This window comes from Vulpes vulpes, chromosome X (genome assembly GCF_048418805.1).
Source record: "Vulpes vulpes isolate BD-2025 chromosome X, VulVul3, whole genome shotgun sequence".
NCBI classification, from domain to species: domain Eukaryota; kingdom Metazoa; phylum Chordata; class Mammalia; order Carnivora; family Canidae; genus Vulpes; species Vulpes vulpes.
In genome coordinates, this window is record NC_132796.1 from 92,021,672 (window position 1) to 92,143,306 (window position 121,635).

The 121,635-nt window shown below is 40.8% G+C and overlaps 1 protein-coding gene, 1 non-coding gene and 3 pseudogenes across 10 annotated transcripts; 3 read left to right on the forward strand and 2 right to left on the reverse strand.

Moving 5' to 3' along the window:
- Nucleotides 1–23,008: 23,008 nt before the first annotated feature.
- On the forward strand, nucleotides 23,009–23,718 carry LOC112934438 (peptidyl-prolyl cis-trans isomerase A pseudogene; annotated as a pseudogene).
- Nucleotides 23,719–50,949: 27,231 nt separating this feature from the next.
- LOC112934467 (U6 spliceosomal RNA) lies at nucleotides 50,950–51,055 on the forward strand. The gene has a single exon (XR_003237949.1). It is a non-coding gene; the product is annotated as a U6 spliceosomal RNA (small nuclear RNA).
- Nucleotides 51,056–56,538: 5,483 nt separating this feature from the next.
- LOC140596121 (large ribosomal subunit protein eL43-like) lies at nucleotides 56,539–63,307 on the reverse strand (annotated as a pseudogene).
- A 3,459-nt stretch (nucleotides 63,308–66,766) lies between these two features.
- On the forward strand, nucleotides 66,767–120,520 carry XIAP (X-linked inhibitor of apoptosis). 9 transcript variants are annotated; one of them, XM_072744535.1, is made up of 9 exons: nucleotides 66,817–66,955; nucleotides 67,223–67,349; nucleotides 67,603–67,780; nucleotides 97,561–98,469; nucleotides 99,502–99,601; nucleotides 100,612–100,678; nucleotides 101,571–101,613; nucleotides 107,236–107,436; nucleotides 115,811–120,520. In XM_072744535.1, exons 4-9 carry the CDS (start codon nucleotides 97,593–97,595, stop codon nucleotides 116,002–116,004), a joined length of 1,482 nt encoding a protein of 493 aa, XP_072600636.1. In that variant the 5' UTR covers nucleotides 66,817–66,955; nucleotides 67,223–67,349; nucleotides 67,603–67,780; nucleotides 97,561–97,592; the 3' UTR covers nucleotides 116,005–120,520. The 9 variants fall into 9 exon arrangements, with proteins under 9 accessions (XP_025873676.1, XP_025873673.1, XP_072600638.1 ...); XM_072744534.1 differs by lacking the exon at nucleotides 67,603–67,780 and adding an exon at nucleotides 73,769–73,852 and having other exon boundaries at nucleotides 66,849–66,955; XM_072744536.1 differs by lacking the exons at nucleotides 67,223–67,349; nucleotides 67,603–67,780 and adding exons at nucleotides 73,769–73,852; nucleotides 89,163–89,311 and having other exon boundaries at nucleotides 66,881–66,955.
- Nucleotides 91,678–95,542, reverse strand: LOC112934449 (partitioning defective 6 homolog beta-like; annotated as a pseudogene).
- Nucleotides 120,521–121,635: the final 1,115 nt, after the last annotated feature.

Sequence of the window (121,635 nt, forward strand, 5' to 3'; positions counted from 1 at the left end):
ATCCAGGGCACCTGGCTGGCTGAGTTGGACAAGCATGCGACTCTTAATCTTGGGGTCATGAATTCGAGCCCCGTGTTGGATATAGGGATCACTAAAGAAATAAATGAATAAATGAATAAAATTGAATGTAAACATACAGGGAGTGGAATACACAGATAATGGAAGAATTGATAAACTAAACAGGGGAAGATAAGGTATAGCCCAGAGATTAAGAACAGCAGGGAGCAACTACTGCCCTGAGGCTGGGGTAGGGGCCAAAGGCAGGAAGTAGTTTTCCTGGAGCCCAGGGGCCCAGATTACCCAGCGGAAGCCTGTCTGGGGCTCCAGAGGATGTATAATCACTACTACAGATGCTATCTGAGGCAGAGAGGAAGATGAAGAAATACTCAGGCATCTCCCTATTCCCTGCCTCCAGCCATCCACCAATGCCTCCTGTGGTCCAAACCAGCTGGAAGCCAGAATGTGTTCTTTCTGCTTGGAAGCTTGCAAGATTTCCTCTTTATCTTTGGAATGCAAGGCTTTCACAAGGATAGGTTTCAATGTGTGTTTTTTCATAATCATTCATGAGACTCGGTGAACCCCTGCAATCTGCAAAACATAAGTTTTCTTCAACTCAGGGAAATTTTCTTCTAATATTTATTCACTTCTTCCCTGCTGTGTGTTCACTTTATCCTTCTGAGCTCCTACTATTTTCGTGGTAGATCTCCTGGATGTTTTCTAAGTCTCTTACACCTCATGATTTCTACCTCTTTATATTTTTGTTCTCTGTTGAAAGATGTATCTTCTGGTTGATCTTCCAGACTAGTAATCTGGCTCTTAGTGGCCGTCCTTTTCTTCAGTTTGTGTACCGAGTTTTTAAATTCTAAGACCACACTTCCTAGTCCTACGGTGTCTTTTTTTAAAGATTTTATTTATTTATTCATGAGAGACACAAAGAGAGAGAGGCAGAGATACAGGCAGAGAGAGAAGCAGGCTCCATGCAGGGAGCCCAACGCAGGACTCTATCTCCAGTCTCCAGGATCACACCCCGGGCTGCAGGTGGTAGTAAACCGCTGCGCCACCAGGGCTGCCCTATAGTGTCTTTTCTATGTTCCAATTCTACATCCTTGGGAGTTCTCATTACTTCTTGTTATTTAACGAACATGCATATGACATGAGTCGTTCTAAACATTGTGCAAACATTAATTTATTTAATAACTATCTTCTGGCTCTAATTTTCTACATTAATGGGAGCTTCCTGTCTAATTGTTCTAGTCAGTCTTCCTCCCCTAAATTAATCATTTTCCTTAAATGGGTTCTTTTTCTTTGCCTTCTTGTGATTTTGACCCCTTAGCAATTAGGTCAGCCAATTAGGGTCTCCTGAGCAGTGGTAAACCAGTGAATGGTAGAAGGTTAAGCAGGTTTTGTTTTTGTGGGTCAGAAATAAACTAGATGAAGAGCTGTTATGCCTTTGTGAGGCACAGGGAGGAGGCTGCTCTGTCCCCTGTTTCCCTGAATACAAGTGGAAATCTCTTCCAACCATAGAACTAAAGGCAATTCAGACCAACAAAATAGTTTTCCTGGAGGTCCACCATGGTCAGCTGAATCAGGCCCCTGTAGAACCTCAGGAAAGCCTGCAGGCAGGCCCAGTCTTCACAGGGCGGCTGAACTTCCTCAGAGAACTACAAAATCACTGTCATCCCAATTTTCAACAGATATCCCTTGTCATCTACCATTATCCCTTGACTCTCACCCAGCTCTAAGGTGATCAAACAGTCTCAGCCAACCAAAGGAGTAACTCCAGAGCCAAGATCTCCTATTCAAAGTGTCCCACTTTGGGCAAAAATGGTCAGGCACTAGCACTCTTGCCATGCTTAGTCATTAGCTGGAGGGTGCCCAAGAAGAGCATGACCTTGACTTGAATCTGTTCTTCATCCCCACTAGAGGATCCTAAAAGAAATATGGCTTTAGCTGCAGCTTCCATGCTCTATCACCTTTCCTACTCTGGCTACTGTGTTAGTCTCAAGCAGAATTGGGTAGGAAGAGTGTGCCAGGAACATTTGTTCAAGCTTCCATCTTCCCAGATTTTGAAAACAAACATTTGAACAACCACTAAAAAAAAAAAAAAAAAAAACCCTCAAAAAATACAGAGAATGAATTAATTTTACTATGATGTGTGTATCTGTGGCTCTCCTTATGTTTATCTTTTTTTTAAAAGATTTTATTTATTCATGACATACACAAAGAGAGGCAGAGACATAGGCAGAGGGAGAAGCAGACCCCATGCAGGGAGCCTGATGTGGGACTCTATCCCGGGACTCCAGGATCATGCCCTGGGCTGAAGGCAGATGCCCAACCGCTGAGCCACCCAGGTGTCCCTCCTTATGTTTATCTTACTTGAGATCCACAGAGCTTCATAAATGTATATAATAAATCAATTCTCAAAAAAAATAAATAAATCAATTCTCAATCAAATATTTTTAGTCAGTTTATTTGAAACAACTTGTTTTATTTAACTTACTTTTCTCTTTTTTCTTTTTTTAAAGATTGTATTTATTCATGAGAGACAGAGAGAGAGGCAGAGACACAGGCAGAGGGAGAAGGAGGATCCCTGCAGGGAGCCCGATGTGGTACTTGATCCCAGGAACCGGGGATCATGACCTGAGCCAAAGGCAGGCAGATGCTCAACCACTGAGCCACCCAGGCATCCCTTAACTTACTTTTCCTAATTTTAAAACTAATTAGTGCTTGATGAAACAAAATTCATACAGAAGCAGAAGCATATAAAGTAAAAAATAAAATTGTGCCCCACCCTTTCCTTCCCCTAAATCCCTAGTAATTACCATGAACAACAGTTTGGTATGTGTCTTTCCAAACTTTTTCCAATGTATATTCAGAGTTATAGATATATGATTGATTTATTGAACATTTTTAATTTGGTGGAGTGTAAATACAAAAAAGTTTTGTCTCAGGGACGCCTGGGTGGTTCAGTCAGTTAAGCATCTGCATATGGCCCAGCGCATGATCCTCAAGTCCTGGGATCGAGTCCCACATCAGGCTCCCTGCATGGAGTCTGCTTCTCCCTCTGCCTCTCTGTGTGTCTCTCATGAATAAATAAATAAAATCTTTAAAACAAAACAAAATAAAAAAAGTTTTATCTCTAACCACTCAGCTCAAACAGTATGCTTTGCCACCCCCCACCTCGACAGCTCTTTCATTCCCCTTCCCCTCCCTCAGCTGCTTCTGGGTCCTCTGGGGCAAAGGGGGTGGGGTGGGGGGGGGTGGGGGGGTTTACAGGAAAGGAGCCACATGTTTTGTTTTTGATATTTCATTTTTGTGTTTATTTTTACTTATCTGGTCTTTCTTTGGTCGCTCTCTCCCGGCTAACACAGGCTGGCCTTGATGTCTTCGGCCTGGCAGATATATTCTTTTCTTTCTTTCTTTCTTTCTTTTTTTATTTTGGCAGATATATTCTTAATGCTTGCTTTGGGGAGGCAGAGGTTAGGAGGACACATATACGGATTCTTGAGATGCCAAAAAATTCTCCGCACTGCCCAATTCCCTGATTTTTTTTAAATTTATTTATGATAGTCACACAGAGAGAGAGAGAGGCAGAGACACAGGCAGAGGGAGAAGCAGGCTCCACGCACCGGGAGCCCGACGTGGGATTCGATACCGGGTCTCCAGGATCGCGCCCTGGGCCAAAAGCAGGCGCTAAACCGCTGCGCCACCCAGGGATCCCCCAATTCCCTAATTTGAACAATGGGCTCTCTTGCTGATTTACTTGCAACCTTCCTTCAGTTCCTTTCCCTGATAGGGTACCTCATGGCCTCTTACTACTAGGGGCCCCTCATCTCAATAGGCTGCCTGCTGGAAGCAGGATAACTTCACAACAGCTTGAGTCTAGCTTCATTCTGAGGCACCTACTTGTTCCTTGGGAAACTCAAACATCCTCCTCAGGCCTACCAATGGGAGAACAAGCTCCCCCACTTTCGCGTCTCTCCTTACCTGGCTGTCATAGATTATTTTATTCCACCTGCAGCATTCTCTGGGGGAGAAGTGGGAATCATTCTCTATGTTCACAGATGCCCCCCAATTCCAGGAGGCACGTGTCAAGTTCTCAGAAATTCTTTCACCACCCTCCACTCTAGTGGCACTCCCAGGGCAGTCCTCTGTGGCAGGCGTGGAAGATCACTGTGAGGCTCTCCCTTCGAGAAAGAATTTGCCATTTAGTTGCAAGGAGTAGCTTAGTTGCAAGGAGTAGCTGACAGCCTCAAGCTGCATGCAGCCCTTTCAGGATTTACTGCAGTGTTTAACCAAGATGCTCTCTTTCTGGGCATCCTCCAGCCAATGACTGAGCATGGCAGGGGTACCAGGATCTGTCCATTTTCTGCCCAACACGTGATTCCTCTAACAGGCAATCGTTGCTCCAGAGCTCACCATTGGGTTGGCTGAAACTTTATCAGATCTGCATTGTGGTGTCAGGTTCTTTCCTCCCAATCCTACTCTCTACCCCTTTACAGATGTGATATCTGCATCACTATCTGTACGCTCCCCCTGCTTAATTCTGCACCCCCCACCTCCTGCCATTTCTTTTCACAGGTGTGAAATGTGTATCATCATCAGAACTTTTCCCTGTCTGATCCTCCTTCCCTCCCTTTACATTTCCCAGGAGTTTATCTACCCAATAAGTTTAACTCACTCTCAGCATCTGCTTCCCAGAGGACCCAAATTAACAGTCTCCAAATTTCTGCAGCTCAGCAGCCACCCTAGCTTCAAAGGGTTCTCTTGGAGCCCCCACATTTAAACAGGAAAACCACAGCATTCATCACCTTAGTCTATCAACTCCTGGATCTGATGTCTGGTTTGTCTGTCAATGAATTTGCCTCAGATTTCTGGTCTTCTCTTCATATGGACGTGGTAAGGATGATGGCTGAAGAATCAATTCCATATTTTTGTGCATGTTGGAGGGGGTGCCTGGCAGGTCCTTGGTCCATTCTTTAGAAAGAGGACCTCAGGTTGCTAAATGGGAGGTGGGGTTGGATAACTGGGTGATGGGCATTAAGGAGGGCAAGTGATGTGATGAGCACTGGGTGTTACACTGTATGTTGGCAAATTGAATTTAAATTTAAAAAATAAAAAAAGAAAGTGGACCTTACACTTGTGGGCCACAGACTGGTGGCTGATTCTGGACTGGGTGCTCTACATCAATAGCAAGTTTAAGGACAATTTAACTGGGATGCTGGGGTGGCACAGTGGTTGAGCGTCTGCCTTAGGCTCAGGGTGTGATCGAGTCTGGGGATCGAGTCCTGCATCAGGCTCCCTGTGAGGAGCCTGCTTCTCCCTCTGCCTATGCCTCTGCCTCTCTCTGTGTCTCTCCTGAATAAATAAATAAAAATCTTTAAAAAAAAAAAAAGAGGATTAAACTGACCTTCCTTGGACTCCTCTGGTGTCTACTGGTATTGTCTCCTTCTGTTAGCTCCTGCCTTGCCTGGAACAGCCCACGCCCTCAGGATGCACCGCAGGGAAATTGACAGCATGACTTAGAACTCTCTGTTTCTGAAAATAGCTTTCATGTTTGAATGCACACAGAACTAGACCTTGCTCTTAAACCTGGAAAGAAAGAAAGAAAGAAGAAAGAAAGAAAGAAAGAAAGAAAGAAAGAAAGAAAGAGAAAGAAAGAAAGAAAGAAAGAAAGAAAGAAAGAAAGAAAGAAAGAAAGAAACAGGACCTCAGCTTTGCATTTTAGCAAGATTCCAAAACAGGACAATTCTCATTTGAATTTTATATGCACACGCCTGTGCGCATGCACACATGGATTATATGCACACAGATATATTTATGTATTAATGTTGTTTATAAAAGTGAGATCATGCTATTTATTTCTACACTTGCTTTTAAAAACCCATACAATACATAGACTGTCCAACACCAAGAATGAACCCTAATGTAAACTATGAACTTTGAGTGATAATGATGTGTCAATTTAGCTTCATCAATTGTAACAGATGTACCACTGTGTTATAGGATGTCAATTGTGGGGAGGTTGTGCATGTGTGGGGGCAGGGAATATAGGAGAATGCTCTGTACTTTCTGCTCAATTTTGCAGTGAACCTAAAACTGCTGTAAAAATAAAGCATATTAGTTTTTTAAAAGGTTTAAAAATGTAACAATAGCAACTTATATCTAAGTTCTTATATCTATCTTCCTTTAATTATTAGATAGAATTCTACTACATGGGTTACTATTATTTATTTAACCAGCCCCCTACATTTCAGAATTTTTCATCTTTACAAATAATTCCATTATGATCAACACTATATATCCAGCTTTAAGTATTTCTACGCAATAGAGTCACCAAAGTGTAGTGGCTAGATCAAAGAGTCTGGATCTTTAAAATATTTATAGAAATACAATGCTTATAGATATACAAAATGCTTTCCAACAATACTGACCCACTGTATAATCCCACTACAGTGTTGAGTGGCTGTTTCTCTGCACTCTTGCCCACCCTGTAAATTGTCAATATTTTAAAACTACCAATCTGATAGGTCAAATGAAATATTTTATTTGTATTTCTTTGGTTATTAATGAGGCTAAGTATCTTTCATACATTTATTAATCATTTGTACATTCTCATATCCTTTGTTCATTTTTCTAATGTGTTGTTGGTCTTACTGATTTATAGGAATTCTTTTTCTGTACTAAGTAAAGTCCTATATGTCACATCTGTTGCAAATATATCTTCCCAATTTGTTTTTTTTTTAAGATTTATTTATGTATTTATTTATTTTAGAGAGATAGCAAGTGAATGGGTGGAGGGGCAGAGGTAGGGAGAGGGAAAGAATCTTAAGCAGACTTCCTGCAGAGGGCAGAGCTCAACTGGGGGCTCCACACAGGGCTTGATACAATGACCCTGAGATCAGGACCTGAGCCAAAACGAAGAGTTGGACAGGACCAACTGCATCATCTGGGCACCTCTGTTTTATCTTCATTTATGGTGTTTTATGCTTTGCAGGTTTTAAACTTTTTTATGTAGTTGAATTTATGTCTTTTTGCTCTTAGAGCTTCTTGTTTTTGTGTCACTCTTACAAAAGCCTCATCCATTTTTTCTTATACTATTTTTATGATTCTTTTATATCTTTGGTACATTTCAATGTATTTTGTAATAAGGAATGAAATAGTACATCATTTTTATTTTTCCAACTAGCTAGCTAGTTCTCCAGACATCTTTACTAGTCAATGTTATCTTTACTGATTTCAAAATGCTGCCTTTACCAAAATCTAAACTGTTGTATGCACTTGGTTTATTTCCAAACCTTTTATTCTGCTTCTTTTTTTTAAGTAGGTTCCACACTCAACTTGGGGCTCAAATTCATGACCCTAAGGTTAAGAGTTGCATGTTCTACTACCAGCCAGATGCCCCTGCTTCTTACTATTTTAATTACCATATCATACTTTAAAAATTGTCACCTTCCAATTACTTTAATATCTAGTAGAGCTAGATTTCCCTCTAACCTATTTTTTATAATTTTCCTAGGTATTCTTGCATATTTTTACTTAGGTAAATCTTTAAGATCATTTTTTCAACTATCTGAGTTAGGGTCAAATGGGGCTAGGCAAGGCTACATAGGAGGCCATTGAAGCAGGCTCACAAAAATCCCCAAAATTCTGAGGTGTAAGGAAACTAGAGATAATGGAACAAGCCAGACCACCCTGCCCTACCTAAATTGTGGGTGGGAAGGGTGTCTTCTTATAATAGCTACTTGTGACCAACAAAGAATAACCAGACCCCAAAGAAGAAGTAAGCCATTAAAGATGTTATCAATAGTCCTAACTCAAAGGTGATGTCAATAGATAATGTTAAAGGATTTAGGATCCCTGGTTGGCTTCTAATAAAAGACCAACCCTACAAGCTCTCAGTGGCAACCCTGGTGGGACCCTTCTCACTTCTGAGAACTTTCTCTGTATCCTCAGTTAATGAAACTTCTATCCCTTTAATCACTCTCCTGTGTCCGTGAGATTCATTCTTCAACTCCGTGAGACAAGAACCAAGCTCTCCCATATCATATCCATAAAGTACTATGGTGTTTTAAAATCAGGATTGCTATTGGAGCACCCGGCTGGCTCAGTTGGTAGAACGTGTAGTTCTTGATCTCAGGGTTGTAAGTTCAAGCCCCATGTTGGGTGTAGAGTTTACTTAAAAATAAAATCTTAGGGGAGCCTGGGTGGCTCAGTTGGTTAGGTTTCTGCCTTCAGCTCAGGTCATGATCCCAGCGTCCTGGGATCAAGCCCTGCATCGGGCTCCCTGCTCAGTGGAAAGGCTGCTTCTCCCTCTGACCCTCCCCTCACCCCCTGCTTGGGCTGGTGCTCTCTCTATTTCAAATAAATAAAATCTAAAAAAAATTTTTTTAATTTAAAAATCTTAAAAAAATAAAATCAGAATTGCTATAAATTCATAAATCAATTTAGGAGTGATCAATACCTTCACAAAATCCAATCACTTGATGACTCTCTGGAAAAAATTAGCTTCCTTTATATAGGTTTTACACAATTTCTTCATTAATATAGTATTTATGGAGCCCTTTAATGTGCTATGCACTGTTTTAAGATGCTGGACATAAAAAATAAAGTTTCTGTTTTTGTGGAGCTTACAATCTTGTAGGAAAAAAAATCAGCACTTTAAAAAACAAAAATATAATATGACAATTGGTGACAAGTACTCTAAAGAAAATAAAGCTAGGGGTGCCTGGGTGCCTCAGTCAGTTAAGCATCCAACTCTTTTTTTTTTAAAGATTTTATCTATTTATTCATGAAAGACAAGAGAGAGAGGCAGAGACACACACAGAGGGAGGAGAAGCAGGCTCTATGCACGGAGCCCGATGTGGGACTCAATCCTGGGAATCTGGGATCAGGCCTTGAGCCAAAGGTAGAAGCTCAACCACTGAGCCAGTCAGGCGTCCTGAAATCAAGCCCTGCCTCAGGCTCCATGCTCAGCAGGGAATCTGCTTGAGATTCTCTCTCTCTTCCCCTCCTCCACTCCTCCCACCCTGTGTGTGTGCACCTCTCTCTCTCTCAAATAAATAAATCTTAAAAAAAGAAAAGGAAAGAAAACTGGATAAGAGGATAGAGAATAAAGGGAAAGGAATGTTATTTTATATAGAGTGGTCAGGAAAGGCCTATCTGATAGGTGAAACTTGATCAGAAACTTTTTTTCTTATGATAGTCACAGAGGGAGAGAGAGAGAGAGAAAGGCAGAGACATAGGCAGAGGGAGAAGCAGGCTCCATGCACCGGGAGCCCGACGTGGGACTCGATCCCGGGTCTCCAGGATCGCGCCCTGGGCCAAAGGCAGGCGCTAAACCGCTGCGCCACCCAGGGATACCCCAGAAACTTTTTTTTTTTATCAGAAACTTAACAGAGGTGAACAAACCAGCCATGTGAATATCAAGGCATTACATGAAGTAAGTACAAAGCCCTAAGGCATAAGCATGATTGGTTTGTTGAGGAACAGCAAGGAAGCTGATGTGACTGAAGTGCAGATTTTAAGATCTGAGTGGTAACTAAGGGTCAGGTTATGTAAATTCTTACAGGTCATGGGAAGGACTTTGCATTTTATTCTGAGTGGAATTAAAAGCCACTGGGAGGTTTTATTTTTATTTTGATTCTTAGAAAAGATTTTATTTATTTTAAATATATATATAGAGAGAGAGAGAGCAAGAAAGAGAGAGAGTGCCCATATGGGGAGGAGCAGAGGGCTATGGAAAGAAGTAGACTCTCTGCTACTACTCTCTCCTCTGGTAGGGAGCCCAACTTGGGGCTTAATCCAGGACACTGGGATCATGACCTGAGCTGAAGGCAGACGTTTAACTGAACCGCCCAGGTGCACTTTGAGTTCAAATTATCTTTATAAATAATTTTCAAATGTGACACCCAACATATAATTAAAGGTAATCAGATCCATAGTGAGAGGCAACACACAATGAACAAGAACCATCAGAAACAATAGACAATAGAAACAGACTCACTAGGATGCTAGATAGTGAGAAAAGCCTTACTCAAACATTTCTCAAGGAACTAGAAATTAGAAAAGCTATAGTGCAGTTTTGAAAACAAACCAACTAGAAATTATAGAAGTGAAAATTATAACCAAAATTAAGATCTTGGTAGATAGTTTTCAGAATAGACTAAACACAGGTAAAAACAATCAATTATCCAGAAGAGAAACTAAAAGGAAATTGTTCAAATGGATCTATTTTTCTCAACTGCAGACCAAGGAGCCAGAAGATAATGGAAAGAAATCTTTAAAGTATTAAAATAAAGTGACTGTCATGAAATCCAAAAAAGAAAAGAAAAAGAAAGTGACTGCTAACTTAGTTGTACCAATTCTATACAGGTGAAAATATCTTTCAAAATTGAAGCAAAGGGCAGCCCAGGTGGCTCAGTGGTGTGATCCTGGAGTCCCGGGATCAAGTCCCACGTCGGGCTCCCTGCATGGAGCCTGCTTCTCCCTCTGCCTGTGTCTCTGCCTCTCTCTCTCTCTGTGTCTCTCATGAATAAATAAATAAAATCTTTTTAAAAAAATTGAAGCAAAATATGGGAAACAGAAAAAGAGCAACGCAGCTTTGTTTATAATTGCCAAACCTTGGAAGCAACCGAGATATCCTTCAAAAAGTGAACAGAAAAATAAACCGTGGTATATGCAGACAATGGAATATTATTCAGTGCTAAAAAATGAAATGAGCTATCAAGTCATAGAAAAGACATGGAAGAATCTTTTTATCATTATTATTTTTAAAATATTTTTATTTATTCATGAGAGAGAGAGACAGATAGACAGACAGACACAGGCAGAGGGAGAAGCAGGTTCTACGCAGGGAGCCTGACGTGGGACCCGATCCTGGGACTTGAGGATCACACCCTGGGCTGAAGGTGGCGCTAAACCACCGAGCCACCTGGGCTGCCCTGGAAGAATCTTAAATATATATTATTAAGTGAAAGAAACCAATCTGAAAAGGCTACATACTGTATGAACCTAACTATGTATATGACATTCTGGAAAAGGCAATACTATGGAGATAGTAAAAAGATCAGTGGTTGCCAGGGTGCTTGAGGGAGGGAGGGATGAATAGGTGGAACACAGGATTTTTAGGGCAGTGAACTATTCTTTTGTCTGTGTGTGTGAGTGAGTGTGTGTGATCTCTACACCCAACGTGGGGCTTGAATTCCTGACCCCAAGATCAAGAGTTGCATGCTCTTCCAAATGAGCCAGCCACATCTCCCTAGGGCAGTGAACTATTCTATATAATATATAATGGAGGATACGTGTCATTCATTACACATTTGTCAAAAACCATAGAATACACAACACAAAGGGAAACCCTAACATAAACTATGGCCTGCTACAACATAGGTGAGCCCTGAAGACACTATGCCAAGAGAAAGAAGCCAGTCACAAAGGGCCACATGTTATATGGTTCCATTTTAATGAAATGTCAGACAGGAATTGTGAAGAAGAGGGGCGCCTGGGTGGCTTAGTCAGTTAGGCATCTGACTCTTGGTTTCAGCTCACGTCACAATCTCAGGGTCATGAGATTGAGCCACACATCAGGCTCTACACTCGGCAGGGAGTCTGCTTGAGATTCTCTCTCTCTCTCTCTCTCTCTCTTTCCCTCTGCCTCTTCCCCTACTCATGCGCTCTCTCTCTCTCTCTCTCTCTCTCTCAAATAAATAAATAAATAAATAAATAAATAAAGTATTTAAAAAGGAATTGTGGGGCAGCCCCAGTGGCTCAGCGGTTTAGCGCCACCTTCAGCCTGGGGTGTGATCCTGGAGACCCGGGATCGAGTCCCATGTTGGGTTCCCTTCACGGAGTCTACTTTTCCCTCTGCCTCTCTCTCTCTCTCTCTCTCTGTCTGTCTGCCATGAATAAATAAATAAAATATTTTAAAAATAAAAAGGAATTGTGAGGAAAAGAGGAGTCTTCTTCGGGGTACCAGCAATGGTAAAATATAACATTACTTACAGTTCATTTTCAGGAGAAAGTCACAGTCTGACTAAATAAATACTAAGAACAGGTTTGAGACCTGGTAGATCTGAACACTAAGAGTCAAAAGGAAGGCGCCTCAAAACTGCACTGAACAAAAGGCTTAAGAAAGAAAAAGGCAGTAACTTGGAAGGGAGAAGTATCTATTGGAGAAATGGCATCACAGAATCACAAGTTCAAATGACCCCCCCACCAGCACCATTTATTAAAGATATTAAAGAAACTGTACTTCATCATATCAACAGAAGAGGGTGCTCTTGAACCAATAAACCAAATAAGGCCTTCAAACTCCTTTCCGCCTATGGCATCAACTATTATTGCTGAACCAGGAACTCCCAGCACAGTTTATAATGATTTAAAAAAAGGAATCTAACATCTGCACAAAGCTACTATAAGAAAAATCATGGGTTTAATATATTAAACAAGCAATTACAGATATGAAAGAATACTATGAATCAGAAATTCAAAAACTCAAAATAGACACAAACAGGAACATGTGAAGTGCGTGCTGACTGAACTCAAGGGGAAAAAAATGAAGAAAAAGACAAAATCATCTCAGAAGACCAAATTACAAAGTAGCCAAAGGAGAATGGATATGATTGACTAATACAGGAAAGAAAGAATGACAATGGAAAAGAGCCTATCGAACCAAAACAAAATAAAGGTAAAGAGGAAACTGCTAGATATATCTGGAATCTCTTGAAAAGAAAAATCAAATAATGAAGAGAACTAATATTATTAAATTAAAATCTTAACACAACTTTCTAGAATAAAAGAGCACCTGATACATATTTAAAGAGCACATTTTAGGGGCACCTGGCTGGCTCAGTCAGTAGAATGTGTGACTGTTGCTCTTGGGTTGTAAGTTCGAGCCCCACAATGGGTGTAGAGATTACTTAAAAATAAAATCTTTAAAAAAAATAAAAGATAAAGAGCCCATTCTATAATTGGAAAAATTGACCATCAACTCAGAGATGCAATCTAATAAAATGGACATTAGTGATAAAAAAAAAATCCTTTAGATCTACAGGCAAAAGGAAGAAAAAACTGAAAACAAGTGACCTACAAAAAAGAAAACTGAGTGGCATCAAACTACTTGATAGGATCATATAAAGTAATAATACTTTGAAGAATGCTCTCTGACAAAGTAGAAATACAACCCAAAAAGGGAATGAAGGAGAAACGTAGAAGTAACTCAACGATCGCAATATATGCCATAGGTGAAAGTCAAAGGATATCATTTTTTAAGATTTTTTTTAATTTGAGAGAGAGACAGAGAGAGAGCAAGCACACAAGGAGGCAGGGAGAGGGAGAGGGAGAATCTCAAGGAGGCTCCACGCCCAGCTCCATGCAGGGCTCAACTTGGGGCTCAGTCTCACTACTCTGAGATCATGACCTGAGCCAAAACCAAGAGTTGGACACACAACCAACTGAGCCACACAGGCACTCCTCAAAGAATATCATTTGAAGCCAGCAAACCAAATAGCAGAAACCTAAGTGTGAGGGAAATAGGGACTAAGAGTTGAGATCCTTAGCGATTCCAATATAGACTACCTCATCTATCTTGGTTGATGGCTTCACCTAAGCCTCCTTATGCTCTGACCCTTGAGGTAGCTCTTAAAGTATTTCAAGTATCCAGTAGGTTCCATGCTAGACAGCCACTCTCTCCCTTCTCTCCCACCAGCCCAGACCATTCATTACATAACACTCCTCAATTCTGTTTTGTAATCTTATGGTGACACTCCCTCTCTCTCACATTCTCAGCCCACAAAAAAAGAATTTTTACCTTCCTGCTTGCCAGCTGCCCCACTTCTAGCCAGAAAATCCAGCTTCCTTTCAGTCTGCCAAAGGGCTTCCAGCTCAGCTTTATTTACACAGATTTGCACAACACATTTGTCTGTAGGGGCAGCATCCGACTTCCATCAGAGCCAGATATTGAAAGGTTACTCTCTATTCCAGAAGACTGTTGAAATGTAAAATTGTTTTTTAAAAAATTCCAAGCTGAGGGACGCCTGGGTGGCTCAGTGGTTGGGTGTCTGCCTTTGGCTCAGGTCATGATTCCGGGGTCCTGGAATTGAGTCCTGCATCGGGCTCCCTGCATGGAGTCTGCTTCTCCCTCTGCCTATGTCTCTGCCTCTCTCTGTGTGTGTCTCTCATGAATAAATAAATTAAATCTTTAAGAAAAATTACAAGCTGTAGCCATTTTCTTTAGGGCAAACCCAGTTGCTTGTTAATCAAGGCATCAAAGAGAAGACAGGAGGTAGGTCAGAAAAGAAAAAAACATGAAATGATGCTCGTTTTTTGAGGTCAATTTTTCTTGTCATATTAAGGCAATATCCATTTATTCCTGCTTCAGTAAGGTTTTATAAAATGTTATCCTAAGGATACATGGAATTCTCTCAGATGTCTTTTTAAGCATATATCAAGAGGATCATTTGTTTTCTACTTTTCCCCTATTAATATAATAAATATTATAATATTAATATATTTCATCATACTGAAGCATCTTTGCATTTCTTTTTTAAAAACCTTTTATTTGCTCAGGGATCCCTGGGTGGCTCAGCGGTTTGGCGCCTTTGGCCCAGGGCGCGATCCTGGAGTCCCGGGATCGAGTCCCACATCAGGCTCCCGGCATGGAGCCTGCTTCTCCCTCCTCCTGTGTCTCTGCCTCTCTCTCTCTCTCTCTCTCTCTCTCTCTCTGTCTATCATAAATAAATAAATAAATCTTTAAAAAAAAATAAAAACCTTTTATTTGCTTATTTGAAAAAGAGTGACAGAGAGAGAGAACATGAGAGGAGGGAGGGTCAGAAGGAGAAGCAGACTCCTTGTTGAGCGGGGAACCCGATGCAGGGCTCAGTCCTGGCTCTCTGGCATCATGACCTGAACTGAAGGCAGACACTTAACAGTCTGAGCCATCCAGGTGCTCCAATCTTCACATTTCTTTTTTTAAAAAAATTTATTTATTTATTTATTTATTTACTTACTTACTTACTTATTTATTTATTCCTGAGAGATACACAGAGAGAGGCAGAGATACAGGCAGATACAGGCTCTCCTTGCGGGGAGCCCGATGCGGGACTTGATCTCAAGACCCCGGGATCACGACCTGAGCCAAAGGCAGACGCTCAACCACTGAGCTACCCAGGCATCCCAATCTTCACATTTCTAAGGTAAATTCCATGTGGTCATGGTAAATATGTGATGGCATTCTTTTGTTAGTATCAGAGTTCTTTCAGCAGTATTTTAAGTGATATTTCATCAAATTTATTTTGAACCATCCCTTTTTCTTGATCAATTTTTTTTCCTTCTAAATCATCTTCTTTCAAGAGCAGCACTCATATGCATACCACAGCCCAGCAACCATATATGGTTCCTGCCCAGTCCAGGATTCCTTCATATACTGTGTCTTAGCCTAACATAAAGGAGCCCTCATATAGCCCACAGTCCTTAACCATAGTAGTCATTGAGGTGAGGGATGGGGCCCTCTGTCTAGTTCACAATCCTTATACAGACCTCCACTTCCAAAATCATTGAGCAGACAATCTTCTAACACATATCAGACCAGTAGGATTTCTCCTGTCCATATAAGTACTACTTTTAGCATAAATAGGGCCTGCTTAATATTCTCTCTCCCTTGCCTTCTCTCTCTCTCTCTCTCTCTCTCTCTCTCCCTTTCAAAAAATAAAAGAAATTCTCCTTGTCAGAAAATACAGGGCAGCCCAGGTGGCTCAGCTTTAGCTCCGCCTTCAGCCCGGGGTGTGATCCTAGAGACCCAGGATCAGGTCCCACATCGGGCTCCCTGCATGGAGCCTGTGTCTGTGTCTCTGTGTGTGTCTCTCATGAGTAAATAAATAAAATCTTAAAAAAAAATAAAAGAAAATACAATAAGGTGAAAAGACAAGTCACAGAATGGAGTAGATATTTGCAATAAATCCAGTAGAAAAAAATGGCTGTTTTCCAAAATGAATAAAGAATTCCTACAAATCAAAGACAGCAGAATAGGAAAATAAGCTAGAGACTCCACAAAATTGTAAATCCAACTAGATAATAAACATATGAAAATTTGCTTAACCTCATCAGTAATCAGAGAAATGCAAATTAAAACCACAATATGACGCTATTGCATACCTACTTGATTGGTGAAGATTAAAAGCCTAACACTAACAATGGCTGACAAGAACATGAGACTGTAAATTGTTGCAATCATTTTTGAAAATTATCTGATATTATTTACTAAATTTGAAGATATACATATTTCATGAGTGAGCAATTCCATACAGGTATATATTTGGCAGAAATACCTTACCATGTACCCTATAATATACAATATAATATATGTATGTATATGTTTAATAGAAGCTATCCTTCAAAAGTAGAATAAAACATGCCATGTTCATTCAATGTACTATTATAAAAGAATGAAAACAAACTATAGATACAAACAGAAACAGTGTAAAAAAAACTTATGGTGTAGAATTGAGTTGTTGGTTCTGGTTTGGTCACCTACACAAGTGAGATTTGTATCACGGCTTACAGGGGCAGGAATAAAGTTAAGGTGCCTTTCTTCTTTTTAAGATTTATTTATCGGGTTGCCTGGGTGGCTCAGCAGTTGAGCACCTGCCTTTGGTTCAGGGCGTGATCCCGGAGTCCCATGATCAAGTCCCACATCGGGCTCCCTGCATGGAGCCTTCTTCTCCCTGTGCCTGTGTCTCTGCCTCTTTCTCTCTCTCTCATGAATAAATAAATAAAATCTATAAATAAATAAATCGGTAAGTAAAATCTAAAAAAAAGAAAAAAATAAGATTTATTTATTTATTCTAGAGAGACAGAGAGAACACGAGAGAGAGAGTTGGGGGAGGAGCAGAGAGAGAGAATCTACAAGCTGACTCTCTGCTGAGCACAGAGTCCAATGTGGGGCTCAGTTCACAACCCAGGAGATTATGATTAAACTGAATGATGCTTAACCGGCTGAGCCACCCAGACAGCCCAAGAGAATTTCTTAATTTTAATGCACTTAAAATTATAGTTTGTTCCTGGACTCTCTGTTCTGTTCCACTGGCTTACTTCTCTTTGTGTTCATATCACACTGTATTAATCAATATAGTTTTACAAAATGAGTCTTTCTTGATATCTGCCAAAACAATTCCTCCCACCCTGCTCTCCAACAGTGCCTTGGCTATCCTTGGCCCTGTGGATTTCCATGTATGTTTTTGAAGCAGCTTGTCAAATTCCACAAAGAAACCTGCTGGGATTTTAGTTGTAATCTACAGATTACATTGTATCTATAGATCATTACATTGAATCTATAGATCATTTTACTTTTTTACAATTGTTAGTTCATTCTCTGCGTAAAATTTGAAACCACCCCCTCCCCACACACACAAAAAGTAGGCAGGAAGAGACCCAGGGAAGAGAGCACTCCAGATTGGTGGGTGGCAGTCTTCATAAGCAAGGGAGTTTCCATATGAGGCTTGTTTTGGGTAGTCATGTCCTTTCAATGACTTTCTTCTGACAACAATATTTAGTCTTCTATTCCTTGAACACAGTATATCTCTTCATTTGTTTAGGCCTTATTTTTTAATTATCCACCTACTTATTTTGGAGAGAGAGAAAGAGAAAGAGAGAGTGGGTATGGGACTGGGGAGGGGCAGAGGAAAGAGAGAGAGAATCTCAAGCAGAGTCCCTGCCAAGCGCAGAGCCTCATTATGGGCTTGATCCCACAACCCTGAGTTCACTATCTGAGCCAAAAATCAAGAGTTGGATGTCCAATTGACTGAGCCACCCAGGCACCTTTGTTTAGGTCTTCTTTAAATTTTTTTTTTTTGCTTTGTTTTTTTACAGAGAGAAAGACTGACAAAGCACAAGCAGGGAGAACGGCACAGGGAGAGGGAGAAGCAGGCTCCCCTTTGGGCAGGGAGCCTAGTGTAGGCAGGGGTAGGCAGAAGGAGAGGGAGAAGCAGACTCCCTGCTGAGCTGGGAGCCCGACATGGGGCTCGATCTCAGGACCCTGGGGTCATGACCTGAGCCGAAGACAGCCACTTAACCAACTGAGCCACCCAGGCACCCCTTCTTTAATGTTTTTAAATAAGGTTTTATATTTTTATTCATAGAGTATGTAAACTTCCTCTATTTGTTTCAAGACTTTTCCAACATTTTATTATGAAATTTTTCAAAAGTACAGAAAAGGTGAGAGAATATTACAGTGAACACCCCATATACCCACCACCTTGATTTTTACCATTAACATTTCACTATACTTGCTTTATTATGTATAATTCATCTCCCTAACCCTCTATCCATCCATTAATCCATGTCATTCTTGGTGTATTTCAAACTAAATTGTAGGCATCAGTGTAGAGGCAACTTTTAGGCAACAGGCTTGAGAAATGGAAACATAATCGAGGAAAAAGGGCCCACAGTGACCACTGAGCTGAATGCAAACGGGCTCATTAAGCCACCCACCTCAAGATAGTCATAGGCCTTAACTGACCAATTACAACCAGGCACAATTCCTGAAATTACCAAAAAAAAAAAGGGGGGGGGATTTCATATCTGTCCATACTCCCTCAATCAGCCCTATAACCACAGTCCCTCACCAAAGCCTTGCAGTTTCTGCTTTGCTGTCCTGCCCATCATTCCCTTGTGGTGTATTCAATAAACTTCTATCTCTTTTGTTCTGCCCTGGGTGAATTATTTCACCATTATGCCACTGGCCTCCACCCTGTTGGGTTGCCCCATGTTTGGTGTCCCCCTGCCATCTGATCAGAAGACTCCACATTTGGTGACCTCCATGGTTGGTACACTTAATACTAAATTCCTTAACATGATATTTCAAGTTTTTTTAAATGACACTGCTGGCATATTGTATCCTTTTTCATTTTATTTCCATTTTTCTATTTGTTGTCATTATGTGGGAAAAAATTAAATTTTATATATGGATCTTTTATCCAGCATCCTTGCTGAACAGTCCCATTAATTCTCATCATTGATCTATTATGTACTTTTAGAACATTTACATACATAGTCAGGTCATGTGCAAATAATAAAAATTCTGCTTTATCCTCTCGAAACCTTATATCATTTTCCCCTTGCTGCACTGCACAGGACTTCCACCATAATGTTAAAGAAAAATGGTGATGATACTGGCGTCTCTGTTATGTTCATGATCGCAAAAGAAAAGCTTTCGATTATTCACTATTAAATATAATGCTGGCTTTAAATTTTTTCAAGATCTTTATCAAATTAAGAACATTCTCATCTATTCTTTTTTTTTATTTTTTTATTTTTTTATTTTATTTTTTTATTCTTTTTTTTTTTAAAAAAAAAGATCTTATTTATTTATTCATGAAAGACACATAGAGAGAGAGGCAGAGACATAGGCAGAGGGAGAAGCAAGCTCCATGCAGGGAGCCCGATGTGGGACTCAATCCCAGGACCCCAGGATCATGCCCTGAGCCAAAGGCAGACACTTAACTGCTGAGCCACCCAGGCATCCCTATTCTCATCTATTCTTGTTTTGCCATTAGTTTTTATGAATGGATATTAATTTTTTTAAAAAAAAATATTTTATTTTTACTTAATCTCTACACCTGATGTGGAGCTCAAACAACCCTGAGACCAAGAGTCACATGTTCCACTGAGTGAGCCAGCTAGGCACCCCTGAATGGATACTGAAATTTTTATGTTTTTTCTGCTTCTTCTGAGGTTACAAGATTTTCCATTTTAATATGTTGATATGGGATAGCCGAAGCAAACCTAAAAAAGAAAGCAAAACGGAGGCAACACAGTTCCAAATTTCAAGCTCTATTACAAAGCTGCAGTCATCAAGACAGTGTGGTACTGGCACCAACACAGACACATAGATCAATGGAACAGAATAGAAAACCCAGAAATGGACCTACAACCATATAGTCAACTAATCTTCGACAAAGCAGGGAAGAATATCCAATGGAAAAAAGACAGTCTCGTCAACAAATGCTGTTGGGAAAAGTGAACAGCAACATGTGGAAGAATGAAACTGGACCACTTTCTTACACCATACACAAAAACAGATTCAAAATGGATAAAAGATCTAAACATGAGACAGGAATCCATCAAAATCCTAGAGGACAACACAGGCAGCAACCTCTTTGACCTCGGCCACAGCAACTTCTTGCTAGACACGTCACCAGAGGCAAGGGAAACAAAAGCAAAAATGAACTACTGGGACTTCATCAAGATAAAAAGCTTCTGCACAGCAAAGGAAACAATCAACAAACTAAAGGGCAGCCTAGGGCATGGGAGAAAATATTTGCAAATGGCCTATCTGATAAAGGGTTAGTATACAAAAATCTATGAAGCATTTATCAAGCTCAACAGCCAAAATACAAATAATCCAGTTAAGAAATGGGCAGAAGACATGAATAGACATTTTTCCAGAGAAGATATCCAGATGGCTAACAGACACACGAAAAGATGCTCGACATCACTCATTATCAGGGAAATACAAATCAAAACCATGATGACATACCACCTCACAACTGTCAGAATGGCTAAAATTAACAACACAAGAAACAACAAATGTTAATGAGGATGAGGAGAAAGGGGAATCCTCTTGTACTGTTAGTGGGAATGCAAACGGGTGCAGCCACTCTGGGAAACAATATGGAGGTTCCCCAAAAAGTTAAAAATACAACTACTCTCTGATCCAGCAATTACACTACTAGGTACTTACACAAAGGATACAAAAATACAGATTCAAAGGAGTACATGTACCTGGATGTTTATAGCAGCATTATCAACAATAGCCAAACTATGAAAAGAGCCCAAATGTCCATCGGCTGATGAATGGATAAAGAATAAGCGGTATATGTATACAGTCGAATATTATTCAGTCATCAAAAGGAATGAAAACTTGCCATTTGCAACAATGTGGGTGGAGTTAGAGTGGATTATGCTAAGCAAAATAAGTCAGAGACAGACAAATACCATTTGATTTCACCCATATGTGGAATTTAAGAAACAAAATAGATGAACATATGGCAAGTGGTGGGGAAAGAGAGGGAGGGAACAAGCCATAAGAGACTTTTAAGGATAGAGAACAAACTGAGGGTTGATAGAGGGACTTGGGTGGGATGGGCTAAATGGGCGATGGGTATTTTTTTTTAAGATTTTATTTATTTATTCATGAGAGACACAGAGAGAGAGGCAGAAACATAGGCAGAGGGAGAAGCAGACTTCATGCAGAGAGCTCAATCCGGGACTCGATCCTGGGACTATGGGATCACACCCAGAGCCAAAGGCAAATGCTCAACTGCTGAGCCACCCAGGTGTCCTTGGGTGATGGGTATTAAGGAGGGCACTTGTCATATTGAGCACTGGGATGAATCACTAACCTGTGTTCCTGGAAAAATATTATACTATATGTTAACTAACTAGAATTTAAATAAAAATTGGAAAAAGAAAAAAATATGTCAATATGGCTAACTAAAACAATTGCTTCTTTAATGTCAAAATATCTTTGCATTTCTGGGCAAAGACTCAACCTATTGAAGATATATGATCCTTTCCTCCATATATTGCTGGACTTGGTTTCCTAAAATTTGGTTTAGGAGTTTTGCATCTATGTTGATGAATGGAATTGGCCTATCATTTTGCCTCTCTCAAACTCCTTGTTGTGCTGGTACCAAGGTTATCGGAGCCTCATAAAATAAGTTGGGCAATATCCTATTTCTAATCTCTGGAAGAGATTGGAGCTATTCTTCAAATGTTTAGTAGAACTCAATTGTGAAGCACTCTAGGCCTGAAACTTTAATATTATTTGAGCTTTCTATTTTCTTTTTTAAAATTTTTTTATTTATTTATGATAGAGAGAGAGAGAGAGGCAGAGACACAGGCAGAGGGAGAAGCAGGCTCCATGCACTGGGAGCCCGACGTAGGATTCGATCCCGGGTCTCCAGGATCGCGCCCTGGGCCAAAGGCAGGCGCCAAACTGCTGCGCCACCCAGGGATCCCTGAGCTTTCTGTTTTCTTTCTGCATTAACTTTGATAAGTTGTACTTTCAGAGAATTAATCCATTTTATTTAAATGTTAAAATGTCTGACATATGGGGTAACTGGGTGGCTGTCAGTTCAGCATCTAACTCTTGGTTTCGACTCAGGTTCTGATCTCAGGGTCAAGAGACTGAGCCTCTTTTCTGGTTCCACACTCAGCGTGGAGTCTGCTTGAGATTCTCCCTCTCCCTCTGCCCCTCCTGCTCTCTCTCTCTCTCTCTCAAATCTTTAAAAAATGTCTGACACAAAGCTGGTCATGAAAATTCTCATTACCTAAATACCTCCTCGATCTTCAGCTAACAAAATGCCTACAACGTTAGTAGCTCTTTTGATGGTTTAAAACATTTTTTCATAGACTTTGTCCACCTTTTTCACTTGCCTTTAGAAGGAGGGTTGTTCTGAATTACCTGGTCTATTACCTGATATAGAAGACCTTAGGCAGTTCTTGGTTTAGGGTTTCACACGTGCATTTCAAAGCTATCCATACAGTCAGGTTGATGGGAAGATCAAGAGTGGTACCCTGGGTACTCCTTATTTCCTAATTTGGTGCTTCCTAGACTTGTCATGGTACAGTTGCAGCAAAATTTAACTGAGTAAATTTGAAGAGCAAATTGGCTTTATTCAACAATTCATGAATCAGGCAGCAACACGTCAAACAAGTAGAAAGGCACTATACAACGGAGTTGAACAAAACAGGCTTTTAGGGGCAGAAACAAGGAAGTTATTAAGAAAAGAAAAGAAAGGATCATCTTAGGCAAGATCACATTCCCTTAGGAAGAAGTGCAGGGGGGTCTTATCATGAAGATTACTTCACTTGTGCTGATTAGGAAATTCCAGATTGACTGGTTAAAGGGCACGTTAAGTCTTGCAATTAGTTCTTGGTTTGCAAGTGACTCCATTTTAGACCTTTTTTTTTTTTTTAACAGTCCTTCTAGAAACTGATTTTTTGGCCTTGCAGACGCCGCCGCCCCGGAGTAGCCGTCGCCGTCCAGCCATGGTCAACCCCACCGTGTTCTTTGACATCGCCGTGGACGGCGAGCCTTTGGGCCACGTCTCCTTAGAGCTGTTTGCTGACAAAGTTCCAAAGACAGCAGAGAACTTTCGTGCTCTGAGTACTGGAGAGAAGGGATTCGGTTACAAAGGTTCCTGCTTTCACAGGATTATCCCGGGATTTATGTGCCAGGGTGGGGACTTCACGTGTCACAATGGCACTGGCGGCAAGTCCATCTACGGGAGAAGTTTGACGACGAGAACTTCATCCTGAAGCACACAGGGCCTGGCATCTTGTCCATGGCCAACGCTGGACCCAACACAAACGGTTCCCAGTTTCTCATCTGCACCGCCAAGACTGAGTGGTTGGACGGCAAGCATGTGGTCTTTGGCAAGGTCAAGGAGGGCATGAACATCATGGAAGTCATGGAGCGCTCCGGGTCCAGGAATGGCAAGACCAGCAAGAAGATCACCATCGCCGACTGTGGACAGATCTGATTAATCTAATTCCTGTTTTATCTGAACTTCCAGACCGTTCCTTTAGCTCAGGAGAGCGCCCCTCCACCCCCACCTGCTTGAAATAGCCCAGTCTCCGCACTCTCACTGCAGTTCTGCGGGCTCCGTGGTTCCTTTCCCCAGGTCTAGCTGGATTGCAGAGTTCAGTTTATGATGATGAAATAAAATCTAAACCACAAAAAAAAAAAAAAGAAAAGAAAAGAAGAGAAACTGATTTTTTAGGGCACACTGTGGCTCATGACAGATGATTAGCTTAGGGGCTAGTCCTTGCTTGGCTGTCCTGAGGACTGAGGAGGGCAACACCTCAGGATCCCTAGAACCCACAAAGGGGCATACCTGTGTGAAGTTGTAAATAATTAGGAAACTCTTCCCGAATTCTTCCCTCCTTTCTCCTCCACAGCTCACAGTTCTCCCTCTTTTTTTTTTTTTAAGATTTTATTTATTCATGAGACACAGAGTGCTAGAGAGAAAGCACAAGCTAAGGAGGGGCAGAGGGAGAAACAGATTCCCCACTGAGCAGAAAGCCCAATGCGGGGCTCCATCCCAGGACCCCGGGATCATGACCTGAGTGGAGGGCAGATGCTTAACCGACTGAGCCATTGAGGTGCCCTGGTTCTCCCCTTCTAAATTGTTTCTCATTCAGAGGTCAATCCTTTACACCCATCCTCATACCCCCATCTTTGTGATATATGTTCTCTCTTCACAGGATAATGAAGTCCCTGCTCCCCCAAGCTCTTCTTTAGCCCTGAAAAATCAGGCCTCTGGCTTCCACTGGTTATTAGTGGGTGTAATGAATAAGATCACTACATTTCCTTACTACTTACAGCCCATTGACAAGTCCTTAAAACAGGAAGAGTGACATTCCTCTAGGGACTCAACTGCCTGGATGTTGACACTTTGCTAAGGGCAACAGCCAATCTTAAATATTAGCCCAACCCTCCAGGATCCTGTGAGTCTACTTTAAACATATAGACATTCCTTTGGAGCTCCCTTTGTCTCCCCCCCTTCCCACGTTAGGAATCATCCTCCAAGCATATGGTCCACTGATACACATCTGAAGGGTCTCATGACTAAGGGTTTACTAAACAATAATATATGACCTTTCTTAAGGTAGCTAACCCCTTCAGGATCCTGGAAACTTTGTTTCCAAAATACCTTGGAGGCTTGTTCTGTCCCTAACCACCTCCCAACTTGAAAGTATATAATCAGCCACTCCTCATAACTCCAGTGCAGCTCTTTCTGCGCAAGGGTCCTGTCCTTGTGCTTTAATAAAATCACCTTTTTGCACCAAAAACGTCTCAAGAATACTTTCTTGGCTGTCGGCTTTGAACTCTAATATCTTTCCTACACGTCAGTTGGGACAAATCGTATGGCCCACAAAACCTCAAATGTTTGTTACGTGGCCTTTTACAGAAAAAGTTCGCCAACCCCTGTGCTAGAGGACTGTTCTCATTAGTTTGGCTTGTCTAGGAGAATAACAGCCTAAAAGTAACATTAAATTTAGTCTGTGGCCTGAATCCTCTCAACAACCCTTTGACACAGGTTGACACTCTCATCACATCTTGCAGATGTGGAGGGACACTTACACACACAGGTGGAGGGACACAGCGAGTGAGTGCCCCAACCACGATGTGACCTGGGTGGGCTGGCCCTGGGGACTGGCTCCGAACTACTACAGAGGACTGTGTCCTTTGTAGAGCAGAGCTAGGAATGCAAACTTTATCTGGTCTCCAAACTGCTATATCCTGATTCTAGAGCCCCATGAGGCAGTTAGCCTGTGGCTAGACTGAAGAAACTCCCAGAACACCACTGGGAGCCTAGTAGACAGATAATTGCACTATTCTTGGCATCGTCTGCTTTCCTGGATCATGTGTAGCCCTGCCCCCACCAGAACCGTACCCTCCACACAGAGCAAAGGACAAAGACTTTCATAGGTAGCTTCCTACCATTCAGGAACAAATTCAGCATTTTCTTACATATGTTTCAACATTTCAGTTACTAAGTAATAAAATATAGCCCCAGCTGGAGCTCCCTCTGTACTTCTCTTGGATCTCTACCTTCCCTCTCTGCAGGTAGCTGCAGTACTGATATTGGGAGTTTTTCTCTTCCATGCATGCCAGAACTCTTGACTAGCCTGCCTTTTTAAGAATTTCATCATCCAGCCTGGGCAAGAAATACTAGTTCTTCGGGTTCACAGACTCCAACCATTTTCATCCCTCCTCTGATGAGGTAGGTATCTTTGAACCTGGTTGTTTGGAGTCCAGTGTCTTTGTTCTCAGTGATCCTAATCATGGGTGTGGTTGCCTGGCAAGGGGTAGGGGTGGAGGTAAACAGACGTGGAGTGATGACTGAGTTATTAGTCTGACATAAATAAGGGCTTCCCATCTCATTCTGTTACATCCCCTCGCCCAAACTCACAGGGCTAAGACAAGAAATTCTTGCTATGAGGGCCTTTGCTGAAATAGTGTTCCAGAATGTGTCCTGAACTGGGCAAGGTTACCCAGAGGAGATGAAAACATCTTTGCCAAAGGGATGAGGGAGGGAGGAGGGAGGCTAGAAGTCACAACTATGGTGTCTCTCCCAATCGGATGGGGGCCCCACAATGGGGCAACCCGATGGGGTAGAAGCCATTGGCACCAAGGCTGAACAAGAGATAGAAGTTTATTGACTACACCGCAAGGGAACAAAGCAGAGATTGCCTACATGGAGGCAGTGGGTGGGGGCTGTATTTAAAGGAAGAAGGTGAAGACGTAGGAGGATGTTTGGGATTTTCCCTTTTTGGTAACTGCGTCTGTTCGTTCGTAGCCCATTGGTCAGTTAGGGCCTATGGATATTTTGAGGTGGATGGGCCTGTCCAGATTCAGCCAGGGGGTTGGAGACCCATGGGCCCTTTTGCCTTGATGGAGTTTCCATGGCTCAAGCCTGTTGTCTAGAAGCAGCCTCTACAACAACTAGGAAAAGGTGAAAAGCATTAGCTTCCAAAGATGAGCTTCAGTTTTGCATTAGAAAGGCAGATCAGGAGATGGTAAGATTAGGAAATAAAATGTAAGAGAGGTGGAGTCAAACACTTCAAGACCCAGGCTGTGATGAGAAGAGAGTATTAAGGACCTTGCTCCTGGGGCACCTGGGCAGCTCAGTTGGTTAAGTGTCTGTCTTTGGTTCAGGTCATGAGCCCAGGGTCCTGGGATGGAACTCCATATCGGGCTCCCTGCTCAGCAGGGAACCTGCTTCTCCCTGCCCCTCACCCCCTGAGAGGCCCCCTGCTTGTGCATTCTTGCTCTCTTTCTCCCTCAAATAAAAAAAATAAAATCTTAAAAAAAAAGAATGGGATGTGCACTGGGTGTTATACTATATATTGGCAAATTGGATTTAAATAAAATATTAAAAAATAAAACTTCAAAAAAAAAAAAAGGACCTGTGCTCCTTATGCCTTATTGATTTGCTCCTCCAGATCCACTCCCCTCTCTGTTCCGCACTCACCTATATACATTCATCAGTGAGCTCTTCTGCCCTGGATTCCAGTTGGCTTTGGCCAATGGGGATGACTGGCAAGAAATTGCAGGAATGAAGAACAAAGTTGAGATACCTACTTCTATGACTTGTTCCCTGGGAGGTTTCTGTAGGCTGGCCGGTTGTTTCCCTCACCTGAAGGACATAGTTCCTCCCATCAGGTAACCCTTGCCACAAGGCCCTAGTGCTCTCCCCAACACAGGCTCAAGAAATCACTCTCTCTCTCTGCTGCTTTAGGTATAAGAATGTTAACAATCTTGCTAACCGCAGGTTTTGGAAAATCACTTGTGGATTCTTGACATACTACCCAAATTTTGCAAATAGTTACTTTATTAAATACTTCTTTCAAAAAATTTGAGTGTGCCATCTGTTCCCGCTGGTCAGTGATACAGGGCTCATTTCTTATGTTACTGAGAAAATTGCTGACAAGTTACTTCTATTACTTCTATTAATGACAAACCAACAGCTTTAACTTTCAATCTAAGGAGGAGATATAGAGAAAGAGTCTAACCAATACTTTTGTAAAACCACAAAAGGTATACACCCAAACTTCCTAAAGAAATAATTTCTAGGAACATTGAGTCTTAAGCCTGGGAAATCTGTTTTTTTTTTTTTTAAAGATTTTATTTACTTATTCATGAGAGACAGAGACAGAGAGAGAGAGAAGCAGAGACACAGGCAGAGGGAGAAGCAGGCTCCATGCAGGGAGCCCGATGTGGGACTTGATCCCAGGACTCCAGGATCAGGCCCTGGGCTGAAGGTGGCACTAAACCGCTGCACCACCCAGGCTGCCCCATATCTCTTTTTCAATGTTGAGTTTTACAAGGGTAATCTTTGATATACTTGTCTAATATCTATCTTCCCTACTACATTGTAAACTCCATGACACCAGAGACATACTTGTTTTGTTCACTACTGTGTCCTCAGTGACCAGGTCAATATCCCTCAAACAATAGATATTCAATACATTTTTTCAATTGAATGAATGAGTGAATTATGCTTAAAAAGGTTTTTTTGAATTATGTTTTTTTTTTGAAGATAGTCAAAAAGCAGTAGTAAAAACAATTAACCATCGTGGAATACTGATGAGTCATTCTCTTAATTAGAGGCAGATATAATGAGGCAGGCACTTGTTTGGATAGTTTCTTCAGTGAATCATGTGACTTCTTTGTGTGTTATAATCATATCTTATGAAGGTGGTGTGGGAATGTTCATACATTTTTCAGGGTGTCTGCTCAATTACAGAGATAACAGGAAATGATAAATTTCAACATAGCCCGCACAAAAATGTTTGGGCATTGCTTTCAGAAAGCCTTAACATATTCAGAACTGAGGAATCCATAACACATGCTTTAAGGAGATATGCTTGTGATATCAAATGAGTCCCAGAAAGAAAGAGGCAATTACATCAAGAGATCTACACCACTGTGGGAAACAGTATGGAGGTTCCTCAAAAAATTAAAAATAGAACTATCCTATGATCCAGCAATCCCATTTCTGGGTATTTATCCAAAGAAAATGAAAACATGAATTCAAAAAGATATATGCACTCCCTATATTCACTGCAGCATTATTTACAATAGATAAGATGTGGAAACAACCTAAGTGTCCATAGATGGATAAATGGATAAAAAAGATGTGATACAGGGACCCCTGAGTGGCTCAGCAGTTGGGCATCTGCCTTCGGCTCAGGGAGTGATCCGGATCTGGGGATCGAGTCCTGCATCGGGCTCCCTGAGGGGGGCCTACTTCTCCCTCTGCCTATGTCTCTGGCTGTCTCTGTGTGTCTCTCATGAATAAATAAATAAAATCTTGAAAAAAGAAAAAGGTGTGATACCTATATATAATGGAATAGTACTCAACCATAAAAAAAGAATGAGATCTTGTCATTTGCAACAACATGGATGGACCTCAAGGGTATTATGCTAAGTGAAATAAGTCAGACAAAGAAAGACAAATACTGTAATGATTTCACTTACATATGGAATCTAAGAAACAAAACAAATGAGGAAAACAAAACACTCTGAAACAGAGGACAGATTGGTGATGGCCAGAAGGGAGGGGAGAGGAGGGTAGATAAAAAGGGTGAAGTAGATTGAGAGGTACAAACTTCCGGTTATGATGAAATAAATGTCACAGGAATGTAATATACAACATGATGATTATAGTCAATAATATTGTATTGCATATTTGAAACTTGTCAAGAGAGTGAATCTTGAAAGTTTTCATCATTAAAAAAAAAGTTTGTATGACTATGTAAGGTAACCAGACTTAGGCAGTGATCATTTTGCAATGTATACTAATATCAAATCATATTGTACACTTGAAACTAACATGTTATATGTCAATTTTACTATAAAAAAAAGAAATACGGGGGATCCCTGGGTGGCTCAGCGGTTTAGCGCCTGCCTTTGGCCCAGGGCGCAATCCTGGAGACCTGGGATCGAGTCCCGCATAGGGCTCCCGGTATGGAGCCTGCTTCTCCCTCTGCCTGTGTCTCTGCCTCTCTCTCTCTCTCTATGTCTATCATGAATAAATAAATAAATAAATCTTTAAAAACAAAACAAAACAAAACAAAACAAAACAAAAAAGATCATGAATAAAGCCATACAAATTATTAAAAAAAATTAAAAAAAAAGAAATACCACAAAAAAATATATTAACTGCAAGAAAAAGAAGCCTATAAGTGCTTTGATAGGAGAACCAGCAGAGACTTCTTTTTTTAATTTTTATTTTTCTTTAATATTTATTTATTTATTTATTTATTTATTTATTTATTCATAAGAGACATAGAGAGAGAGGCAGAGACACAGGCAGAGGGAGAAGCAGGCTCCCTGTGGGGAGCCCGATGCAGGACTCGATCCCAGGATGCCAGGATCATAACCTGAGCCAAAGGCAGACGCTCAACCACTGAGCCACCCAGGTGCCCCCAGCAGGGACTTCTTAACTTGCCTGAACTCTTAACCTAAATATCACCCAGGAAACAACCCTCATCAGCACAACCTTTGTGGGGCATTCATTTGCAAATACTTATGTTCAATCATCAAACACGCATTGCATACCTGTGAAGGTACCCACTCACTACCAGGCCCTGGCAATGGTGATTAAGTCTGGGGCACTTGACTGGCTCAGTCCATGAAACATGTGGCTCTTGATCTCGGGTCATGAGTTCAAGCCCGACGATGGGGGCAGATTACTTAAAAAAGAAAAAGACATAGTCCAGGTCTGTGATTACTCACAGACCAGTGGAGCCACAATCACAATATAATATGACACATACTCTAATAAAAGTACTATTGTTTTGTTTTTTAAACTTTTTATTTGGAGATTTCAAGCTTAGGGCAAGGTGCTAGAGTAAGAATAGTATCAAGGACACCTTTTGTTGGTTTGAAACCTTGGGAGTTTTCTGGGTGAAATCTAAAACTGGCCCCTGGACACAGAGGGCTGTAAGACACCAAAGAAAAAGGCAGATCACTCTAGATTGGTAGATGGCAGGTTTACTAAGCAAGAGAGCTTACATGCAAGCTATATGTTGGATGGCTATGAGATGAATAAATCTCTGTACCCACCCACTAAATCTTAAAAGTTAAGAGGCCTTGGGGTTATCAGGTCATGAGCTCAGGATCGTGGGATTGAGCCCTGCCTTGGGCTCTACACTCAGTGCAGTATTCTTGTCCCTCTCCTTTTGCTCCTCCCCCCACTTGTGCTCTCTCTCTCTCTCTCTCTCAAATAAACAAATAAAATCCTTTTTAAAAAGTATGTATAGGGGCCTTAATGGGGTTCAGTTGCATATATACTTTAGATGGTCTCAACAACACCTTATTCTCTCAAGGCTATGTCCTTGGAACAGCTTCCTCTATGAGAACTGTGGGCAGAACATAAATTCCAAGGACAGGAGAGAGGTAATGAGCTTCCAATTGCCTGATTCTAGCTCATTCTAGCTCAGGGTTCATCAATCAGGTCATACCTTCTCAAAGACCTCCTCCAGCACCTTTACTCAGATTCATGTATGTTAATTTTCCCCCAAGTGCTTTATAATTTCCATGCTTTATCTACCTATATTTTCCCCAGAACTATTTAAGAGTATTATATATCATTGCCCTTCACCCCTGTATACTTCAGTTTGTGAACCAACATCTTGTCTCTTTAGCTTCCTTTAGTCTGGAACATTTCCCCAGACTTTGTCTTTTTTTTAAGATTTTATTTATTTATTCATGAGAGACACACAGAGAGAAGCAGAGACATAGGCAGAGGAAGCAGGCTCCATGCAGGGAGCCTGATGCGGGACTCAATCCTGGGATTCTGGGATCATGCCCCGAGCCAAAGGCAGATGCTCAACCACCGAGCCACCCAGGCGTCCCACATCCCCTCCTTTAAAAAAAATATTTCACGGGGTGCCTGGGTGGCTCAATCAGTTGGGCACCTGACTTCAGTTTGGGTCATAATCCCAGGGTCCCGAGATTGAGACCTGCATCAGACTCTGCTCAGCAGGGAGTCTATCTCTTCCTTTCTATTTCCCTCTCCCTCCCGCTCATGCTCTCTCTCACTTTGTATCTCAAATAAATAAATAAAATATTTTTAAAAAAAATATTTCTCATTTTGTGTTTGTCTAATATTTCCTCATGACTACATTGAAATTATGTGTTTTGTTTTAAACCTCTATACCCAATATGGGGTTAGAACTCATAATCCTGAGATCAAGAGTCCCTTGCTCTACTGACTGAGCTAGCCAGGCACCCTCCAGTTTAATTATTTTTAAGTATAGAGTTCAGTGGCATTAAATACATTCACATTGTACAACTAACACCATCATCCACTCTCCAGAACTTTTGCATCTTCCCAAACCGAAACACTGTACCCATTAAATAGTAACTCTTCATTCCTCCTTTTTCCTAGTCCCTGATAACTACTGTTCAGTTTTCTTTCTCTGTGAATTGGAATACTCTAGGTACCTCATAGAAGTGGAATCATTCAATATTTGTCCTTTCTGTGTCTGGGTTATTTTACTTAGCATACATATTCGGGGTTCATCCATGTAAGTAGCATGTGTCTTTCCTTTTATGGCTGAACAATATTCCATTGTAAGTATTCTTGACTGGAATCTTCCATAGGCAGTGTCTCTTTCTCAGGCTTTTACCACTGGAGGTACATGATGTTCATCTGTCCTTCACCGGTGATGTTAATGTTTCTTTAAAAAGAGAGAAAGCATGTGCAAGTAGGGTGGGGAGTGCAGAGGGAGAGGGAGACAGAGAGAATCTTAAGCAGGCTCTGTGTCTATCGCAGAGCCTGACACTGAGCTCTGTCTCATGACCCTGAGATCATGACCTGAACTGAAATCAAGAGTCAGATGCTTAACTGACTGAGCTACCCAGGTGCCCCAATGATGTTAATTTTAATCACCTAGTTAAGGGTTTGTCACATTTCTCTGCTGTATAATTCTTTTTTTCTTCCTTGAAACTAATAAGCAATTCTATAGGGGGGACATCTTAAAACAATGAAAAGACCCTGCTCCCCATAAAAAAATTATCCTGGAATTATTTATTTATTTATTTGTTTGTTTGTTTGTTTGTTTATTTATTTATTTATTTATTTATTTATTTGTAAGTAAGTAAGTAAGTAAGTAAGCTCTATGTCCAGCATGGTGCTTCAACTCACAAACCTAAGATCAAGAGTTCATTTTCTACTGACTGAGCCAACCAGGTGCCCCAAAAAACTCCTTCTGGATTTAGCACCTTTGAGGATTCTTGCCTGATCCAAGCTTTACTAAGGTAGTTACAAAACACTGACTTTCTACTCCAGAATTCTTTTTACATTAATCAGTGGGCACCTGGTTGACATTCTACTTTAAACAAGAGCCTACCCTCCTCCCTTATTGATGGATGGATGGATGGATGGATGGATGGATGGATAATAACCCATCTATCCAGGTAGATGGAGAAGCAGGCTCCATGCAGGGAGCCTGATGCGGGACTCCATCCCGGATCCTGGGATCACGCCCTGAGCCAAAGGCAAATGCCCAACCGCTGAGCCACACAGGCATCCCAGTCTTGTTGTTTTCTGGTTTGTCTTGTGTGTCTTTTTAAAAAGATGAATAGGTATATGAATGCTTGTGAAATTTTTCCTTCTTTCCAGAACAAATGGGAGACTACTATACATACTCTATTTCACTTTGCTTCATATTATGTAATAGGGTTATTTTCAAGGGCTACCAATGTCAGGACTAGGGTGAGGTAAGTAAGGCATGTAGGACGTAAAATTTAAGGAGATGCCAGTGACTTCCACCTAGAGGAGTTTGACAGGTAACTAGGAATAAAGCCATAAATGATGAATGAACTCATTTAGGACAAGGGGAAGAGAAAGCACAAAAACAAGGAAGCTCAAAAGATCATGGCAACAAGTACAATGTACCTGCAGTATAGGGTGTTTGCTAGGGAGGGCCTGGATACGGGACAATGCTGATAAAACAGGTTGAGATCGGGTTATAAAATGCCTTAGTGCTAAGAGCCTGGACTGGACTTTACCCTATAGGCAACAAGAAACCCATGAAGATTTTATTTCATGCTCTTGATTGCTTTATCCATTCCATCATTAAATTCCATGTACTCCTGCACTGGCTTCCTTTAAAGGGTTTTATTTAATTTATTTAATTTATTTTTATTTTTTTATTTTTATTTTTTTATTTATCTACGATAGTCACACAGAGAGAGAGAGAGGCAGAGACACAGGCAGAGGGAGAAGCAGGCTCCATGCAGGGAGCCCGATGTGGGACTCGATCCCTGGACTCCAGGATCATGCCCTGGGCCGAAGGCAGGCGCTCAACCACTGAGCCACCCAGGCGTCCCAATAAATAAAATCTTAAAAAAGAATAACATCTTTTTAAAAATATGACTTATACTAAATACAAAGTTAGCACCTATGCCAATTTTATTTAATTCATTAACAAAGAAACAGCAGTATGGTAAATTGGTTCAAAGGAGAATTTGAAGAAAAGTGCATATGGGCACTGAAAGAGAGAATTCTAGAATAAGATTACTAAATTAGATACAAAACTAGTTAATGGACTGTAGGGAAATACAATCGTTAGCTTCAGTGCTGTTTTTTTCTACTAGACAGAATTACTTGCATCTCTACAAACAAAAATCCGCAAGTTCACAGAGACTTCACAAACACTTGGCCTTAATCAGTAGTCAATAGTAGGGGAAACAAAATGCATTTTCCTAGAGAGTTAAATCATCTTCAGGCAGACCTGTTAGACAAGGCTTCAATATGACATGGAAAGGACACCCTTTGCCTTATTTCCAGATTTCACATAATTTTTCTTACCACCACCTGTGGTAAGAATTTTTCTTCACCATCTGTGAAGATTGTAGCCTAAACTGCTGAAATTGCAAATCATCGAGGCATCAGGGGAGTGCTCCCTCCCATGCTATCACACTTCATTTGGGAACCAGACCCATCATCTTTTGTCATTAGCCTCTTTCTGTATATAGGGCTCAAATCTGTGTCTCTGAGGCTGGGCAGGAAAACCAACACCCAAGAAAAAAGAGGCACCATCTTCTTTATTTTCATATTTCCACCGGTGCCCATGAAAACCTCCTTTACACAGGTGCCCTGTGCAATTTGATACTGATGCAAATAAATAGCTCTGTGTTGCCTCCCCTCCAAGTTATGAGACATGCACGGACATGGTTGAACTCCAGCCATGGGAACAATTAACACAAACTAGGAGACCCACTATAGTCACTGTAGATGATTACTGTCATTCCCGAGGTCGTGGAGGATGCCATATAGCTGGCTGGGGACCAATGTAGGCAGAGGAAATACCCAGTACTCACACTGCCCCGCTAAGGACTAAAATGACATCCTGATGTATCACACTCCCTCTGATTCCGATAAGATCGGTCATGCCCATGAAGTCTGTACTTGAGAGCACCCGATCCACCGTGACACAAACCAGAAAGTCAGGAGTGAATAACTCTGCACCATCCTCTTTGTTTAGGGTCTGGGAGTCCCAGCAAAGCCTGGCCTCCATACCTCACTTCTTCACTCAAAGCCCAAGAGCCTGGTATGAAAGAATATCTTTTGCACCCCTACTTCAGATTTGTATTCACCTTTTTTTCTAGTACCCAAGCCCATGGCCCTGACAACATGTGCTCTCACTTAATGGGGAGGAGAACCCCAGGCTGATGGAAATGGCACTATCTTGGCCCCAGGTCCAGGGTGGCTCCTTGCCCAGCTTGGATGAGGCAGGGTCCTGGTAAGAAACATTTGGCACACTCAAAGGATTTATCTGACATGAGTTGAAGGAAGATGTAGGCAGGAATAAGGGAAGCCACAAGGGATGGCAAGGTGTTCTGGAACTAGCAACAGAGAGGAATCATTACTACCCCTTGACCAGAAGAGGCAAAGAGAGGGAAGTAATACCAGAGCCTCATGAGGAAAAGAGCTGTGGAAGAGGGTGGTCTCATAGCAGTTGTGGCCATTGAGGAATGCTGCCCTTTCCAGAACCATGGCTGGACAGGAAGGGAACAGAAAGAAGAAACACTCTGACTTCTCTCTCTTCCTACCCTATAATCTCATGTCAGTGCCTGCCACTGGCCAAATCCAACTAGAAGCCGGAGGGTAAGAAGGCCCATGTGACACAAACCATGGAAGGGTTAGCCTCCTGGGGCATCGGACACAGCAGGAAAAGGTGGAGAATGGATTTGGGGAGCGGGTAAGAAGATCCATGGAAAATAGCCAGCACTTCTCTCTTGTAGGCAGAGCTCTTGGTATGCTAGTTCACCCTGTCTGTCACATACTTATAGGGTGGGCTAGGGACTGTCCTCCATGCTCTTCCAGCAATGGTGCTGGCAGGAAGCTAATATGAATCTTAGGGTCCAGTTTTTATTTTTATTTTATTTATTTTTTAAAAAGATTTTATTTATTTATTCACGATAGACAGAGAGAGAGAAAGGGAGAGACACAGGCAGAGGGAGAAGCAGGCTCCATGCAGGGAGCCCAACGCGGGACTCAATCCTGGGACTCCAGGATCGTGCCCTGGGCCAAAGGCAGGTGCTAAACCGCTGAGCCACCCAGGGATCCCCAGGGCCCAGTTTTTAGAAGATATTGTGAAGTAGTGGGTTAAGTGAAGTATTTACCCAGGGTTGCAAGGTGACAGCAGAGACAATGGGAGAATCCCAATGGTAAACGAGGAGGGAGGGAGGGATGGAGGGAAGGAAGGAAGGAAGGAAGGAAGGAAGGAAGGAAGGAAGGAAGGAAGGGAAATTTTAAAAGGAAGGAAAGAAAGAAGCAAAATGGAGGAAAGGAAGAAAGGGAGGAAGAAGGACTAAGAGTAGATAGGGAATCAAGAGAGGGAGGCAAGGGGAGAGGGAAGGTAGGAAGAACATGCCAAGCGTCAGTTCTGAGAAGAGAGACAGGCTATGACATGGGAAGGCTTCCTTTGTGACAGGAATCCTAATGAAGACATAAAGGGCAGTACAGAGAAGTAATCAAAAGCACCGGCTTTGGAATTAGACAGATCTTGGGTCTCTCCCATAGGTCTAGATGTCGCAGTGCCTCGTGTCTAGATGGCACGTTACAGTTCTTTCACACCACACTGGTGTGGCTTAGTTCCACAATCCCCGTGCTGCCCCCAGTCTCCACACAAGAAGTAGGCCAAACCTACTTCAGGCTGCTAGTAGTGAGAATGGGGCTGGCTTGCTACTGAGGATCCAGACACCCACCATGACAGTGCTTACAAATGAGACCAATGCGATGCAGCAGCAAGTAAGCGTGAGCGTCGCCGGCAAAGGCTGTCTCACAGAAAGCAGTCTGCAGAGGCCAGGTGACAGCTCCAGTCATCCCCTGAAGGGCCAGGGCAGGACGCACTTTCTCTCCCGGATCAGGAACCACGGAATTTCGACCCCAGAGCCCTGGATGGGAGTAAAGTGTGTAGCATGAAGCCCGCATGCAAATCATACATCTCACTATTTTTTTAAAAAAGATTTTATTTATCTATTCATGAGAGACACACAGAGAGGGGCAGAGACACAGGCAGAGGGAGAAGCAGGCTCCATGCAGGGAGCCCGATGTGGGACTCAATCCTGGGACTCCAGGATCACTACCTGAGCCAAAGGCAGAGGCTCAACTACTGAGCCACCCAGGCACCCCTTGCATCTCACTATTATTAAAAAAATAAATGCTCTGGGGCACCTGGGTGGCTCAGTCAGTTAAGCATCTGCCTTCTGCTCAGGTCATGATCCTGGGGTCCTGGGATGGAGCTCTGCATCAGGCTCTCTGCTCTGCGGGGAGTCTGCTTCTCCCTCTCCCTCTGCCTGTGCCCCTCCCTGCCATTCATGCTCTTTCTCAAATAAATAATCTTTAAAAATAAAATAAGATGGCAAACTACATGTGATATGAACTTATTCTCAATTAAAAATAAATAAGCAAAACAACACTGACACTGTAGTCAACTGCCCGGAAATTCCTGGGACCCGTGGTCGCAGAGCTACACTAGTAATCATCGTGTTTTATACTGTGGCGAAACAGTTCAGGACCATTTCAAGCTTGTTGCATGTCTCATATGCAGCTTGCACATAAGGCTTGGCCCTTATAGAACGTCAGTACGTGCATTCACCCTCACAGCACCGCTGCCAAACACAGTGACCCCAAACCAGAGCTGACATCAACTCCTTTAGGATAAGCCCTCCAGAAGCGGGCCCAACCCGTGCCCCCTCCAGGCAGCCCTCCCCTGGCAAACTCAATACAGGCCCATAGTCCTACAGGCACATCCTCACGGGGCTGCAGCTTAGACCTCTGCCTCCTTCATTTCCTGCGCTCTAAAGAGCAGGGGGGAAGGAGCCCTACTTGAGATTGGCTCCTTCCAATGCCACCAAGGGTGAGTAACTGTCCCAGTTTGCCTGGGGCTCTGTCCTGGTTTGCAAACTCAAAGTGTCACTTCTTTGGAAATCTCCAGTCCCAGGAAAGTTGAGACAGCTGGTCACCTGGATGCTACCCCCCTCCCCTTGCGTCCATGATGGCATCACCGTCATAGTGTGGTTGTGTGCCTCCATTACTATGGAAAGTGCTCTGGCTCTGCATACAGGAAGGGGTCTGGCTCTCCTCACTCCCAGAAGCCATCAGAGCCCTGCACTTGACCTGAAACTGTAGGGCCACTACTTCTTGTTCTGTTGCAGCTGGGTTCTCTCTACAAGCTGCTCATGCAACCTCCCTCTCTTCTGCCTGCCAAATTATCTTTACTAACAGCGGGAATTCAAGGGCTCTTCATGCCTCTTATGATGGCTAAGTCTGCACAGACGCCTCTCAGCTGATTCAACACACATTTACTGAGCCCTTATGGGGGTTATTAGAGGTGGCCCTTGCTGCCACTTGCTGGGAGCAGGCCTGATTTGACGGCCCCTCCCACCTTCTGCAACAGCTGCCCCCCCACCGCCCGGCAACATGCAGGCTTCCTGCCTGTTCCTGGGAGCTAAGGATTCTGTGCACAGGCCCTAGCTGCCCCCTTGCTTCCAAACACACAGCTTTCCAGCTCCAGAGGCACACAGTTTTCTCAAGTGCTAGTTCAGAACCAGGTTCTGCACCTCGAACAGGAGACCCAGATGGGAGTGACAGAGGGTTTCTGCCTGTGAGGACCTAAGCTCTACAAGGGGAGGGATGCTCCCCCGCAGAATGTAAGGTTGCACTGTGCTAGAGAGTCAAGTCCAGGTACTATGGGTGGGATCAGCCAGGGTTTCTTGGAGAGGGGACACCCAAAGGAGACTCACAGGTCGCCTGGAAGTTGTGCAAAGAAGTGGGCATTTGAGGGGATCTTCAGGGGTCTAGAGATCAGCATCCATGGGGACATGGGATGGCACGAGGAGTGTGTGGAAAGGTAGGGAGATGCAGGAATAAAATCCAGGGACCTGAGAGAGGAGAGACTTTCACTGAGGAAGCTAGAACCCAGTATCTGATCTCCCAACCAGGTCCAGGAGGTGAGGGCTCGACAAGCAACCCTTGGGTGTGGTAATTGAGCCATGATGGCAGAGGCCAGCTTACAGGGGTGGAGGAATGAATGGGAAGTGAGGAGTAGAGACAGGGCTACAGAATGCTCCTGTAAAAGCTCAGCTCTGGGGAGCCTGGGTGGTTCAGTGATTGAGCGTCTAACTCTTGGTTTCAGCTCAGGTCTTGATCTCAGGATCTTGACATTGAGCCCTGCGTGGGGCTCTGCACTGAGCACAGAGTCTACTTGAGATTCTCTCTCCCTCTGCCCCTCCTACTCATGCTCACTCACTCTCTCAAATAAATAAATCTTTAAAAGATAAATAAATAAATAACAGCTCAGCTCTGACATGAATAGAAAGAGAAGTAGAAAGAGCTGGCTTGGGGCAGCCCGGGTGGCTCAGTGGTTTAGCGCCGCCTTCAGCCCAGGGCCTGATACTGGAGACCGGGGATGGAGTCCCACGTTGGGCTCCCTGCATGGAGCCTGCTTCTCCCTCTGCCTGTGTCTCTGCCTCTCTCTCTCTCTCTCTCTCTCTCTCTGCGTGTGTGTGTCTCATGAATAAATGAATAAAATCTTTAAAAAACGGGGGGAGCTGGCTTTGGTGTTGAGGATGGAAGAGAGCGATACAGTGGGTTATAAGAGGGACTTTGGGGAAGGGCCCAGTAGAAAAGGAGTGAATGAAGAATGAAGAGATAGAAGAGAGGGTTCTGGATGGGGGCTGGGTCCAGGCATGCTGCAAGGGGGTAAGGGTGAGGTCTCAGGTTGAATGAAGTCTCTCATTCATTATCTTGAGCAACTAAGGACACTGTTTCCCTGTCCTGAGGGTGGCAAGTGTACAGATCCTCAGGAAAGATTGTCCTGTGCCTTGCTGGGTATGGGGACAGGGAAGATACTGTCCTGAAGGCAGTTGTTTCAGCTGGTGCTGGAACCAGTATCACAGTTTATTCTGCTGAGCCAGTGAGGGCATGGGATATGGCTTGGGGCTGTGTCATGGTTTGTGACCATGGGCAAGGATCTATGTCCAGGTCTGACTGGGGAGGCCCTTCTTGTAGTATCCTGAGCAATGGTTCAGGTATGACCCATGTTCTGATGCTTCCTGGTGTGTCAAATTGGGGAGGTCTGGACTTAGTCCTATACTCTCCGAGATTGCATTGTCTGTACCAAGCAGTCACCTATCCAGGCCCTAACCTAGGCAGGAGACTATGCTCGGTATGCAGATCAGTGGTCTGATCATCCCATCTGTCCAGTGGCTCGTTGAGCAGAGATGTGTTCACAAGCTCTGTTTTTGGCTGAGGCTGTCTGTTGGTTCACCAAGGTGGAATAGGTCCCAGTTTGGTCTGAGCTATCTCCTCTTGTGTGAGGCACTGATGCAGGGAGAAAGAAATGGCCTTTCCCTGGACAGTGGAGTGACCTAGTGGAGTGGTTGGTACTGGGAGGATGAAAGTATGTGTCCTAGACCTGGTGGTAGCTGAGGAGTGGGGTTCTTCATGTGGGCAGAGTGATGATCTAAGTTTAAGTGTTTATCTTTGTGGGAGCTTTGTCCAGGTGTGCCAAGTCCTGGTGTAACCACAAAGCGTGGTTTGGGAAGAGACTGTCTTCTGGTCTTCTGGCATATGGAGGAGTGGCGTGGGCGAAGGCTCTGTTCTGGGTTGGCGCTACCTCATGGTGGGCCATGTGGTTTGGTATGACTATCTGCACCCATCTGAGATGGGCTGTATGGTGGTGTGGTGGGGTAGAGCCATGTAATGGCTCAGTTCTTCACAGGGGCTCATTCCTTCTTTGGTGAATAGATACATAGTCCCCTCCCATATGAATCCTCCTACTATGCTAAGTAATGATATGGGAGTTTGATGGTCTAGATCAGATTGTGGTTTTGATATTTATAATGGTACAGGTATAGGATCTTATCCAAGTGAGGGCTATTCCCTGATGAGCTAAGTGTGAACATAGTCCTCAGTCTTGATCAACAAGGACTTTCTGGTATGGTGTTCAATGGTGGTATATATTACCCCTTTTCTGTGCAAGGCTTTTTCTCTCGGTTTGCTGAGAAGCATTTGCAATATAGACCCTAGTCTTTTGGGGGAAAGCCTCGTAGTGCGATGAGTGATGGAATGACTCTGGATTATTACCCTGGGTGTGGAGCTCCTGATGGCCGAATGAATGATGGGATAAGTGTGTTCCCTGGTCTTTGCTTTGTACACTCTGTAGAATACTGAGATCCGGGGGAAGGTACAGATAAGTCTTGGCCTTTGTGCTGTCCTTCCCATAATGTGCTAAAGCAAGTATGTGTATGGACTTGCTAATGAGCTGTGTGGCTCTTATTCTTGCTTGGGTTTGAATCTGTTCACTGCTGTGCTACACACCAGTATGAGTATGGGTTCTGGCCTGATACAGGACTATTTCATGGAAAACTTTAAAGATGTGTGGGTTCTCAGATAAGAGCTATCTCCTGACTTACCAAGGACTGTGTGGGTATGAGCCAAGAGCAGTGATCTGAGCAGGACACTGTCAACGCATGTGGAAGATTGGAATGGCCTTAGGAGATATGGCGGTCTCCATGTGTTTAGAGGTCAGATGTGCACAAACAGCAGGCCATGTGTGAGCTTTCACTTAGGCTTTATGAGTATTGCTAGGGATATTTACTACATGAGCTGTCTGGCAATGTATTGACTAGCGGTGAGACAGAGGGTAAGGTTGGTTCTAAAGAGTGTTTTTAAAAGATATTTATTTATTCATGAGAGACAGAGAGAGAGAGGCAGAGACACAGGCAGAGGGAGAAGCAGGTTCCCCGCAGGGAGCCCGACGTGGGGCTTGATCCCAGGACCCCAGGATCCCGCCCTGAGCCGAAGGCAGACGCTCAACCGCTGAGCCACCCAAGGAGTTTAAACCCAAAGAGTTTAAACGGCGTTCTATGTGTCAGCCTTGGTTTCAGTTTGAGTAAGGGTAGACTGTTTTTTAAGCAGTGGTGTAGCTATGGACCCAGCTCCGGGAAAGGACTGTACTCTAATACACTGAATGGTGGCAGGATATGCGTCCCTGTCTGGGTGGGTGCCACACATCCCATCAGCGTACAACTGAGCTGCCCATTTCCGTGCTCTGAACTTATGCTGAAATAGCATAACCCTCTCCTCCATAGAGAAGGCTCATTCTGAAGCAGCTCTGGTTTCTAGACACAATACTGTACTCTGACCACATAGGTCACATCAGTAACTTCAAGTTGCAGGATAGGGAGCCCTCCCAGAAATCATTCTACCCTGATACTAAGAAATCTGGGTAACAAACAAATAGTAAAGACCTTTCACCATTATTATTCTTAATTCTGCCTTTCTTCCTGAGGTTCTCTACCAGTCACCCCTTGCCATCCCCAGTGGTAGTCTCAGAAACCCAGAATACATTTGCTGTCCTGGTAATAACAGCACAGCCTTGAGAGAGTACATTTCCCCTTTGTACTAGGTTGAACAGTGTCCCCCAAATTCATGACCATTCAAAACCTGTGCATGTGACCTTATTTGGAAATAGGGTCTTTGCAGATGTCATCAAATTCAGATAAAGTCATACTGGATTAGAGTAGGCACTACATCCAACATGACTGGTGTCTTTATAAGAAGAGGAAATCTGGGGCAAAGACACACAGAGACACACAGAAAGGAGAGTGCCATGTGAAGACAGAGATTGAAATGATGTGTCTATAAGCCAGGGAACGCCAAGGATTGCTGGCAACCCACAAAAGCTAAGAAGGGGCAAGGAAGGCATCTTGCCTAGAGCCTTTGGAGGGAGCAAGGCCCTGCTGACACCTTGATTTCAGGCTTCCAGCCTCCAGAATTGTGAGAGAATAAACTTCTATAGTTTTAAGTGACCCAGTTCATGGTAATTTGTTAGAGCAGCCATAGGAAACTCATATACCTTGCTTCTACTTCCTTTCTTTTTGCACAGGCCCTGCTTAAATGCTGAGGATTTCTTTTTATTTCTCTGGAATGTTCCTCTTTGGGGGCATGTGGGTGGCTCAGTCAGTTAAGCATCTGACTGAGTTTTGGCTCAGGTCATGATCTCAGGTCTGGTTGGACTCCACGCTCAGCAGGAAGTCTATTTGGGAGATTCTCCCTCTCTTTCCCTCTCTGCCCCTCCCCACACTCAAGTATGCACACCTTCTCTCTCTCAAATACATACATACATAAAATCTTTTTTTTTTAATTTTTTTATTTATTTATGATAGGAACACAGTGAGAGAGAGGCAGAGACATACAGGCAGAGGGAGAAGCAGGCTCCATACACCGGGAGCCCGACGTGGGACTCGATCCCGGATCTCCAGGATCGGGCCCTGGGCCAAAGGCAGGCGCCAAACCGCTGCGCCACCCAGGGATCCCCATACATAAAATCTTAAAAAAAAAAAGAATGCACCTCTTTGGACAATTGAGTATAATTTAGCCAACTGGATTTCATCAAACATCCATATTTATCAAGCAACTGTAACTATTAAAATACTACCAGTGTACGTTGGCAATATCTATTACCTATTGAAAATAGGACTAAGATTTTTTTCTTAGTTATGCTTTTTCTCACAGCATAACAAGTGAATTTAAAAATTTCCCACTGATTTAAAGCACAGTAACAGGGCTGCCTGCTGGTTCACTTAGTAGAACATGCAATTCTTGATCTTGAGGTTGTAAGTTCAAGCCCCATGTTGGGTGTAGAGATTACTTAAAAATAAAGTCTTTAAAGTAAAAAATAAAGGGGCACCTGTGTGGCTCAGTGGCTGAGCATCTGCCTTTGGCTGAGGTCATGATCCTGGGGTCCTGGGATCGAGTCCCATATCAGGCTCTCTACAGGGATCCCGCAGGGAGCCTGCTTCTACCTCTGCCTATGTCTGCCTCTCTGTGTGTCTCTCATGAATAAATAAATAAAATCTTTAAAAAAATAAAATAAATGAATAAAATAAATTACAGCAACATCTTTTATTCTGAGAGACAGAGAAATAAAAATAACCAGGGGAATGTTTTGTGTCAATCCTGCTTACTCAGTTTTTTCATCTTATTAGTTTTGTGAGTACAGTTTTAATCCAATTCTTAAAAAATATTTCATTCATATATTCATGAGAGACACACAGAGAGAGAGGCAGAGAGAGACACAGGCAGAGGGAGAAGCAGGCTCCATGTAGGGAGCCTGACGAGGGACTCGATCCCGGGTCTCCAGGATCAGGCCCTGGGCTGAAGGCAGCACTACACCGCTGAGCCACCCGGGCTGCCCTAATTCACCTTTTATAAATAAGTTCACTTCATATTTTAGAGATTTATTGTGTTATTATTTAGAATTAAGTTTCTAGCACTCACATATTTGGACTCTAGATACTATATTTGATGGAGGGAAACCAAATATACTGCATTATTGTTCCATTGCCTCCCCTTCTTTTTTCGAGTTGTCTGCTATCCAACCCAACACTTTCCCTCTTTTTGTTTCATCCCATCATCAAATACTCCAAAAACATGGCTTTTACTATCCTCAGCTCCCCCATTCATCTCCTTTTTCGGTCTCCTTCCCATCCCAATTTCGCTATTCTTTCTTCCTACCTACTAAGTATTATTAAAGAAAATCTAAATCATACTGGCTGGTGGTTGCAGAGATAAAAATACAAAGTCGGGTTCTCTAGCCTCCATAGTGGATCATAATGAATGGCCCTTAAAGTCCAACTCAGGAAAGGTATAATCTGGGCACCTGGGTGGCTCAGTGGTTGAGCATCTGCCTTTGGCTCAGGTCATGATCCCAGAGTCCTGGGATGGAGTCCCACATCGGGCTCCCTGCATGGAGCCTGCTTCTCCCTCTGCCTGTGTCTCTGCCTCTATCTCTGCGTCTCTCATGAATAAATAAATTAAAAAAATTTTTTTTAATAAAATAAATTTTTAAAAAAGGAAAGGTATAACCTCTGGGTCTAAGGCAATGCCCTAGCTAGCAAATAGTTTTCCAAGATCTGTGCCACTTAAACCCTACTGGTTAAGGTTACACCATGTGATGACCTTTAGTAGCCTGCTGCTCTCTCCTTGCTTAGATCCCAGCTCCTATCTGTGCACTCATCCATTGCTGAGTGCAGCCTCATTGCACACCACCTACCCAATTCTATGCCATGTCCCCAGTTAAAACTCTGCCCAACTCCTGTCAGTTACCTTGACTACTTCTAGTGCCCAACCAGGACTTTGACTTCTCCACAAGGAGCTCTTTAAAACTCCAATTTAGGGGGCGCGTGGGTGGCTCAGTCAGGGGTAAGCATATGTCTTTGGCTCAGGTCATGATCCCGGGGTCCTGGGATTGAGCCCCACTGTGCAGGGAGCCTGCTTCTCCCTCTCCCTGCCACTCCCCCTGCTTTTGCTCTCTCTCTTTGTCAAATAAATAAATAAAATCTTTAAAAAAGAAAAGAAAAAGAAAAAAATAAGACTCCAATTTAGGGGTACCTGGCTGGCTCAGTTGGAGGAACATACAACAACTCTTGATCTCGGGTTTATGAGTTTGAGCCCCACATTGGGTGTAGAGGTTACTAAAAAATAAATAAGTAAACTTTTAAAAATTAAAAATAAAACTCCAATTTATTGAGCCACATATGCTAAATGCTTCACATCCACTATCTCGTTTAATGCTCACAACCATATGAGATAGGAATTACCCCCTCACCTTCAGCCAATGACCATGGTTTCTGCTGTACTGGAAATAATGAGTACATCAACATACACTTCCTTAATTACCTTCTTCAGCTCAAAATGTATCTGGATCTTCAGATGCTTCACTTCCTTTATTCCCATTATGGAAACATGTCAATTGGGCATAGACAGAAATAGAAGGGCATCTGAGAGACAGACATGGTTGATCCATGGGCTCAAGGAACACAGACCTTAATGAATTCCATGAGGATCAAGAACTGTCTAAAAGGAAATACCAAGAGGGGCACCTGGGTGGTTGGTTAAAGGTCTAGCTATTGATTTCAGTTCAGGTCATAATCTCGGGGTTGTGAGATTGAGCCCCACACTCAGCAGGGTTTGTTCCTCTCCCTCTGCCCCCCACCCCCATTCTCTCTCTCTCTCTCAAATAAATAATTAATCTTGAAAAAAGAAAGGAAGTCCCCAGAGCTGCCAAACATTTTAGAAAGCTGTCATCCAAAAAGATGTTGAAATCAGAAGACAAGGAACCTACTCAAGTTTGGGGCCTAAGAGTATAGCATTTCTTGTGGGGCAGCTTACTGACTGGATTTCTTTTTTATAAGATTTCATTTATTTATTCATGAGAGAAAGAGAAAGAGAAAGAGAAAGAGAAAGAGAGGGGCAGAGACATAGGCAGAGGGAGAAGCAGGCTCCACATGGGACTCCATCCTGGGACTTCAGGATCACACCCTGGGCCAAAGGCAGGCACCAAACTGCTGAGCCACCCAGGGATCCCCCTGGATTTCTTTTTTACGTGGGGTCAGCCAATGTGTGGAGGCTTTCATTTTCAGCTTTTTCAAGGCACTACTCACCTTCTGCTCCCTGTCTTTTCTACCTGCCAAGGTTAATTACTCAGATGGTTTTGGTTTTATCTCTGCAACCACCATGTCTATTCTGAATGCTCCCTGATGAGTTTCAAAATAATGACTCCAAATGTTCCAGTCTCCCACCAAAACCAAGGGTCCCAGCTTGCCTTAGTTTAGAGGATAGCTACTACTAGTCCTCTTTACATTCTATCATATCTGGCCACTACCGAAGATGAAGCCCCTCTGATCATTTATCGTGTCCCTTTGTCTCTACACTTTTCTGTGCTTTCTCACCCACCCAAATTCCCACTGTGCCTCTCCGTCCCAGACCTTTCCACTTGGCCCTAGAGAATTCTCATTCAAAGATAGACAAACTCTCTTCCATGGAAACTCTCCTATTTTCTGGCCTTAAATGAAACATGGTTCTCCCCTGAAGACAACACTTCCCCTGCATCTCCACATATCACAGGACCTAGAGACAGGGTTGACATTCTCCTACTACTTCACCACTACTTCTAAGCCATAACTCTTTCAACATTGCTTCCTTGGGGTTCATATCATCCATTCATTTTTTCTTCTTCATTGTGGTCATCTAACAACCTACTGGTCAGTCTCTCTCTTTCTCTCTCTGTCATTCAGTGAGGTTTGCCACTTGATTCACAGTCTTCCTCTCTAACAAATTGGCCATCATCCTAGACATCTTCAGTGTTCCTATCAACAAACATCCATCTTGGGACCCTAATGTCCAGGTAAAGAAGTCGAAGAAGGCAGCATTTGAACAGCCTCAGCTGAATGAAACTTGTGGGTTTTTTCTGGTGCTTTCTCAATATGAAATGGCTGCATTTGAAAAGGAACTCAGCCTTGTGGTGTCCAGGATAGAGTCTAGGATGATTGTAGGTGAGTAGAGTTTCAATAGATTTGAATTTTTCCCAGAATTAGATATGGTCTCCAAGTATCTGAGATGGGGAGATTTCTGGGTAAGAGCATTTAAGCAAGAGTTGCAGCAGACTGAGTCTAGGCTTATCTGGCTGGTGGCACTGCCTTCACATCAATTCTTCTTCTTTTTTTTTTAAGTAGGCTCCACACCCAGGATGGAGCCCAGCATGGAGCTTGAATACATGATCCTGAGATCAAGACCTGAGCTGAAATCAAGAGTTGGATGCTTAACCAACTAAGCCACCTAGGCGCCCCTACATCAATTCTAGTACAAAGATACTGCCTTCTGAATTAATGTTTCATGATGTTGATAAGTATAAAATATTATTTTAAGAAATATTTCCAAAAAAAAAAGAAATATTTCCTGAATCAGAAAGGGAGACAGAACATGAAAGACTCCTAACTCTGGGAAACGAACTAGGGGTGGGGAAAGGGGAGGTGGGCGGGGGTGGGGGTGACTGGGTGACAGGCACTGAGGTGGGCACTTGACCGGATGAGCACTGGGTGTTATTCTATATGTTGGCAAATTGAACACCAATAAAAAATTAAAAAAATTTTTAAAAAGAAATATTTCCTGAGAACCTACTATGTGGCAAGCACTGTCCCAGGAACTGAGTAAAGAAAAAAAAATCCCTTGCCTATTGCTTAAATCAGTTCACAGCCATTTAACATAAATAATCCATATGTCAAGTCAAAATAATGATATTTCAAGAGGGTTGTTTTGTGTATTAAATGAGATGATTCATACCATGGTAATAGCTCAATAAATGTAAGTAAATGGTAAAGGGGTGGGGCTATTAAAAACTCCTCTGCACCTCCCAAATGTAACCACCAGGTGTCAGGCTCCCCTAGCTAAACCCTACTAGGTCAAGGGTGACCAGGTCATCTACCCTCTCCAAACACCAGAAGAGGAAGAAGAGGACCTTGAGGCACTCTTTGCCTCTCCCCATACTCCTGATCTGAACTACTTAGGCGCAGAAATCTCTTAGTACTGATTGTAGGTGAGAACGTGTGTTCCTACAGAATGAGCCCAGTCCAAAGCATTCTGCTGTCTCATTAGGCACCACAATTTGGAAATGACCATGAAGCGGTCAAGGAGAAGCAGAAAAGGGACATTCAAGGCAAAGAGGAGCAAAGCAAGGCCAGGGAGAGAATGAAGTAGGAATAGGAAAGAAGACACTGAAAGAGAGAGAAAGATAAAACTTCTCTTTCTCAGCCACCTCTCCAGGGCCTCACCCAAAGCTTTGCAGAGCCCTCTCATTTAAGCCTTGAGCAACCTGAAACCCCCACCTCCCGGGCTCCTGCCACACGTCAAATCCCTTTGTAATCCTTGTAATCCCACTGATTCTCTAGCTGGCTTTCTCTCGGATACATTTCAGAGAGGAGCTTTAGAGTCCCTGGCAAAGAACTCCTCATTTTTTTTTTTTAGCCCATGTAATTTCTACTTTGTATCTGAGCTGCCATATTTTCCCAGACTTCCTTTTTCTCCTCATTAGAAACTATATTTCCATTTTTTGAAAGATGCCTTTTTCCCCCCTTACAATAGCCTCTTTGACTTTGCCAACTAACCCAGCTGCATATTTTATTTCCCAAGTGCCTAGTATTTTTGATCATTGGCATACATTTTTCTCAGGCTTCCAATACGTTATGTTGAAAATAGTCCACAGGCTTCCTGTGGGTTATTGAGTTTTTGAATGTTAGTCTTAATTTTTCCTAATGTCTTATAACATGTGGCATACCCAAACAGGAATGGGCCTTGTTCAGACACCATCCTGAAGTAGAAGTGTTGACTTAGTGTGCTCTCTCTGGACAGAAACCTCGCTGCAATCATTATTTAGACCCAACTACCAGTTAAGAGTTCTTTCCTTAACACAGAGATCTTTGCTCAGGAATTTCTAAAGAAAGCCCAAAGAATTAATTGAGAAAATGTGGCCTACGCTCCAGAAAGAACCAAGTAATAAAAAGTAAAGTATACTGCAATTAACATAGAAGCCAAACTTGTAAACTACCACTAATATCTTCTCTCCCTTGGCAAAGTGTGGCAAAGGGAAGTGAATCTATTCCTAGGACAACATATAGATTCTAGGAACTAACCTAAGATATCCAGTTATCTAAAAAATCTGAACTTGGATTTCTTCCAAATCATGATCAATCCAGGTCAGTGCCAGATCATGCAAGAGGGGCCTGAGTCCTTGCATTCACCCACGGCCACCGCTACTGTTTCTATCCATTGTTGGTAGAGAAATAGCCTTATGTAGATGGCTCTTCCGTGGTGACATTGCACACATCCACACAGCCAAAGGCTTGAACTACCTGAGTTTTGGCGGAATGCCTTGTGATCCTCCTGAAACACAAGAGCACAGGAGGTCTCTAAGGAGGTCATCTCCCACTCACATCGCTATCTTCCCTGGGAGGCTACCATGAGACAGTTTCTGATCACCTTGCTGGTTCTGATGGGATATGAAGCTCTCTGTCCTATGCCTTCGGAATAGAGCTGCAGAACATAAAACCCCTTAGTGGCAGACTAGAATGGACTCCCTGGCAATGTTGGAACACCGTTGTTTCCTTGTCCTTTTTAGTGTGTGGAACAAGGATCGTGGGGAGCAGGCACCTTAGGCTTGTTCTTTTTTTTTTTTTTTTTTTTTTTTTTTTTGCTGTCTACTTAAGTAATCAAATGTCTAAGTCTAGAAATGACTTGCTGTCTCTTTAACCAGCCAAAGCAGTCAGGCCGTGGCCTTGCCTTTCTCATGTGTAAGCTTGACAGTCCTTGAACCCTCCTACACAACCAGCTGTGATTACATCCAAAGCATGAGGCTACAGGTGATTCCATTGACAAGGTCTGCATTGCATTCTTTTACCCAGTGGAAGCTGCTGCTGTTTATGATACTAAGTGAGGAGCGGAGAAACTAATTGCCTCCCCTTCTTTAAAATGTTGCGAATCCAGAGGTGCCTGGGTGGCTCAGTTGGTTAAGCATCTGCTTTTGGCTCAGCTTGGATCATGATCCCAGAAAACCCACAGCATGCTCCCTGCTCAGTGGGGCGTCTGCTTCTCCCTCTGCCCCTCCCCCTGCTCATGCTTGCACTCTCTCTTTCTCACTCTCTCTCTCTCTCTCTCTCACTGTCTCTCAAATAAATAAAATATTTTAAAAAGATGTTGCAAATCCAAATTTAAGGACATTCTACAAAGCAATTTGCCTAGGCGCCTCAAAAGCCAATGTTCCGAAAGGCACAAAGAAAGGCTGTGGAACTTTACCAGAGACTAAATGAAGTGACAACTAAATACAATCTGTGACATTTGAGCAGATTCTAAATGGAGTTTTAAACACCTCTTTAAGACATTATTACAATAATTAGAGATATTTGAATATGGATTATAAATCAGATAATAACGTTATAATAAATGTTACAATGTCTTGAGTGGAATCATTGTATTGTGGTTATGTAGAAGGATGCTTTTGCTTTAGGAAACACTTGCTGTGCTCCTTCGGCAGTACACATGTTAAAATTGGAATGATACAGAGAAGATTAGCATGGCCCCTGCACAAGGATGACATGCAAGTTCATGAAGCGTTCCATATTTCTCAAGGTCTTTATGTAGGAAGTACATGAAGTATTCAGAGATTATGTGCAATTTACTCTCAAATGATTCAGGAAGAAAAGAACGTATATTTACAAGAGATAAAGCAAATGTGGCAACATGCTTACAATTAATAAAGGGTATATAATAAAGGGTATATAGGTATTTATTGTATTATTCTTAAACTTAATATTTTAAATATTTCAAAAAAATTAGGGAGGAACTATGTTGCAAAGAACATTCTTGCACATATTTTCTTGGGCACACAAAACTCTAGGTTATATACTAGAATTAGAATTTCTAAGTCATAAAATATGAACATCTTTAGCTCTACTAGATATTGCTAAATTACTAAGGTGGTCGTACCAGTTTATACTTCCACCACGTCTCACCACATCTTCACAGAACACTGTCAGTTCTCATTTCTGCCAATCTGGGGGGTGCAAGGTAGTATCTCATTACTGCTTTTTTTCCTGACATTTTATTATGAAAAATTTAAACATAAAGTTTAAAAAATTATGCAGTGAATTCAGGTAGTGGTTACATGAGCATGTTGTCATATTTGCTTTATCACATATCTACCCATCCCTTCATCCATAATTTAATTCATCATATTGTTAAATATTTTGAAGTAAATTGAAAACATCTTTACACTTCACTTCTAAACACTTCAGCATGCATATCATTAAGAAGAGTTCAACATTTGCTTACAGATTTTTTAAAAGATTTTTATTTGTTTATTTATTTATTTGACAGAGAACACAAGCAGGGGGAGCCGCAAGCAGAGGGAGAAGCAGACTCCCCACTGAGCCAGAAGCCCCATGTACTGTTGGATCCCAGGGCCCTCGGATTATGACTTGAACCAAGGCAGATGCTTAACGGACTGAGCTGCCCAGGTGCCCCTGCTTACAGATTTTTTTTAAAAAGATTTTATTTATTTATTCATGAGAGACACACAGAGAGAGAGAGACAGAGACAGAGACACAGGCAGAGGGAGAAGCAGGCCCCATCAGGGTCTCCAGGATCACGCCCTGAGCTGAAGGCGGCACTAAACCGCTGAGCCACCCAGGCTGACCTGCTTACAGATTTTTAAGGTAAAATGTATACACAGTGGAATGCCCAAACCTTGAGTATATATTCGCTGAGTTTTAACAAATGCATACACCCATGTAACCCAAACCTCTACAAAAATATAGAACATTACCATAACCCCCCTAGAAAGTTCCATAATTACCCTCCAGGTCAAGCCCTGCTCCAACTTCCACCAGGTAACCACTGCTCTGATTTGTTTTTCCATGATAGGTTTTTCCATGATAGATTAGTTTTGTCTCTTCTAGATATAATATGTACTTTTTTGGGGGACAATTTCACTCAGCACGTTTTTGAGATTAATACAGATGGTTGCCTCTATCACTAGTTTGTTCCTTTTTATCACTGAGTAGAATTCCATTGTATGAACATGGCACAGTTTGTTTATCCATTTTTCTGGTGATAGACATCTAGTCTCTTTTCAGTTTGCGGCTATTATGAATAAGGCTGTTATGAACATTCTTGTCCCAATGTTTTTGTGGATATGTTTTCATCTCTCTTGGGTTTTTATTGTTTTAACTGCAAGTCTCTGATTACTAGTGAAATTGAACATATTTTTTTAAGTTTATTTAAGTAATCTCTACACTCAATGTGGGTCTCGAACTCACCACCCCGAGATCAAGAATCGTATGCTTTTGACTGAGCCAGCCAGGCACCCCAAACATATTTTCCTATTAGCCATATTTTACTGTATATATTATCTACTTTTATCTTTTGTTCATTTTTCTGTTAAGCTGTCTTTAATCTTTTTTTCCTTAACAAACAGCTTTCAGGACACCTGGGTGGTTCAGTCAGTTGAGCATCTGACTTTTGGTTTTGGCCCAGGTTGTGATCTCATGAATCAAGAGATAGAGCACCGCATCAGGCTCTCCACACAGTGGGGAGTCAGCGTGAGATTCTATCTCTCCTTGTCCTTCACCCCTCCCCCTCCCCCCAAGCACACACTTTCTCTCAAATAAATAAATAAATCTTTTTTGGAAAAAGCAGCTTTTGGGATACCTGGGTGGTTCTGCAGTGAAGTGTCTGCCTTTGGCCCAGGGCATGATCCTGGAGTCCTGGGATTGAGTCCCACATCAGGCTCCCTGCATGGAGCCTGCTTCTCCCTCTGCCTATGTCTCTGCCTCTCTCTCTCTTGTGTCTCTCATGAATAAATACATAAAATCTTAAAAAAATAAATAAAAATGTAAAAGCAGCTCTTTTTTTTTTAGAGTTTTATTTAAGTCACCTCTACACCCAATGTGGGGCTCTAACTCATAACCCCAAGATCAAGAATCACATGCTCTTCTGAAGGGGCCAGCCACCCACCCCAAGAAGTACCTCTTTTTATTCTGGATGCTAATTATATATCTCTTATGTGTTGTAAATATCTTGTCTCTCCTGTTTATGGTGTCTATTCTTATATAGAAGTATTAATTTTTGACTCAAATTAACTAATTTTTTTCTTTTAGAGTTGTACTTTATGCCTTGTCTAGGACACTGATCATTGGTTTAGGGTACATATTCCCTGAAGGTATGTGAAGATTTTTAAGGTGTTTAAGAGTATGGATGACTTTATTTTTTTTATTTTTTATTTTTTTATGGATAGCTTTAAAGGAATTGATTTCTAGATCCTCAATTGCCATATAGATTCTTTCCTGAAAGTGAAATATTTCAGTATGCCTGTGTGGTGGCCTCATTCTGGGTCTACTTTTCCTTTCATAAATGCCTGTATCCTTTTTCCCCAGTCTGAATCTTAGTGTTGTTCATACCCCTAAGTATAAAACCTCTGGTGAGCCAAATAAAGGGCAAATCAAAATATTTGTGTTAACAGTGTACACACTGTATTTATATGGAATTATAGAACAGGGAAAATGAATTCCCAGTGAAAATAGAACAGTGGTTGCTTCTGGGGTGGGAATGAAGAATGACTACTTCAAACAAAGAAATACAAGAGCAAATAACATGCATATTGAAGTTTTCAGGAGTGAAGTATACTAATGTCTGAAACTTATTTTAAAATGCATAAAAACATTAAGATGGGTTAATGGATGGTATGGGGGCCCAGGGCAAGTTGCCCCAAGATGGGCCACTTTGGCAAAGATTATTTCGAGTTAAAAGAAATCAAAACCTAGGAGATACAGGAAAAGCTCTCTGCCTCCCCCACAATAGCCTAAATTTACATTGGAAAGCAGAGCCTGTACCAGGAAGAGAGCTATGAACAGAGACTCCCCTTTACATAAGGAACTTACCTGCATACTAGGACAACCTTGTTTTTCCAAACATCCCCTTTCACCTTCCTGCTAACGGCCTTCTTTGTAGCCTCAGACCTCTCCTTAGTTCCTATAAGCTTCACATTGCCTCACTGTCTTTGTAGCCTCAGACCTCACTGTCTTTGGAATTTCCAGGTCTGTAGATTTATTATATGTATGCCTATACATTTTGGTTTTCTCCTGTCAGGTTGTCTCATGACAATCTAAGTTCATTTAGAAGGATCACAGTGGGGCAGCCCGGTGGCTCAGCGGTTTAGCTCAGCCTAGGGCCTGATCCTGGAGACCTGGGATGGAGTGCCATGTCGGGGTCCCTGCATGGAGCCTGCTTCTCCCTCTGCCTGTGTCTCTGCCTCTCTCTCTCTCTCTCTCTCTCCTTCTCTCTCTCTCTCTCTGTCTCTCATGAATAAATAGGTAAAATCCTTTAAAAAATTTTTTTAAAAAAATAGAAGGATCATAGGGCAAAGGTAGGTCTTGCACCTCAACAATGAATAGAGGGATGGGTAAATGGAAAAAGAGGTATTAAAATGAACATAGCAAAATGCTCATTGTAGAATCTAGGTGTCAAGGACATGGACATTTATGTACAATTCTATCAATTTATTTACTTGTTTAAAACAAGTAGATGGGGCAGCCTGGGTGGCTCAGTGGTTTAAGCGCCTGCCTTTGGCCCAGGGTGTGATCCTGGGGTCCCGGGATCGAGTCCCATGTCAGGCTCCCCGCATGGAGCCTGCTTCTGCCTCTCTCTCTCTCTCTCTCTCTCTCTCATGATAAATAAATAAAATATTTAAAAAAAAATAAAACAAGTAGATGCTGAGGAAGGTTCCTCTAGTCAGTCTTGTGTCTTTTTCTGCTTCTGAGAGACAGGTCCATGAGAACAAAGCAATGAGAGCTGTGGTAAATACTGAAGGTGTCAGTGCCTTGTTTCATCCAGGCAACAAATTCATGGCAGGGCTCTGCCTATCTAGCTTAGAATTCAGAATTGAGATCATTGTTACAAGGAATGCATTAACACATTTTTATTTGAATTGAAAAATAAAAAACTCAGACTTTAAAAAACAAAGTAAGAGACGCCTGGGTGGCTCAGTGGTTGAGCGTCTGCCTTTGGCCCAGGGCGTGATTCCGGCCAGGATCCTGGGATTGAGTCCTGCATTGGGCTCCCTGCATGGAGCCTGCTTCTCCCTCTGCCTGTGTCCCTGCCTCTCTCTGTGTGTCTCTCATGAATAAATGAATTAAAAAATATTTTTAAAAAGTCTCATTTGACTTTTTTATTTTTTTTGTATGAATAGGACTGACTGGCAGTTAGATTATATAGTGGGCATTTCTATTAATTGAATAAACTGAGGCTCCTGAGTGGCTCAGTCAGGGGTAAGCATCTGCCTTTGACTCAAGTCATGATCCCAGGGTCCTGAGATAGAGTCCCACATTTGGCTCCCTGCTCATCAAGGAGTCTGCTTCTCCTTCTGCCTGCCACTCCCCCTACTTGTGCATTCTCTTCTGTTAAATAAATAAGATCTTTAAAATATATACATATACATATATTAATTGAATAAACTAAGATCAGTAGCTCCAAAAACATATGATGAAAATATAGTTAAAGCTCAAGATAAAATAGAAACGTTTATTTTAAAATACTGTATTAAAAAAATAAAATAAAATACTATATTGACAAATATTTATTCAAATTAATAATATTTTAACTTTTCCAACCCTTTCCAAGTATATCAGGTTAAATAAGTGAAAAAGTATAGAGGTCTAGTTACTAGTCATCTAAAAAGCCTTTTTGGTATACTCCCTAGAAGGTAAGAAAGTGAATGACTCTAGTGAATGAGTAACAAATCCTTTTGCAAGTCAGACGGTTTGCAATTCTTTGCTTTCAACAAATTTGAAGGAAAATTTAATCAGGTAGCCAGACAACAGATCATAAAAAGACATTTCTGATAGATCACTATGTGATTTTTGGTAAACAACTCAGAGCTCATAAATAAATTTGCTATTACAATACTATTTATATTTTCAGATTCTTACATGTTTCAACAATTTTCTCAGTGTATCTATAAAAATAAAAACAGAAATAGAACTGAAACTGAACTCTTTTTTTTTCTAAGATTTTATTTATTTATTCATGAGAGACACAGAGAGAGAGGCAAAGACATAGGCAGAGGGAAAAGCAGGCTCCATGCAGAGAGCCCGATGTGGGACTCGATCCCGGAACTCCGGGATCACACCTTGAGCTGAAGGCAGATGCTCAACCGCTGAGCCACCCAGGCGTCCCAAAACTGAACTCTCATTCCAGCAAGAGGTTGTATTTATCCATCCATACATGGGGAGGGGGAAAAAAATCCAGTTCATTCAAGGGTGAATTTACAATAAAATTGGACTTTTAGGTTTTCCATTCATTTATCAAGATGTATAAAAAATTTATGTTTTGAGCAATTTTATACCAATAACAGTTACAAATAACTCCAGCCAGAGGAATTTTTTAATAGCTAAAAATATGTTTATAGGACACTTGCTAACAAATTGTTTTATATTCCTATTTCTGCTGCAAAGAAATATGATAGGGTGATCAATAAAGTACTTTTAAGCATAAAATATATCACATTAAGATAAAATTCTATGGGGGAAGTAGAAGTGAAAAATGAATTAAAGACAAAAATAGATATAAATTTTCTGGCTATTAAAGTTTATTCCTTTAATTTTCAAATGGATGACAGTGGATATCAAATCACTATGGTATTTAGATTTCACTTAAAATAATGATAGATTTGGTTTTTATGCCACCATTTATAATATATTGGAAATTACATCCTTTGTAATTATTTTAACTTATAATGAAAACATTTTTATGTCACATTAAACATGTAAAAGTGGATCCATAACTTTTCAAGATTCTTTGAGGGATATGAGAGCAAACAGCATGAAAACCACTGGTCTACAACATCATTTCCTACCCTATGATGAAATTATACTGTCTTGTATTTCTTTTTCTTTTAAACATTTTTTTCTTACATCAATTAACCCATTTATTATAGGTTAGCAATGTTTCAGTTGGTGGAGCTTCTACTGGTCTTTCAACAACTTCAGTCCTCTGATGGCTGACTTTACCATGACTGCAGAAGTGGTGTGATACGCTCAGGTGCCACCAGCTACGGTTTTCATGCTGGAACCACAGTGCAAGATCCCTATAGCTTGTCTTCTCATCTTGGTTTTGCCACAGAAGGAGCAAGTGTACTTGGCTTGCTGCCTTATTTCAATCTTCTTCACCATTTTCCTGAGGGAGGAGCTATAACGGGTCCTGCATTTACTCACAATTCCCACCTTTTTGGTGTTTAGCCATGTTGCCGCAAACTACATCTGAGTCCAGAGAGGAAGAGACTCTCTTGTATTTTCTTTTTTTTATTTTTAATTTATTAATTAAAATATTTATTTATTTTAGAGAGAGAGGAGAAGCAGGACTGTGGGATGGGGAGGCAGACTCCCCAGGACTCTAAGGTCATGACCTGAGCCAAAAATTGAGTCAGACACCCAACCGACTGAGCCACCTAGGTGCCCCTAATTTTTTATTATTTTATTATTATTATTTATTTGTGAGAGAGCAGGAGCAGGGGAAAAGGGAGAGGGAGAAGCAGACTCTCCTGCTGAGCAGGGAGCCCAACGTGGGGCTCGATCCCAGAACCCTGAGATCATGACCTGAGTCGGGATACAACTCTTTTTTTTAATTATTTTTTAATTTTTATTTATTTATGATAGTCACACAGAGAGAGAGAGAGAGAGAGAGAGAGAGAGAGGCACAGAGACATAGGCAGAGGGAGAAGCAGGCTCCATGCACCAGGAGCCCGATGTGGGATTCGATCCCGGGTCTCCAGGATCGCACCCTGGGCCAAAGGCAGGGGCTAAACCGCTGTGCCACCCAGGGTTCCCGAAGGCACACAACTCTTAAGTGACTGAGCCATCCAGGCACCCTCTCTTGTATTTTTTTTAAAGATTTTATTTATTCATGAGAGACAAAGAAAAGCAGAGACATAGGCAGAGGGAGAAGCAGGCTCCCTGTGGGGAGCCAATGTGGGACTGGATCCCAGGTCTCCAGGATCACACCCCAGGCTGCAGGCAGCATTAACCGCTGCACCACCAGGGCTGCCCTGTATTTTCTTTAAAAATAAAGTTTGGGTGCACCTGGGTGGCTAATCGGCTAAGCATCTGACTTGGTTTCAGCTCAGGTTGTGAGGTCAGGGTCCGCTTCCCTCTCCTTCTGCCCTTCCCCGCTCCCCTGTGCATTCTCTCTCTCTCTCTCTCTCTCTCTCTCTTGTTAAAAAAAAATAATAAAAAACTTAAAATGTCCGTTTTGCCTTTTACATTTCCTGTCTCTAATCAGCCTGGAATTGGTTTCCTCAAAACATAGCCCAGATAGACACAGCACCGGAATCAGCTGGAGACTGCGCAGAAGCTTTACATTTCCCTCAAACATGGCCTAGCTTTACTGACTGAATCACCTGAGTGGGGATTATCCAAGAATTAGCAGTGTCAAAAAGCTGTTCAGGTGATTCTGGTTCACCATGAGGTGTGGGAACCACTGGTTTATGGGGCCAAATAATTTAATGTGCCATGCAAGCTGTCAGGGACTGGACTGTATTCCCCCCCAAATTCATGTTGGGGTCCTAACCCATGGGACCTCAGAATGTGACTGCATTTGGAGATAAGGCTTTTGAAGAGGTAATTAAGTTAAAATGAGGTGATTAGGGTGTGCTCTAATCCAATATGACAGATGTCTTTATTGAGGAGCGATTAGGACACAGAACCAAGAGGGAAGACCATGTAAAGACAGAGAGAAGACAGCCATCGGCAAGCCTAGAGAACAGATCTTAGACATGAACCTGCCAACACCCTGATCTCAGACTTTAAGCCTCCAGAACTGGGACAGCCCGGGTGGCTCTGCGGTTTAACGCTGCCTTCAGCCCAGAGCCTGATCCTGGAGACCTGGGATCGAGTCCCACGTTGGGCAACCTGCATGGCGCCTGTTTCTCCCTCTGCCTGTGTCTCTGCCTCTCTCTCTCTGTCTCTCATGAATAAATAAAGTCTTAAAAAAGAAAAAGTTTTAAAAAAGCCTCCAGAACTATGAGAAAATCAATTTCCATCATGTAGGCCACCCAGCCTGTGGTATCCTGTCATAGCAGCTCGAGTAGACTGGATTTTATCTGGGCTACCTCCCTAGAGCCTCAGGTCTCTTTTCAGGCTCCATCCAACCCACCCCCCCCCATCACCACATATCTACACCTCTGCCTTACTAGTTTTGAGACCTTGGGCAACCCAACCTATCTGTCCTCAGTTTTCTTACTTGTAAAATGGGGATAATAACATTACCTCCCTAGAGTTGCAGGATGATTAAAAGCGATCATCTATGTAACGCACTGAACACAATGTGAACATAAAAAACAATAAATGATAGCGGCTCCGCCCGGACCATAAGGCATTAACTGCCATTCTCCAACTGCATATTGTGTTGTTCCCCCTCCATGAGTCAGCACATCTGCTCACATGTCTGCTTAGAATGCCTTTCTCCCACTGCGTCAGCTAGCTAACTCTTGGTTGTCCTTCAAGACTGAAATCCCTGTAGAGCCAGCTCTGATTCACTCTTCTCCCTCCCCCTCTTCTGGAGCTCTCCTCTAGATTCCCACTGCACCCTGTGCTTGCCCCTACCAAGTGAGATGCCATTGCAGGGGTTTAGGCAGAGGAGTGACCTGATCTGGCTTGAGTACCTACCATATGCCAGGCATCATTTTAGGTTCTGAGTCAAGATGAGAATTAAAAGAACACTTAACTTATAGGGTGACTGAGAGGATTAGGAGAGACAAAATATGCCAAGCACTGAAGACAGTGCGGCTTATGGTAAACTCTTTGTAAATGCCAACAATTATTATCTATCTCCATCCAGGACACTTGCTCACATCTATTGACATCTGTGGCCTTGGGCTCATAGTCTTCCTCCCTAAACACAAATCCCACTAGCATCCTGGGTGATGATCCCTCCAACATGCTAGCACCTCTCCTGGACCTCAATTCCTGTAGCTTTTACCTCCACCTTACTCTAGACACACCATGACCTCGATATTGTTGTTGGACTTTTGCAGACTGAATACATGGTGTACAACCATAGGAATAGATTAAAAATTCCAGGTCGAATTTTCTGTTAGCTCGAGAGTACGCTCTTCGGTCCCTACCCCAAACAGGCAACAAGTCTCTTCTGTATGACTGAGTCCTGGAAGATAAAGAAAAAGGAGAAAGGGAAGGCTGGCTGGAGGTGCTAATTTTATGGGCACCAGATAAGGGCAAGCACCTTTATGACTGCTCAAAGAGAGGAAATTATAATTGCAGTCTTTCTGGCAGCAAGGAGGGAGAGGTTAGCAATCAAGACACCCAAGCAAAAGTCAGGAGACTGAGGAGCAGGTGCTGCTGATAGACACTATTCAGCATGAACGACCTTCACAGAGGCTGTTCTCAGTTGATGAGTCAAGAGTAATCCTATGCAGGCGTGTACCCCTTCCTGCCAGAAGGTATATAGCTCTGAGGGCAATGTCTGGAAGTCAGGGCTCACCCCGCCTTCCTTCACCCAAAACAACTCTGCTCTTAACTTAGTTGGGCTTTCACTTTACAACTGTATTTGCATAAGGTGTTACAGTGTTAAACCTTGGCTGTTCTTCTCAGCAGATATCTACATGTTACTTCCCACAGAATCCACCTGCCATCGAGGTGTGGCAACCATTCTCAAAATTCTTCTCTCCTTATCTACATCTCATCACTTTTAGCCTCTACAGATTTGTTCTTTTTCCTATCCAAGGTTAATGCCACTACTCATGCTTGATTCCATCTCTTATTTCTGCTGGGTCTTTATGCTATCAGGTTTCCTTTCTCCACATTAAATTGCCGTTTGGAGTATTTGGCAATGGCTTGACATTGGCAATTCCATATAGTTCAAGCTAACATGCCTTTATTCTTTTCCTCTCTAAATAATCCTTCTCCTCAACCAAAAACAATTACAACAAAGCATCCTTATACAGACAAGAGTAACCTCTTTGTAGATTGTGTTTTTCTAACTTCAAACTTCCGTGTGTCCAGTCATATAAAACCTAAATATCATACCCCAGCTATGTCTGCTTTTGCTGTTCACATTTCCCAACTGACAATTCACCTAACAAGTATTTAGCAAGGGTCTGGCATGTTTATGAAATTTTAAAAAAGATTTTTATTTATTTATTCATGAGAGACACAGAGAGAGAGGCAGAGGCAAAGGGAGAAGCAGGCTCCATGCAGGGAGCCTGATGTGGGACTCAATCCCAGGACTGAGGGATCATGACCAGAGCCGAAGGCAGATGCTCAACTGCTGAGCCACCCAGGAGTCCCTGTTCATGAAATTTTTATTCACTCATTCAACAAATATCTTCTGAGTATCTACACTGCCAGACATTGTTCTAAGTACTTGGGACAGATCAGTGAACGAAATAAAAATTCCTGTCCTCTTGGAGCTTATAGTCTAGTACAGGTTGGAAGGAGGAGACATATAATAAACAAACACGGGGCACCTGGGCGGCTCAGTGGTTGAGCATCTTCCTTTGGCTCAGGTCATGATCCCGGGGTCCTGGGATCGAGTCCTGCATCAGGCTCTCCACAGGGAGCCTGCTTCTCCATCTGCCTATGTCTCTGCCTTTCTCTCTGTGTCTTTTGTGAATAAAGAAATAAAATCTTGGGATGCCTGGGTGGCTTAGTGGTTTAGCGCCTGCCTTCAGCCCAGGGCATGATCTTGGAGTCCCAGGATCGAGTCCCATGTCAGGCTCCCTGCATGGAGCCTACTTCTCCCTCTGCTTGTGTCTCTGCCTCTCCTTCTCTGTGTCTCTCTCATAAATAAATAAATAAAATCTTAAAAAGGGAAAAGGATACTCCTTAAAAAAAAAGAAATAAAATCTTCAAAAATAAACAAACACGATAAAGAAAATAACCATATAGCATGCTACAAAGTAATAGATACCATGGCGGGGTGGGGGAGGCAGAGCAGGGAAGGGAGATTGAGAGTGTTATGAGAGAAGTTGTAATTTCAAATATGGTAGTCATGGTATGCCTTATTGAGAAGGTGACGATTAAGCAAAGACTTGAAGGAGCTGAAGGACAAGCCATGGATATATTTGGGGGAAGTGTTCCAGGCAGAGTGAACAGCAAGTGCAAAGGCCCTGAGGCAGGAAAGCTAAAGGAACAAGGGGTAAGAATAGTAAGAGATGAAGACATTGAGGTATGGAGGACTCTGATTGTGTAGAGCCCTTGTATTAGTTATTTACTGTTGGGTAACAAATTGTCCTAAAATTTAGCTACTTAATGGGAACCTGGCTGGCTCAGTTGGTGGAACATATGACTCTTGATCTCAGGGTCATGAGTTTGAGTCTCACAATGGGTGTGGAAATTACATATAAAAATAAAAACAAGTAGGGCACCTCCGGTGGCACAGTGGTTTAGCACCGCCTGCAGCCCGGGGTCTGATCCTGGAGACCTAGGATTGAGTCCCACATCAGGCTCCCTGCATGGAGCCCGCTTCTCCCTCTGCCTGTGTCTCTGCCTCTCAGTCTCTCTCTCTCTCTGAATAAATAAATTAAAAAAAATGCTTATTAAAAAAAGAAATAAAAAATAAAAAATAAATAAAAACAAGTAAGTAAAATTTAGCTATCTAAAACAGCAATACACAGGAATTCAAGAGGGTTTTGGCTGGGTGTTCCTGGCTTTGGGTTTCAAGAGGTTGCAGTCATTGGAAGTGTGGGTCTGAAGAATCCTCTTCCAAGGTGGCTCACTCACGTGGTTGACAAGTTGGTGTTTGGTGGTGGGAGGGGAGGAGGAGATGTGAAGAAGGGGCAGCCTCAATTTTTCCCTTTGTGGGCCTCTCATGATGCTTGAGTATCCCCATGACATACCAGCTGGCTTCCTACAGAGCAACCAATCCAAGACAGAGCAAGGCAGAAATCACAATGCCTTTTAGGACCTAGGCTTTTAAATCATATGCTATCAGGGATCCCTGGGTGGCGCAGTGGTTTGGCGCCTGCCTTTGGCCCAGGGCGTGATCCTGGAGACCCGGGATTGAATCCCACATCGGGCTCCCGGTGCATGGAGCCTGCTTCTCCCTCTGCCTGTGTCTCTGCCTCTGTCTCTCTCTCTCTCTCTCATAAATAAATAAAAATTAAAAAAAAATAATAAATCATATGCTATCACTTCCACAGCATTCTATTAGCTTACAGGGGTCAGCTCTAGTTCATTGTAGCCAAGGGCATGAAGAGCAAGAGGTGAAGATCACTAGAGATCGTGTTGGTGGCTGGCCACGAAAGCCTTTGTAGGCCATTATACATCTGTGGCTTTTTTCTGAGTGAAATGGAGAGCCACTGAAGGGATTTGAGCAGATAAATGACAATGATCTGGCTTATTAGGACAAGTCTGGCTGCTGTGTAAATACACTGGAGACAGGCAAGGAGGTAAGCTGGAAGACCAGAGAGGAAGCTAAAGTATAAGAGAGAGACAGACTAGGGTCATAGTGGTGTTATTGAGAATTGGTGATACTGTGGATATATTTTGAAAATTGAGATGGACAGGATTTGCTGAGAATTGGATAAGGGATGGAGGGGGTGGATTAAAGATGACTCCAAGAGTTTTGGAGGAATTACAAAAAAGAGTTAAGACACACATTTTACCATAAATGAACTTAAAATATAGGTGAGATAAGACATGTACACAAACAGCTATACAACATGGCAGAAAGCACTATGTTCCATAACAAAGGCATAAATTCAAGTGCCAAGTGAGATGAAAAAGTTCTGGAGGTGGATGTTGAAGGTACTCAATGCCACTGATCTGTATACTTGAAAAATGGCTCAAATGGTAAATTGTATGTAATATACTCTCTTTTTTCTAATGATCTGTATGCCCAACAACAGGGCTGGAACTCACCACCTGAGATCAAGAGTCGCATTTTCCACTGAGCCAGCCAAACACCCCTATGTTATACACATTTAATTACAGCTTTTAAAAGGTGCTAACAAAACTAAAAACAAAAATTCAAGTGCCAAGAGAGTTCAGAGGAGGAAGAAGGAATCAGAGAAGGCTTTGAGTAAGGGCAGTCCTTCTTCCTAGGCACAGGGAGCTATTTGAGTAAGTGAATGGAAGGCGGGAAAGCTGGGAAAGGGCAGTAACTGTACTTCTATGGTTAGCAGTTCTGTTTTGTTAGAAGATAGGTCGTGTGTACTAAAACTGCAGTTGATGACTGATGTCAGCCTTCAGTGACCGGCTCAAGTGACCTCAAGGAAGAATCAAAAACAGGAAGAACCGGAAAACCAATTAAGCAGAGACACGCAAGCAATATTTTTAAACAATTAGATATGATAGAAACGTAACGTATTAAGATGACCCCAGGGTCTTTCTCGTCTCTATGTGGAAATCAATAAACTGTAACTTTTACAACCGTAACAAATTCTACCTTTTGATGCGCAAGTATTTGGACAGCTGCTTGCAAGCAGGCATACCCTTTGCCCCTTTTGTATATATAATCCTGGGGAGCTAGCGAAGCCCTGGAGCCAGTCTTTAGAGCAATCCGGAAGCCTGTTTTCCCAGGCTATCATTCTCAGTAAGGCAACGAATAAAGCATTTACTAACCTACTTTAAGGATGCTTTTCTTTCAGTTGACAGTACGGAGCCCAAGGGAAAAGTGAACAGAAAGCTAAAGAGTTTTAACATAATCCGGGAAAGTAGTGTTGAAGGGTTTAGGTCACATTGCCTTGTGCAGTCGGGACTGCAGGGTACCACCAGTCCTAGGGATAGAGAGGCAAGTCAGGAGACCAAGTAATGGTCAGGCACATCTGGAATCGGAAGATCTAGGTTTGAATCACTGTTCCAGCTCCCACACATACCAGCAGTGTGACTTTGGGCAAGCCATCTAAACTCTCTAAACCTCAGTTTCTTCATTTGTAAAATGGAAATAATGGTAGTTACATATTTCATAAGATTGCTGTGAGAATTATTTATTTAAAGATCATTATTTATTCATGAGAGACACACAGAGAGAGAGAGGCAGAGACATAGGCAGAGGGAGAGACAGGCTGTCTGCGAGGAGCCCGATGTAGGACTCAATCCCAGGACCCCAGGATCACGACCTGAGCCAAAGGCAGATGCTCAACCACTGAACGACCCAGGTGTCCCAATTTTTTTTTTAAGATTTTTATTTATTTATTAATGAGACACACAGAGTGAGAGGCAGAGACACAGGCAGAGGGAGAAGCAGGCTCCATGCAGGAAGCCTGATGCGGGACTCAATCCCGGGACTCCGGGATCACGCCCTGAGCCAAAGGCAGACGCTCAACTGCTGAGCCACCCAGGTGTCCCTGCTGTGAATTAAATAACTGTTTGCTTGCAATTACTATTACCCAATGTCAGATGTGAGATTCTCAGAGCTATGACAGTAAAGAGGATCGGAGAGGTAATATTTAGCAAAAGCCTAAAAACGAAAGAGAAGTCTCTTCTCTCCTCTCTCCAAATTCCCTTCTCAAGAAGGGAAGCATCATTTGAGGATGCAGGTGATACTTAGAATCTTCCTCTTGATATGAAACACTCTCATTCAGAATCTCTCATGTCACTACACTAGCGTATAAGGGAGCCTAAGTCTGTGAAACAAAATTCATTTGGCAACCTTACAGCATATTTGAAATAAATCCAGGATATGATCAGCATATTATGTCCCAGATTTCCGGTTTCCCTGCCTCCTGCCCTCTTTCCTATTCATTTTCCCTTTATCTCTCAATCCCCATCCTGTTCCAACTGAATGTCCTTTTCCTTTTATCCATTCCATCTAGGGCACGGACCGTATTCTAATCTCAGTTCCTTCCCTCATTTATTAGCTGCATGCTAATGGAGGGCCTTTTTTTTTTGGTATATATATATATATTTTTTTTTTGAGTTCGATTTGCCAACATATAGCATAATACCCAGTGCCCATCCCGTCAAGTGCCCCGTCACCCCAACCCCCCCGCCCACCCCCCTTTCCACTACCTCTTGTTCGTTCCCAGAGTTGGGAGTCTCTCATGTTCTCTCACCCATGGAGGGACTTTTCTTCTCTGGGCCTCAATTTCCTCCGTAAAATGGGTTTAATGAGACAGGGCCTATCTTACAGGGTTGTCAAAATCACAACAAAGAACGCATCCTATGCCTCACACAGTGCTTGGTCGGTAGTGAGAACTCAACTTGTTCGCTCTCTTTCCATCCGTAACTTTACCTCTACGCCCCTGCTGCTCAACACCAAAGCCCAGCAGGTAAAAGCCGTGGGAAAAAACACCTCGAGGTTGACGAGGAAACCTTCGAGCTGGGGGCGGGGACTGCGAGGTACCCACTGCGCAGGCGCGCCCGCTGGGTCAGGTTCTGGCTTCCAGCCGGGGGGTGGGGGTTGGGGGGAGAGGGCTTCGATTGTCCGGGCTGCCCCCTTCCGGCCCAGGGAAGTGGCGGGACCTTGGCTGCGCCCTGGGAGGGCTCAGCACTAATCCGGGGCGCCCGGGCCCAAGGGTAAGTTCGAAAATGGCGGAGGGGGAAGAAGGAGGGGCCTTACAGGGCGGGAGGCTGGCCCCGGGCGGGGACGGTAGAAAGGAGCTTGCGGCGGCGCGGGGGGGCCCTTGGCGCGGCCGGGGCCTGAGACTGACCGACCGCGGCCGGAGTCTGTGTGAGGCCCTGCCGTGGACGCACCTCGGGTTCCCCGGCTCGGGGCTCCTGCGGGCGACGGGCGGGCTGGTGGGTGCGCCTGAGGGAGACGGAGAGACTTCCGTTTCCTTCTAGGCTGGGGCCCGGCCGCAAAGCGGAGTTGGCATTTCCAGATTGGGGCTCGGGCCGCCCCTCCTCCAGGACCCTCCCCTCCGGACCGCGCAGGGCGCCGCGGGCGATCCGGGCTGGCTCTCCTGGCGCGGTGGGTACTGCCTGTACGGGCTTCCTCCTCCTCCTCCCCCCCGCCCCGCGGGCCCCGGCGCTGCGGGAAGGGGCGGGAAGGCCGCCCCTGTGCGGCGCGGGTGGCCCCTTGCCGGGGTTCCCGGGAGCACCGAAAGAAGGCGTGGGTGGGGGCGTGGGTGGCTGGCTGGCTTCGGGCTTGCCCGGTGCCTTCTTAAACCCGGTAACCTCTAAGGTAAATCGAGTCAACTTTTTTTTTTTTTTAATGATCAAAGGGACCGCCCCCTCCCACCCCCCAATTTGGTGCGTGTGGCAGGTATGGAGCTGGGTGGAGTGTGCCTGGCGAGGGCACGTGAAGCAGAAAGAATAGGAGCCAAAGAGCTTCCGGAAGAGGAAATTAGCTAGTAATTCTTTCCAATCTTTGCTGTCCTAGTCACTTCCCCAGCATATTCTGTGAGTAAAACAAAATTCAGTCTAACTTTCAGTTTCATTATTTTAACTCCAAGTGTTAATTAACACTTAATTGTTTTTGATAGGAAGGGGGTGGTTATTGCTGAAACTAAACAGCCCCTTCCACCTCCAAAAAAAGAAAAAGGTCAATCAGAGCTTCATAAAAATCTGTCCGATTTTAATAATCTGCTACTTTGCCTTCAAATGTAATTATATCACTAGGCCTGTCATCCTATGCCTTATACTCTTTGATGCATAGAAATATACTTTTGTAAGACTAGAGGTTGCTGTACTGTTCTTTTTTTCCCTTTTTTTACTTAGAATTTCTTACAACCAGTTCAAGAGAACACGATTACAGCCAGCCATCTTAGAACTCTTAACATTTTAGAGTTGGAAGAGATCTTAGTCCAATCCTCTTATTTTGCAAAAGCAGAAACTAAGGCACAAGAAGATTCGTGGCTTGCCTAAGGCTACTCAACTACTTACATTAGTACCGGGCTTGTCTGGCTCTTCGCTCACTGCTCTATCTGAGCAACTGCTGTGCATAGCCTCCAAGCAAGAAAATTAAATGTTCAACTCACCACACACTTGAAGCCTATACTACTTTGTATCATACAACTGCAACTACCTTCCATGTATTTAACATGTTTATTGAAACCAATGCTTGAGATATTTTCCCCTGTCATTCAAGAAGTGGCAACAGTTTAGGTTAATAAGATTTATGCACACATGCACATATGCATATTTGAATATACTCAGAGAATTTCTGGAAGGATACACCAGAAAAGTGTGAACAGTGCCTACTTAATAGAGGGATGGAGAGGAATATGATGCTTTTTAATTTGCACTTCACATATGGCCTAATGTACTGTTTGAATTTTTACCATAAACAAGTATTGATTTTAGAATTAAAAATAGCTTTTAAAATTCACACACCTACATGTATATCAACATAAGTATTTATCAATGGTATGTAAATACATATATGCATTTACATATCAGTGGTTTGTATTGTAAAATCCACTGTGGCTTCTGTCAGCCCAGCTGGCAAAGCAGGCCTGATTATCAGATGCTCACATTTCTTGTTTTCTCTTATGGCACCTAGTATAAGATGGTAAAAAGAATATATGTTATTAATCTTTATAGAATTTTAGAAAATGTGCTAAACTTTTTATTATCAAATAATATAGCAAGCCATAACATTCAAGATACACAGTTTGATGCAATGAAAAAATCTGAATGTAGAATCTTTGTGGATAAGAATTATTTTAAAAAATTAAGATTGGAAGGGTCCCTGGTGATAAGTACTTCAACTCTTTTCTTTTTATGAATAGGCTAACTAGGACTCAAAAGAGAAAAAGTGAATTACCCAAGATTATATATCTAATTATTAGCAGAGCTTGGACTAAGGTCTAGGTCCTGGTCCAGTACCCTTTGTGCTACATTTGTACTTTATAGCTTTATAGTGCATTCAGTGACTCCCAACTAGGCAGGAAAAGTAATCCTGGCTAAAGGTTAGGACCATTTCAGTAGATAAGAATATTGTTAGTAACATCCCAATTAATTTGTATACTGCTTGAAATATTTGACTAACATAAATATTCCCCTTACATTTGGCCATAAACATTAATTTGTTTAATAAATTCTTTGTTTATATTGTAAATGCCTACCCCAAGTATGAGATTATGATATTTTACTGTTTTTGTTTGTTCTAATACTTAAGTCTGGTAGCTAGTGCTAAGGTGAGGGGGGAAAAGTTATGCTTTATGAAAGAGACATTTTATTGAGTGCCTACTATATGGCAGAGATTATACTATGTGGTGTAGGGTTTGAAAGATAAATATGGCAAAGTAGATGTCCTTGTTCTCCTGAGGCTGGGAGATTATCATGAGCTGTCAAATCTCAAGCTTTATCTGTGTTCTAATCTGGTAATAGTATTATAAAATGTAATCTGTAGCACTGTTTAAGGTCATCGTGAATAAATTTAAGGAGACAAAAACAGTAGTGGTAAAATAAATTGATATTTATTAATAAGAACACAGTCTTTTTTTTTTTTTTTTGACTTAAGGGAAAACAGGTATTTATTGCTCACAAAATTTAAGTCTCAGGCTTCCAGCTCTTTACCAGTTCTTCCAGTGCAATTCCTGGTGAACAGATACTATTTTTGTCTTAGAGGTCATGTGGTACAGTGGGAAGAGCCCTGGATTTGATGCCTGGGTTCTTGTCTTGGCTTCGTTTCCAATTAGCTCTGAGATTGTGAGCAAGTCATTTAAACACCTCAATGCCTACATATTTCTATTTTTTCATGACTTTTTATGAATTAAATATCCCATTTAATTCAAAACATTATTTTGGAGTATTTTAAGTTACAAAATAAATATGTTTTTTAGAAGGTTATGAAATTCAGAATACTGTAACAGAATAAGTATAATTCACATTCTTTTAGATTTACTTTTATCATTTAGGTTCATATTGTACATAGATTGCTGTAATCCTTTTTTCTCATTCATTCTATATTGAACATTTCCTATGTCATGAAAAGTCTTTTAAAATGTAGGTTTTATTTATCTTGCATATTCTTTTTTTAAAGATTTATTTATTTGAGAGGGACAGAGAAAGCATGACTGAGGGGAGAGACAGAAAGAGAAAGAGACAAAGAGACTCCGTGCTGAGTGATTACCTGGATGTGGGAGCTCAATTCCAGGACCCCTGAGATATGACCCGAGTAGAAGTCAGGTGCCCTGGAAGAGGGATTCTTAAGCAGACTCTGTGCTGAGCAGGGAGCCTGGTGTGCCCAATCTCACAACCCTGAGATCACAACCTGAACCAAGAGTTGGACACTTCTCTCACTGCCACCCAAGCGCCCCATATGCTGCATATTATTCTATGCCCTGGTTCCTTCATTTTATAAAGTAACAGGCTTGGGTTAGTTGATTCCAAAGATTCAAAATCCATTGTGATAGTTTTTTTTATAACTGATTATCTCAGATTCTATCAAGGAAAAAATTCCCACATGACAATCCAAAATCTGTTTGGAATAAATGTTGCAAACAAAATGATAAAAAGAATAAGGTGGAGATATAAACCTTAATTTGTGGATTATACTTACATTTATTTTTTTCCGCCTTTATGATTTGAATGCTTGATTTTAAAATTTCACATGCTAAGTACTTGAATTTCATTTTTTGTTGGTGATGTGAATGAGATCTGTGTCACTACTGTGTTGAAAGCTAGCCTGTTTTATTTGTAGGGTGGGTGTAGAATAAATTGAAGAGGGAAAAACTGGGCTTCTGGGGTTTAACATTCTGGGATTACCATAGCATAGAAGAGAAAAATTAGTGGAAGCTAAGAAGGGTTCACTAACTTGCTCAAGGTCCAAATAGCTAATAAGTTGCAGGGGTAGGATTTGAATTCAGATTTCTTTGATTGCAGTAGTCCTGCTTTTCTTTCATTGCGTGCTATGTTTCAGAAGATCTCTTAGACGGGTTTTTGATGGTATTGCTTTGATCAAAATTGATTAAGGAGCTAAGTTGAGAAATACTGAGATAGCACTTAGAAATACAGTTTTCAATTTGAGACAATCCAAACAACACACCTTGAGCACCTTCTGCTTTAAGCCAAGTTCTTTTTTTGTTTTTAAGATTTTATTTATTTATTCATGAGAGACACAGAGAGAGAGAGAGGCAGAGACACAGGCAGAGGGAGAAGCAGTCTCCATGCAGGGAGCCCGATGTGGGACTCCATCCCAGGACCCCGGGATCACGCCCTGGGCCAAAGGCAGATGCTCAACTGCTGAGCCACCCAGGCGTCCTGAGCCAAGTTCTAACATAACTGTATTAACAGTGGCTGGCATGTATAAATAGGTGCCTGGTAAAAAAAAAAAAAATTATTGACTGAGGGGCACCTGGGTGGTGCAGTTGGTTGAGCATCCAACTTTTGGTTTTGGTTCAGGTTGTGGGATTGAGCCCCACGTTGGGCTCTATGCTCATGTGGAGTCTGCTTAAGTTTCTCTTTCCCTCTCCCTTTGCCCCTCTTCCCCCGCCCCCCACCTGTCTCTCTCAAATAAATCTTTTAAGAAAATTGTTGACTGAATGCTTCTACTTGTTATAAAGGAATGTATTAGACGAAGAAGGAAAAACTAAAATTTCTAAGGCCTTCCAGATAATTCCAAATAAAGGACTTCCTCTACTCTGAGAAATTAACCAAAGCAGTTGTTGATTACTGTATCTACCATAAAAACTTGAGGCCAAACATATGAGTTAATGTTTTATGTGCTCTTATTATACTTAATAGTAGGTTGTCCTTTTTGTGATAAAAGGATATTTTATGTAATTTTGTAGGACTTGGCATGGACTTTTATTGTTAACTATGGTATCATTGTAGCTCTAATATTTTGATACGTTTTGGAATTTAATTTGGTATATTGGTATCCAATCTTTGTTAAGTATACATGTGATTCACTTACCGCGTGATCTGCTTTAAAAAAATTTTTTTTTTTAAGATTTATTCATGAGAGAGAGAGAGGCAAAGACACAGGCAGAGGGAGAAGCAGGCTCCCCACAGGGAGCCGGATGTGAGACTTGATTCCGGATCCTGGGATCAAGCCCTGAGCTGAAGTCAGATACTCAATCACTGAGCCACCCAGGCGCCCCCCCACCCCCCAAAAAAAGTCTGTCTCTTTGAGAGACAGACTCGAGTGGGGAGGAGGGGCAGACGCAGAGGGAGGGGGAGAAGTAGTCTCCCTGCTGAGCAGGAAGCCTGTGGGCTCGAGATCACAGAACCATGAGATCATGACCTGAGCCAACCAGGTGCCCCCATGATCTGCTTTTATAATGTATTTATAAGGATATGGTTTGTGGTGAAAACTGAGGTTTACCTGTACAAACTGGGAATAGCTTGAACTCAGATGATCAGAGGTTGAATTGCATGAGTTAAGGCTGATTTCCTAAACTGGGCAAAGCTGGTACCACTGTACATTCCCTGGAATCTATAAATACTGACATGTGGTTTGAACTTTTATATTTACCCTTATGACAATTTTGTTGGCCTCACAACACAGGCCTTTCATATATATAATCACATACTGGTATGTGATTTTACTTTTCAATGGCTTCTGCTAATTTTTCAAGCCTTGAAAGGGCAAGGAGCTGACATTTTTTGCTACCTCACCAGACTAACTCTTCTGCCAGTAATTCTTAGAGTAATTTCCTTAGACCTATATTGGTCATAATCACCGGGTTTGACTTTTGACTGTCATTTACCGTATGATCTTTGATGAGTAACAGAAAACCACAGTTTCCCCATATTTCAAATAGGGGCTATGATATGTTGCTTAGGTTAAATTAAATACCACATGTGAAAACATCCTAATTGTAAATCACATATGTATTTTAGTTATTAGAGGTAACATGGTGAAAAAAAGGGATAGGCTATGGAATCACGCAAGCTCATGTTGAATTTTTGACCTACTACTAAATGGGATGACATTTTTTAGTTTCAATTCAGCATGTTGTAGTAGGTTAGAATATTTATGTGTAGCTAAAATGATTGCATGGAGGAAAATTAAAATTAGTTTGTAGATAGTTTAGAACACGGGGGCACTCATTAAATATGTGGTACTGTTTTAATTTGGCTCGGAGTCACTTATTATGGCAATTTCCTTTACTTGGTGTCATTTTTATTCAAACCCAGACAGAAGACAAACCTAAATGTATATATGCAGCAGAGTGGCTTTCAGGTAGAACTACCTGTTTTTACTAGAGAAAAAGAAAAGTTGTTGGCTTTTATCAAGAACTTGTTTCAGCACTTGAGATCTCAACATGATCATGGAAGACTACTTAATTCTGAGAAATATCTAGGGTAGATATTACCCATTCACTGAGTCATCTATTAAAGAACTTTGGTTGGGGATCCCTGGGTGGCTCAGCGGTTTAGCATCTGCCTTCAGCTCAGGGCCTGATCCTGGAGACAAATTTTTTTTTTTTTTTAAAGAAAGTACTTTGGCATGGCACTTGGAGAACCATCTGATTTTTAAGTACTGCAACCCCCATCACTCTGTCAGGATAAGTTATCTGGGTAAGTATCAAATAGAATAAGTTCCAGTTCTGTGCTACTCATTAACTCTATGGTCTTAGTCAAATCATTTAACATCCTTATGCTTTCGTTTCCTTATCTTCAAAATGGAAGAGTGATTTCTATTATTCTGTCAGCATAAATACAGTCAGTTATGGTGAACACGTTTTGCTTGTGGGTGTCTACAAAATATAATGATTCTACTTTACGTGTACTTGATTCAAAACTGCCCTTTTGTAAAAATTAGGGAAATTTAAAAAAATATTTTATTTATTTATTCATGAGAGACACAGAGAGAGAGGCAGAGACATAGGCAGAGGGCGAAGCAGGCTCCATGCAGAAAGCCCGATGTGGGACTTGAACCCAGGACCCCGGGGTTACACCCTGAGCTGAAGGCAGATGCTCAACCTCTGAGCCACCCACGCATCCCTAAATATGGAAATTTTAAAGTAAAGATTACAGGCAACTCTTCTTCTTACCAGGCCCCAAATTAATTGATTATTTTTATAAGGCAGTAAGTGAATAGTTCAGAACTCCAGCAATAGGCATCCCTCAGAAGATTCAACATAGTCCTTTCACTTTAAAGTCAAGTCAACAATAATTAGCAATCAGATATTACCTGTGTTTCTCAGCCCTCTCTGCTGGTGATTTACTGCCACTGAGCAGAGGACCAAAAGACATATATTCATGGCCATCCACTGTGGACATGACTTGATTACTGCTTTTATTTCTGGGAGTTGACCTGTATCTCTTTTTCTTAACCTAATGATTGAGTGTTGACATCAATTTACAATTTCGTCTTTCTCGTTGTGGTGGCTAGGAGTTAGTAATCTAACAGTAATATTACAAATCAGCAAGCTGGCAAAAATTCTCACCATAGGTAAAAACATAAGGACCAAGAATATATCCTTTCCTCTGCAAGTTATAAGAATGATCTTTTGTGAATTAAAAGTCAAAACCTTGCAATACCTGGCCTTGCTATTGATAGTTTACTGTGCTAATGTGTTCACAGATGAAGAAAGCATTGTCACCTGGCATATAGCCAAATAAAACCCCCAATCTGCTGGGCAGGATTGTACAAGGGACCTGACTAATCAAAAGCCCAACTGCTTTTTTTCTTTTGATTAGAATCTAATATATTTACTGGATAAAATTTAGAAAATTAAGAAAAGCACAAAGAAGAAAATAAAACTCAATAATCCTACTGCCGGGAGATAACCACAGTAGAATTTTGATGTATAATTTAGCCTGTCTTTGTATATCTGTATTTTTCGTAATTAGGATTTTACTGCACAGTATTTTATTTTATTTTTTATTTTTTTAAAGATTTTATTGGGGCAGCCCCGGTGGCGCAGCGGTTTGGCGCCGCCTGCAGCCCAGGGCGTGATTCTGGAGACCTGGGATCCAGTCCCACATCAGGCTCCCTGCATGGAGCCTGCTTCTCCCTCTGCCTTTATCTCTGCCTCTCTCTCTCTAGCTGTGTCTCTATGAATAAATAAATAAAATCTTAAAAAATAAATAAATAAAGATTTTATTTATTCATTAGAGACACAGAGAGAGATACAGGTAGGTGGGAGACACGGGTAGAGGGAGAAACGGGCTCCATGCAGGGAGCCCGACATGGGACTTGATCCCAGGACTCCAGGATCACGCCCTGGGCAGAAGGTGGCACTAAACCGCTGAGCCACCCGGGCTGCCCAACTTCACAGTATTTTATAATCAGCTTTTTTCATTTAATACAATAGCATGAACATATGTCTATGTCCTTTAGTATTCTTCTACAACCTGAGTTTGTAATGAATGCCTGGTATCCACATTACCAAAGTGTTGTCCTCATTTGTTAGACATTGAATTTTTTTGTTTATAAATACCACTGTATTGAATATCCTTATATACATTTTTTAAAAATCCCTAATCATTTCCTTAAAGTTAATGCTCACAACTAGAATAAGTGGTTCAAAAAGTAATCATATATTTAAGTTTTTATTTATTTATCTTTAAGATTTTAGAACATATTGCCACATTATCCTCTAGGAAAGGTGTACTAATTTTTTTTAAATTTTAATTCCAGGGTAGTTAACACACAGTGTTGTATTTGTTTCAGATGTACTCTATAGTGATCCAACAATTCCATATATTATTCATTGCTCATCAAGATAAGTGTACTTTTTTTTTAAAGATTTTATTTATTTAAGAGAGCACAAGTGGGGGGTGGGGGTGGGGCAGAAAGAGAAGCAGACTCCCCACTGAGCAGGGAGACCAACATGGGGCTCCATCCCAGGACTCCGAGATCATGACATGAGCCAAAGGCAGGTGCCCCAAGATAAGTGTACTCTTATTCCCCTTTACTTGTTTCACCCATCCCCCCACCACAAAATGTATACCAATTTGTAGTTTCACCAGCAAGAGTGTCTGTTACCCCATACCTTCCCTACTGCTAAATTTTTGTTATTGGCATCTTTGTTTTCTGAATATGTAAGTGCATTCAAGCTTTTTCTTAACACTATTACTGGTCAAAACCAAGATAGGTAATAGGAGGTGGTGAAGGACACACTCCTGTTCAAATCATTCAATGTTGCCACTAAAAGCAAATAATGACATAAATAGATTTTAGAGAGAAGGACTTTTCGCTCTTACATAATGATAAAAAAAATTTTATAGTAGTAAAAAATTGTTAGCTTTCTAAATGTCCATAGATGAAGGTGCATAGCTGTGTATAGACTATTTAACACTTATATTTTTAAAAATACTCATACATGCTTGTATATTCATAGACCATCTCTGGAGGAATACACAAACTGATAAGAGCAATTGCTACTTGGAGTATGTTGGGAGGGGATTTTTTTTTTTAATTTTCTAGGTTCCTTGGCTGGTAAACGTTAAAAGACAGATTTAATAGAATAATTACGTACATAGAAGAGCCCCATAAGAACATGAGACCCACAGGCAGACAGGCAGTTGAGGTTTATATGCCATCCTAAGCTAAGGAGAAAGGGAGTGGGGGTCTGAGTCTTCAAAGGGAAGGAAGAGTTTACAGGAAGATGAGCAAATGTTTGATAAATATTTGCCAGGCCATACAGAGACAATGGAAAGCAAAGGAATTTGATCTCCAGGCCCTACAGAGCTTCCCCTAGCTTACCACACCTAGCTCATATTCTTTGTAGTTATCTCAGGTGATAGTTTTCTTCCCGGACAGGCCCTCCATCTAAATTCTTTAGGCAGTTAAGGAGAAGATAAAAGCTTTTCCTGAGTTTTTGACTCATTTCAGTTTAAAGTAATCCATGTGCCCTGGGTGCCTGGCCAACTCAGTTGGTAGAGCATGCAACTTTTGATTTGTGGGTCATGAGTTCATTGGTGGTAGAGTTTACTTAAAAAAAAAAAGGGGCACCTGACCGGCTCATTCAGAAGAGCATGCAACTTGATCTTGGAGTCATGAGTTGGAGCCTCCAGTTGGATGTAGAGGTTATAATCAATCAGTAATAATAGCAATAAAATTTTTGAAAAGTAATTTTGATTCCAAAGTGACTCACTTTGGGGAGGCTTATTCTGAAACCCTTTAGTCCTGCCTTTGAAACTTGTGCATGAAGTTTCACAGCCCAGAGGTTGAGTTGGTACATTGCTCCATCTCACTCAACCGTCTCTTAGTCCTGAGAATAGGCCAGTTCTGTTACATAGTTGTGTCTCATTTCAGGAGATGGTCATGCACTTGTGCTCCCAAAGTTAGGGCTATGGTGCAAACAATCTGGTATTTAATAAGAAATTTCTATGGAAATGAAAGAAAAAGGTTAATTAGAGCAGATTATAGTCCTAGTTTCTTAGTTCTGAAGGTAGCCAGGTGAGAGGATTTCTAGATGTCCTGCTTGAAGCAACTTCAGATGGAGTGAGGGCAGGCAGTGGCATTCTCAAAGATTTTCCTGGTTTGTAGTGGGATATATTTGGAAATGTTAGTTTGGAAAGTTGTAGCTAAATATTGGAGGAAACTTCTGAATTCAGGATCAGCCATTTATAGGTAGAACCTCAAAGATAATAGCACTAGAATTTGAGACTTTTCTTAAAAAGATTTATTTAGGGAAAGAACATGAGTTTGGGGAGGGACAGAGGGAGAAAATCTCCAAGCTGACTCCCTGCTGAGCACCCAGCCCAACTCAGGGCTCAGTCCCACGACCCATGAGATAATGACCTGAGCCAAAACCAAGAGTCTGATGTTTAACCTGACTGAGCTACCTAGGTGCCCCAATAGCACTAGAATTTGATATTCATAATGGTTGTTACTGAAACATCCTTTTTCTCTCTACAATCACCCCCGATTTTATCAAAGATAATCACAGTATAACCAATTTATTTGCAAATCCAGTCTAGTTTCAATAAACTTGGCCTGATTATTTATACAAGTGTAACAAGAATACTGATTCATCATATAGGCTCTTTTAATCTGCTTTGTTGGAACTTTATTTTATTTTTTATATTATTTGTGATTATTTATACAGGTGTAACAAGAATACTGATTCATCATATAGGCTCTTTTAATCTGCTTTGTTGGAACTTTATTTTATTTTTTAAAGATTTTATTTATTTATTCATGAGAGACAGAGAGAGAGGCAGAGACACAGGCAGAGGGAGAAGCAGGCTCCATGCAGGGAGCCCGACGTGGGACTCAATCCCGGGTCTCCAGGATCACGCCCTGGGCTGAAGGCAAGCGCTAAACCGCTGAGCCACCCAGGCTGCCTTGTTGGAACTTTAAATAAGGAATCTCAGGTTGGACTTTTTAAAAGCCTCTTGAGGCTAAAAAGCCAAGCCAAAGACTGGCCATCAGGCTTAACTTGTAATACTTCTAGATTTGGGTTAATTCCTCTTTTCAAGGTTCACAGAATATCCTAAGGTTCCTGTACCTGCCAGAAGGTGGCCTTCCTTATTTACCTGGTAAGGCTACCAGGAACCTGTTAAGCAAGTTACCAGGCTGATTATTCCAAGGGGCTTTATTGCCTCTGTAAAGTCAACCTTCGGTTCTTAAAGCTGTCTAGGCATATCTGAGTGTATGTATGTCTCTCTCAGGCATAGCATTCTAGTCAAAGTCTTGGTACTATAACTAGTGTTTCCATTTGTATCCTGTTACAAGGAAAACATTATTTTTTTAAAGATTTTACTTATTTGAGAGAGCACAAGCAGGTGAGGGGAGGAACAGAGGGAGAGAGAGAGAAGCAGGCTCCCCACTGAGCAGGGAGCCTGATGTAGGGCTCCATCCCAGGACTCTGAGATCATGACGAGCTGAAGGCAGATGCTTGACTGAGCCACCCAGGTGCCCCAAGGAGAACAGATTCTAACAGAACCTATGCAAATAACTGTATTGCCACGAAAATAAGAATACTTACTATGTATCCAAATTCTGGATGGATCAGGTAGAAAAAGATGTATGTTTCAATTCTGCTCACAAAGGTATAATTTACCAAATTGCTTATAGTCATAGTTAGCTTAAGAAAGGTTTCTTCGGGTGCCTGGGTAGCTAAGTTGGTTAAGCGTCCAACTCTTGGTTTCAGTTCAGGTCATGATCTCAGGGTCCTGAGATCAAGCCCCATGTCAGGCTCTGTGCTCAGCATAGAGTCCACTTGAGATTCTTTCCCTCTCCCTCTCCCAGCTCGTGCATGAGCACTCTCCTTGGAAAAATAAATAAAATAAAACCTTAAAAAAATGTTTCCATATATTTTAGAAAATAAAATGTGAAAGAACTACTGATATAAACAAAAAGTTATAAAGAATTCTAATCATTCTCTTTAGTTCTTTACAGTACTATGTAATTAATACTTGTTCTGCTTGGATCCAGGTTTTACATTCATTATGAAAATTTTTTTTAAAGATTTTTAAATTTATGGGCAGCCCGGGTGACTCAGTGATTTAGCGCCGCCTTCAGCTCAGGGCCTGCCTGATCCTGGAGACTCAGGATTGAGTCCCATGTCAGGCTCCCTGCATGGAGCCTGCTTCTCCCTCTGCCTGTGTCTCTGCCTGTGTCTCTGCCTCTCTCTCTGTGTGTGTCTCTCATGAATAAATAAAATCTTTAAAAAAAGATTTTTTTATTTATCAGCATATGAGCGCAAGGGGGGGCAAAGGGAGAGGGAGAAGCAGACTCCCCACTGAGCAGGGAGTCTGAAGCAGGATCCTGAGATCATGACCTGAGCCAAAAGCAGATGCTTAACTCACTGAGCCACCCAGGTGCCCCCCCCCCCCCGCCGTTCTGAAAATTCTTACCCAGTTTAGCTTTATAATCTTAGTTCTCAGAAACCTTTATTCTAGAGTACCTGTCAAGAGTCCTTTCTATAAGGCTCCATTCCAGGTGTGGAACCTACTTAAAAAGGAAAAAAAAAAAGAGTCCTTTTCATGAATTTCTCTGAAGATGAAACACTTTTGCAGGAACATTTGCAAAAGTATCAGAGTAAGTAAATGTAAATAAATAGCAAAAGACTTTAAAATGGCAATTGTTAATGGTTGAAGATTTGATGAGAGTTTGTTATAATGCAGTTGACAAGAAAACGTAGTTGTTTTGTGAGATACATTTTAAAATGGCAAAGATTATACCAGGACATAACAGATTTTTAGAATTTTTTTCTTAAGATCTTATTTTATTTACTATTTAAAATATTTTATTATTTATCCATGAGAGACACAGGCAGAGGGAGAAGCAGGCTCCACGCAGGGAGCCTGATGCTGACTCGACCCCAGGACTCCAAGACCACACCCTGGGCTGAAGGCAGGTGCTAAACCGCTGAGCTACCCAGGAATCCCTTAAAATTTTATTTTTAAGTAATCTTTGTACCCAACTTGGGAGATCAAGATTTGTGTGCTCCACTGACTTAGCCAGCCACACCCCCCCAGATTTTTAGAAATTTCATGTAATTTCTGGAACACTTAGGTTTAAGAAAGTTTATCAGTTGACAGTGCTTCCTGTGTAATTTAACATACCAGATAAGCCTAATTAGTTAACATCTCTTTTTATAAGGAGAGGGCAAAACCTTTGAGAGGTTCAAGGAACCCTTTGGAAAAATCTCCAAACTGGTTTGAGGTAAAAAAGACTTTATAATTTGATTTTTGAGAGCTTTGTCAAAAATACCAAAATATCTGATTAAATAGGATCAGAGATCATTGTGAAACATTACTTATCTGTTTAATCAGAGTGACAAAAGATTTTAAGAGCAAATACAAAAGGCTATAGTTGTGAGCATAACCAAAGGGCTGATAAGAACAGAAAATTATTTTAATAAAACACAATCTTTGCGTCCTAGGACAATTACTTAAAAGATAAAAACTTTTCAGTCTCTTACCTTAGCAGACCAATTGTCCAAGAAAACATTGTCCTTTTAGTAAATGAAAAAAAATTAAGTTTTAATTTTACATAGGTATACTATCAGTATTCAAGTTTATTTAAAAAACCCTTTAATAACAACTCAGTTTAAACCAGCTTGATTACACAAGGTGGAATTTTTCTTTCTCTGTTCTCAACTTTTTATTTGTCCTTTCTTTTTACCTTTCCCATTTTGAAATAACCAGTTTTATTTCAGAACAAATTTGCTTTCTTTTCCTGTAACACAAATGCATCTCCATATCTCGAACTTTTTTAGCCAAAAAACACAACCTGCTTTTTTTCCAGTTAAAGTAGTAAGCAACTGTGAACTGTTATGCTAGTATTCTTTTAAGATTTTATTTGAAAGAGGGGCCGAGAGAGAGAGAGAGAGAGAGAGAGAGAGAGAGAGAGAGAGAAACAAGTGAGGGGAGGAGCAAAGGAAGAGGGAGAAGCAGACTTCCTGCTGAGCAGGGAGCCTGACTGGAGCTCCATTCCAGCACCTTGAGATCATGACCTGAGCCAAAGGCAGATGCTTAACCAACTGATCACCCACCTTCTTTAGACTGGCAAATTTATGAGTATGTTCATAATTCCTAGAAGCATATGCTTCTTCATTTTATAATCTTTTAATGTGGCATAAGACGTTTACTAATAGCCCATATTTATCTTTAGTCTATCTGTAATAGGAAACCAAAGTTAGATAAAAATCTATGTTCTGTAATGTTTTATTATTTTGTCTTATTTGGAAATTAGATAGTCAATAAATTTCCATCACTTAACTTTGCAATCTCTAAAGTTACCAAAAAGATTTTAGAAGCTATTTTTAAGTAGATGTACCATAAATTATAGTTATTGCTAAAAAATTAACCTAGAAGCTCTTATCCCAGTTATATCTCACCTCTATTTAAATCATTTGCTCTTGACAATTATGTTTAGACTACTCACAAAAGCTTCATGAAACATTAGCCATCATCTTAAGCTATTTTTCTTGCTGACAAATTTTGTGAGAGATATAAACTTACTTGACTAAGTAAACCCAGGCAGAATAGAAGTTGAATGATTACATTATATTCAGTGTTGATAATTCTAAAGACCTGCCTATTTAAGTTTTTAAAGATTTATTAGAGAGTGCATGCACATGAGGGAAGGGGGAGGAAGAGAGTCTCAAGCAGACTCCTATTTTAAACTCATGAACTTCAATTGGCTTCAGTACTGAATATTTTTCCAAGTAAATGAACCTGAGAAGCATTGAAGTTAGTTTCTGTTATATTTCTAAGAACTCTAGGGGTACTTAATTTATAAGCACTTAAAATTAAGCCAGTTGAATAGAGCTCTTTTACAAACTAACTTTAGTAATACCATTTAGAGATGGAAAATGCCACCCATCTGCAATACATTCATAAACATACAGACAGATGCAAGTAGAGACCTTGTAGTTCTAAATTTTAACCATGAGCGGGGTGTCTGGCTGGCTCAGTCAATAGAGCATGTGACTCCTGATTTTGGGATTGTGAGTTCAAGACCCACATTGGGCATTTTAGCCATGAGATGAGTATGATAATGCAAAACTCACTAGTTTATAGAACAGTTAGGGAGTGCCTGGGTGGCTCAGTCAGTTAAGTGTCAACTTTTTGGTTTTGGCTCAGGTAACGTTCTGTCATGAGATCAAGCCCAGCACCAGGCTCTGCTCAGAGCAGAGTCTGCCTGAGTTTCTTTCCCCTCCTCCCTTTCCCCATGCTTGCACGCACGTACCCTTTCTCTCTTAAAAAGACAAAAAAGATCAGATAAGTTGAGTTCACTTGAATAGAAACTTTTTTGCTGATATTTATGGAGAAGACTTAAAGATTTGTATTTGTCCTTGACAAGTAATATTCCAGGAGGCTGTAGTCTAGAGTTTGGGCACGAAAGCCTTTTTAGCAGTTTGTATTTTAAAAATGCCTTGTCCCCCCCCCCCCCTTTTTTTCATACCACTCTTAGGAATTGGGGATAGTGTAGGTAAGAGTTAACACTTACATCTCAAGGGCCCAGGGAAAGAGTGCAGGCTCCTTCAAGAAAGATTTTGGTTTCTTGAGGCCGATATTTACACGCCTTGTGAGATAAATAGGGGAGGTTTGGGGAATGGTAAATAGGAAGAGAGGAACTTTGAATTGCCTCTAGAGTTGCATATCTAGTTTTGCAAAGATTTGTAAGCTAAGGACAGGTGCTCAAAGAACTGGGTTGCAACTTTAATGGCCTCACAGTTTGATCCACTCATCAATCCTTTTACAAGGGCTTTAGAGGATTTTTCTTTTCCTCTGGGTACATAGTTTTATTTTAACTTAGGGGAGGAGGCCATAAAAAAACGTTCCTGTCAGGCTCTGAATATTAGCTTCCAATCTGGCCAATCTCCCACCGCAGAGCTACGTAAGCTCTTCGCCCATCATAGGGCTTTATCTCGTGACCCTGAGATCAAGAGTCATGCTCTACCAACTAAACCAGCCAGGCATCCCAGAAAAAATATTTTAAATATCTTGTCAGTTTTTAGCGAAATAAACAGCAAGCATTTTCGGAGTTGAATTCAGTAAAGTTTCTATAAGGCCTTTTAATAAGGGCCTCCTTTCTGAGTGTACAGTTTAATCTTGAATTCACCTTAAGGGGAAAAACCTCCCTATCAGCCCCTGAACATTGCCTTCAATTGATATTAGTAGGAGGGCCTTGGAGAAATTCCAGGTGGTAGGGAGGTTTCCAGGGGGTGGCCTGGCTTGTCTGATAACCTAATCATGGGTGGAAAGAATACCACTTAGCAGCCAAACAGGATCCCTCTGAGTGGGGTTATAAATGGCCATTCATCTTTATAATTTCTCTTTAAATTTGGTAGGCTCCTTTGAAAGTAGAGGTAAAAGGGCTTTATAATTTAAAAGATCTGCTGCCTTCCAGAGGACATGAATTCTTTGGTACATTGCATAGCAAGGCTGGAAGCTGGAGAAGCCTGATTATAGAACCTAGCAAAATAAGCCTTATGTCTGAGACTAACTGTCCATCCTGGGTGCTTCTGTTAAATTTATTTTCTGACTTTACATGAGTAACTTGTCTACCCTGGGGCTTAGAGATCATGCTGGCATGCTCCCTGTAAATCTTGTAGGGAAAGGGAAACTGAAAAAAGCAACTAGGTATTTTAAGGGATTTTCTGGGGAAGGTGAAGGAGCTTTGGGGGCTAAAGGAATTTGCTGAGGAGATGGGCTAGATTTTAAGGGGAATTCATATTGGGGACTTTAACTTTTCTTCTAATTTCTATTCTTACATCTTGTTAAGGGAGTCTAAGACTACTTCTGTGTCTTTGTGTCTACTTTTTAGTTTGGTCTTCCCACAGGTACCATTAAGATAATTGTTTAGGATGAGAGCTTTCTAAAAAATTTTTTTCAAATATAGAACTTTTTCATTTCAGAAAAAGAGCTATCATCTGGCCATTGACAGGTAGCATCTGTTTTTTTAAAAAAACTTACTTCTTTGGGAGAGAGCATCCACACGTGAGGGAGGGAGGGGCAGAGGGAGAGGAGAGAAAATCTTGAGCAGACTCCCTGCTGCTCACCGAACCCAACAGGTGCTCCATCTCATGACCCTGAGATCATGACCTGAACCGAAATCAAGAGCCAGATGCTTAACTGACTCAATCACCCAGGCGCCCCAACAAGTAGTATCTATTAATGTCAATAGCAGTTCAAATCAAGAAGCTTTTTATGGCTTAACCAACCATGCAAGAGACATCCCACAAGAGTGCAAAAAAGATGCAGTCCTTATAAGATCCTGAAAGTTCACTCCCAAAGATAGTCTAAGAAAGTAAAGCGCTTTGTTGTTATAGGCTGTAAGAATGGTGTAGTAAAACAGTGTCTCTGGGATGCCTGGGTGGCTCAGCGGTTGAGTGTCCGCCTTTGACTCAGGGCGTGATGCTGAGGTCCTGGGATTGAGTCCCACATGGGGCTCCCTGCAGGGAGCCTGCTTCTCCCTCTGCCTGTGTCTCTCAAGAATAAATAAATGAAATCTTAAAAATAAAATAAAATAAATAAAATAAAATAAAATAAAATAAAATAAAATAAAATAAAATAAAACAGTGTCTCTATTTTCCCACAAGAAGACCTCCAGTCCCAGACCCACTAATCTGATACCTGCCAGGCACTACTAGAATGGTTTTTTTTCCAGCACTGACAAAACAACGAAGGTTGAGATGACAAAAGCCTCTTATGGACTGGGACCCTTTATGACGGACTCCCCTGACAGCTGGTACAGTTGGATGAAAAGCTTGCTGCTTGTGACTTCATGTCTCAGAAGCCCAGTCTATTTAGCCAACAAGATAAACACTGGTATGGCAGAGACAAGAAAGAGTATTCTCATTGGTCACGCAACCATGTTGTCAAGACAGAACAAGACAAAGGAAAACCTCATCCAACTTTTTGTATATGGATGTTAACAGCTTGAGCTAAGCCTTGGGTCTCTTGGAGCCAGACTAATACCTAAGAGGGATATGCCATTGGGTGGGGATCATGTGATGGTTTACAGAGGAACTTGCATGGAAATTTTTTTGAGTTTGGCAGGTGACCTAGTATATATCTAACTTGTTCTGTGACCAACTTATTCTAATACAGGGGTCTTTGGATTAGGTGGCCAGTGCTCTAATAGCACTTAAATGCTTGACCCATGCCTTACAATCTTGTGGCTTTGGCTTCCGAGATGTTTCTTAGCAACAGCCTTTACCTCATGTGTTCATTAACCCACAGCAAAGTTTGTCTAAACGGACACCAGTCTGGTGAGAACCATGAACTCACCAATCAGTGAGGCTGGCTTGAACAGCAGGCTCATAGAGCCTATGCCTGTGTTCTACGCTATGGTCTTCCTTTTTATGACAACACAACAGAGACAGAAAGAGTAACCGTCCCTGGGAGGACAAGGATCAATAAAAATCAAGAGTACTTTAAAAAAAAATCAAGTACTCAGATCTTTACCAGAGGTGTTATATCTAAGGAATTAGTTTCACAAATATTTTTTCCTGCTAATCTAAATTTAGAAAAGAAAAAAAAGGACTCTCACCACTCATTTCTGCTGGACCCTTCAGGCAGAGATCCAGAAGATGGACATGGTAAGAATTCTTACCTTCTGCCAAGGCCTATCAGAGGTGTACCAAGATTATCTCAGCTCCAGTAGTCCTGGAGCAGGCAGTGATCAGCCAGTAAAGTTGCTCCTGCCTGGCTCACCAACTGTTGGGGAGAAAACCTTTTTACTCTACTCTTTTGGATTCTTTGGCTGGTAAATTGATATAAGACAGATTAACAGGGGAAAAACAAATTTACCTAAGTACATACACACAATGTAAGAATGTGAGAGCCACAGGCAGTCAGGTGGTTGAGGCTTATTTGTCATCCTGAGCTAAGGAGAAGGGTGGTAGGTGTCTGAGGAATACCATTTATGAGAAGATGGGAAGAGCAAATGTTTGATAAACAAATGTTTGCCAGGCCATACAGAGACAGTGGGACACAGAGAGGAATTTGATCTCTAGGCCCTGCAGAGCTTCCCCTGGTTGGCGTAAGCACACCAAGTCCATATCTTTGTAGTTATTTCTGATGTTGGTTCTCTTCCTGGACCAGGCTCTCTATCTAAATTCCTTTAGGCAGTTAAGGGGAAGGTAGAAACTTAAACCAGAGGTTTAAGGTACAAGGTGGCATGAATGAGGTGACTTCTTGAATTGTTTGATCATGTGTGTTTCTCTCTTTTTAAAAATATACATCTAAAATTAGTGTCCAGAAATATGTGAGGTTATGATATATTTGTATAGTCATGTTCTAGTCCTCCATTTAAAAAAATGTTCTGATCTTGATAAAGATTGATGTGGGAAGGTGCGTTTATGATATATTATTAAATGGAAAAAAGCAAGTTATAAAATACCATGTTTAATAAATCCCCTCTAGAAATATTTATAATGTGCATGTGCACATGCACATAGAAAAGGTTCTGAAAGAATAAATAGACTAAAGGACACAGCCTGGGTAGTAAGATTTTTTTTTAATTCTTCTCTTAAAAAGGGAAACATTTGGGGCTCAGTCGGTTAAGCATCTGCCTTGGGATCAGGTCATGATATCTGGGTCCTGGGATGGGGCCCACTTCCCCTCTCCACTCTCAGGAGGGAGTGTACTCCTCTCTTTCCCTCCCTCTGCCTTTCCCCCTGCCTGTGCTTCCCCCCCCCTCAAATAAATTAATAAAATCTTTAAAAAAATAAAAAGGAAAACATTTGTTTGTATATACATCTTGAGATTTTTTTTCCTGCCCTGATTTTAGCAAAGGTTTTGATCTAGGCTCTAAATAAGTATAAGTAGTATTAATTATGTCATGGATCTACAGTTTGGACTGTAGATGGTTTATTTTTTAATCAAAGGCTACTGATTAGCAAGCTCTTAAGTTGCTTAAGTTCTGAACAGTTTCCAATGAAATTAAAGAGGGAGTAATAGTAATAGTGATCTTGAACCTTTTTATTACCTTCAGTGAATTATTGAGCCCCAGACCTGTATATTCCTCATGCAAAACATTCTTTTGGGGAACACAGCTGCATAATTTGTTAAAAGATGAGGGAATACCTTACTGTGTGTCCATTCTGAATAACTGTACCTGTGGAGTTAATTATTATAAATAATTAGGCAAAGACTGGAGATATGTGCTCAAAATTTAAGTATTACTATGATTTTATAAATCAAGTATAGAACATGTAATTGATACTCTCTTTGTTGAGTCTCAGTCTGCCCTTGCAGGTGTTTACAGAAGCAGGTTTCATGATCAAGCATATATTATATATATAGCAGTGTTCATAAGTTTATGTTATTGACTGAGCTTATGAACTAAGGGCTCATTAATGCCGTTTAATTATTTGAATGGCTCTAAGAGTGCTTGGTTTTAGGGAATAAACTTTTGATTTGATTGAATATAATTAGCCTCAAAAATGTTTTGTTGACCATTTAATTTAAAGTTAAAAGAGGAGTACCTGGCTGGCTCAGTCAGAAGAGCATGTGACTCTTGATCCCAGGGTCGTGAGTTCAAGCCCCACATTGGGTGTAGAGATTACTTAATTAAAAATTAAATTAAAGGGGATCCCTGGGTGGCGCAGCGGTTTGGCGCCTGCCTTTGGCCCAGGGCGCGATCCTGGAGACCCGGGATCGAATCCCACGTCGGGCTCCCGGTGCATGGAGCCTGCTTCTCCCTCTGCCTGTGTGTGTCTCTGCCTCTCTCTCTCTCTCTGTGTGGCTATCATAAATAAAATAAAAAATAAAAAAAATTAAATTAAAATATGCTTCATGGTTTGAATAACCCCACTAGTATAAACAAAAAATTTGAACAAAATTTGAATTTTTATGTAAATATAGCATAAAGACTTAACTTTAAAAATGATATACCCTTTTTGTTCAGGGCATATCATTTTTAGAAGTTAAGCTTCTTAATATTATGATAAATTTACATAGATACTACAGTTTTGTAAATCAAAATGCTATTTCTAAACAGGGAACTAACTGGCTGATACTTAAAGGTAATTAAAAAGAGGGATTGGCCTCCTTTGGGTCAGTGAGAATGTTCCTTATTTTAAAAGATCTCTGAGCGGGATCTTCTGTAGGGAGAGAAGGTGACTAATGAAATAAATTTGAAATTATGATGGTGTTTTATGGTGAACACATAAAAATTTTTATTGTTACTATGAAAAATTTTATGAATCCTGTAATATTTTTGAAATGTGATTTTAAAAAAGTTTTTATTTAAGTAATCTCTATACCAGAGGTGGGGCTCGAACTCATCACCCCGAGATCAAGATTAAGATGCTTCTACTAAGCCAGCCAGGTTCTTCTAAAATGTGATTTTAGGATAAGTTTTATCACTGAAGAATTACACTGTTTGCATAGTGTGTATGTGTTTCCTGTATTGTTCATATTTCCTAGGCATATATTTTTTTTTAAAAAGATTTTATTTATTCATTAGAGATACAGAGAGAGGCAGAGACACAGGCAGAGGGAGAAGCAGGCTCCATGCAGGGAGCCCGACGCAGGACCCAATCCCAGGTCTCCAGGATCCCGCCCTGGACCGAAGGTGGCGCTAAACCACTGAGCCACCTGGGCTGCCCCTCCTAGGCATGTATTAACAATTTTTAGTGCTTATGGTGATCTCAAATGTCCAGGGGAGACAGTGGGTGGGATGTGGCATAACAACAACAGTAACCTAATGGAGGTGGTTCAGCATGTGTTCTTTTACCCAACATTTATTAAGCACTACTGCATGTCATGCATTGCCTTTGGCATTGGGAATACAGATGTGATAAGACACAGTCCTTGCCAAAAAGACTTTCATTCTAGCAATGTACTACGTATATACACACATACAAACATGCATGCAGAAATTATTAAATCTTGTTCTAGCACAACTTGGGTCATCAGCCAATTGTGTATAATATATAATGGTGGCACAAAGAGTAATCATTCTGGGGTATAAATTTGTATTAATTTGCAGAGTTTCATCACTGTGGCACACATATGAAACTGCTTACTTACATTTATTTATTTAAGAGAGAAAAAGAGAGCGTGAGTGGGGGGCAGGGAGAGGAAGAAGCAGGCTCCTCGCTGAGCAGGGAGCCCGTCACAGGGCTGTATCCCAGGATGCTAGGACCATACTTAAATACATTTCTGAATAGTGTTCTGATATTAAATCTCACAGAAGAATACTTCTCTGCATGGGATTTTTTCTACTGCTTTAACATTAGAGGTTCTTTGTTTTATTTATTTTTTTTAATTTTTATTTATTTATGATAGTCACAGAGAGAGAGAGAGAGGCAGAGACACAGGCAGAGGGAGAAGCAGGCTCCATGCACCGGGAGCCCGACGTGGGATTCGATCCCGGGTCTCCAGGATCGCGCCCTGGGCCAAAGGCAGGCGCCAAACCGCTGCGCCACCCAGGGATCCCGAGGTTCTTTGTTTTAAATTAATCAGACCTTATTTCATTTTTTTCTTTTGCCATTTAGAGAATATGTCCTTCAGAATGTAGTCATTTGATTCTTCCATTGTTGTAATAGCACACAGTAGTTTCTAAAGGCATATTTAGGGGTGCCTCGGTGGTACAGTTGGTTAAATGGGTTGTGAACTCGGGGTTGTAAGGTCCAGCCTGGTGTTGAGCCTGCATCAGGATCTGCACTGAGCAAAGAGTCTGCTTAAGACTCTGTGTCACCCCCGCCCCCTCAAAGAAATAAATCTTTTAAATAAATAAATAAATGAAGGTGCTCATAGTATACCTACCATAAAATTAATTAATAGGGGTGCCTGGCTGGCTCAATCAGAAGAGCATGTTACTCTGGAGTCCTGAGTTTGAGCCCCACGTTGGGCATAGAAATTACTTAATAAATAGCTTTGGGGGGGAATTATCCATAAATTATAGGGAATTTATGTGCTTCACAATATTCTTAATTTCTATATACATGAATACTGTAGTGCTTGTGCACAGTGTACAATGATAAATACCAGAGAAGTCAGGCAAAGAATGAAACTTGGCAGCTTTACTCTTATTTGTTCTAAGTGGATATGCAAAAAATAATCTAATGAAAATAATATAGATAGCCTTTGTCAGTAATAAATATCATGACTTTCTCCCAAAGTGTAGTAAATGATCCTAGAATATTATTATCCTACTGTAGAAGATCCAAAATCTTTGTATAAAAAAAGTACACAAATCTGTCCTATGTGTAAAGATCTGTAAGTATTCAAAATAATTCACACTACTTGCATACATTAAGAGTTCAAAAGCACACTAACATACATATATGTAGACATGTATAACATGTATAACAAAAGGAATGCTTTGCAATGAGAGAATGAAGAATTGAGAGAGTCTCCTGTTACCAGAGCCAGTACAGTTAACTGAACTTCATAACAAATTATGCCTATTTGGAACTAGTTTATAAATACTTAAGCTATGAGATGAACAAAGTGAATGTTAAAAACACAGAATTTTGTAATTTAGAAACATAGCTTCAGTGCTTCCTAATATGGAATGAAGTTCCTAAAGATAGCCAGTTGGTTTGATTTCTTAGAAGTTAGGAAAAAATGAATTTCAGAAAATTATTTGTAATGATTAGGAACGGTAGAACATTAAGAAATATAATATTGAGAATATAAGAACTGAGGTCCTCAGTATCAAAAGCGATAGGAATCAGACTTCACATTAGAATTTAAAGAATGTAGTTGAAAGAAAAATTAACTAGAATCTTTGTAACAGGTTAAATAACCACTTCCAATAGAAGTGATTTAGTCCTCTCAGTAACCAATTGCAGTTACTCCCCCATTCCCCTCCTGCGCCAGCTGTAGGCATCCATCTATTTTCTGTTTCTATTTATTTTGATAAAATTTTAAACTTGCAACACTGTTGTTTCTCAGGCTTATTCTAGGTCATGGACTCTGGGCTTTTAAAATTCTTCAACTAGCCATATTTACAAGTCCTGTGACATCTTCATTCAGAAAACATTCGAATGAGGATTCCATGATAGGGTTGTTCCATATTCTGAGAGTTTTTGATCTGGTACATGTGTTTCAAGTTCTTTTTGTGCCACTTGCTACTTAAACTCACTTCATTAGAAGGAATAAAACCATTTGTCCAGACTCAAAACTTTAGTTTGTTCTATGTGTGTTAACCATTCCAGCCTTTCTGGTAGTGAGAATAGCTTTAAGAATTTTTTGTAGCATACTATTATATTCAGTAATAATGTCATCTTCATCACTGTCTTCATCCTTTGGTCAGTATTTGGTTTAATTTGCTTTGGATAGCCAAGAAAACTATCATCAGTAGATTTGCTAGAGCTACAGGAAGTCCTACTGTTTCCTAACATTCTGGTTTATTGGTCTCACTGTGATGATGAGATTTGCAACTGTTTACAATCATCATGTCTATTACTTGACTGAAACTCTTTCTGAAGTTTCTATGCCATTAACTTCTAAAACTTCATTACATGTGTCTGGGTGACTCAGTTGGTTAAGCGTCTGCCTTTGGCTCAGGTCATGATCCCAGGGTCCTGGGATCGAGTCCCACTTCGGGCTCCCTGCTCAGCGGGGAGCCTGCTTCTCCCTCTCCCTCTGCCCTTCCTCTCTGCTCGTCCCCCCTCCCAATAAATAAATAAATAAAACCTTTTTAAAAATAAAACTTCATCATTAATATCTGGCAACCCTGTGTGTGAACCAGATCTCCTGGAATAAGCCAGGATGTAAAGATTCCTGGGACTTACCTAAGCCATGTGGTGTCTCCCTTGGGCTTTCTGAAACCATCCTGGCTATAGAGTCCAAGAGAATTTTCAGTGCTGTGTTTGTAAAGATAAACTAACCCTATGGTGCGTTTCTGGGAGAATATTCATGTCTGTAATAGAAGATGCAGGTTTAAAGTCTCGGGACATACCAATGACTGGATGTGGCTTTTTCCTATGGTTGACAACACAGTGCATTGACTAAAACATTTTCCTTCTTTGTTAGCATGTCTGTACCAAAGACACTGTTATCTGCTTCTTCCTTCTTTTGTATAAAATCATAAGCAATGGGTTGTCTGTTGAAACACCTTTGTGATAATTATCATTATTTTTAGGAAGTAAGTCTCCCTAGAAGTCTGTATAGCCTAATAAATTGTCAACAATGGGTATCTTATGAACATGTAGTAATCCATAAAAATCCTCAGAATGTCCAAATTTTGCTCTTTCTAGCAAAAACCAGTGAGAATCCTGCTCTTCACCCCCAGGATGCCCTGGTAGGCAGTCATTGAGTGCTGGGTTCCTCTCTGGAATGCCAGGTGGGCGCATGTACACTCTCAGCTGCAGCCCAGGAATCCATAGCTCCCCAAACACACCTATAGAGGTAGCTTGGATCTCAGTACTCAGCTCCACTGAGCTCCATAGGACTCCACAGGGCAGCAAGGAGTGGTCTGGCAGTGCAGCAGGTAGAGGCACAGTTCCCTCCCTCCTCTCTGCAGGGCTCCAGTGGAGGAGGTTGAGGTGGGGCAGTTATTAGTCCATCTACCTCCCCATAATTGGGCCCCTGACCTGGGCCTGGTCTCCTGATCCAGGCTGACACTTCCAACCCAAGAGACTGTAAGTGAAAATATTAAAGACATTTTGGAGGAAAAAAAGACATTTGGGAGAAAAGGATCACCTGTATTCCTGCCACCCTAAATAATTTATCCATTTAATAAAAATTACCTTCCAGTAAATAAGAGGGGATGTGCCTGGCCAGCTCAGTTGGTGGAGCATGCAGTTCTTGACCTCGGGGTCAGGAGTTCAAGCCCCACATTGGGGGTAGAGTTTACTTTAAAAAAATTACAGGTCTTATTGACGAGTATATGTTTTCATGCAGTGGCAGTCTAATGTACATCTTCTGTCCTTTTCCCCATTAAAATAACCTTTATTCTGTTTATTTGACAACTTAAGTAATAAAAGCCTGGGAGAAATAGAAGCTTTTGTATTGTGTGCAGATGCCAGTAGGTGGGTTTTATGTGTATGTTTTACACCCCACATTTCTACATTATCGCTAGATTAGCAATCAGTCTATCTTTGGCACTTGCTCATGGCTATCTTTGCCTAGTTGACTATACTAAATACATATGTATGCTGTGTATCTATGTATATGTACATGTATGTGTATTTTTTTGGTATGCGTATATTTGAAACACATCTTATTACTTTGAAATCTTCCATGCCCCTCATATAAACATGTAGGGCTGCTCGCAGATTCTTTCTGTGCCAGTGTTGGCTTCCATAGTACCATTTTTCCCAACCACTGTTCCCCTCAAGATTACTGACTACCTAGCTCCTTTAATGTCAAAGCTTTCTTTGACATCTTTCTCTGTGTGCTTTCTTACCTTTCTGCTTACCCAATACAAAACCCGAGTATGCTTTCACAAAGAAGCCTTAAATTATCTCAGCATACTTTATTGCACTTTGACCTTTTCATATCCAAAGCCTTTTCATCACCCTTCTCCAATATCTGTACCCCATTTTCTTCTCTATTCACAAATCCTGTGCTCCATGTATAGTTATTTTCTAAATATCATCTCTCCCACCTTCATTTCACTTAAATCCTTTTTTAAAAAGAATTCTCTCTCATGCCTTTCATTTGGTGCCTTCCACCAATCCCAAGGTTTCTATCTATTGTCATTTTTCTCCCTTTCACCCTTAACCTCTGTGGTAATTCTGCTTTCACACCCTTTGACAAAAGCTCACACTCTGATAATGTATATGTAGTGTTCAGTTGAGTGCTTCTGAATAAATACCTGCTTTTCAAAACAGTGAAATCTAAACTATTAGCATGGAAATAACCCCTGGGAAGATGAAGTCTCCACTTGAAAGCTTCAGATAGAGATTCTCCTGCCATTGTTGAATGATGGAGTTTTATGTAATATTATCTGAAATGGGGTGACTACTTGAACCATACAAAATGTCCACTATTGTGAAATGAGAATAGATCCTTGATTTTATACTTCTATTTTGATTCACCTGAGAAATAAAACTTACCACCTCAGAGAAGGTAATTTCCATATGTTTTGGATTATATTGAGCATTAATTCTGCAGGGTCATTATAGACTTAGAAATGTTTTGTCCTGGGGCGACCTGGATGGCTCAGTGGTTTAGCGTCGCCTTCAGCCCAGGATGTGATCCTGGAGTCCTGGGATTGAGTCCCACATCGGGCTCCCTGCATGAAGCCTGCTTCTCCTTCTGCCTGTGTCTCTCTGTCTCTCTCTGTCTCTGTCTCTCTCTCTGTCCCTCATTCATAAATAAAATCTTTAAAAAAGAAATAAAATCTTTAAAAAAGAAATCCTGGGCGTCTGGGTGGCTCAGTTGGTTAAGTGTCTACCTTCAGCTCAGATCATGATCCCAGGGTTCTGGGATCGAGTCCCGCATCAGGTTCCCTGCTCAGCAGGGAGTCTGCTTCTCCCTCCACCTTTCCCCCCTCCTCCGCTCATGCTCTTTCTCAAATTAATTTAATTTAATTTAAAAATCTTTTTTAAAAAAACTGTTTTGTCCTGCCTTCTTGTTCATGCCCAAGTGCCTTCCCATGGTGGGAGGAATCTACAAGGCACCCCAACCCCAACTGCACTGCTGTTGATTGTTGTAACTATTCATCCTTGTATTGGGTTAAAATCCACTGGCTATAGTTATATTCATTGACTCAGCTTCACTCAAGCTACACTGAATTTGGATCCCTTTTCTATATAATGGCCTTTTAGATAACTAAAGGTAATTATTCTGTCTGCTACAGCTACAGATCTCTACCCACAATTTTTTCCCTTTGAGATAAACACTCAGCTCTTCTACCTGTTCCTCATTGGACACCATTTTCGTCATCCCGGATTGCTCTCTATAGATAGGATGCTTTGTTAATGTTCTTTCTGAAGTGTTTTCAGTACTGAAGATAGTATTCAATGTGTAACTGAATTGGATCTGGGCCTTGTACATCTGGACATTAATGCAGCCTGGAGTTGCTTTAAGTTTCTTTTTTAGTAGCCATGTAATGTTGGCTCATAATTTTTTTTTTAAGATTTTTATTTATTTATTTAAGAGAGATCACCAGTGGGTGGAGGAAGAAAGGGGCAGAGGAAGAAGCAAACTCCCAGCAGAGCAGGAAGCCCAAAGCAGGGCTCAATCCCAGGACCCTGGGATCATGACCTGAGCTGAAGGCAGATGCTCAACCGACTGAGCCACCCAGGCGCTCCATGAATTTTTTTAAGTAAGCTCTGTGCTGAACACGGGGCTTGAACTCAAGACCCCAAGATCAAGAGTCTCATGCTCTACCAACTGAGCCAGCCAGGTACCCCTCATAATGGAATTTTTAATTAACTAAAATCCCAAGATTTTAATCTAGAGGTTTTGGCTTCACATGACTTCTTTCCAAACCAAGTTTCCATTTTCCTTTAGTTGTGCCACAGGTTTCTAAAGTCAGAATGTAATGTTTAATATCCCTATTAAATTTCATCTCAGCCTGTGAGACAGCCTTGGTTATTATCATCCGGCTTATGCTCATTGAACAAGGGGTCTTGAAGCTACTGTCAAAATGTTTTCAGACATCTGGGAAACAATAATGAAAAGTCATGGAGACTATCTTCCAAAAATTGTTCTATGCAGATATATCTCCGCTCTTGCGTTACATATGAATTACTACCATTGTAAATTGACAAGACCAGGAAAGACTGAAGTTTATTGCCAGCCTGCAAGACTTGTGTTGAACATTACACTGAAATGATGTTCCAAGACATATTGTGTCAACATAATGCCAGGGCTGCTAATTCTTCCCAAGAAATCAATTAATTGACATATGAAGTAGAGGCAGAATTATCATGACCATTCTTTTTCTTTTTTTTTTCTTTTTTGCCAAACATATACTGAGCACAGTATTAGGAATAGTGCGAGATTCTGGAGAATCAGGTTTGCTTGGGGCAACCCTGATTTATCCCTGTTGTCCTAGTGTAATTATTAGTAGCATCATTTTTCACTTTCCGAAGTGTCCAGGTTTGGAGGATAAATTATCTGGCCACCCTTCTCATAACCCACCCAGTTTCTTTAGTATTTTATTTCGGTTATAATGTGGCAACTTTAATGAGGCTGCAGTAGTACTTCTCTTCCATTTGAACAGATCATTTTTCGACCATGGGAAGTTGATAGCAAAACTTACTGCAATTAAGGTCTATACATACTTACTATCTTTCCTGAGCTACCCTCTAGAGGGCAGTAATATATACATCCGAAAAGATCCATTTCCCACAGAAAATGGACTACAGGAGTCCCATTTTCATATGCATGAAAATCAGAAACACTCAAGTGCTCTTAAACACTCGATGCTCATATTGGAACCAGTGTTGTGAGTAAAACTCAAATACCTTTTGCCAAGCAGAAAAGTAAAGAAATAATAAAAATTAATTCATTAACATTCTGAACATTTTTTTTAAATTGAAAAACTGAACTTTGATGCCTTGAATATATAATGATCTATTATAACAATTATACATAGAGTTTAATAATCTGCATAATTTATGCTTTTGTTTTTCCTAATTAATAATTTTACATGGTTAATAATTTTAATATATTCTGTATCACAGTTTCCATATTTATGTAAAGTAATCAATTAAAGAACAGTTTTATTCTACCTGCTTGAATATTACTTTCCTCCAGAAAATAAAAATGCTGGTTTTTACTTTATAAAGCTTGAATCATGTAATGCAGAGCTCTAGTATTTGGAATTAGAATGTTTTTTTAAGAGATTGTGTAATTAATTTTATGTCATCAGGTAATTTGTTAGCTCCTAATATCAAAATTATATTGCCTGTGTTTCAGATTTTGAATTTCCTAATGTAATGTTCTCTTTTCAGAAAAGGTGGACAAGTCCTATTTTCAAGAGAAGATGACTTTTAACAGTTTTGAAGGAGCTAAAACTTGTGTACCTGCAGGCATCAATAAGGATGAAGAATTTGTAGAAGAGTTTAATAGATTAAAAACTTTTGCTAATTTTCCAAGTAGCAGTCCTGTTTCAGCATCAACGTTAGCACGAGCTGGTTTTCTGTATACTGGTGAAGGAGATACCGTGCGGTGCTTTAGTTGTCATGCATCAATAGATAGATGGCAATATGGAGACTCAGCAGTTGGAAGACACAGGAAAGTATCCCCAAATTGCAGATTTATCAATGGCTTTTATTTTGAAAACACTGCTGCACAACCTACAAATCCAGGTATCCAAAATGGTCAATATAATGTAGAAAACTATCTGAGAAACAGAGATCATTTTGTTTTAGACAGACCATCTGAGACTCATGCAGATTATCTTTTGAGAACTGGACAGGTCGTAGATATATCAGACACCACATACCCGGAGAACCCTGCCATGTATAGTGAAGAAGCTAGATTAAACTCATTTCAGAACTGGCCAGACTACGTCCACTTGACCCCAAGAGAGTTAGCTAGTGCTGGATTCTACTACACAGGTATTGACGATCAAGTGCAGTGCTTTTGTTGTGGTGGAAAACTGAAAAATTGGGAACCGTGTGATAATGCATGGTCAGAACACAGGCGACACTTTCCTAATTGCTTCTTTGTTCTGGGCCGGAATGTTAATATTCGAAGTGAATCTGATGTTGCGAGTACTGATAGGAACGTCCCAAATTCAACAAGTATTCCAGAAAATCCAGCCATGGCAGATTATGAAGCACGGATCGTTACTTTTCGGATGTGGATATGTTCAATTAACAAGGAGCAACTTGCGAGAGCTGGATTTTATTCTTTAGGTAAACTTTATTATAAAACCAGGCTAATAAATAACTTTCCAACTATCCCAGTCCTCCTAAAAAGTGGATTCCTTTAGCCCCCTGAACTGGTAAATATAGGCTGGCATGATTAATCTGTGAACCTTTATGTTGAATTTGCTGCAGTGTAACTACTACATTTATGTGAAAAAAAAGACTACTATATTGTGAGTTATATTTATCTTTGTTTTTTTGGAGAAGGATGACATGCAAAAGATGATAGATCTCCCAGATAGAAGAATGGGTCTGACAGTAATATAAACTATAATTTATTGAGCACCTACTATATGTGCTCAGTACATGTATCACATGCATTCTTTCTATACCTCATAAAAAGAGTTAACATTAGAGAGTTTAGTTTGGCTGATATTAAAATTGGTACCTGCCCTTTGTACATAGACTTTATATTTGAAAGCTGCCCTGCATGCCTTTTTGCTTCAAATAAACACTTCTCAAATGGACTACTGTAAACTTGTCAGGAAGGGCCCTTAGTGTGATGACTTCCAGGAATATTCAGAAAAGTTATATCATTATATATCTGACCCATTTGCTTTAGGATTGAGTAGTGCCAAAATACAAAATATTAGTTATTTCAATATTTTATTCACATAGTATCCTGTAGCAATTTTGAAGGTTTGTTTAGTGTCATGTAGCTATAACCCTAGAGAAACTTACTTTGTAATTTTGTTAGCCTGAGCCTTATTGTTAAAGTTTCACAGTTTGAAAAAGTGTAGTATTGGTAGACCCAAATGATAACAATTTTAATTTTTCACATAAAAATTGGTCAATTTTATTTTGTCTTCTATTAAATACCTCAAATTGAATCAGTGAATTTAGTGTGTATTCCCTCCTCAAACAGTCATGGCTATTATTTAGATGTGAATTTGAATGTCATCTTTGAAGCTGAGATTTTCATGTAATTTAAAATGGTTAATTTCATGGTGTTAAAGGGGCATTTTTGCATGGGCTTCTAATTGCACAAATACATGTATTTTTACTTGTGTCTCTTCTTAGGGGATGGTGATAAAGTAAAATGCTTTCACTGTGGAGGAGGGCTAACTGATTGGAAGCCCAGTGAAGACCCTTGGGAACAACATGCTAAGTGGTTTCCAGGGTAAGGTATTTAAATGTTTATTTAGGAACAGGCAAGTTAGACACTTTGCAGTCGGAAAATCTTGAATAACTTTTCACCTCAACTATTTTTGCCTTCACTATGGCTTGCAATTCACACCAAGTTTATAAAAATGGGGTCACCTACTTTATAGAAAAAAAAAAAGGCCCTAAGCCTTCTCTGGTGACCAAAGCATTCATTGCTTATATGTTATATCTATGACATTCAAATGATTCTATTTCTAAACACTAATTAGGAATATATAGTTTTGTTGTTAGAAGTAGGCTCTTTCACGATGACCACGGGAGAGCCCTTGTTGCCAAGGATTTTTCCTTGGAACCCATCACATCCCCTAGCAAATTTTACTGTATCTCTCTGATTATAAGACACACAATTGTTCACATTTTCAAATTTTTGAAATGACACATCTGGTTGTGGGTCATAATTTAATTGGCAGCGGTGATACATAAAGTAATCATCCTTCTTATAATCAGTGGCATCTTAGAATGATAATAACATACTCTGTCTCTTTGCCATCTTGTTTCTTTAAAAATAAAGTATTCATACATATAAGTGATGTAAAATTTTTGACCTACAAACTAGTACAATTTAAAACTTCAGAGCGATTGTTTGAAAATAAATCTTAAGCTTAAAAAGCCTTAAAAGGAAAGGTTGAAAGCCTAAGGAGTTCCTTCAGAGTGTGTAGTTGGTTAATCCTCTAAACAAAATTAAACTATTTAAAAAAATTAAATCTTAAATTTAATAACTTGGTTTAAAGTTGGAAGTTCTCAAGTTGGTATTTTTTGCCTAAGATTACCAAAGAGTAGTATAACAAAGGAACGTATTTCTTTAACTTTGAAATGACAGTTGGTAGAGATTAAATAACATTTCATTTTGCAGCTTCTTAGAAATACCAAAAAGGAAGTAAATGGAATTAAGATAATGGAGATATCTGTATTTATACTTTACTGATTTATCAGCTACCAAAGTTTAACCTTCTTTTAATTGTTTAGGTGTAAATATCTGTTAGAAGAGAAGGGACAAGAATATATAAACAATATTCATTTAACCCATTCAATGGTAAGTCACATATTGTAGAATATAAAATATTATTTAATTTGTTTTGCAATGATTTCTTGGTGTAAAATTCACAGTATAGTATCTTAAATTAATAATGTATGGTGGGCTTTAAAGGGGAGATCTTGAAAAATGCTTGTTATTTCTTAACCTGAAGTAGTTTTGTGAAAGGGGAATCCCTATAAGCTGATTGATTTAACTCACTGTAACTAAAAATGGGTTTGAAGAACTAAAATACTTAATCCCTCAACTTTCTGAAATTAGACTTTTGTATAATGTGTTTTATACTCATAAATAATTGTGAACTTTCCAAAGGCAGTATTTTAAATCTCAGAAGCGTGTCTAAATTGATGGTGCAGCCTGGGATGGCTAAGGTATTGGTACCATGTGGGAAGAGCCATGGACTAGAGTGGGAAGCCAGAGTTGTCATTATGGCTCTACCATGAGCTCCCTTGCCTCAATCGAGTTGTTTAAACTCCCTGAGACTCAGTGTCCTGTCTATAGAGTGAGTGGATTGTGTTAGATGATCTTTTAACTTCCTTCTAGTGGGGATCCCTGAGTGGCTCGGTGGTTTAGCACCTGCCTTCAGCCCAGGGCGTGATCCTGGAGTCCTGGGATCGAGTCCCACATTGCGCTCCCTGCATGGAGCCTGCTTCTCTCTCTGTGCCTGTGTCTCTGCCTCTCTCTCTTTCTGTGTCTCTCATGTATAAATTTTAAAAATCTAAAAAAAAAAAACTTCCTTCTAGCTTCATCAGGTTATGCCTCTTGCAAACATTCATATGTTGAATTGGAATAAAGCCAATTTATAAATTCATGATTAGTGTAACTTTGCAAATTGAGATAATCGTCTTCTGCCAAAAAGAATTCTAACTTATAATCCATATTTCTATTTCAGCTAAGAACTGCTGAAAGAACACGGTCATTAACTGAAAGAATTGGTAAGTATGTACATTAAAATAAGTATACTTTTAATTTCATTAGCAGTTTATTACATTTGTTTTTTATAGGGTGGAGCCATAAGCTTATTCTTTCAAGATAATCAGGGTAGATTTATTTGAGATGAGATTGCTATAAATTTAAGGATTAGGAAGTGCCTATAAATTTAAGTCAGTTATAGGTAGCTGGGTGGCTCAGTGGTTGAGCATCTGCCTTTGGCTCGGGTAGTGATCCCAGGGTCCTGGGATCGAGTCCCACATTAGGCTCCCTACAGGGAACCTTCTTCTCCCTCTGCCTATGTCTCTGCCCCTTTCTCTGTCTCTCATGAATAAATAAATAAAATCTTTTAAATTTTAAGTCAGGGCAGCCCAGGTGGCTCAGCGGTTTAGCATGGCCTTCAGCCCAGGGCGTGATCCCATGTCAGGCTCCCTGCATGGAGCCTGCTTCTCCCTCTGCCTGTGTCTCTGCCTCTGTCTCTCTTCTCTCTCTCTGTGTCTCTCATGAATAAATAAATAAAGTCTTTAAAAAAATTTTTAAGTCAGATATTTATATAGTAAGAACATTCATGTGACTCATGTAACACTGGACATTAATTGTACTGGAAAAATTTAAATTATACTAAATTATGTTATAAGTTATATAATTATATACATTACATAAAATGATACTAATTATAGTAAAGTAAAAATAAAATAAAATTTTAAGAAAGGACATTCCTATGGCGGTTGTGCAGTTAGCTTTTCCAAGCTTAAGAGGAGCAGCTATAGGCTGTCCATTGCCATTTCTGTTAAAATCCCCAAAGGAAGAGAGATAAGTGTATTTTTGTCCCAGGTACTTTTTGAGTTAGCCAGGACCATGAATCCAGTGCTGTACTAATATGCCATCACCATGGTCGGCCCTACCTGCTTCCTTATCCCATGCCATTCTTGAGCCTCTCCCAGTTTCTTCACAGAGGGGCATGGTTCGGTTTATCTCCTCTTACCTTATAGAAAGGTAGAGATTTTTATCCCAAAGATTATCTACTCATCATAAACATCTTTAAAAGCCAGAAAGATACCAGGATGTCTGGGTGGCTCAGCGGTTGAGCATCTGCCTTCAGCTCAGGGTATGATCCCGGAGTTCCGGGATGGAGTCACACATCAGGCTCTTTGCATGGAGCCTGCTTCTGCCTCTCCCTATGTCTCTGCCTTCTCTCTGTGTCTCTCATGAATAAGTAAATAAAATCTTTTTTTTAAAAAAGCCAGAAAGATACTATGTTAAGCAAAGATGATATTGTTATCTCCACTTTTCAGATGCAGAACCAGAGACAAGGAGGTTAAGTGAACCGCCCACAGTTACATTTACAAATCATTAGTGGAACTGGGACTATAAACAGGGTCTTCTGAAATCTGCATCACACTGTGGATCTCGTTTTCCGCTTAGGCATCATGTTTCAAAAATAGTAGAAAGTATAATTTAGAATATGTCTGCTGATTCCCCATTCCTTATACCATCATCTTTTTGGTATCTTAAGGGTTACAAGACAAGAGAAAACTATAAGTACTCATAAATATACTTAAGAAGGAGAGCCACTTTGATAATATTTGATACAGATTTTGAAATGGGCATAAATAATAAAGTTTAAGAAATCATTTATTGGGATGTCTGGGTTACTCAGTGGTTGAGCGTTTGCCTTCAGCTCAGGGCGTGATCCTGGGTTCTGGGATTGAGTCCACATTGGGCTCCTTGCAGGGAACCTGCTTCCCCCTCTGCCTATGTCTCTGCCCCCCCCCCCCGTCTCTCATGAATAAATAAATAAGTCTTTAAAAAAATGGAGATATGAAAAGAAACAATAATAAAATAAAATTGAGATGTGTAATTCACGTAGCAAAAATTTCACCCTTATAAACTGTACATTTTAGTGGTTTTTAGTAAATTCACAAGGTTGTGGAACAAACCATCACTGCCATTTAATTCCAGAACATTATTATAATCCCAAAAAAGAAACCCTGTATCCATTAGCAGCCACTCCCCATTGCTGCCCCTTCCCCCTCAGCCCCCAGACAACTACTCATCTACTTCTATCTCTCTGGATGTACCTATTCTAGACATTTCATATGAATGGAATCATAAATATGTGGCTTTGAAGTTCATCCATATTGTGGTACTTATACATGATTACTTCATTCTTTTTTATGGTAGAAAAAGTTTCCTTAGTGTAGATAATACCATGTTCTGTTTACTCATCAGTTGGTAGACATTTGGGTCTCCAGTTTTTGGCTCTTATGAATGATACTGATGCTGCTATTTACATTTGTGTGCAAATTTTTGCGTGGACATAGGTTTTTAAGTTGCCTGAGTATATATTTCAGCATGGAATTGCTGGGTCATGTAGTAACTCTACATTTAACCTTTGATAAATGGCCAGTTTTCCAATGCGGCTGTACTATTTTACGTTCCCACTAGCAGTATATAAGGATTCCAGTTTGTTTTTCCATATCCTTGTTAACACTTGTTATTGTATATGTTTTTTAAAGATTTTATTTCTTTATTTGAGAGAGAGCACGCATGCAGAGGGAGAGGGAGAAGCAGGCTCCTGGCTGAGCAGGGAGCCCAATGGCGGGGCTCAATTCCAGGACCCCGGGATCATGACCTGAGCCTAAGGCAGATGCTCAGCCAACTGAGCCACGTAGGCACCCCTTGTATGTCTTTTTTTTATAGCCATCCTAGTGGATGTGAAGTGGTATCCTATTATGGTTTTGATTTGCATTTTCCTGATGGTTAATGATGTCGGGCATCCTTTCATGTGCTTATTGGCCATTTGTATGTCTTTGGAGAAATGTCTGTTCATCACCTTTGCCCATTTTTTAGTTGGGTTATTCATTTTTTTTGTTATTGAGTTGTAAGAGTTCTTTATATATTCTAATATTTTTACAGTTACGTACCTTGTCGGATATATGATTTGTAAATATTTTCACTCGTTCTTTTCACTTTCTTGCTGATATACTTTGAAGTATATAAATTTTTAATTTTGATGAAATTCAATTTATCTTATTTTTTGTTGCTTATTCTTTCAGGGCTATATCTAAGAAACCATTGCCTAATCCAAGGTCATCTATGTTTTCTTCTAAGAATTTTATTACTTTCTAATCTTTTTTTAAAAATTTTATTGACAGGGAGATAGCGAGAGAACACAGACAGGGGGAGCAGGCAGAGGGAGAGTGAGACACAGGCTCCCTGCCAAACAGGGAGCCCAATGTGGGGCCTGATCCCAGGACCCTAAGATCATGACCTGAGCCAAAGACAGGTGCTTACCCAACTGAGCCACCCAGGCGCCCCAAGTTTTATGGTTTTATCTCTTACATTCAGGTCTTTGATCCATTTCAAGTTCATTTTTGTATGTGTGTAAAGTGGGGGCCCTTCTAATTATTTTTATATGGATATCCTGTTGCCCATGCTTTTGGTTTTCAGCAAAGTAAGCTTGAGATACCTGCAGGGTATCCAAGTAGGTGGGTCTTAAAACCTGGAACTCATAAATAAGGGTAAAATTGTGGTAGTGGGGCAAGTATCCAGAGAGATTATTAAAAGGGGATCATTGAGGTAATGGAAGGGAACCACCAGTGTCTAATCAGGTGAGCAGAAGGAGCCAGCAAAACAAGCTGGGAAAAAAAACAAGTAAAACCACGAAAGAGTGATGTCCAGCTGACCTCTGGACATCTCCACCTGGAAATCTTAAAAGCAGCTCAAATTCAGCATTTCTAAAAATCACTCAGACTGAATCCAGGCTTGTTCTTTGCACGTGCCCCCCCCCCACATTCGTTAATAGTTTAATAGTTCACAAGGTCGCCCAGTAATTTGAGCCATTTTAAGCTCTTTGCTTTCCTTAATCCCTCTACATTTAATTAACCACCAGGTCTGATGAATTCAGCCTTTTTAATATTGTCTAAAATCCAGTGGTTCTGCCCTAGTTTCTGCCCTTATTTCTCATTCAGATGCTTTAGTAGTCTCATAAATGGTCTTTTATCTGTATTATAACCATACAACAGTGTTCTCTTTATCAAACAGAAATCTTAAGGTACACTTTCCTACTTTTGTTACTTACTATGTAATATTTCTTATAATCAAATCCCTTTCCAGCTCCTCTTTTTAAAAAAAAAATTATTGAAGTATAATACACATACAATAAAATGCTTAAAATAGACTTATTTATTCAACTCAATGAATTTTTACATGCGTTTATTTGTGTAGTCATCAGCCAAATCAAGATATAGAACAGGGGCATCTGGGTGGCTCAGTTGGCCAAGCATCTGCCTTCAACTCCTGTCATGATCCTGGGATTGAGCCCCACCCCCTCCCTGCTCAGCTGGGAGTCTGATTCTCCCTTTGCCCCTCCCCTGCTAGTGTGCTTTTTCTCTCTCTCTCTCTCTCTCTCTCTCTTTCAAATAAATAAATAAAATCTTTAAAAAAAAATAACATTTCTGCCAGGCCAGAAACTCCTTCAGGCCCTTTTCCCAATCAATATCTGTCCCTGATTTATGTTCTGATTAACCATAGATTAGATTTGAACATCTTAGAAATGTAATCATACAGTGTATTCTTTTGTCTCTGGTTCATCAGTACGATGACATTTTGTTCATCAGATCTGTGAGACTCATCTATGTTTCTGTGGCAATAGTTCGTTTTTCTGCTTGCTCTGTAGTGTTTCAATATCGCAATTTACTTATCCATTCCCCTGGTGATAGATGTTTGAATTGTTTCCTATTTGAGGCTGTTATACGTGACACTGCTGTGAATATTCTTGTGCATGTTTTTGGTGGACCTTCGTCCTTATTTTTGATACTTGAGAATAGAATTGATGAATCAGAGAATGTAAGTCTCCTCTTTATCAGTTCCCTACATAACCTGTATTTCTACTTTGAGTACCATTAAAGTGAGTTTCTATTCATTTTATTGTCACTCCCCTGGGCTGCAGAAACTAAGTCTCAGAGATGGGAAACTCACATATTCAGGGTCAGAGACTTTGACTTCCCCCTATTTCCTGTGATTTTTCCAGAATAATTGCTAGTGACTTGGGAAAGACATCCACTCTTTACGTACTTAGGTTAGTTGTGAATACAACTGATTTGAAAAAAAGTTCTGGGTTTTGAAGTGCTTAACTTTTTCTTACTAGTTTTACCTAATCTTGCACTATTTCTTCAGCCTTTAGAGCAACTAATCTCAATTAATAGTACTATAAAATAGGGGTGCCTGGGTGGCTCAGTGGTTGAGTATCTGCCTTTGGCTCAGGGCCTGATCCCAGGCTCCTGAGATCGAGTCCCATATCAGGCTCCAAGGAGCCTGCTTCTCCCTCTGCCTGTGTTTCTGCCTCTCTCTCTGTACCTTGTGAATAAATAAATAAAATCTTTTTAAAAAATAGTACTATAAAATAATACTGTATTTGCGATGATTAAGATTCTGAAAGATTCTTCAGTGCTTAAAAATTTCAAAATCTTCTTCCCAAAGTGGCTTTCATTTGCTGGTTTGTTTTTTGTTTTTCTACTTGCTGTTCACCTTTTTCTTTTTAACTGTACTTTGCTGTTGAGTTGTGTTAATGAAAATAATTGTTTAAACTCTCTGTTCTTTTTCTTCACCAATTTTCATTTCAGAGGATGCCATCTTCCAAAATCCTATGTTACAAGAAGCTATACGAATGGGATTCAGTTTCAAGGACATTAAGAAAATAATGGAGGAAAAAATTCAGACATCTGGGAGCAACTATGTTTCACTTGAGGCTCTGGTTTCAGATCTAGTGAGTGCTCAGAAAGACCATACACAAGATGAATCAAGCCAGACTTCATTGCAAAAAGGTATGCATGGCTATTTTTAAAAAGCAAGAAACACTTAACGGTACTTCATTACAGATAGTATTTTATATGACTTGGTGGCCCATTCACTTTTTCCTTCTCACATGTCTCTTAGAATAAACATTTTTTAAAAGTTTTTGTTAAGGGCAACCCTCTCGGGTGCCTTCCCTCTTTGGGAGCTTTGTGTTCTATCATTAAGTAAACTTTATTATTGCTCAATAAACCTTGCTTTGCTGCCCACCAAAAAGAAATAAAACTTTTTGTTAATAGGGGTGCCTGGGTGGCTCAGTTGGTTAAGCGTCTGCCTTTGGCTCAGGTTGTGATCTCAGGGTCCTTGAGTTGAGCCCCACTTTGGGCTCCCTGCTCAGTTGGAAGTCTGCTTCTCCTTCAACCTCTCCCACTCATGCTCGCGCTCTCTCTCTCTCCCTCTTAAGTAAATAAATAAAATCTTCATTTAAAAAAACAATTTTTGTGGGGGATCCCTGGGTGGATCAGTAGTTTGGCGCCTGCCTTCGGCCTAGGGCATGATCCTGGAGTCCTGGGATCAAGTCCCACATTGGGTTCCTTGCATGGAGCCTGCTTCTCCCTCTGCCTGTGTCTCTGCCTCTCTGTCTCTCTCTGTGTCTCTCATGAATAAATGAATAAAATTTTAAAAAAACAATTGTTAATAAAAAATTCAAAAATACTCAAAAGTGAAGAAAACAGTACAATGAACCCTCATGATAAACCAGATTCAATAATGATCAACAATTTTCCAATCTAATTTCATTTCTTTCCCCAACTTTTTTTGCTATGGTATTTAAAAGAAAATTCCAGGCATCCTGTATATCATTTACCTCTAAATAATATGTATCTAACAGATAAGGATTTTTCTTAACATAATCTAACACGCATACTGTGTGTTAAGCAGTTACTTAAACTGTGCTCAGACTACTCTAACAGAATACCATAGACTTATTAAACAACAGACATTTATTTCTCACATTTCTGGGGGCCAAGAAGTCCAGGATCAAGGTGCCGGCAGGTATGGTTCCTAATGAAAACTCTTCCAGGCTAGCAGATAGCTGCCTTCTCTTTGTGTCCTCACATGGCCGAGAGTGAGAGAGAGAGAGAGAGAGAGAGAGAGAGAGAGTGTGAGAGCACTCTGGTCTCTCTTCCCCTTATAAATACATGGATTCCATTGGACATCTGGCTGGCTCAGTCAGTAGAGCATGTGACTCTTGATCTTGGGGTCGCAAGTTTGAGCCTCACATTGGGGATAGAATTTACTTTAAAAATAAATACGGGGGCACCTTGCTGGCTCAGTCGGTAAAGCATGCAACTCTTGATCTTGGAGTTACGAGTTTGAGCTCCACGTTGGGTGTAAATAAAAAAATATATACATACGTACATAAATAGAAAGAAATAAAAAAGATACTGATTCCATAATGAGCAATTCTACCCTTATGACCTCATCTAAATTTAATTACCTCCCAAATGGCCCATCTGTGAGCACCATCACATTGGGAGTTTAGGACTTCAATATGAATTTGGGGGGGATATATTTATTCTATAACATACTGTTACCACACTTAACAGAATTTCCAGTAATACCATAATATCATTTTAAAATAGTTGGTTTTAAATTTCCCCATTGTCTTAAAGCATTCTTAACAGTTGATTTGTTCTAAATGGGATCTAAGTAAGATCCACTGGTTTATTGATTTAATTTTATTTTTGTCATGATTTATTTGTTTATTTTAGAGAGCACGCAGTGGGGAAGGGACAGAGGAAGAGGAGAGAGAGCGAATCTCAAGCAGACTTCCCATTGAGCAGAGTCCATCGCAGGGCTTGATCCCATGACCCTGAATCATGACCTAAGCCAAAATCAAGGATCGGATGGGTGCCTGGGTGGCTCAGTCGGTTGAGCCTCCAGCTCTTGGTTTAGGCTCAGGTCATCATCTCATGTGGGATCAGGCTCCTGCATTGGGCTCTGTGCTCAATGGGGAGTCTGCTTGAGGATTCGCTCCCTCTGCCCCTCCTCCCTCTGTTTCTCTTTAAAATAAATCTTTTTTAAAAAGAAGAAAAAAAAGAATCACTTAACTAAGTCACCCAGGCACCCCTGATTTATTTATTTAACATGTGGGTTTGTATTTTAATTTAGATAAAGAACAATGAAGGCTGTTACCATTTTGTGTGGAATCTATAAGTTTTGTAGCTGAAACAAATTTTAGAGTGTTCTGTAACTTTTCATGTGATGTAAACCTGTAAGAGCACCATATTACTAAATAGATCTTGGATGAGTGGAACTCTGATATACTTTAAATCATATATAGAAACTGTATTAAACTTTTTCTTTAAGTAGGCTCCATGCCCAAGGGGGGGTTTGGACTCACAACCCTGAGATGAGGAGTCCCATGGTCTACCGACTAAGCCAGCCAGGTACCCCTAAAAAGTGTATTAAATAATGTGCAAGAGAAGCATATAAAGTCCTTTTAGGAAAAAAAGATTAAAAATACAAGTTCCTTCTTTAGGGATGAAAGCAACTATAGTATTTGATGGCAACACGGAAGGTTAAAGAAAAGGTTTCAAACTGTGAATACATTTTGGGTACTAAGGTACGTTGTTATAGTCGTTCTCTGAGCTCTTGACCACCTCTCCCAAAAGTTGAAAATTCTCCCAGTGCTAATAAACCTAGAAGTTTACTATTTATTTTTACATTAAAGACCCTTTTGGGGCACCTGGCTAGCTCACTTGGAGAAGCATGCAACTCTTGGTCTTGGGGTTGTGAGTTCAAGCCCCCATGTTGAGCATAGAGCTTACTTAAAAAAAATTAAAAGATGAATAGACCCTTTTGATCTTTGTTATTTCAAACACTTCTAAAACACTCAGTTAATCACATCAGTCACAAAACAATATAACATTCATGATTCTTAAATTACGTCAGTTGATGTAAAGCATTCAGCAGAAAGCTTACTACTCTTTTCCTATGTGTACATTTATTTAAAACCTGTTAATAGCTTCTCTTGTCTTAGTGATGGTAAAATGCACCACTGACTTGGTCATCTTTCTACTGCAATAGAAATACAAGTGATTGTATCATTTTTCCCCTGCATCTTAACCATGACTCAAGTTTGACAAATATAGGTGTTAGTTTTTATACCTGAAGGTGTTGTTAGCAACAGGATGATTTAGTGAGTTGCAATAGGGAGAGAACAAGGGACAGAGTGCTTTAGGGAATGCATGTTTTCTATCCAGCAGGAGTCGATGAAGGTTCTTATTATCACTGAGACTACAAGCTAGGATGGTGTGGAATGAAGGGCCTAAGCAAAGGGCAGCTCTCAGAAGCAGGAGTTGCAATTCATCAGTTGACCTCTCCTTGGTCTCACTAAATTGAGAGGAAAGTTAATTGATACAGGTTATCTTCTTACACAGGGCTGCTTCCTATGCCTCTTCCTCTTCCCAAGGGCTGATGAGTAAAGATTGGCACTAAGACTCTTTTAATTCTATACAAAATAGAAGGTGGGCCTAATTGAGGTAAACCAGGTGGAAATTATTAGAAACACTACAGTGTTATTGTTGCTTACTGAGAAATCCTAGGTTCAGTACTAGCTTCAATCCCAATGCTTATTTGACAGAATACCCCAGTAAATCATCTTCTAAAAGTAGTACCAAATATTATCTTTCTTTTTAAATATCACATAATATGCTGCAGCACCTACATGGCTCAGTCAGTTAAGCATCTGACTCTTGATTTCAACTCAGGTTGTGGTCTCAGGGTAATGGGATCGAGCCCCGCAATGGTCTTTATGCTCAGTGGGGAGTCTGCTTGAGTTTCTCTTTCCCTCTCCCTTTGCCTCCCACCTTTCACATGCTATCTCTCACAAATAAATAAATATTTTTTAAAAAAAGATGAGGTGCATAGGTGGCATAGTTGGTTAAGCACTCAACTCTTGATTTCAGCTCAGGTCATGATCTTAGGGTCATGGGATTGAGCCCTGTGTTGATCTCCATGCTCAGTGTGGGGTCTGCTTGTCCTTCTACCTCTGCTCCTCCGCCTACTTGCATGCTCTCTCTCTTTCTCTCTAATTAATTAATTAATTAGTAGAAAGGGAAAGGTGCCATAGTAAAGGATGTAGAATCCAGTATTTGCCCTAAGGTTTGAGTGAAATAATTGTCAGAGGTAAACTGTTGGTCTCAGGGGGTAAAATATAATTCCACAGCCTCACCATGTCAAATAAGTGGCTGTACATAAGGCTGAAATAAGGTTGAAAAACTTGATAACAGTTGTTTGGTAGGCCTGACATTTCATTCCACTGTGGTCTGTAAAATGGAATCACAAACCATCAGAACCAAAATGAACCTGAAAGATCATATAAGAACTTTCATTACTTCAGTAAGAAAACTGAAGTATAGATTTGCTGTAGGCAAAGATTACTCAGATAGTTGGGAAGAAAAATCAGGTTTCCTGACATGTGGTCCAGTGTTCCTCTTAAAAAATGTTTTATGTGTACAGTTTTATGTGTACAGTAGTGTTAAGTACATTTACATTGTTGTGCAACCAGTCTCCACAACTTTCTTTATCTTCAGAACTGAAACTGTCCCCATTAAACACCTTTTTGCCCCTCCCCCCAGCCCCTGACAACCACCATTCTTTCTCTCTATAAATTTCAACTTTTCTAGGTAACTGGTCAGTCTAGTGTTCGTTTTTATTCATTGGAGTGTCACATCCACAAGTAATGTGTAAATTTCTTAATTGTTTTCCTCTTTTTTTGGGGGGGGGGCGGGAATGAATATGTACTTGAGTCTGACTTTTTGGTTACATGCTTTCCTATAATTTAAATCAGTTTACAGTGCCATCCCTTTACTTCCATTGTTACCTCTGCCCCAACTGCCTTTTCCCTGTCTGTGTACCTAGTCTCATTCCCCATTCCACTCCCAGTTCCCTTAATCCATCTTGTGAACTCATCCTTCAAGGCTCCACATAGAATTCATTCTTTCTAGCTGAGTTCGGAGCTCTCTATTCTTTACTTGCCCTGCTGTTAGAGCATTCGTAACATTATTTTAGAATGGTTCTTTTCTGTCCCGCACATCAGACCAAGCTTGAGGACAGATAGATGCATTATCTTATCTCTGATGCATTCCATGTTTGAGCTTACAGTTTTGACTATGCCCATGAGGTTGCTTTTTAAGAAGAAAGAGATTAAATAATACTTTCTCTCCACCCTTGGTCAGGCATACCTCTCCAGAGCACAAATCTCTTCTCTCTCTCCAGGTTAATACCCTACTGGCCACCAGTGCCTCAGGATCAAGTCCAAACTCCTTTACATGGGTTGCCAAATCCTCATGGTCAGAACCCTGCTAACCTTCTGTCGCCTCCCGTCCTGCTGTGTCCCTCCCCAAGCCTTACCCTTGCACTCATAGGCCTGCTTCTGCCTCTCCCCTTAGAGCCTGCTTATGCTATTTTCTCTTCTCCCACTGCCTCTGTCCCCCAGGGACCCCTCTCCATCTTTCCTGGTTAACTCCTCCTTACCCTTAAGGACCCAGTTTAAGTATAATTTCCTTCTGTTTCTGTGTGCATGCACAACTCACACCCTTCCTGTGTTCTCCATAACACACTAAATTACCTTTATCATTCCACTCTAATATAATTTCCTGTCTACTTGTGTTTCCTACTTGTTTATGCACGATTAGGGACCTGGGGCCTATATATTTGTTAATTGTATCTCCAGTTCCTAGAACTTAGTTAAGTATTCAGTAAATATTTGTTGAATAAAAGTCAACCACTGTTCCCAAACTTGTTTTGAAAACAGTGTTCCCCAGATGTTAAAAGGGATGCCATGAAAAAGGACCAAAAAAAAAAAAAAAAGAAAGAAAGAAAAAGAGGAACTCTGTAGTTAAATAGGGACATGCATTGTGACTTTCTAAGAGGGGACATACACTGTACTGTATTGATCTGTATTTCACAGCACTGGTTGCCAAATACCAGTGTGTGCCATCTCAGAAATTGTTGCTGTTGTTGCTGTATAAAACCATATCTTCTTTATTTTGCATACTGTAATTTCAGAACAACAACAACAACAAAAAACAACCCTAGAAATTTTAGATTTAGTGAGTGGGACCTAGCCATCTATCATTTAAAAGAATTCCTCAATTGCACCTGAGTTGCTCAATCATTTAAGCACCTGTCTCCTGGTTTAGGCTCCGGTCATGATCTCATGGCTCAGCAGTTAGTCTGCTGGAAGATTTTCTTGTGGGATCCCTGGGTGACTCAAGCAGTTGAGCATCTGCCTTCAGCTCAGGGCGTGATCCTGGAGTCCCGGGATCGAGTCCCGTGTCGGGCTCCCTGCATGGAGCTTGCTTCTCCCTCTGCCTGTGTCTCTCATGAATAGATAGATAAAATCTTAAAAAAAAAAAAAAAGATTCTCTTCTGCTGCCCCTCTTTCTTACATAGATAAATAAAGAAATCTGGAGATCCCTGGGTGGCTCAGTGGTTTAGCGCCTGCCTTTGGCCCAGGGCGTGATCCTGGGGTCCCGGGATCAAGTCCCGCGTCGGACTCCCTGCATGGAGCCTGTTTCTCCCTCTGCCTGTGTCTTTGCCTCTCTCTCTCTCTGTGTCTCTCATGAATGAATAAATAAAATCTTTAAAAAAAAAAAATCTTTTTTAAAAATGCCCCAAGTGATTCCCATGTGAGACCAGATTTGGAAACCACTGGCCTACAAAGATTGTTAAAATATGTAATGCCTCTGGAATAGTGCCTGGCATGTAGTAGTAAGTGCTGTGTTACTGTTAACTGCTGCCATTGTTGATGATGTTGTCATTATAGTTTTGTTTTTTTAAGCAGGCTCCACACCCAGAGTGGAGCCCAACACAGGGCTTGAACTCACAACCCTGAGATCAAGAGTCAGATGCTTAACTGACTGAACCACCCAGGCGCCCTTGTTATTAGAGTTCTCTTTCACCATGAAACACATTTCTGTGATATGTTTGTTAACACATCACAAAGCCTAGTTTGAGAAAGGCTGAATTAAGCAAGTGCTTTAGTGCCACCTATATGCTAATGTCACCCAAATCTCTGTCTCTAGCCCTAATTTCTTCTGACCTCAAGACGTGACTGTCCAATGACATTTACATATGGATGCCCTGCAAACACCTCAAAAACAACTTGAGGGCAGCCCGGGTGGCTCAGCAGTTTAGTGCCATCATCAGCCTAGGCTAGGGTGTGATCCTGGAGACTCAGGATCGAGTCCCACGTCAGGCTCCCTGCATGGAGCTGGCTTCTCCCTCTGCCTGTGTCTCTCCCTCTCTTTTTCTCTGTGTCTCTCATGAATAAATAAATAAAATCTTTAAAAAAAAAACTTGAAAATGCCAAACCAGTACCTCCTATATTTCTTTTTGGCATCACCATCCTCTTGTCAGCCACTAGAAATCTTAAAATCAGCTCTTGTTTTCCTCACCTCTCACATCTAATCAGTCCCCAAATCCTAGTAGTCCTGCTTCAGAAGTGTCCCTCAGATCCATCCCTCTGTTTCTGGAGTAAGCCATGCCCTTCCCGTATGTCAGTTCTTTTACCTAATCCTTGCTTCTCAGCCTGGTAAATTGCTGGCCATGTTTGTTTACTTATCTATTTGTTTTAAAGATTATTTACTTATTCATGAGAGAGGCAGAGGGAGAAGCAGGCTCCATGCAGGGAGCCCGATGTGAGACTCGATCCCTGGAGTCCAGGATCACACCCTGAGCTGAAGGCAGTTGCGCAACCACTTGAGCCAACCAGGCTGCCCAGAAGAGAATCTTCAAGCAGACTAACCACTGAGCCATCCAGGCGTCCCCTGTTGGCCATGTTTAAATGTCACTCCTAGGGATGCCTGGGTGGCTCAGCGGTTGTGCGACTGCCTTCGGCCCAGGGTGACATCCTGGGATCCCGGGATTGAGTCCCACATCGGGCTCCCTGCATGGAGCCTGCTTCTCCCTCTGCCTGTGTCTCTGCCTCTTTCTCTGTGTCTCTCTCATGAATAATTAAATAAAATCTTATAAATAAATGTCACTCCTCCACTTCCCCTGTCCCTCCGGCCCCCTGCCCCGCAGCTGCCAGCCTGTGAAGCCTTCCCCAACTCATCTGAACAGAAGAACTTGTTCTCTCAGCTCATCCCCGACCACTTTATATGTAACTTTATGATAACACTTATCACTTTGTACTTTGTGCTTCCCCCACAGCCTCAGCTCACGCCCTCCTCTCCTCTAGCCTGCAAGCTATTGAAGAGCAGGTGTCACGTGTGACTCATCCTGTCTCCCAGGCCTTGATTAGCACCTGGCACATAGTAGGGGTTTTCGTTGTTTCAATGCATTTCAACAACTAAGAAAGTCTAAAATTAACACATTTCTTTTCTCTTTGTGCAGAGATTAGTACCGAAGAGCAGCTCAGACTCCTGCAAGAGGAGAAGCTTTGCAAAATCTGTATGGATAGAAATATTGCTGTGGTTTTCATTCCTTGCGGACATCTGGTCACTTGTAAACAATGTGCTGAAGCAGTTGACAAATGTCCCATGTGCTATACAGTCATTACTTTCAAGCAAAAAATTTTTATGTCTTAATCTCACTCTACAGTTAGGCGCATTATGTTCTTCTCGTTACCCTGATTGAGTGTGTGATGTGAACCGACTTTAATTAGCATCGAATGCCATTAGCATTTGCTACCAAGTAGACAAAATGTAAACTACAGTGCTCTAGTTTGTAATCTAAAATTTGAATTTCTGGATTTGGGGGGACATTAGCTATGTTATATATCTTTTTTTTACTCAATTGAAATCTAGACTAAGAAGCATCATATTGTAATTGATCACAATGTGTATTTGTATTTGTACTACACTAACTTAGTTTCTAAGTGTGAGTTAACTGAATTTTTCATTCTTTTCATATAGGCTTAACAAATGGAGCATTCTGTGTAAACGTGGAGATTAGAATTAATCTCCCCAATCTCATAATTTGTTTTGTGTGAAAAGGAATGAACTGTTCCACACTGGTGGAAAGATACCGATTATTTTTAGATGTTTGTTTTTGTGTTTTAGGATTTTGTCCATTCTCTTTTAAAATTATACACATGTGCTTCGGTGGGTGATTTTTAAAAATGATTTTGCCATTGTTAAAAGGGTATTTAAGAATAGAGTACCATCTAGCCAACATGTACTGACATGGAAAGATGTCAAAGATACATTGAGTATAAACTGAAGTGGCAAAACACTGTGTATAGAATGAGCCAGATGAAGGTGTGTGTATTTTCTGTATGTATAGAACAAAAGATTTGGAAAAATAAAGCATCAGACTGTTAAATGTGGTTTCTCTTGAGGGGGGTGGGGGGGCCAGTCCCAAAGGGGATTTGCAGGGGCCTTTCACTTTCTACTTTTTTCATTTTGTTCTGTTTGGATTTTTTATAAGTATATATTACTTTTGTAATCAGAATTTTTAGAAAATATTTTACTGATTTAAAGGCTTAGGCATGTTCAAACGCCTGCAAAACTACTTATTGCTCAGCTTTAGTTTTTCTAGTCCAAGAAGGCAGAGCAGTTAACCTTTTTGGTGCCAATGTGAAATTTAAATGTTTTTATGTATTTCCTGCTTTGTGGATGAAAAGTATTTCTGAGTGGTAGTTTTCTGACAGGTAGACCATGTCTTCTTCTCTTGTTTCAAAATAAATATTCCTGATTTTGTAAAATGAAATATAAAATATGTCTCAGATCTTCCAATTAATTAGTAAGGATTCATCCTTAATCCTTGCTAGTTTAAGCCTGCCTAAGTCACTTTACTAAAAGATCTTTGTTAACCCAGTATTTTAAACATCTGTCAGCTTATGTAGGAAAAAGTTAGAAGCATGTTTGTATACTGCTTGTAGTTATAGTGACAGCTTTCCATGTTAAGATTCTCATATCTTGTACCTTAAAGTTTCATGTGCGTTTTTACTGTTAGGATAATTAAGATGTACATAGGACAAAATGTCAAGTCTTTACCTAAATCGTTTCCTTGACTAGTAATAGTAGTAAATACTTCTTAAATAAATGTTCTCTCAAGATCCTTAAAATCTCTTGGAAATTATAAAATACTGACAAAACGAGAATACTTGTTTAAGTATTAAAAAGAAAATAAAACTTGAATAAGAGTCAATATAGATTTTAAAAAAAACCAAAACAGTTTAAAAGTGCTTCGTAGAACACCCAGGGTTTACTTACAAGATTCTTAAAACGACCCATTATAGAGGTGAGTGAGGCATTGTACTGTGGAGAAATATTTGAGAGTGAAACTAAAAATTCTATTTTCATTGTATTTTCTAAGAGAGTATTGTCATGTTCTCCTCACCTCTGTTGATGATATTTTAAGTGATAGTCATTTAAAGCATTGCAAATTTAAATGAGAATTTTTGAAATTAAATGACTGCCCAGTTTTTTGTGTAAACTCTCAGTTTTTTACTTTTGCTCTTCCACTAAATGTTCATTAAATTAAATTTTACATAGTCTAAGCTTTGGGTTTAAATTACAAGGGGAGAAAAGTGTTAAAGGTTTTTATTTTTATTTTAATTGTTTTTTGTTGTTGTTAAAGGTTTTTAAATGTGTTCTCCAGAACATGTCAGCTCCCAGTCAGGTAGTTAGTTCAATCTAGTTGTTGGCCAAGGACTGAATTGTTTTAACATAAGGCTTTTCCTGTTCTGGGAGCTTCAGTTCATTAAAACTCTTCTTTTAAAACTTGTATGTTTGGAGTTAAGAAAGACCTTTTTTCTCCCCATGAGTTGTGAAATGTAATGCATGAAGCTGATGTGGCTAACAAGTTTATTTTAAGAATTGTTTAGAAATGCTGTTGCTTCAGGTTCTGAAATCACTCAGCACTCCAACTTCTAATCACATTTTTTTTTTTAAGACTTACCAATGTTTGTCTGTGTTCTCACTATAAAAAGCACTGGATCCTTTCCATTTAGTTGTGCAAAAAATGATTACTTGCAAGGTCAAAAATATAACGAGATCCAAATCTGTGCCTCCCTCTTTCCCAAAATAGTTCTCCGTATCTACATGTAGACATTCCTTTTCTGTTAGAAAGTTCACTCTAAAGATTTTGAAGTCACCGCCTATCTTATACTACATTTTAGTCATGCAATGAGTCAAGTTGTTTGGTAATAAGTAGTCATCTTTATTCATAATAATTTGGTGTGTTGATCAAAAGCCTAGTTTTAATTTTTTTTGAAAAATAGGTTTCATGTTTATAAAGCATAAACTCCCAATTTATTAATCAATGGCTTTGTATTGCCTTTCCTGCTAGGTTTGGGTTTTTGGTTTTGTTTTTTTCCCCCTTTGGTTAGGAGCTAAGACGGGGTAGGGCAGGTGTAATGGGTGTATATAATGTGATTTGGCCCTGCTTTGATCTTTTTTGTTGTTACATTATTTAAATTTTGTTAGGGTTTTTTTTTTCCCCCGTTTTCATTTTAGTGGATAAAATTGGTGTTTTGAACTCTCTGAATGGAGACTACCACCACAGCATTAGGTGCACGTATTGTACTCTTTAGGCCCAAATCATAATTTCCTGATCACCCAGGTGTTGAATATGAGGGGAAAGTGTGGCGGAGTGGGAGGAACAGGGTAGGCTTTTCATTCCCATTAGAGAAATTAAGAAAACAAGAGGGGATATTTGACAGATGTAGTTATTTTTAGCCAAGTCTGCTTTAAAAAAGAGCTGTTTCTTCATCTCTAAAATAAGAATAATACCTATGTTATGAAATCATGAGAGTTCAGGGAGAACCCCGTATATAAAATACCATTCCTGGGACACCTGGGTGGCTCAGTTAAGCAACTGCCTTCGGCCCAGGGTGTGACCCTGGAGACCTGAGATCGAGTCCCACATCGGGCTCCCTGCATGGAGCCTGCTTCTCTCTCTGCCTGTGTCTCTGCCTCTCTCTGTGTGTTTCTCATGAATAAATAAATAAAATCTTAAAAAAATACCATTCCCTTCCCAGCACTCTCTCACCCTTCATGGGTTTGCCTTGACTGGAAATTTGGGCAAAAATTTAGATGATGACTCTTTCAGTGACCCTTACTCATCTTTTTTGGTGTTTCTCATAGTTAAGATGTAAACTATAAGAAATAGGTCAGGTCTTTGAAAATATTTAAGTTCCTTTTTTAAAACTTTGAGAAAAAAAAACCCTATTCTTATCAAATTCAGGTGAGCTTTCCTAATAGAAACAGTTGGCTTATTCCCACTTTCATAATCAGTGTCAATTTGACTCTTGCTTAGCACAATGTGAATTTCACTAGCGGCATACTAGAATCCTAGAGTGTCAGAGCTAGGAGTGACCTTAGAGAGTATCTGATTCTTTTCCCTCGTTCTACAGGTGAAACAACTGTGGCTCAAAGGTGAAGTGATTTATTCAAAGCTGTCTAGCTAATTAGTGGCAGCCCAGACTGGGACATAGTTTGAAGGTGAAAAACTTCGAGTTACCTCCCCTGGGAGGTCTCAAATGTTTATTTTTTCAACTATTCTCTTTTATACCATAACTTTCACTACATATTAAATGACACTTTATGACTAATACAGTAGGACAATCTTAAATACATATATCTTCAAATTGTACAATACTACGTTAATGTTTTGGGTGGTAAGATTCTGTTTTGAAGACTAAAGTTTGCAGATGTGCATATAGATTTTTTTTGACATTTCCTACGTTATTGTGTATCATTAATGCAACATTTAAAATTACTGTGTAAGTATATTTTGTCATTTTCTCTATGCTTAGTAAAAAATTTGAGTTTTCAAGTTGATGTAATAAAGGCTTTAATGTAATTTTTGTTAGATTTTGCATTTTTTTCATTACTGTTATAGTTTATCTAACCTGACAGAATGACGGATACTATGTCATTGTATTAGTGTTGTGAATAATCATGTGAAATGTTTTGAGATAGAGTGCTATATTTGTGAATATAATTTTATGACTTTTTTTGTTTAGTAGAAACCTTTCCATCAGTATGGAAAACAAAGAAAATTGCTTTCCACTGTATAATCTGGCAGTCATCATAGATTAAAGCTTATTTTTCTGTGAATAAAACTTATTCAATAAAGTACTATTCTTTAAAATGATATCTTACTATTTGTTTTTATTGTACTTTCTCAGAAAAAAACAAAATAGCCCTCTGAAAAATACTAAAGCGAAACCTAAATATATTTTCTGCCATTGGGCCAGATATGAGGGAACACATCAAGTCATATCCTGTTACAAAAGACAGTGGGACCCCTGGGTAGTTAAGCATCTGCCATGGGCTCAGGTCATGATCCCAGAGTACTGGGATGGAGGCCCACATTGGGCTCCTTGATCAGCGGGGAGTCTGCTTCTCCCTCTGCCCCTGCCCCTGCTCCTCGAGCTCTCTCCCTCTAGTCACTCTCTCTCTTAAATAAATCTTTTAAAAAATAAAAGACATCTGTTTTCATATTAATTTATAGAATTCTGTACATGCAAAAAATTATATAAGTGCCTGTTTTTAAAATGTACGAAAAGATGAACCATAATAACACCCTCTCCCCACAAAGATTGGCCTGTTTCTCCTAAGAGAGAATACGGTTACCATAACAAATCTTGAGCAAGCAATTTAAATGCAGTCTACCTTTCTTCTTACATGTCAACTACACTTTCAATGAATATTGATAAAGATGTGAATATTCAAAGCTTTCTCTTAGAGTTCAAGCCCCAGAGAAGGCACCAAAAAATTTTTTTAAAACATTTTATTTATTCGTAAAACATAACAGAGGCAGAGGGAGAAGCAGGACTGAATCCCAGGATGGGCGGGGGGGGGGGGGGGGAACCTGAGCAGAAGGCAGATATGCTCAACCACTGAGCCACCCAGATGCCCCTCCCCCAAATTTGTTTTAATAGCTTTCTCATGGGGCACCTGGGTGGCTTAGTCGGTTAAGCATCTGCCTTCTGCTCAGGTCATGATGCTGGAGTCCCAGGATCAAGCCAGGCATCAGGCACCCCACTCAGCGGTGAACCTGCTTTTCCCTCTGAGCCTCCCTGACTCATACACTCTTGCTCACTCTCTCAAATAAATAAAATCTTAAGGAAAAAAAAAAAAAGCTTTCCCTTACGGAAAATCTCAAACTGACACCATAGCTAACACTATGGTGTTCTACATTCAACTTCAATAAATAATATTTTGCCCATCTTGTTTGATCTGGCATCTCCCCCCTTCCCTCCCCTT

Coding starts and splice junctions, on each gene's coding strand:
- XIAP (XM_026017891.2), top strand. CDS start 97,593: ATGACTTTTAACAGTTTTGAAGGAGCTAAAACTTGTGTACCTGCAGGC. Junction 99,602..100,611: donor CATGCTAAGTGGTTTCCAGG/GTAAGGTATTTA, acceptor TTAATTGTTTAG/GTGTAAATATCTGTTAGAAG. Junction 101,614..107,235: donor GTCATTAACTGAAAGAATTG/GTAAGTATGTAC, acceptor TTTTCATTTCAG/AGGATGCCATCTTCCAAAAT.